Raw genomic sequence first — 144,179 nt, 5'->3', positions numbered from 1 at the left:
ATGGACAGCTTAGGTCAAAATATTGTAAAGTTAATGTTTATGTGTTTATTCTCTAATGTATTTTCCCCACTTTTTATTTTTGTTAAAATCTCAACTTGATTTCTATTCAGAAAAGGAAAATACCAGTCCATGGCTTTTGTTTTCAGCTGATGTTTTATTTTTGTTCATCTATATGATTCATCTCCAGAAGATTTTATCACAGTCTCCTGGAGATTTTAGCACAAGTTTTCAGTTCTGGATTTGTTTTGTTGTTTGAGTTGTTGTTTTGTTTTTTTTTTTTCTCCTAAGGTCCCAGTTCTTGGAGTCATGTGATTACACAAACATTCTCTACTTCCAGTGTTTTAAAAGTAAGTTTCTAGCCGGCATTGTTGCAGAGAAAAGACTGAAAACATAAACCCTCAAGGCTGAGAAAAAGAACACACAATTTACAATATTTTTTTAAACCTCATGATTTCCCAATCTTATGTTTTTTGAGGACAGCCTGATTAATAAGTTTAAAAGCCCAGGGTTGACAATATTAGAGCAGAACCAGGAGAAGACCATTGCTTAAGTTCATATGACATGACCTGATAGTCTTCCAGACTCTTAGGGGATGTTACAGTGCAGCTGAGAAGTACTTTTCATAAGTTGCTTATGGAAGTATAAGGACCGTCATAGTCCATTTAAAGTAATTTTGTTCTTTATGCATGCCAGCTTTGAGCACAGTTCCAAAGTCCACATTATTTATATGGCAAACTTCAACAGCTCAGAAAACATCATTGCAACCTACAGTGTAAATACCTGTTCTCATCCTTTATAGTCTCTAGTGTAAACATGGGTTTTGACATGAACGTTGAACACAGCAAGCCAAAATTCAAGATGTCACAGCTAATGCTCTCATCACATCTTTCAGCCTCTTTGAATCTGCTTTACAGGTAATTCCTAAGCTGCTCAGTTCCTCAGTTTTCAATTTCTAACCTGATTTCACAAAGGTATGGGCAGCAGGTTATACCTTGCAACATGCAGCACAGACATGGAAGGGTCCTTCATAATCTCATTATTTTTGACAGACTTTGGAAACGCTCTCATGTTCTGGAACTTTGAATTTTCTGAGAACTTGCTTTTTAACACATTTTATTCGGATGCCACTAACACAGATCAACTTAACCCACTCTGCTGGTGGCAGAAAAAATAATTCCGGTAGAAGCTGGGCACCTTGTTTGTGGCTTAAGGGAAGTTTGTGCCAGCCAGAGTCAGAGTGAACAGTGTACATTGTGGTGGGAGGACTTCCATTGCTAAAGAGAAATAGGGCCATTCCTGGAAATCCCAAGTGCTGCTGAAATCCAGGCCAGGGAGCAAGCGGTAACATCTCAGGGATTACATGCCTACCCTTTGAGGATTTCTCCTGTGTGGTACCTCCCAGAAACAGTTCCTCTCACCCTTGCAGAAGAGGGGAAAGCCTTGTCAGGTGCCACAGGACCTCCATGCTAAAACCAGCCAGCGAAGACTACTGTATGTTTGAAGAGAACTTGGCTATGTGCATAGGTGGGGAATTAACAAACAACATTTATTCACTGCTTAGACATGCAATCAAGCTAGTGCATCTCCACGAGCTATACTGTTCCAGCTGACTTCATGCACACATACACTGTGCAGCAAATGAGAGGCAAATCACATTTACTAAAACCTTTCATTAAGACCAAGTTCATTTGGTGGGGGTCTAAGACCATGCTCTGCTGACGTGCCATTCTCTGTCAAGTCATGATAACTTGTGAAGCCCAAGTCCTACGGAAAGTGAGCTGCAACAGACACATGGCTGACACTGTTTACAGGGCAGTATCATGTTTGGTGGGAATAGGATGAGTGTTGGTGGCAGGGGAATTGGTTAATACATATTTCTGGACACTTGAGAGACACCATGCAGAAGAAAGAATGACATTCCCCACCTGAATGCTATTTTAATAATTTTGAAACATCTTCCTTAGATGTCTCATTATTATTCCCATAGTTAGAAGCTGATTAATGGCATGCCCCTCAAACACATATCTGGGCACATGTACAAAGACTTTTTAATAGTCCCTAACAATGGCCAACAGCTGGCGACAAAACCAGATGATTCTCCACCCTCGTAAACCCATGCTCGCCAACAATAAAAAACCCTTCTGGCTACTAAAAGGCCTGATGTAACAGATGAATCTTGTTATGAACTGGATTTTATAAATAAAAATGAAAAAGAGGAAAACATTTTAGCTTGTGCTTTCATAGGCTGAAAGCAGACATAGGTTTCACATTCTGGAGTAGCCAACTGCAGAGGTCTAATTTTCGGAGCTAGACTTCATCTTCCAAAGACTTCTTTAAATACACTGGTGAGTTGGGTTGCTGGGGTTTTTTGTTGGTTTTTTTTTTCCCCCCTAATTTTGCTGCAGCCCCACTAAAGCACTTCTTCTGTCCTCTGAGGCAGGGTTGGTGTGTCTATGCCACTTACAGGCAGAAATTTCGGGAATTATCTGAAAGGCTTTGTTCCCCAGACCCTACCACAGCATCACAGGCAGGCAGCCTGGGCACATCAGCCCCATCATACATGATACACTGCCAAAGCATCATACATGATGCACACATGCCACAGAAGGCATGTGCTTACCACCATGAGTGCTCAGGTTTCTCCAAGCCCCTCAGGAGACAGCAAGGTGAGTTTGGAAAGCTGCCCAACCCAACAGCCAAGGCCTGAACCCTGCAAGGCAGAAGACAGAGGAGCCAGGCCAACCCTTTTCCCCCTGCATCTCATGATAAATCTTCAGTTGGATCTGTTAGCTTTGCATCCAGAGTGGCTACATGGTTTCTTGGTAGAACTGGCCACCCCAAGCTGGCACTGGGAGCCTGGCCACACACCTCGAGCCATCTACACAGACATTCCCTGGCAGCAGTGGCCCAGCTTCAGGCAGGAAGCTGCAGCTGTGCCAGCAACAAACACAAATCTCTACGGACAGCACCTTCTCTCCAGCACAGTCCTTCTGTCCTGCTTCCAAGAGATGGGGAGAGAGGCTTCCTTTCCCTTGTTTTTGTTTTTGTTTTTGTTTTTCTTTTTCTTTGATTTCTCCCCCTCCACCATCACTCATCCTTAGCCCTGGAGCTGGTGTGCAATCAGAAGAGTGCAGAGCCAGGGAGAGGAGCAGCAGCCAAGCCATTTGATGGTGAGCAGATTCACAAAAATAAAAAAAAAAAAAAATAAAAGAGAGAAATAAAGAAAAAAAAAACTCTAAAGAAGCTCTTTTTATTTGTTGTTAGCAACTCTTTAACGTCAGGGCTAATTCACAAGTTTAATAAAATCAGGCTTTGTTGAAGATTCAACACCTTCAATTATAGCATTAAGTGCTCACAATAATTACTCCTCAGACCTTCCAAAAATCCTTCAACAAAGTATGTGTGTGAGGAGGGGGAGGCCAGCATTCAGTCCCTAATGTCTTAACGATCTAAAAAAGAAATAAACAAAGCAAGCAGAAAAATCCTAATTCTCATAATGATAATGACTATGATGTCAGGCTCTTATTATACAACAAAAGCATCAAATGAAAGGGACAAGCCTATAATTCCTGGTCACCTTAAATATGACTCCTCTGTTAGTGGATTTCTGCAGGGATAAACACGAATTTTCACAGCCCAGGTATGCCCAAAACAAGATTTATAGAAGTGAAGAAGTGAGGAATATGACTGAAATCTTAGAACAAGCTTTATTTTACTGCCCTGAGCATGATTTGGAGAAACATCAGCCTCCGCTTCATCAGGTCCTGGCATGGCTGAGTGTGGCACCTCATCACATTGGAAGGAGCCTTACTGATATAGAAAATAGCTGATTATTTGCATTCGTGGTCACAGCATAAGAAGTGGCTGATAAGGTGAGGAGCAAAGGCTGGGGGAAAAGACTTTGTTCCTATGGAGAAGGCTTCCTCTTTAAGCAATAAAAATGGACAGGGAGCAGCTCAGCAGCATTAAGGCACGGGTAAGAGCCACATTCCTGTTTCTGATGAAAACAAGGGGAATCCTGTCCTTTGCAAACTGGAGAGACTAGGTTTGGGTTCCTGTTCCCAATGCTTGATCCAGCTCTTGTATTCCCTCGAAGGTATATCCAAAGCTCATTTAACAAGGGTTAAGTAAGGGCTTTCCCCAGTGCAGGAATGGGACTCCTTAGCAGTCTTTAAGGCGAGTAGCACACAATGCCATGGCTCATCTGAGCTGCACTGCATTTCAGAAAAGCGTGACATACATGTGAGCAGCCCTGAGATCACTCTGAATTACAGCAACATCTGCTAAATCTCATAGTCTCAACAGTACCAATAATTATATCAGATAACATTTGCTCTCTCCTGCAATAGATTGCCATTCCCAAAATTTCATTCGGTTTGTGAAAGATAGCTTAGAATGAGTTTTATATCATGCAATATTTTTTACATATTGAAACACAATTCCTCTTACATTGCAGAGATGGATAACCCAGGGTGTTTACAGTACCTCATGTGTACTTACAATTGCCAAGAAAGAGTTTTAAGTAAAACAGTTGGTTTTGGTTTTCTTTTTTCTTTTTTTTAATTTTTTTTTCCCCCAAGCAATACTATGCTGCTATGCTGGTAGGGTTTCGTCCAAAGGCACTAGCCTTTTTGTAAACTTGACTCCATGCACTGCCAAAGCACCTTTGCATGCAGAGAGAGTTGCCTGAAATAGGGATTTCCTCTAAAACACCCTGCAAGGGGTTTCTCACTTGCTTCTTTTAGGCAGTGGAGGTAAATGCAGGGTGAGCACTAAGCACCCTGTGCTCCTACCCCTTATGCACAGAATCACATTGTGCTGACAGTCCCATGGAATGCAGGGCAGTTATCACTGACTCTCTCTGAGGTAAATGAGGTGAGAACCAAACTTCCATGGAAGTGGCATATGCTGGAAGTGAAGTTGTCACAGGTTTTACCCACACCATTTAATCTGAGAGAAACCACGGTGAGAGAGAAGCTTGCAAGGAGTCTGGCAGTGAAGAGAAAGCCACCCTGCCAGATGCCCTCCAGAGAGCTCCTTTCCTGCCTGCAAAAGAGTCCACATGCCCTGGAAGAACGAAGCAGGCTTTGGGCTCAGGGGTGAGGATGGGCTGGGAGGAAGGCTTCTTTTGGAAAAGACTCATGGAAAGTAGCAGTTGGTCTCAGCAAAGCCAAGTTGCTGGCCTGGGCACGTGGCAGCCCTGGGCAGCAGTGCCATTTGGCCTCATGGAGCTGAAACGGCTGCGAGAACCCCAAGGAAAACTCCCTACTACAGCTGGCCCAAAATCCATAGCTTGGGGTTTCTGACCTTCTCAAACCTGTTTTTGACTCTGCTGTTTAGGTGGCCCTGCTGCTGCAGAGGTACTGCTCAGGGTGGTTTTCTTCTGCCAGTGTCAGCAGGCTTAAGGCTTTAAACCTTTCTAGCAGGCTTGGATGAGAGACTCAGGGATTGGCCAGATCAAGGGAGATCTTTTTCAGTTAAGCACTGAATGGTTCCTCAAAGGTTTTGGCTTTGTCAGCCAGTTCCAACACAGGCTTCACAGTGACCTTTAAAGTGTACCTCAGGGCAACACCCTCCTGAGTGCTCTGTTCCCTGTCTCCTGCGGAAATCTCTGCGAATTAGGCACCTCAGTGACATTTAGATGCCTTGCAAGCATGATTCTCACTGTCATGCAGTTTCAAACCTGCAAAATGGGGCAGGGGGCAGATGGTGGTGGTGGTACATGGTTTGACACTCTCATCCTACTCATGCTTTAGTCAGATTTTCTCTAGCTAGAGACTGGTACCAGTCTTAGGATATTTGGTCTGCTGCCAGGTTACTAAGAATGAGGTGAGCTTCTTCCATCTGCAACAGCTTTGCAGCATTGCAAGTTCAATGTTAAGGAAGCTACCTCTGATGTTCAAAAGAGAGGAGGGTGTGGCCAGTGTAATGGCTCTCTGATACAGCCTCGGATGGACTGTTTTACAGCCAAGCCATGAATACAAAATAGAGTCAGTTAGATGTACCTGCAGGTACCCTTCAAGTTCAGTCCATGCTCATTGGACCTTCAAATCATTCTAAATGATGTGCTGATATGTTTTATTTACACCGAATTTAACATAATGTGCTTGCTTGCTAACTTCCTGCTTATCTGGATACCACATAAGCATATGCCCAATCCAATTATGAAAAGAATGAGAAATACAGTGAATGATACACATTTTAGGTAAGCATAGTAAATTACCAGAATTGTGGTACATACCTGTGCATGTGAGGAAGAAAAAAAAAAGGCAAACAAAAAATACAGCTGACTTCCTCCAGACATTTTATTAGAAGTAACAGCATCTCACTTGCAAGACTCACACAGGGCTTCCAAGGTAAAGCTCATCCTTTAACAGCAGCTGGAAATTTCCTATCACATTAAATAAAGAAGACCTGTGGTACAGAGGAGTGGGAAGAAATATGCAAATATTAGCAATAAACAGGCTTCTGCAGACTGCCAGGTATTGACAAACAGCTTAGCTGAAAGGCAGGAAAGCTATAATGGGCAACTGCAACTTCCAGGTCTCTTGAAAGAAAAAATTCTAGTGGAGAGTTTCACAATTTTCCACCACGTGAGCGAACTATTTTGGATAGCAGTGAGGCAATACCTCTTGTATGAGATTGGGAGTGGCAGCTGTATGTGCCTCCAGTGAAAGGAAGAGGGTAACACTCAGAGGCTTAAGTGATATTATCACTAAATGAATCAGAATTTGAGGGAATAGAAAAGATAAGTGAAAAAGCATCAAAACAGGGCCAGAGTAGATGGAGTATGAATAAAACGGAAGAGGAGAACTTATGATTCAAGCTGTTACTTATGACACCTATTTTTAGACACCAGAAACAGTCACAAATGGAGATACATTTCTGATGCATGTATATGCATGTGTATATATATACAAAACATATATATATATGAAATATCTATGGGCAGAAACAGAACCTCTTGTTCCTGAGGGGTTTATCATATATGTCAATCCGTTTCACAGAGGCACTACTTTTAAGAGCCTTGCAGAGGAAGTTGCTCTGGCCAGGGTGTGGGGACAGGCTTTGTTGGCTGAATTCACAAGTGACAATGACCCCTGGAGAGGCTGAGCCCTGCCTTGGTGCATTTTGCAGCCAGACTTAGGGGCTGAAGACAGGCAACAAGGGATGTCCTGCAGCCGTGGTGCCTGACTCGCAGGGGCAGCAGCCTGGGGAAGCCTGGGCAGGTGGAGAAGCCGTGTTGTGACAGCCAGATCTGTTTGCAGAGAGGTTAATAAGACACTTGTAAGAGCTAGACACCCACTGCTCACAGCAATTTCACCTCCTCTTCCCCCTGTTCTCCGCCTCAAGATCAACACCAGCAGTGCAGTCAGCCTCTAATTACATATTTAAATCCTGTCAGGTCGTGAGGATGGGATGAGCTCTAATTGTGGAAGAGTGTTTAGGGAGACTTGTAATTACACAGTCATTAAGCCGGTTAAACACACCACGACCTCTATTGCAACGCTGTGTCAGTTGGCTCTCTCCCAGCAGGGACATAAACATGGGATTAAGCTGACAATTAGTAATCAGCAGGTACCAAACAATAACTCCCCACTCTGCTGAGGAACACGCTCCTCCTGGGCAGGGGCTAGCCTTGCAGCCTCTCATGCTGAGAGGTGCCCTGAGAGGGGATGTGTACTTGTGTTTCCCAGCCACAGCAGCTGCCCTTGTGTTTTACAGTCCTGCACGAAAAACTGCCAGTGCATGGATGCTACACTCCTATTTCAAAAGTTTGGGAAAGTTCTTGGCACCCTATGAAACCTAAAAAGCTTGCAAGAAGTAAAGCAGATGATGTGGGGTACAGGGAGGTGGGAAGCCCTTCTGACTCACTCTGTGAGTTACACCCAGGTGAGGGACCCAGAAGTGAGCCCCTGCTGCTCCTGATAGTGCCATTACCTGGGGTGCAAAATCCTGCATCAGGGCAAAGCAGGGACCTGCAGGTGGTTCTCATCCCATCCCTCCTATATGGCCTTCTGTCTCAATCCTCCTCCACCAAAGCATTCCTGGCAGACTTGGTTGAAAATTGCTTGTATCCTTAAAAACATTCTAGATTGACTAAAAATGTCTTGTTTTAATTCTTTTGGTTTCTACCAGGAAACACTCTGCAGCCATTTATTTAATCACCTCATTTACCAAACAAAATGACTCAAGAGAAAACAAACAAAACAAAACTTCTCCTGCCTGTGTGGGAGGAGTGGGGAAGAGAGGTCATTAGACCAAACTCACCTCCATCTACATCTCAGACCTTGTGACAAAACAAACCATAGCCCTTAGGTTTTGTTCAGCTCTCTCTCTTTGTTTGAAGTCTACTTTCATAACTGTTCACTTCATATAGGTCAGTTATACATCTATGAAATATTTTCCAGATTCAAGCTAGGATGGAGGAAGACCTGTTGTGATGCCAATCTCAAGGACAGTAAAAGCTGCATACAGAGAAGCTCCAGCAATGAGCATCTGAGGAGGCCTTTTCCTGAGAGAGACCTGGTCCCGAGACCAGATTATCTAAAACTGTCAAACAATAAAAATTGTGATACTTACATAAAGAGAAGAAGTGGAATAAGATCAGCTTGGATGCCTGAATTAGCCCCAAAGATTTGGTCCAAAGTCATTCCAACCAAAATGTTGACTTTCAGCTCCACATCCCAGAGGAAGGGAATGCCTTGGCAGCCACTGCATCCCAAGCACTCAGCTGATGAGAGTGACCTTAACTCTGAGCAATCTTTGTTTCTGCCTCCTGGCAAAATTAAAGGAAAAGGCTGCTGCGGCACAGTGGCCCCAGAGAGGCTTAACAGGTGGAGCGGGACATCCCCAGCTGTGTGAGCAGGGAGAACTTACCCAGCTACCTCCAAACAGACTATTATAGTGCCCTCCTATCTGCACTGCGGTGCAGATACTTAGGGGGAAAGGGACACACCCTGGGATGGGAATGGGTCCTGGAGATCCGCTGCTCCATTCTGCAGCTTGGCCACACAGCACTCCTCAGAGCCCTGCCTGGCTACACATCACAGTGCCTTCCCTGGGGAACGCGAGCTACAGGGCATGTGGAGAAGTAAGTAGCAGTGCCCTGTCAGAAAGGCACCATGCAAAAAAAATCCAGCCAGCCAGCCAGTCCTCAAGTAGACTGAAATTACCCTTTATTCTCCCTGTTATCCGAGGTGGGAGCCCTATGTAATGACTTCAGCAGCTCTGTAACAGTAATATTGTCACGTCATTTTATTTGTTTACTCTGTTATCACCAGAGCTGCCTCACTGAGTCATGCCAGGAGGAAAGTTCTCTTTTGATGTAAACCTGTTATGAACCAGAGTAGAAAGCTTGTAAAAAAATTACTGGTTCCAATCCAAACTCACAGAACAGATTAAAAAACAAAACAAACCACCACACAGGAGATGTGCTTTATTCCCACATGTGTAAGAGGGTACTAAATCGATTAGTGACAAACTTTAACCAGAACCACAGTATTACTCAGAGCAGCTTGCCCAAGCATGCAGAAATCATGGTCAGAGAGTCTCCCAACCAGTAGAGGTGGACGTGGATGCCAAGAAAGACAAGTCTTTGCTGGTCCTGTTTTATGTGGAGGATCCTCTTACGAATGGTTTTAATAAAGACTTAATTGATTGTTCTGGAGTCTATCAGGCTAATAAACATTTATGGTCCTGACTCAGTCACCTAGAACACATTCCACAAGGCACTTAGAGACAACCATACAAGACAGCCAGATGCATGTCTGTCATATGCTGATGACGTCCACTAATCATGCGCAAGCAAAATCTTAAGAGAAAGTGGGACCTCTCTCTTTTTAACCATGTGAAATAATCGTTCTGTCCTTGCAGTGCCAGAACAGCGTTTGGGAGATATCTATTCAAAACCTGGTTCCACGTGAGCCCTGGAGTAAATCACTTAAGGATGTCACCACAGTGCTGATTAGACTTTTCAGCTCTCCTGTTTCCTGGGCACAGACAGAAACAGAGGCAAATACAAGGAAGACATGACCATAAAAATACAAATTGAGATAAAGCCAGATTCCCCTGCTACTTATTCATGTAAACATACAAATATAGCTTGACGACAATGACTCAAAGGAAACAATGACCTTATCAGCACTCTTGGATAGACTTGAGACAGAAATGAAAATAAATCATCTACTAGCATTCCTTATCATCACCCTAGCATCTGTTGGATAAATTAATTTACCTCCATGTATCTATTTCCTCTAGCACACTCAGCATCAGGAGAATCTGTTGTCCCTCCATGGGCTCCCTTTGCTGTGCTGGCAGCACACTACAGGATTTCCGGTCATTGCACCGATCTTACCTTGGCTTTCATATGATGGCTCTAGTTCTGCACTACCTAGCACAGCATGGACAACATACAAAACAGTCTCTCTGCCTGTTCTTTGCCTCCTGAGCTGCACCCTCATCACCATTTTCAATCACTTTGACATTTGTTTGCTCTCCCAAGAAGCAGTCCTGGGAAGGGTTATCAGTCAGGTCCCCACATCTGCTGGGCACCATCGGGGAAAAGCCCCATCTCTTCTTAGGGCTTGGGAACTCAGAGGGGTACAAGGAGCCACCCAAAAATATCTTTACATACTCACATTGGCCCTGACTGTGCTGATCATGACACGAGCATGTACAGTTGTTCAGAGAACACTAATGCAGGGAGAAAACTCACTGCGAAAGGGAAACTGCTGGGATGGGATGAGGTTTAGACCTCTAGCTCCCACATGTTTGAAGTTTAGCCAGAGGACTTAAGGGGCCACTTTTCCTATCAAGATAGAGCAATTATTTCTGTTTTACAGACAGATAGTTGTTGAAACCAGTTCTTGCGGGAAAGAACAGCACTTGTAATTGCTTGGCAACTTGTACTAAATTAAATGTGGGCTTCCTAGTTCATTGAAAGTTTGAGTGTTTGATATTGGCCTTCATTTTCATTTGGAATTGAGGCAGACATATTTTTTAGTTTCCTGAGAAAGGCTAGGTCTAAAAATTACTATCAAAATACAGAAAATTTGTTTAAGAAAAACAATCATACCTCTAGAAATTTTCCAGAACCAAAACTTTTTTTTTTTTTTCTCTTTCCAGGGAAGATGTTCTTTAGAATCAAGGCATTTAAAAAACATCTTTATTTCAAGAGAAACAAAAATTGACCCAGCATTTCCTGCTACCCCTGTTAATAATCATAAATCTGAGACTAGGAAGACCTGAATGGGAATTTTAAACAGGAGGCATCAGGAAGACAGTTGCTTGCTTTATAAATTATAAACCAAGAAAAATTAAGCCAGAAAGGGAGAAAAGGAATTCTCTGAGACAAAGCAATAATAAAAACTCCCAGCTGACTGTATATTCAGTTGGACTTTGCCAGTTACAGCAGATGTGAGCTGGTGAGGCTGTAAGAGCTTTAACAAGGGCTGGCTGGCAAACCTGGCTTGGTTTTAAGGTGTCACATACTTCAGCTAACCACCCTCATCTCTCGGCTATGAGACATGGCTGAATGAAGCAGGCACCTTCTCCACAACTGTTCCCGTCCAAGCATTGCCCTAAGGGATGGGGTGTACCCTGCTACTGTCATGCAAATACATATCCATGTCTCCCTCCTCTGGCACAGCTCAGTAGCCTCCCATGAGCAGTGAAAACACTGGCTGTACCTTGAGCTGGCACAGCTACACTGAGCATAGGACAAGTTCAGTAACCTTCATAGCGGTTTAGCAACACTCAAGTCACAGTAGGCACAACTAGGATTTTTTTCAACCATGCCTACCTGCTGCATCCACAGTGTTGCTGGTACCCTGGAACATCTGCTTTACTTTGTTGGCACAGCTGTGTATCATGTATCTTATACTCATTCAGGCATTGCACAAACTTCTTGCAGGGTTGTTTATCTTCTGCAGGGATAACCACGACAAACAGAAATTCTAAGAACAGATTTCAGGTTTCTGCAGTAACTGCAGACAGCAGACTTACTCACAGAGGGCCTGAAGACCTTGCCATGCCGAAACACAGTGTACCCCAAGGGCTGCATAGATTTCAGCGGGGCTCTTCCCAGAATTGCACACTGAGTCAGTGCAGCATCTACCCCTTGCCCTCCACTGGTCCCTTGGGCCTCCTGGCTTTGCTCTTACGAGTAAGGTCTCCATCACCAAAAACAGCGTCAGAGCCAGGGAGCTGGTCTGGGTGTCCCTGACACATGTCAGTGCATCCCAGGAGCTTGGCAGCTAGCATCAGTAGAGCTAAACATCCCAGCACTAGATTTCCAGGGCAGGGGAGAGGGCTCCATTCATTGGGTTTGTCTCATGGCAAGACACCAACAGGGGATTTTAACCAGCAAACTGTAAGCCAAGCCCAGAGTGGCCAGAGGGGAGAGACCATCCCTCCAAAACTTGTTGTGATCTCGTGCACCTGCTCACCTTCTGCCTGGGAAGAGAAAGTGCTGAGGTTTATTTTCCCCACAAATTCCTTTTGTGTCCAGCAGTATGTGTTTGGGTTTGCGTATTTTCCCCATAAGCTACTGCTTGTAATGCACCTCTGCCATTTCTTCACCTATGTTTTAGTGGTACCTGCAGGATTTATTCCAGCTGTGTTTGGCACTGTGAGATGCACACAAGGACAGGACATGGTCAGAGAACAGACTGGAAATGAACTTGCTCTCTTCCTCCTGTGATTTTTTCCCCTCCCACCTCTTTTTTCTCATCTTCCACAGAGGAAAAAGTAACGGTTTGAAATAAGTTTGATCTGGGAGAGGGTCAGGGATTATTTTTTTTTTTTTTAAAGACAAAGTATTCCAAAAGAAATTCCAGTTACAGAAAAAAAATTGACTTTTTGTCAAAAAAGTGTTTTGGCCAGAAACAGTTTTCACCACTGTGACCCATGTTTATCTCCATATCTTCTTCCTCATCTCATGGTATTTTTAGCCATATTTGCCAGAGACATATTTCAGTAGCAGCTCTATCTGTTCCAGGATTAACTCCCCACAGCCTGCCCTCCTCCCTCCTTGCATTTGGCTTCATTGAACGTGATCCTAATTTGATTAGGGGCAGCTGTTTGTAAAGATAAGCCCAGAGGGACCCAGGGAGAATAAATGATGCCCAAACAGAGCCCTTGCAGGGGTGGAAGAGAGGGAGATGCCTCTTGGTGCAGAAGCAACCATGGCATTGCTGTGGGACACAGCCGTACCTGGAGCTGGCAGCCCAGCTCTGGGCAGCCACCTGTGCTGGGGACTGTTCAGAAGGTGAGGGAGAGTCTGTCACTCTACAGAGCACTGGCTGCACGTGGGGGCTGGCTCTGGTGTGCCCTGCTCACCCCCTGACCTGCAGCTGGGACCTCTGTGACTGGCATCAGGCACCAGCTGCCCCTGCCAACCTGGCTGGCATCTGTCCAGGACCCCACAAATGGTAAACAAAGAAGTGATTTTTAATACCACTGTTTGAGGCATGGGCTTAGAACTGTTGTTCATTTGGGTCTTTTGCAATATTTGAGGCACAGGTAAAGACTGGAGTGCTGCTTCTACACAAGCAGATGCTGTCAGATGAATCTGGTGTGCACTCTTTCCCTCTCAGTGCTGCCTTGTCCCTCCAGTCACTTGTGCGCAGTTGTAGATGTCAGAGGGAAAAAAAGCGGATGCATGCAAACAAAAGACACAGAGAGTCAAGAAGGGAAACACCCTGCAGACAGAAGTCTATGTGTCTGCTGCCAGTCATTATAAAAATAATGGCCATCAAGCACAGACGTGGATTACTCTGCTGTCTCCTGCCTGGCTGCCCATATAGTCAGGACTTTAGTCCAACACATCAGTTACTTAGAAAGTAAAAGACATTGAACTTGGGAACTCAGTTTCTCTGATAAGGAGAAAGTGCAACAGCCAGACTGAGTGCTGCGATCTAGCTACCTTTTATACACTGCAAGTAAGCCCAGCTTCGTGCTGATATTTTAAAGATCTTTGCCCTTTAGCTTGAACAGGAAATCTTAACATGGAAAATATGCAGCTTAAAGTTAGGGGTGAGGCTCACTTGAAACATAAAAATGTACATAAGGATAGGAAACAACAGGTTGTTAAGAAACTACAATTCAATTGTTTAAAAAAAAAAAAAAAAGGTGATAGTCAATATAGATTTTATTCCCCTCCTTAAGGATCAGCAAAAATTATTTTTTCTTTTTTTATTTTTTAAGGTTTTGCCATTAGCAGAGGAAATGCTTTCTCCCATAGAGCATCACCTAATTTTGCCAGCTAGAGCAGAGGGAGTGAAAAGCCCCTTTCCCGAGCACAGAGAAAGCAGCTGGAGGGCAGCGCTGACAGAAGGGAGGGGTGACCAGCTGCCACCAGAGGCATGGTGGAGACTGCTGCGCAGCACCTCATTTTTAGGTGATGTCTATGCTAGTAAGCTGAGCAACACTGAAACACAAGCTTGAGGGCCTGTTGCCTACAGCAAAAGAGTGCACATATGTCAGTCTGAGACCTCTTAAGGGATGAAGGTAGAGATTTTCAGATCCTCAAACACTTGCCAATTCAGATACACCTCAGCTAAGGTCAGGGTGCTTGTGTGTACAGCAGAAGTGAAACTTTTACCATGCATACACCTCTGAACTTTGTGGCCTTCAGTATTAGGTAGCAGCAGAGCAAGGTGATATTTTAGCAGCAAGTGCTGGACTTGAACTCCTCTTTTCCTCCCAAGTCTGGCCCTGGCATCTGAAGATTTTTTTATACAGTCAGAGCAACTGCTCTCCCACACACAGATTTCCTCTGATCACTGACTTCAGTGGAGTGCGATTGCAGCACAAGATGTATGCAGAGATCAGTCCTTTGGATCAACCTCCAGTCATGCAGTCACTTTATAACTTTAATGCCACCAATCCGCATGTCCCCCAAACAGCATCACTGATGTCAGGTTAAACTTACCCACCGCACTTCCTTTCTCAGTAAACATTTTGTCTCTTTAATATATCCCCAGTGCCAGATGACAAGAGGGGGAAAAAAGTATTATTAACAGTATTACAGCCTTACAGCCTTGCCCTTTATATCTAATTAGAGAGAGAGTTACTGCCAAGACATACAGTGTCCGACAGCCAGCTGGGTTCACCCCAACACATTGGCAGGACCAGACTGCTGGTGCAGTGGAAAGCCTCCTTCTTCAGTCTCCAGCAGCGACTCTGAACCTGCACACGACTGCTCTGAACTACCCACCCTCTCTCTTTGAAATACTGCTGATGCACAAATGCCAGTGTGCCAGTGGTGCTGCTGACCAGACCTTTCTTTCATTTACCCAGCTGCAGTCTGCAACAGGCTGGGACGATGATCATGCCCCTCTGCCTGGGGATTTGAGTGTTCCCCAAGTTTTGCTGGGTCCCTCAGAAAAATCACTGACTCCTCAGAAATTGGGTGGTTTCTATGCTTCCTTCCACCACAGCCCAAAGCCAGATTCCCACAAGGGGCAAAGCTAGAGGGGTCCCTGAAGGCACAGAGGAGTTAGGCTGAGTTACATCAATGTGGTGGCATGGCATCACTGTCAGGGAGGTAGAGGACCTTTCTGGCCTCCCAGGTACTGTCCCAGGCTTTCTCTGGGACACTGAATTTTCACAGCTTCACCTGTTCGCAGCAGGAGCCCCAGATTCAGAGTTTGCACTGCACAGGGGCAGGCATCTCTGATCTTTGATTCAGGGCACAGAACACAAAACAGGGGAGATGCCTTTTACTGTGCATCCCGTGTCTTATTATGTGACACTATTTCCAAGTGTCCGATCCTGACATGAGATCAGCTCTTCTTTTACCTACCCCTGATGGGCACCAGTATAATTCCAACAGTGTCCACGGAATGACTATTTTCTCACCACTGTTATGGCCATGAAAAACCCCAGCACTGGAAAGAGTTCTTGGAACTAGCTAAGGAGCTAAGCAGACAGCTGTGGGTCTCTCGGTAGTGTAAGCAAACTCAGACCTTAACGTTCAAGACTGATTTCAGTTGCTCCTGCTGCAAAATCAGAAAGGTGACAGCACATAGGAAGAAAAGACTGTTTAATGAAGGCCATCTCCACTCAGCTGCAATATTTTGCCCTCTCTCCACACCACATCCCTTAATTGCAGTCTCCATAAGCAGCCCAAAACAAGTGAAGGCAGCAGAAGGGTCATCCTTTGGCAGCACAAGAAACCCACAGCCCAGGCAACACTTAGTTTGCTCAGCTCTGAAGCTGAGGTCCTTCAGTCCTCCATTCCCACGCTGAGGGGCTACTAGCTGATTTTACCAGGAATTTTCTCCTGTCCCTCTGGCTTGGACTGTACTCTGGGCAACTGCTCAGTCTATTCACTGCCTCCGCTGTTAAAGCAGTGGTGGCTGGGGAGACAGCAAGGAAAGAGCAATGAACTGACATCAATGGGCTCTGGCATCTGACATTGCTGTAACAGCACTGTCAGTGACGCTATATCAAGAGTTCATTTGCATAGGTGTAAATTCCAAGATGCTCCTCAGAATCTCTCACCCAAGGGAGATGCAGGTAGGCAATTCCCTGTGTCAGGCAGGTACTCAGGCATGGACAGGAGGCAGGTGAATCATTCTGAGGAAATAACTGTGCAGAAACATCCAGGTGTTTACCAGCATTTTCTCTCTGTGTTTCTCTTCCATTCCCAGGAACAGATTCTCAACCAGGAGGGAGGAACTGTGGTGCCTGCACCCCAGTGCGCACCACTCAGACACAGGCAGAAAGGCGTCTCCACTCTGTGCTGTTGGGAGGCAAATCCTGCAGCAGGTTTACAATACTTGCTCAGTTTTACCAGAGAACATACATGGATCAGGATTCTAAAATTTCATTTGTCTTCCATAAGACTTTTTCCAGTCATTCATCATATGCAGGGTCTGCTGGTGCAAGCTGGCTGAGACACAAAGCGCACATCCTGAGGAGCATCCTACTGTGGGTGTAGTCCTGGCTGCAGAACTGGGACTGATTGCTCATCAGCCATGGCACCAGGTCCAAGGTTGTAGAGCGTGGTTTGTGGTTAATAGCTATTTATGGTAAAGTTTCCCCAACATTTGTAAAGCTGAGATGTGTTAGCACTGTTATCCCTTTGCCTGCTAGGTCCCAGATGGCATCTCACAGGGATATAAAATAAACAACTATGGCAGGAAAATGGGTGGGGTACTTGGTGCTGTTAATCTGTCTGGTGGGTCTCTCAGACTGGCACCTCGACTCTTAGAAGAAGCAGTCAAAAGCAGAGATGTCTAGAACAAGTTGTGTGTGGAGTAACTCAAAACCAGGTGTTTCTTTGCTGCAAGCACAGATGACTGCAAATATTCCAGCCACCTCACAGTAATATGTGCTCTGCTAGCTTGCACTAAGGCAAAATCTCAGCCTTTTGTCTGAAGACAATATTGTTTTTTTCCCTCCCAGGGAAGAAGTAACCCATCTCACAGCATCATTACCCTAGAGCCTCTAGCGTTCTGTTTCATATGATAGGCTGTACACAATAGTAGCACATTCTCACCCAGATTAATAGGGAACTTAGAGATGTTTGCTCAATGGGAGAAAAAAATCCCAAAATTCATAGTATGAACATAGACTGCCTTGAGCAAAGCTACTGCCAGACTGCTGGATGCCTCAGGTCAAGGTTAGGACCTTTCTTCTACCTACACACTAGATTATTTGCCCTCATCTTTTCAGCTTAGTTATCATCATCATCCCTGTGGCTGTGAATCTGTCAGCAGCCAGTCCTAGAATGAGATCTTGCCTTGAGCAGGTATTTTAAGCTCTTGTTGTTTGCACTAAGTGTTAGTGACATAATTCCAGAAGCTGTGGTTTGTACCAGCATATACAAGTCTTGTTCCTGTGCTTAACTCCACCAGTGCAAAGAAAATTGCTCCCTCTTGCCTGCAGGCATGCACTGAGGAGGACAGGTCAGGAGCTGATGAGCTGTGGGGAGCTATGGGACATGCACCCATCACAGGGCAGGCTTCTGCCAGCTGACCTGCTCTGCCTGTAGTGAGGCTCATTTTTACAGGCAACTGAAGGAGTAAAAATGCCTCCAGAGTTACCTGCGTGTGGCTGGATAATCACTATGGGGTACATTTCCAAGTGCTCATCCCCTCCAACAAATTTTATTAAAGGCCAGAAACTGTAGGCCATCTAGCCTCCCATGGGACATATGTGGCTGGATTTTCCAACATAACATCCTGTAAGTACCTAGCATGTCTTGAAAATCTGGTGAAGACCTGTTGCTGGCCTCAAATAAACTGTCCTACTTTGAAAATCTAGCTGGACAGGTTCTTAAGGGTGTCACAGAGTCTGAGAGGCTGTTGGAAGAGAGACATCACTACCACTGCACTACCAAAGAGCTGGAGGGCAGGCACCCCCAGGAATGAGAGATCTCCCTTGGGTTGGGTTGTGCCTTTTTAGACCTTTCAGTGTTGAGGGTCCTGTAACACACTGATGCCTCATCCCAAGAAAGGACTCTCAAGAGAGAAAAATAGACTTGGAGACACTGCCTGTTGGAGGGAGGAGGAAACATTCTTCATGCCCATTCTCATGGGGTGCTCACCTCACACCAGGCTGTGTGGTTGGCAACTCTCAGTACCCAAAAGCACATAAGGAAATCAATAGACCAGCCCAGAACAAGCCACCTTACCCACAGCTGAAGATTTAATGTGGTTCTTTTGCCCTCACAGCCATGAATGAGGATTTGCATCTTGAGCAACCATGATTTCTAATGGGGTGATAATTTGCAGAGGACCCATTACTAGATGAAGGGGTGGTCTAAAAGACAGTTTTACAGCATCTGCCATGGCCAGTTATTAACCCCACACTACATATCCTATGTTAGGCAGAACAGCCCTCTTCTTAAATGGAAAAAAAGAAAAAAAAATAGCATTGGCCATATAGCTTTCTGTAATGGTTGTTTTAGTTGCAGCTTGCTGTATGTTCAACATTTCCAAGGAATTAACTATCTTTACATTAGCCAGTCAGATTGTCTGCATCATTTCTCATAAACCAAACAAAGTGCTAAAATCTGTTGCTGCTCTTCAGTCAGATAAAGAAAAGCAAATAACTTTCCCCCCATAATTTAATGTAAACCTAACAAACTTTTAAAAGATGTTTTAAATACATTGTAAGCTGGGCTTGGTTTTAAGGGAGATACATTTTGGCAAGTCATCTTAAAACATAAATAAAAAGGAATATAAGACTCCCAAAATCTTTCTGATCAAAGATTTTAATGCAAGCTCTTACATTCTTTTGTTCTACCTGATATGATAATTATAAGCACTGTAAGCTACCTGATAGATCCAATAATGATAGTGATGATAGCTGTTAAAAATACAGTGCAAGCATTACACAAAAGGAAAACAAGCCTTTAATGAACTATAATAATCTGAGTGAAGTGTAAGAGACATTCTGAGTTACTGATTTTAAATCATTAAATTCATATCCAGCATCAAAGGAAAAAATACATATACATCTCTTTCCTTCAGTCATTCTATGTTAAAGCTCAAGTAATTCCACCTGGTAAAACTTACTTTCTCTGAAAGATAATCCTGCCTCTTCCTAGTGCATTTTGTATTTCAGTCCAAAATTGCCTATTGCCTCAAAACTACTCAAAATTCCACTATCAGCTGTTTGAATTAAACAATGCCTGAGCTGTTGACCTATCTTGTCTGCTGTCAGAATAAGAGTGCTGATTACAGTACAATAATAACTGGCTTAATTATCAACCAACTTTTACAAATGTAGCCCGTACACACAATTTGATGGGGTTTTACTGCATGAAAAATATGAAGGGTGCGGTTACTACCACAATTCTTCAGGACAAGGAAAGTTCCCCTTGCAGAATGCAAACTAGATCTAATTGCTGTGAGTATTGACTTAGGTGAATTATGAAAAACTTTATCTTCCAAAGTACTCTCAAATTTTGGGGCAAAATGAAATTAAAAAGAAATACGTTGCGTTTAACCCAAAATAAAATGACTCTGTCTTTTTACTTGGATGTTACTTCAAATAATTTTTTAAAAGTAAGAGTTTTACAACAAAGTTAATTCACCTAAATGCATCTGCTAATAACATAGTTTAACACAAAAAGTTCAATGAAAACACAACAAAGTCATAAAACAGATCAGTTTTGTAAAGTCTGGAGAAGAAACGTCCAGAAGCAGTTTCCTCAAAGAGCCCAACTTTAGGTTAACTTCAGCTCCCTGCTGGTGAAATGTATCTGTGAGGTACCCAGGAAGCCAGTCCATGATTCCACGGATCAGACTTGATTGTGCTTAATCACACCTCAATTTACATAGCAAATGTACTCAACAGAAAACTTAACACCAGCTTGAACTTTTTTGACAGTCCAATGTCCAGTGCAGTGTGAAAGACCATACCTTAAACTTTTGCCTAGAAAATTAATCCACCAACCTTTCTGAACAGCAGGGTATGTTTATGCTGGATCAACACACTGTATTATGCAGCCACAGCACTTCTGATCTGATACTAGGAAACAGAAGAAGCTGAATTTGCTGCATCAAAACACTGCCTTGGAGCTGATCTTATTAATTTGGCAGAGAGTGGATTCTTCATAATTACATTTCTCTGTCTTACAGGAGCTAAACACCTTATCATTTCTCCCCTTGCAGATATCCCCCTTTGCTTTACAGGCAGTATCTGACTCTTCCCTCTGCTTGTCTAACTAGTTAGCATAATTGAATCAAATCTAGAACAACTGTTATCAGCTCATACTTATTCTGAAGCCTGCTGCTTCAGGCCTGAAGAGTAGCTTGTGTGGCTGATTTTTTTTCTGGTTTTCCAGCTAATTTACTCTGATAAAACGGGTTATCTCTTACCACAAACCTTACCTCATTTACAGCCTTAGACCTGCACAGCTATAACCCAACAGTTCACTTCTTTTGAAATAACAATGCAACCAGACCTGTGCTTTTACTGCAGAGTTTCTTAATATAAAAGAAGCCTGGTGTGTTTTATTGCTGCTGGCCTTTGTGTTGTGCCCTTGAGCATGCAACAGTGCCTGTATGATGTCTGTGCTGCACAATACTACTTTGATGGGCTCTTCTCACTACTTCAGATGCTTTAAGCCAAGGGAACACTCACCAAATGATGACTGCCTCTCACGGGGTCCAGAGGAAAGTTGAGCACAAGCACTATGTAATGTGGAAATAAAAGCTAGGATTCGGTGGATGGTTTCTAGAGTTATTCTAGACTCTGGAGTCTAGATGCAGGCACAGAGGATGCAGGATGAAGGAGATCCAGCCCCTTCTGGAGAAACAGCTAGAAAGCAGGTGGGAGACTCTAAGGTATCTGAATGGTGCCAAACATCTCTTTTCAAACACCCAAATTCCACCTGTCCATCACCCATGCAGCCCTCAGCAGGTGAAAGCCTGTTGTGAACTGCTGGGCCTCAGTGCAGGAGAGCCCTGCCAGCCCTTTCTGTTGGGCAGGTGACACAGTTGCCCAGGGGTGACCAAGTTCATTTTTCATTCCTGGGCAGCTGCATGCTCATAGTTACAAAATTACTTGCAAGCAAGGAGTCTGCATGTGTTTTGTTTTGCCTTGTGACTTACACCAGTATGAAACAGGCAAAAAGTGTTCTCCAGTCACCCCTTTAAATTTTGCACCAGTTTACCCTAGCTGAAAGGTGGGGCAAAGCTGATCTTGCTTTCTTTAATTTTAGCTTCTTGTTAAGAGTTTTATTGCAACTGCAAGTGACAAAGTTTAACAGCTTCTCACAGGAGTCTTCTAACTACATCACTGAATGTTTCTGCTTACACATCCTCACTGTAATGGACCCTTGCACTTTCAGTGTGTGATATATGTTTACCAAAGGCCAGTGTACCTTCTTGCTTTCCAGATTGAAAATGCCAGGTCTGATTTTAATTTTTCCTCATGGACATTAATAAGGAGCTTCCACTTTTTGCAGGCAGATGTGGCACAACACAGGACCTTCCAGGATATGTGGCAGAGACCACACCAATGCACTAATACTCAAAAACACAGGATTAATTGCGACAAGGCATCTACACTTCTGAATGTGGCAATGCTACCTTCTCGGATGAGAAAGACCAGCTCAGCTTGTGCCGGAAGTGGGTAAGTCAGGTCATTCATGTTCACTCACACGCACCTCTAACAATGCTGGCAGGTGCTATGCCCCTAGCCATGCCTGGGCTCCTAGCCCTGATGTGGATAAGGAGTAATTTTAGCTCATCATCTTGATTGTCATCAGTCTTCTGAGGCCACACTACTGGCTATCAGCTTTGCAAATGGACATGCAGAGAAGCCGTAACAGAAGGGGCTTCTGGGGAGACTGCATTAAACTTGCCTGCTCCTGTTTCCTGGCCAGGACTCGCAGTGTTTAGAGCAGCTCTACTCTCTTGCAAATACCCTGTTTCCACAGGGGAGAGGGATGCACAGTTTCAGCAGCCTCTCCCTGCTTTTCTAGATGATCCTGAGAAGTCCTTCCCTTCAGATCAGGGAACAGGACTCTACAAACAGTAGCATTCCCAGCCAGCTGCAGCCCAACCTTGGTTTCTCAGGGGGTAGCATTGCCTGTTATTTATCCAAACATTTTGTTCCGAACTTTTATTGCTCTGTTTTATATGGTAGGTGAGGTCAGAGCCTTTGTAATATAGGAACAGTGTCACCAAGATCGCTCTCCAAAGAGCAAGCACTATGGTGCAGTTGACTCAAATGCACAGGGCAAGGAAAAAATGTTGTGTTTTTCGCTTGGCCTCGTATTTCAATTATGGAGAGACAAACAAAATCAGGGGTGGGTGGGAAAAAAGTTTTTACTTTCCGTCTTTTTCCTCATTTTTTAATTACACAAGAAGCAGCTTTAGTTTTGTCACAAACTACTGACCTCTAGGCTGCTAGGTCGGTTAGTACCAATCAGAGACTAAAAGCACACAGGACAAGCTGAACTGAAAGTCGTCAATGTGAATGATGATCTTTTTATTGTAAGAAGTTAGGCACTAGAAGGGCTGCTCAATTGTTACTCATTTAACCTGCTTCTACTCACAAAACTTCCCCCTGATAAGCACACTTAGATTTCTTTTATCTTCAAAGAAACTGATTTCACCTAAGGAAACAAATATATAGATTGAATCCAAGGGCTGAACCGGAAGAAGTACATGCTCGTGTGGGATTCACACCAGTATCCTTGACACAATGCTTTCAACTCACTCTCCTCACTTGAGTCCTGACAATAAGACCAAAAAAAAACCCCACCACCTTCTCATTTAGACAATATCTTTCCTTCTTGAAAACGCTACCCACAACCTTTAGCATGTTTGAAACTGGGATCTGACCCAGAAGGGTACAGTCCTGACATTTCATCCCATCCTGAGATGAAGCACATGACACCAAGAATCTTTTTTGACATTTCTGTTTCCTAATTTTCCTTTGGTATTAAGATAAAGTGGCACCAAACTGTGCCATGTTCTGTTTTATGGAGAGACAATAAATCACCAGTAAGTCTTTACTACAAGACTAATCAATCATTTTACATTGTTGCAGAGCTCCAGAGATTAATGTGTTAATTATTACCATGACTTAAAACTGTTTACATGACATTCTCTTGATAACATAACATGACTTAATTATACACTGTAACCTATATTCTTTTTATGGCATGAGTTGATCTGCTAATTTACAAACTATCTAAAATTCTGGGAATATGCAAGTTAAAGTCACAGGGACAAGACTTGAAATACAGTGTAGGTATATAAGGTGTCACAACATACTAGTTAATGAAATCCTTTTTATTTTTGAGAGGAGGGAAATTGCAGAAACAATAGTCCCTCTTGCCTCAAATACAAGCCATTCTCTATGAAACACTGTATCTGTGCTGTACTCAGGAACAGCCTTGCAGTAGCAAATGAGTTTATTCACAACAGAAAAACAAAACAGTTTTACAAAACATTTCACATCAGAATCTCTGGTTTAATTCATCTTCAAATAAAATTGACAGTGTTTCTAGCCTTTCAGTCCCATTTGCCAGGCTGTGAGTGACACCAAGCTCAGAGATGGAGGTTTTCACTGCTGTGAGACTTCCCAAGTTTTGTGTAAGAAAAAGCTGCAGGAACAGGCTTGCAATGTTGTTCTCCCATAATTTAATATATTAAAAATGACATGCTGTACTTGGCAACTGTTCAGCATTTGACTTCAGCTGTGAGCCTTCAGTAATAAACCAGCAGCAGTGAGGTGACTTAAGGACAGAGCAACTGCTTTTACTTTGACTCCAAGGTATGTTTCAAAGCCTAACTGCCCTCATCCTATTCATGGGGAGGGAATAGGGTTGAATTTCATACATATATGCCCCAGGCACAAGTAGAAAAAGAGCTTTTACCGCATCCCCGTGGGCCATACAAGTGATGTTGAATTAATCTGTCAGGATAACGTATGTTCAGATGGATTTTCAAGGATCTGACTCCAGCACTTAGGTGTTCAAAAAAAGTAAGTTGCCTCGCTTTGCACTAACATTACAGGGCACAGCAGCAGAGAAACAAGCTCTGTCTTGTAAGAGGTGTCATAACAGCATCTTCATATGCTTTTCCTCTTGAGGGTCAAAACTTCAGAGGTTAGAAATACATTACTCCATGGAAACAGAGCTGGCTTATACCAATAAGGAAGCTGCGATGCCCCATCTTCATGGTATCTCCCTGCGGTTGTACAGCTTGAAGGTGTGCAAGGAAAAATTGCTACTGCTGGTGTGCCTGTCTAACCACAGGGATGCTCTTAGTTCACTGATCACCATCATGTGCTAGATCTCAGTTGGAATTTTTTCTTTATAAGCCGTCATCTCCAACTGCTTTTTGTCATTGTGGCAGCATGAAGTTGACAGCTCAGCTGACCACAAGGGCAGGTTAATGCTGTTTCATAAAACAGCAGCACAGACACTCTTGGATTAGTGTAATCAAAGGTAATGTAGCACCAGAAGCAGAAAAAGACACTCACAGGGAATTTTCAGTATCTATCCTGCTCTGTGTAGGCTCTTTTGCTTCATCTAAAAAATAATCCTATTTCAAAAAAATACTTTTTAAATTGCTGGCAGTGATCAGCACATTAAAGACTCAAACAATGTGGAATTTCCCACAAAATCATTGCACTAGGAAAGCTCACATACCACAGAAGTGTGAGAGTGTATGAAGTTTTGCAGAAGAAAACATCTCTTGAAAAGGTGAACTAGGCTTTTTTATGGCACTTGGCAGGGAGCATTAAAGTCCAGCATTATCCTTTCCTTTCCAGCCACCAAAAATGAAAGGCTAAGTCATTCACATAGTGTAGGTGTCAGCAAGCCATTTAGCTAGAACAGGCCCAACCTAACCATAAGTATAAAGGGCACATCATGTTCAGCCCTGTTTCTGTTTAAACATTGTGTTGCAAACATGGAACCGCCAGTACTGCACAGCTCAGTTAATGAGATTCTGACTCCTCGGCCCATGAACCACTTCATTTTGTACGCTTAAGAATCCCTGGGCCAGCTCTTGTATTTTGGCATGATGCTCTGGTACTTAGTAGTCCTAATGGTTTTCCTCTGGCAAACAGTCAGCTAGCTGATCTAATGAGTATTTTTCAGTAAATACAAGAACAACTCTTTATTCAAAGACACTTTGGCTTCCCTCAAGTACTATGATCTTTCCATCTGCAACAGACAGAAAAGAATGGAAAACAAGAAGTGGGTCAGACCCAGGATCCACCTAGATCCATATCTCATTTCTGAGAATGGGCAGTATGCAACATCTGTGGAGAAAAATCAGCATGCAGACCCTTGAAATACCCTTCTTGTTAGCTTTGAAAAACTATACTTTCAAAGCATACTCTCAAGCTGCATCTTGGCAGGTGTAAATATCACTACACTAGGAAAATAACAAGTTTTTGATTTCTGAAAGAATTGAGACTAGACCAAGTAGAACATAAAGAGACTTTCTAAGATAAACAGTGGGGTGATGTACTAACCAAGACGGAAAACTGGTGCATTGGAAACATCATTCCCAAGGAAGAAGTCAGCAAACAAACCAGCAGCTAGTTAGAAAATTAATAGGAATTTGCTGGTGTTAACTAACTTGCACACGTTCATGCAGTGCGTATCATAGAGGTACTTTTGCATGTGTGAGAAAGCTTTGTGTGTGGTAAGTAATGAGCTGGTGCTGGTTTCTGTGTGGCAGGGAGTTTACCTCCAGGCCTTTGGTGAGCTAATGAAGGACTTCCCTTGCTGTCCGACTGCCAAGAAGAAACAAGAGAGCAGGAAGGCAGATACAAGGCGGGCAAGGAGAGGCCCAGCCTCTTCAGGAGTTCTGCGTGAAGAACATGCGTTACACAACCAGAGGAAACGCTTCACTTTTCCATGGCTGGAAAGCCCAGGGCCACCCTGTCCAGGGGAACATCCCTCAGCCCAGACCAGTCTGGGCTCTTTGCACACCCCTGCAGAAGATCACCCTCACAGGTCACCAGAGGACAGGGAGACACAGCACTTGTGAGTCAGCTGGTGCCATGCATGTTTTCTCTGGGACTCTTCCCTACAAAAGAAAAAGGACTTCTGAGCCCTTCCTCACTGTAAAGGCTCCCCAAAGAGAGTTCCCTGGACCTGCACCATTATCTCTGTTCCCTGAAATCCCTCCTTTTGTTTGAAAGCTCATATTTGGCTTGGCTCAAGCAAAGGTTCTGCATTTTATCTGAACAGTGCATTAAAATCTTCCTGGCAAATGCCAGGCATGCACTGAAGCAAAAGGAAACAAATGCTTGTTTGTTCTTCACATGGGGGTTGGGTTTTTACCATGGCTGGCAGGATGGAAACGTCATTGTGCGCAAGGCATCTACACAAGGGGCGGTCATGCTCCGGGAGCAGCACAAGTTTGTCTGTCCATGACACGTGTGCCACTGCAACTGCTGACAGTTATTCCTCTGACATCCCACGGTAGCGGAGCAGGGTTGTCAGTATCTTTCCTCTGGAGGTAGGAAACCAAGGCTCAGAGTAAGAGGAGCAGCATTTCTCCTTTTCTTGCCAGCTCAACCTGGACTCTGCGAGCCAGCTTGGGTCCACCTGCAGTGAATGAATAAAGTTTCTCAAAGAAGAAGCTCTAAAGCAAAGGCCTTCAAGCAGGTCCACGTGCAGATGAATCAGATTTTGTGAAACATGAAAGTCTGTCAGGGCTTTTCAAGGGATACACGAGAAAAAAACATGGATGAGCTGACCAGTTTCAAATGGACACAATAAATGCACAGAGGCTGCCACTGCTACAGAATCTCTGATCAAAGCAGAAGCAGAGAAAGGAAGAAAAGATGCTACATGTGAAGAAATTAGCTTCATTAATTTCCCACATCAAAAAAACACATCTATTAAAAGAAGTTCAGCCCTGTTATCATATTCAGCAGCAGCAACAAGCTTCTGACAGTTCATCTCCAGTGCTCTTCTGGCTGCTTCATATGAAGCCAGTCCTGAAATGCAGGTCCACATTGGGCACTGACATGGCTCTACAGGATTCAGAGGCCTCCAGACACTGTCCTGCAAAACAGAGTTTCAAAGTAGTCTTGTTGTGGGTTCCTCCTGAGGCATCTTAGGAAACTAACACCAAAAAGCTCCCTTGTTTTGTTGATTTGTTTATTTTTATTTTTCCAGAGGTTATCTGAAGTTATTGTTTTCTTTTTTTTTCCATGATGGATTAACTGGAGTACTGTAAGGATTTCTCCACAGGGTTAGAGCTAGATTCCAGAATACTATGCACCACAATGAGGATTATGACTCATAATGCAAATTTATGGTACTGTCCATCTCCAGCAACTCCAGAATGATAGCAGGGAGAAAGTACCTCAGCAAGGAAGATGCAGGATGCCTGAGAAGAAGACCACTGTTTCACACACAAATCCCACTTTAAATAAAAACAGGGTCCTGGACACAAAACCAGTATTTGCCTGTGCAGGCAAAGCTTCATTTACCAGGTTTCGACAGCCACCCAAACCTCCTAGCTTTCTCTCACAGCCTACACAAGCTCTCTCATGCAAGAGGAACATACTGCTGCTGGGGATGGAAGAAGAAAAAGCTGTCGGTGATTATAGGAGGCTCTGTAGTACCTACTCTGTTTCACTTATACAGCTCCTGTTGTGGTAGTGCCTGGGGGTCTTGACGAGACTGGTATTCCTCCGTTGTATCACATAAATATGTAAAAAGTTTTTGGTGTTAGGCAGCTTTAAGTCTCTACTAGTGATGGATAGGAGGGACAAGAGACACATGTGGAAGGAAAATGTGTTGCTATACGGCCAGTGGCAGGAGGACCTTCCCAGGGACTCCCAGGGCATGGTGAGGACTAGAGAACAGACCTATGTGTTGGCCCTTTTGACCAAAGGAAGTGAAAAAAGACATTTGCAGCCAGGAAAATGCCACTTCTTCTCTACAGCTGAAATATTTTGGAGCTATCAGCTTAGATTCACTGTCTGGTTCCACCTCAGACCCATCCAGGGGTCTTTTGCAGGCTGAGCACCCCACCAATCCCAGGCCAAATATGTCCTAGCATCACAGCTTTCTCACAGCAGAGGATCCCTTGTAAAATGACCAAGCCACCTGAAAATTCACTTTCACCCAGCAGCTTCTGCCAGACTTGAATGCAAGCTGAGGCTTGGAAAACATGGCTTTACTTGTTTTAATTAAAACCAATCCCTCCACCCAGACTTCCCTCTTCGTCACCCTTGCTCTCTCTCTTTCCCCAACCGTCTGACGCATTTTAGCAGACATGTCATCAGACTCCAGTTCAAGGGAGGGGAATGGCCATCTAATACAGAATCTTGCATCAGTATCCCACCCTTCTCTGGGGGAACTGAGATGATGGACTTGGCAAGCAGAAGAAGGACTGCCATGTAAGGGAAGGAATACACGTGTCGGCGCGTATGTGTTTCAGTGGGAAAAGAGAAGGTGCATAAACATAAAGCCCCAGCTTCATCTACTGTTCCTGGATTAGCCAACTGGTTCCCAGGCACCAACAGGTCCTGATCTAAAAGGCTTGTATGGGGATGAGATAACATACTCCTAACCAATAACATCACCAACAACAGCCAACTGTTTCAGTGAAAACTAACACATGAATCTCTAACAATGCCATAAATTGCACCGCTTATAGAATAAAACTAAATACATTAGGATTTAAAAATTAGGAGTGGAAACGTATATTTCCTAACCTAAATGCATACAGCTTCCAGTTGCTTGAGTCCCTGTGCCTCCTCTGACCACCAGGCTGGCTCTGCATTTTCAGGAGAGGCTCACCAGGACTCAGAGATCCAGGTGGTACCTGGCTGCATGAATTGTGGATGCTCAGGTCCAGACCCTTGGTTGGAAAGCAAAGGAATTTGGTACTGTCTTTCAATGATGACAGAAGTGTTGAAATCTTTAATTGGTGCTCTAGCCAGGCAGCTCATGTGTGTTCAGCATTTTAAAAAGCCCAGTTGTTTATTTAGCTTTCTAACTGTGGCTTTAGAATCTAATTTTAGACTCCTGCTTTTGAAAATGTATCTTGCCAACTTTAACACATGTAACTAAACATGTATTTTGCCATTTACCTCGTACTCAATAATTTTGTTTCAAAACATCACTGTTTTATTTTAAGACGTGGGAAATACCAATTTTTAGGCTACCCATTAATTATGAGAAAGTCATTAGTGAAGATTTAATCATTATAACAAATAATCCAAAGGGGTCTATGTGTAATTAAGCCTATGTGCCTAACAGTTTCCAGAGAATGACACATGCATCTGCCTTGCAATTCAAGTAGGGCCATGTACCTCACTGAAGCATGACCTGAGAGTTTAACTGGGGCCAAACTCATAGCAGGGCCAAACTGGCCCAAGACCAGAGACTTCAGTGGAACGGACCTCACCCTAGTTTCTTCCTCAGAAGAGTTCTGGGTTTACATTTTTACACGAACAAGGCACACAGATACTTACCATTGGTCAGACCTAATTCTATCCCATTAAAAAATATTTGCTGTAATTAATGCACTATGCCATCTTCTTAACTGAATTTGTTTTAAGCTGTTGATACACCTAAGCAAGTGAAACAATATACAGTTTGGACTTCTAACATATGTAAGCCCCAAACTCCATGCACCACAAGTATCCTGGCAATACCTTGCCTTTTTTGTCCAGATGGCAGGTATTTTGGGGCAGGAAAAATCCCTTCGTAAATGTCTGACCACCGCCTAATATTGCAGGACTCTCCATTCAGCAGAAACTTCGGAAAGGCACCTCTACACTCGTGGCATATTTTACATTTTGCCTTCTTTTCTCAAGAGAGGACCATTCAAGATTTTCATAAGAGCAGCTTAGAAAACTGTTCCTTGTCCAGCAATAACTTTGGATGAAAAGGGTCCAAGTGATTCACTGAACTGCCAAGCATTTTGAAGTGTACCCAACACTAAATGTAATAAACTATCGTAACACCACTTAGTAATTAATGAAGAGAAGACCATGTGTCACTGCGTTATGGACAGAGCACACAGCTTTCTTCCAAGCATACAAGGATAGTTGAATGTCTGTGAAAGCCAAGCAGATTAGCCAACCTTCTGCATTGGCATAAGGAGGATAAGTTCACACATCAGCAAGTTTATGCAGTTTGCTAACTAGCCCAGTCAAGGACTTTGCAAACCAAAACACCATGTACTGGCATCCTATCAAATGAAAAAATCTGATTGCCCGCTCACAGCTTCACCATGTCTATGCTTTTAGAGCTTGTAGAAAGCCACTTTCCCCTGCAGGACAGACCACCTCTCTGCCACGCTGTGGACAATTTCAGTGTAGATATATACAGTGAACCTGGTGTATTTCTGCTTGGATTTCAGGCCCCCTATCATCATTTCACCATCTGGCATGCACACAGTGCTGCCTGACCCACGTGCAGATGATGTGCACATTTTTTTCCTCACCATGACATGGAAATCCAGAAATTTAAGTCAAAGGTCAATTTTAAAAATACTTTCGTTCTGCTCCAGTAAAATTTGTAAACATAAATGTGGATAGTGTCCCAGGGAACTGAGGAGTAAAGTAGACTCAGTCTGCAGCAATACTGCCTGGTGCCCTGCAGTTCCAGTCGTGGATACAATTCAGTGCTAGAAGCTGGAGGGCTACCTCAGGGCAGCACCACACAAAAGGCTGAGAAACCCTGCCAATTCAAGAGGCAGGCAACCTACCATACAGCAAAGGAGAAGGTCCTCTGGCTTCTTTTCAGGTGGTCTGGAGACAAATGGGAAACAAACTCTCTTGTATTTTGGCAGGATGCCTGTAGTTCAGATTATGGTACAAAGATATTTGCACTTCTCTTCAGCCCCCAGCACCAAGGAAGAGCTAAGGGACTGGCCGTTTCTGGTATCAGAGGTCCTCAGCGGTGCTTGGAGGGCATCAGTAATATGAGGGTACGATGCTGGCGATGGGGATGAGCCTGGTGCTTGCAAGATGACTATCCCCTTGGCTTGATCAAAAGCTCACTGAAGGGCTTTCCATGAAGACTGCAGGTGATATTTTCATTTGCTTTAGCAGGAAAATTTAGAAGCAGCCCCAGACTGCATAAGGGTTTGCAGCACAGAAGGCTGATTATCTACTTTACTGGTGAAGATGAAGGTATAGCAAGCAAGACTTTGGATCTGAAATCTCACTTAGTAGAAAACCCACAGTATAAAGAATAAAGGACAATTTAGATAAAACACAACCAAAAGCAACAGGACACCAGGAAGTAGCATCTGTCACTTTGGAAACTCCTTTGAAAATCCCAGCTAACCTTTTATTTAGGATTAGAAATGCAGACTTCAACTAGCTATTGCTGGAACTAGGGTCAGGTCTTCAAACAGCTCTAGCAGCAACTCTAGTACTCTCCATCTAAGTATTATAGGATATACTAGATACAGCAGAGCAACACAGAAATTAAGCTTATGTAAGCCAGGGCAGAAGAATCCACTGAGCTTGCTCCAAGGGTGTAATAAAAACAAGCACACTGCCTCTGATGTTATAGCACTGTGAGCACAGTGCCTCTGCCCTTCCTTGATCCAGACACTTATTTCACTGCCCTGTGCCTCTGCTTCTCCTGTTGCAATAGGAAGATGATAGTATAGAGCAGAAGATTTGGTCATCTGTAGTCCTCTAATATCAGCAGATGCACAGTCCTGCAGTAAAGACAACAGCACAATTAATAACCGAAATGACGCCTGTAATCGAATACCGTGACGACAACAAGGATGCCATTGCGAAAATATTATTCATCTGCCAGGTAGATAATTACAGACATGCACTAGTCTGGGAGCATTTTATGTAGTAGTGATAAGATACTAGCAACAATAAAGTTAACTATGTCTCCACTAGCTGTTGAAAGGCTACTAAAGAAGAAATGGGGTTCTTTGACCTCTGGCATTCCAGATGTCTCTCAAGATTATCAGAACAGTCTCTTTGAGCCTTCAAAACTTTGCCTGACTCTACAAATCTGCCACGCATAGTAGTTGCAAGTGTAATGCTTAAGAATCCTTTTTCCTGTGTAAGAAAACCACCCTTCTCTACCAAAACACATAGACATATGATGCCAACATGATTTAAGCACATGCCTGACAGAAAGTATGTCCTTAAGGGCCCTTCTGAGAGAGTCCTAAGCCTTTACTTAAGTGACCTGTGTGTTGCTGACCACAGTTAACACACAAAGGTAACAGCATTGCCCTATGCACTGAAAGCTATTACAGCTGGATTTGAAAATCTTGTCTGTAAAAGACAAAGAGGCCCAGCAGTGACCTGTCAGTGCAACCACACTGCTTATTTCATGGCTTTGCCTTTGAAGATCAGATTGGCTGGACCAATATAAAAGTGGAGCAAAAAAAAAAGTAACAGGCAAAAGAGAAAATAGAAGGACAAAGTAAAACAAAACAAAAAAATAATAAGAGGTGAAAGAGAAAGAGAAACAATCAGGAAATACTCAGATGCAGCCAAAGAAGGGTGTTGGCTTCAGAAAAGAAAACAGCTGAGGGAAGCGTATATGGTGCTGTGTCAGGAAAAAAAAAAAATAGGCTGGTTCTTGTTTCAGGAAATTGAAAAAGATTGGGGAGATCTGAGTTCAGTTCCTGCTTCTTCCAGAAGCTGGACAAATTAATTGGCCATGGTTAATGAGCGACTCAGATGTCTCATTACCCCTAAAACAATTGTGACTTATATGCTTAAGTATCTGCAAGGATCTGTTCCCTCTCCCCCTCTCTCCTGTAAGGAACAGGCATGGAGGAAAGTGTTTTTTTCACTCCAGAGGGACTTCATGAAAACAACTGCCTTCCTGCCTGATGCACAGGCAGCTTGTATGTGTACTGAGTGTTGGAGGGGCAGGTGATGGGAACAAATTAGAAGGGGAAATCTGGTCACAAGCTAACATGACCTGGCACCTGTGATACTGACACAAGCACCACCACGCACACCACCATCAACAACTGGCTGTGCAAATGCAGACACAGAACAGGGTAGAGTAGCAGGGCATCTGAGCATCCTCAAATACAAACTGCTTAAATTTAAATCAGCAAATCGAAAAACGTTTGTAACCATTGAAATACGCAGGGGTGTCTTAGGTTTGCTAAAGGACTCCTGTTCTCTTGGAGACTATTTTCTTTCTCAGTTAATATCCAGCTGGAGACTTTCAGTTCTGATGTAATCAAAATATTCATGAAGTTTATCAAAGAACAGCTTCAGCCTCTATCCAAGACATTCTCAGAAACTAGCAAGAATTTGTAAAGAAATTATGGAGAAAAGATTAATACTCAAGAAGAACATGTTTATTTTTCTTCTCTTGTCATTTTCTAGGCAGTTTTTTCATTCAAAGCTGGTCTCTTTCTCATCATTTCTGGTCTTACAAGGACAGAGGACAATGGGACAGGAGATGGGCAGAGAAGACTGAAGGCCACACCATTAGGGGCAGGTACTGAGCACTTCACAGGACACCACTGCTGGGCTTCCAAGGAAGCCCAAGGATCACCAATAGCTGTAGTAGGTGAATAAGAGGCATTCCCAGATGTGCACTTTAAACCGCTGTCTGAAAGCATGATGTATCTCTCCTGTTGACTGCAGGCCCCCAAAATCTGCCTCACTCAGAGCAAGAAGGTACAAATCCCTGCCCCCTGAGTGTAGGCCAACTCGATTTTTTCCCCTCATCCAGATGCAGCACAGACATGGTTACATAGCCACAGGAACAAATGCTTGCACTGTAGCTTGAGAAGCAGGCTCAGAGCCTTTGCAGAGCTTCTAGGTAAAGATTTAGTGCAAGAAGCTTCTGAGCTCTATGCCAATTACATGCAAAAGACATTCCTAAATGAATCGTACATGAGCATTTGGTGACATCAGTAAAACTAGCATCAAGGTTTTTGCACCCATTGCTCTTGGAGGTAGATTTGCCATCAATACTCACTGCAAGGCCCAAGACAGCCTTACTGCAAACGTTAACTATGTTCCAAAACTTCACATCCTGGCACTGTAATTATGCTTGAAGATGTTACTTCCTTAAGTGCCTGTGCTCTGATGCAACACATGAAACAGCACAAAAATGCTATCCTCACCATGTTGTGATACAGTATCATTGTTCCAGCTATCCACAAATTTTGTGGATAAACTGACAAGCTTATGCTTAAAGTTTCTTGGAAGAAAAATTGCTCTCAAACTCCAGGCTTTAATAATGTACTCGTTAGACTTAGCATTGAGGGTGAGATTCAATTTAGAGATATGTGACTATCAGCAAGGAGCAAAAGAGTTTTCTCTGCTATGACCTGCAATACTGAATGCAAAGACCTTTAAAAGTAAGGGTATGATCTTCATTTCAGACTTCACTTACTGCAATAAACACATTAGCTTCTCTATAGCAAAGTTAGCTCCCAGCCTGTAATAATGAGAAAGAAACATGAACTACATAAAGTTTCTGTGGAAAGACACTGTGGAGCAAAGCTGCCTTAAAATTTGGAGTTGTTCAAAACAAGTGCTTAAAATGAATTGTTAAACATCAAAGCTCAAACATGAAGGTTGGGTCCAAATCCAAACACCCCTGAAGTCCTGCAACTTTTCAACACATGATGTGTTTGGGGGGTGATCATGTCTCGAAACACTGACAGTTTTTGAAAACAGGACCCAGGCATTTGTTCAGTCCTGCAGTTTAAAATATGGGTTGGCATTTATCCATAAAATGCAATGAAGCACGCTCACGCCCTAGCATGTCCTGAAGGGGCTTTTCTGAATCAGGACCAAGAAGCAACTTAGACCTCAGTCTGAATGAGACAGCTAATCTGTCTTGCAGATACTTTTTTTTTTCATTCCCTCTCGTCGTCCTGTGCGTTCCTAAAACTAACAGAAAAACAGTTGTGTGTGTATATAAGCAGCCTTGAATCAGTGCTGTTCTGCTGGGTTCTTATGTTACATTCTTTTGTGCTACATACAATTTCCACTAGGACATTTTGTCCCCCAGGCTTCATCAGCCAGTCTATTACATCCACCCCCCACACCCCCGCCTCCCGCTGGTTGCATAACTTTAGCCAGGATGTTAAATTAACTCTCTTCCAGATTAGTTTGACATAATCTTATTTACTTTTATAGCACATATGCCAGTATGCAAATACATTACTCAGCACTATCGACTCTGCACTTTCACCAAACTATTACTCTTTGTTTTTTTAATGATGTTCACTAGATACCAGACAGGAACATTGCTGTGCCAAACAGCAGAATACTCATGTCTAGCAGCAGAAATCTGGTGACACTAGAAAACTAGGTCTGGCTGGAATTCGTAGAGGTTTACAGCCAAGCAAGGAAAACAACTGGTTTCCTACCTCAGCATCTCACTCCTACTCCTTTAAAGACACTGGGTCAAGTTTTCATCTTCTGAGGGAAATATCACCCAGCTTCTCCAGATCTTCAGAACACAGGCAGCCACGTAAAGCTGTACAGATTGACTTTGCATCTAGCTGTGACACGATGCCTGTGTTTAAAGAGCTTCCCAGTTCCCAGGTGCAACCCAGGCTGCCTCCCGACTGTGTGGCAGGGCAAGACCAGGCTCACACTTCACTTGTGCTCATGTTTACCATAAGAATGAAAGCCAGCTGCAGGAGATGAAATAAGAGCTAGATAACTAGGAGCTACATGTCCCCAAGAAGGTCTGTCCTGGAGTCAAGGGACACACATCACTCCTTAGCAGCACTGCTGCCCACACACATGCAGCAATGCCAAACACAGATGTGCCCCAGGAGGCAAAACCAGTCCCAAGCATTTGTCTCGCCGCAGAGGTAACGTCTGGGTGAAACCTGGGTGGGCTGCACTGTCAAAACCATGGGCTCGTGACTGGTTCGTGTGCCCAGCTGAGGAGCTCAGGCTGATACAAACAGCCAGCCACAACGAAGCTAAGCACGAAGAATAAACAAACCCTCCCTGTAATGCAGGGTATAAGAATTTGTAGCCCACTGTGGAGTCCCATTTTATGTGAGGTAAACAAATCACAAAAAAAGCTCGAGCAACTGGGTCAAAGGAGATTTTCTAGAGTCTTCCTTTGTATCTGCTGTGGCCTACCATGGATTTTCAGGGTGCAAAACTACAGTTGGAGCTACGCTTTGTATTTGATCCCAGCACAGCTAAATGCACAAATAAGCACAAAAAGAATTGAAAACAGCATTTCCAGACTGGAAAACAAAGGCGCAGCAAGTAAACATGAGGAAGTGAGAAGTTCAGCTTAAATGCCAGAGAAGCATATTGTGTGAGTTGCCTTTCTTACAGCTGCGGTGGGTCTCTGGATGATCATGGTCCTGCCAGGATGCTGATCTTCTTGCAGAGGCTGATGTATGCTCATGGGTTGCTGTCTGCTAGAGGAATCCAAAGGCCAGGGAACAAACTGAGACACAAAGCAGAAGGCAGGTGTCCACAGGCTGCTTTCAGAGCTCCCCAGGCTCCAGGCAGCTCTCTGGCTATTGAATTAAAAAACAAAACAAAACAAACCCTCATGCTGCCCTTTTTTCTTTTGCTAACACCTCAACATGGGACCACCAACATGTGCAAACAGAGGAGAGGCTCTTTGACACAGTGAGAGATTTTACTAGGGCTCTAGCCTAACTTACCATATCCTACACCGGTCTATTTATGGCAGAGTTAAAAAATAACACAAGGACCTTTCACCTGGAAATAGCTTTTCTACTATTTCTAGTTGTTAACAAACTTGGAACTATCAAGTCTTTGATGCTGGAACTTGCAGTGTTGTTTCTTCAAGTGAGGGAAATCTATTTCTGCAGGCTCCTTTTTTTCTCTTTGTTTCATGTCTGATTACATTTAGCGTGGATGTTTCTGATACACTCGCATGCCAAGAAGAAGTATTGCTTTCTTTTATCCTTGAACAATCCAAACTCATATTTAACAACTGAAACTTGGCATGCTGATCAGTTTTCAATAAAGGCTATCTATGCTCTGCCAGAGAATTATATTTAACTAGGGCTGAATTTCTTGAAAAATTTATATATCAAGCTTGTGTGGTGTGTTCTTTTCATCAAGTAAAAGGCCTCCTTCTTGCAAACACCTATCCTATGAACAACTTGAGAAAGCCAATTTAGTGTAAAAAACACAAACAAACAGGTGTGGTCTAACTCTATGCCAGTTACCCCAAATTGTTAATCTGAGTTAAAATAATATCTTAGTGGGAAAGAAGTGAGAAACACTTCAGTGTCCCCAAGTACTGCAGCACATACAGATGCAGGCAAGGTGGTTGATCACTTTCTCTAAGACAGCAAAGATCCACGAAGAAGCTTTTGGGTGCCTTCAGTTAAAAGAACCAAGAAAAAAAAATCTAAAGCAGAAAGCTTGGGGAAGGAAAGCAGAGACCATCTGTTTGGCCAACTGCACTGTAATGGGCTAGAAATTTGAACTCAAGTATAGCAATTTCAGAAGGGCACTGCCAAGGCATTTAATTTAGCAGGATGCTTTATTTTCAAGGCTTATAATTAGATACAGTAGCAAACTAACAAAAAAGGGCATTGCTTAAAACGTGCTTTCACTTTGGGGAAATAGAAAGCCAAATTCCAGCTTTCAAAGCCAGTTTTCGAGGGAAGGGAATGGGAGGGGAGGGGGGAAAAGAGAAGGGAAGGCAAGGCAAGACAACCCCGGACTGACACATCCTGCAGCTTTTGATTCTGCTCAGAACTTGTAGCTCCAGCCTGTTTCCAGCCCAGAGCTGGCAGAAAGTGTTCTTCTGCTGGGGGTACACAACTGATAGCTGCAGACTGAATTGCTAAGCAACAGCCCATAGGGGAGCTGGGAGGCACCTGAGTACCAATATCCCCTTTTCAGAGGGAGGAATTGCTAGGCACAAGCACTTTGAGGAAGTCACTCTGTGAAGCACGGATGGAGCCCAGCACAGTCTTCTGTTCCTCCAGAACTCATCACCATTCAATTCAGTTCTGCACTTTTCTGTTGTCAAAAGGCTCAGCTATCAAGAAATTCAGGCACATGAACTCTAACACCACCTACAAGTCAAGATCTGGAAACTGTACTGTGGGGCCCACTCAGATTTCTTTGAAACCAACATTTACAGTGTCATTTGTTTTACATGGATCACACAGCCCCCAATAAACATTAAGAAATTATTGTAGGGGAGCATCCACCAAAGTAATGTTTTTGTTTCTGCATAGTACCATGTATATAACCACCTCACACTCACTCTTGCACTGGTTATCCCAGCTAAGATGTGGAAACAAAATGTTACAAGCTTCACTTTGGCATAAGTTTTCATACACTGCCAATTCACGGAGAGAGCAGGAAGGTCTGTCACTGAATTTGGATAAGGTTGGCAGAACCTGCAGGATTCCTGCAGGATGCAGGAGAGGAAGAACAACTTCTCATCTCCATTTTTTCGTGGCCCTGTTTGGGAAAAAAAAAAAAAAAGCACTACCATTTAAGTCAGTGTCAACCAGCCTGACCACCTTCTCTTACTAATCAGTACAGCTGCACCATTTTCAGATTATCTCAGCCAAAGATACACCAGGCAAAGCACCATCCTGTTCCTATCTCATGTCTTTTGCTTAATCCAGTTCCTGTGGATTCCATACATAGCTACAAAAAAAAAAAACAGAGAGTAAGGCTGTGAGATAGAACATTGATAAGACCTACCAAGACAGGATATGTGTAGGTGAAGAAAGAAGCTAGGCCTTCTTTACAGCCCATTTTTTAGCATTTTCCTGCCACTTTTGGAAGCTGACATCTGAGTAAGCTTGCTCCCCCCCCAAACAGCCTGGAGTGAAGTCATAGGTCTGTGTTTACTCCATCGTCTATTGACACGGAGATGACTGTGACTCACAGGTTCAACACTGTAACCTGACTGCTGTATGAGATGCTGGAAAGTTTTCCTTTTCTCCAGAATTTCAGTAAAAAGCACTTATTCACATCAATATTTTCTTCATTGTATATTTCACTCTTGTGTCTACTCACATTTAAAACTGCTCAAAACTGTGCCAGGCAATCACTTTCCTACAACAATAAAAGCTTGCTTCTTTTCTTAAAATACTACACTAGTACAACACCTCCTGGGACAATTAAGGTCTAGAAACAGGGTATAAAGTAACAGGCTCACTAGAGGTTGGTTAATGACAGCCTGTCTATCAAACCAAGGTAACATGCTGCATGTGGTCCTTAGCGTGGCTGAACCCTGAAAGGAAAAAAGAAAACACTCTCAGGCAGACTTAGTTCAAGACCAGGTCAGACTAATAATGCAGATGGTGATAGATAAGCTGACATTTTCTACCTCACAATAGCAGTAAATGCAGGTGGGAACTGGTCATCCCTGAGCAGCTGATGGAAAGGAACATGCAGAGCTGGAGAAACTGCACAGCTCTCTCATCTGCTGCTCTCTTTTGTGCACCAAAGGTCTGAGACAAAGGATTTGCTAATGAATAAACCCTCCAGCAGCATGGAGGCTGCTCCTAATGGCTAAATAAATGCTTTTTGTGCTAGCAAAGTTAACACAAGTTTGGCATAAGCTAACAAAATAAGCAAAATTAGTTGATCCAAGCCACATTTTAACCAATGTAGCAGCACTAAAATCATCCTCCATTCCCAAACAATATTACTAACCCAGCCCTTGTCCTAAATTAAATATGAATAGTTAACTATTTTATTCATAGTATTTACATTTTCTGTGTGACATGTTGAACTACTGAAACTGTCTGCTTCAAGTGCTTCCAATGCACGGGGGCCTTGACCACTTCTAAGTATCTGGCCAGAAAACTAAACGTTTGTCCTTTAAGGTCATGTTTTCAGCCACGTTTTCTGGCCAAAAATTAAATATTTGTCCCTCAGGATCACATTTTCAGTGTGTCTTCAGATGTTCCACTTAACACTGTAGGACATGAAAGTTAGACAAGTATCTTCCTTATTCACATGGATTGTGCAGAAGGGAGTCACAGATGACTAAAGAGAACTTCTGTGAAACACTAATCCTTACAAGAGAAATGAGTTAATGAGTTTGATAGCAGTCTGGTGTCCCACAACCCTGGAAGGGCTGTGTATCTATGTCCTGTTGACAGAAGCTGCATTGAAGGCTGCAGTGATGAGCACACACAGAGCAGATATTCTAACTAGCAGCAACAAACCTGCTGTGATAAACACCTGCAGCAGCCACAGTGCTGTGCATACCAAAACCGAAGGGTGGGCTGGAATGATGCAAGTGATATAACACAGCAACACCGGGAAACTGAGTCAAGAAAAGTTCAGAATGTCTGTCTGGAGACACCTCCTTGTCATGACATTTATTAGGCTAAAGGAAATTCTAGCAACCCACAGCTTTTGAGCCACTGTAAAGCAGACAGACCCAAGAACTGGGATGGGGAGGGAGCTCATGTGCGCTGATGCATCTTCTTTATTTTGCAATCTTTTTGCACATCACGCTGCCATCGTAACCAAGAAGACAGCTGACCATGTAACAGTGCTCCAGGCTGTTCTTTAAAAATGTCATGTGCAGCCTTCAAGATGCCTGAAACATACCAAGTCTGTCTTGGTAGTCATACTGTAAAATTTCTCCTGTCTTCCAAAAATTTGGGCACAGACACAGATCTTACTACTCATTTCCTCTGCATGGTAATCTGATTGCTCAGAGTCAAGCCAGTCTTTTCCAAAAGGAAGGAAATGTGAGTGAACTCAGTCAGCATTACTTGGCAGGGTTCTCATTAGGGTATCAGGGGTTCTTGTCCGACCCACGGCTTCACCGGGCAGTCAAGGAAGCTGCTCTCACCCAAAGTTTTGAGATACAGGAGAGAAAGCACTTTCTTCAAACAGATACATTTAGCTATCAAAAAAAGAGGAAACTGGAGAAAATTGGGAGGGGCGAAGGGGAGGGAGAAGCAAAGAAAATGTGAACCTGGGAAAAGCTGGGAGAGTGAAAACAATGTAAGTAACATCTGCAAAGGAGTGGCAGCGCATAGGAGGCTACAAGACACAAGGAAGTAGCCAGGAGGAAAAGCTCACAGAGAAACTGCAAATATTGCATGGAACAGATATTCAGTTATGAGGTTTCCACAATTTGGCAGGACAGAGGAAGGTCTCAAAGAAAGGGCTGTGGCATTAAGTGAATCTCTTCTCTCTCTGATACCAAATACACTGCATACACTAACTTCCAGGAGATCTCTACCTACCAGTACCTTGTGCCTGTTTAAATGTAGGCAGCAGGAACTGCAATCTTTCAAAACCTTTCAAAGGACCTCTACCAGGAGGTCTGACCTCCAGCCTCCAACAGGCCCAAAGCTGTGGTGCAAGCCTCCCACCCACCACTTCACATTTAGCCACATCATCACTGCCGAGGCTTACAGTGATGGAGAACTGCCTGGATGCCACAGCAGGTCCAACAGCTGATTATCCACCTTCCAAAATAGAAATCTGATTTGAATTCACAGAGCTCTCTCCTCCAGGTGCTGGGTATTGCTAGAACCTCACCAGGCAAATTAAGTCTTCATGATGTTAAGAGAAGTCTTCCTTTTATTTACAGTCCTCTCACCTTGTAATATTTCCTTTGTTCATGACCAAAGAAAAGTGGGAGTTTTAGGATCTCAATGCATTTCTGTGACAAAAATGCAAGCATTCAGAGAAGGAGCCACAGGACTTACATGAACATGCTTTGTGATGGCCATATTTACAACAAAATATGGAGCAGTAGCAGCCCCTTCTTAAATGATGGAACATGGAACCACAGCTACACACACACAGATTTGGTCATAGACAAAGTGTCACCATCTGTTTGAGAATCTTTCAGTCACAGTAAAATCTAGTTTACCTTTTAAAATTAATTCTGGCACTGAAGACCAGAGCTGCCAGTACTGTGGTACGTCTTGTGGCACAGTCAAGTCTTGAGGGAACAAGCATGCAAGCTCTTCTAGTCATCAGCCTTAGCCCATTTCACCTCCTTAAGCTCACCCTACCTATGGTCTCTGAATACAGGGAATGTAGTGCTTTAAATAGGTTTCTAAGCTCACTCTTTCTCCCTTCTTTCTCCTGGAGACAGATCTACACTTCTAATTCAGCTGGTAGGCTAGGTGTGCTCCACTGACTCATTACCACCTATTGTGTAAGACAATGGATTGTAAAGCAATGTAGATTTTATCAATAGAAACACTCTTTGGCAATCAGATTTCTCAGGGTAAAATCACAGGTTCAGCTGACAATGAGTGTCTTTGCTCATGGGATGCCAGAATCTAAAATTATTAACTGGTGTAAATACTATATCTGAACTACTTATGCATTTATTCATAGCCTTGGCTGCATTGGTTCTCCTAAGTACCATAACCACACTACAAAGAGTTTAGCTAACTTGCTCAAGAAAACTTTAAAGGAGTTCAGAAACTATTAGTTCTTTTTTAAGTTTAGCTGTATCATTTCTCCACAAATGGATGGTATTATGTCTCCCATTTAAAAAGAAAAAGAAAAAAAAAAGTGAAGACATTAATGTTGCAAAATCAGGCACACAACATTGTGTGTTAACAAACTGGATGTGCCAGAATTAAAGTTGCCCATGCCGCTGTCTTTTGGCCCCTTTCTTGCATTACAAGATCACAAGCCACTTTCCAGAGCAAATCTGCCTCACCAATTGCTCAAGGTAGATGTTGCTCAGTGGCAGACAGATTTAGCCCTAACCTAAATTCCACCTAGGTCTTCCTATTGGCTTGGCATCCCCGAAGGCCCAGAGCCTGCCAGTAGAAACATTTGGCACAAAGACTTAGGTGGAATTTAGACTGGCTGAATCTGGAGCCCGAGAAGCTATTCCTTATTTTGTTTCTTCCTCACTGTGTAGAGTGTGGCCCCAGGCCTCAATTATTGCACGCTATTCAATCCCAGCTCAGAATGCAACATTATTAATTTCCTCATGTTTCCTCATTACTGATTTCCTATGGCACTCCTCATCCCTGCATCTCAGTGCTCTGCAAACACAATGTGCATCATGGCAGCCTGTGAACAGTGGATCTCCCATTCAGCAATGACTGCAGCTAAACTGTTCTGCTGGTGTGGGGCATCCATGGTGAGGTGTTTCCCAGGGCAGTTAACATTTTGTGCCACCAGCCGTCCATGTGGTCCTTGCTGGGCAGTGTCCCGGCTGTGCTGCTCTCTGTGGCAAAGCTTCCCTGGAAGCAATGGAGCCACGAAAACTGGCCTTCAGCAATACCATTGGAGCGTCATTATGCAGCATCTATGTCGAAAATCTGAGAGTAGTGGCCATATTGCTCTCGTTAAGAGAGCAAGGGACTGTTATCATAGAGTAATGGGCTCCTGCTGGTCCATTAATAGCGAAGCAGAGCTGGAGGCATTTATGGAAACAATGTGGAAGCCTGGTATTTATTCTCAGAGCAGGCAGCATTGATCCTTTCTCTCAGTGTTCTCCTACAATGTCTTTATTCCTGTTCAAATGAGAGGAATATTTATCTAATCATTTCCTGTGCTGGATTCTCGTGCAGGGAAACAACAGATGTTCTTGACTTCGGCATGGCAAATAGTTTAGAAAGACATCTTGGGTGAATCAGCTATCCAGGTCAGCTTATCCACAACATTGTGTGGGAGGAACCATGGAAAAATGGCAGAGGTGTTGTTTACTGTTCTGTGATTACCTAGCTGATTAGCACAAATTTAATTTAAAATATTTCTGGTTAAACTCAGAAGCACTTCACTGCTAAGCTCTCACTCTCTCATGCAAATTCAAATGCATTACGCACTAGAAGCAGCTATCTCATATCTTCTAGTTTTCTTATATCTTGCACCTTAATGTATGTTTTGTTAGGAAGCACATTATCGATTCAGATTACATTCCTTAGAAGCACCATTTTACTCAAACAAAAGAAATTCAGAGCTTAACCTGGGAGAAAGTTCTTGAAAAATCCACTAGAAGTGAAAGACGACTTCTCCTTCGTGGGTGTTGAGACCTACTCACAAATTTCTGCAGTATTAGAGCCTCCTTGGGAGCAAAATATTACCAGTTCTTATAGGTGTAAAAGAAATACCAAAGATGCAAGTGTGTTATCTTCCTGAGTCTGCAGACAGGTCTGCCAAAGTCTCACTGCTGCCATCAGCTTCTGCAACCATAAGAAAACTGAAAGGAGCAAGGGTAGTTATTAACATCGCTCCATTTCAGAATTGTGTGGAGAGACAAACAAATGGATTTTATATTGACACTACTTGGGAAGATTTTGGGAAGCTAAATCTTTGGTAAAATGCTTCATTTTTATTAATAAAGATTATTAGGTAAAGCAGTGGCTGGACGGCCAGGCCCTAAGAGTTACAGTAAATGGTGTCAAATCCAGCTGGAGGCCAGTCATGAGTGGTGTTCCCCAGGGATACATACGTGGGCCAGTTCTGCTTAATCTATCTATCAGTGGTCTGGATGAGGGAATCTAGTGCACTTGACAACATCAAGTTGGGTGGAAGTGTTGATCTGCTGGAGGGTAGGAAGGCTCTACAGAGGGATCTGGACAGGCTGGATTGTTTGGCTGAGGCCAGTTGCATGAGGTTCAACAAGGCCAAGTGCCGGGTCCTGCACTTGGGTCACAACAACCCCAGGCAGCGCTACAGGCTCAGGAAAGAGTGGCTGCAAAGCTGCCTGGCAGAAAAGGACATGGTGGTCTTGGTTAACAGCCAGCTGAATATGAGCCAGCAGTGTGCCCAGGTGGCCAAAAAGGCCAACAGCATCCTGACTTGTACCAGGAATAGTGTGGCCAGCAGCACTAGAGAAGTGATTGTGCCACTGTACTCAGCACTGGTGAGGCCCCACCTTGAATCCTGTGTTCAGTTTTCGGCTGCTCATCAAAAGAAAGACATTGAGGTACTAGAGAGAGTGCAGAGGAGGACAACGAAGCTGATTAAGGGCCTGGAGCACAATTCTGATGAGGAGCAACTGAGGGAACTGAGGCTGTTTAGCATTGAGAAAAGGAGGCTGAGGGGAGACCTTATCACTGTCTACAGCTACCTGAAAGGGGATTGTTGGTCTCTTCTCTCAAGTAGCAAGTGATAGTATGAGAAGAAATGGCCTCAAGTTACACTGGAGGGGTTTAGATTGGATATTAGGAAACATTTCTTCACGGAAGGGTTATGAAGCAGTGGAACAGGCTGCCCAGGGAAGTGGTAGAGTCTCCATCCCTGAAGGTGTTTAAAAGATGTGTAGATTAGGTTCTTAGGGACACAGTTTAGTACTAGAGTCAGGTTATGGTTGGACTTGATCTTGAGGGTCTCTTGCAACCAAAATGATCCTATGATTAGTTAAAGACTACTAATTAAAAGGTGAGAAAGACTGAAAAAGAAGAGGGAGGAGGGGGGAGATCTTTTCCACAGTGATCAAAGGGGCTGGGAGATGGCCAGAGAGTAAAGCCCCTTCTTGCAGCAGAAAAGAGACTCTTTCAGGGAGATAGAGAAGTTAGAAGTATCTTTTCTGTTCCACAGGCTATTAGACAGCAGTGCCTTAAATATTTCACACATATAATAATGAGAGAATCTGATCCCTGTGGAGCTGCAGGAAGGTGAATTAATGGTAATGTCTGTACTTGGCTTCTTCTTCAGAGCCAGCTCCACATAGCAGCTCAGGTTTCTCATCTCCCTGCATCTTCAAGGATATACTCACCCATCTATATGAACCATCCCCTGGTTAGCTAATGGCTGGAAATTTTTTTCTTTATTTTTCTGGGACTCCTCCACTGGGTCTGGAAAAATACAATGAATCAGTTGCATCCACACAAAAAATCACAAACAAATAAACAAGAATTCATCCTCTTTGCTGTGTGCAAGTGTCCCCACATTACATGCAGGACTTTGAAATGGATGCTTATTGTGGAGTTCTTGTTTGCACCAGTACCACTGTGAGAGCCACTTATATAAGTCATTGTTAAAGTTAGGGGAACATCTGAATTCAAGATGGGGCAAACCCATTAAAACAATGATGGATGGGGCAAACCCGCTAAAGCAAGGATGCCTAAGTTTGACAAAAAAGTATAAAGCTCTTTCTTTTCCATTAAAAAATCAAGGTATTTTCACTGTCAGAGAAACACAACAACCCTTGGATTGCCTGAAAGTAGAAAAGCTGCTGCATGCAAGAGACCCTGGGTGGTGCAAAATTGTGTGACGGTGCTGGCTGCCTCTGCTAGGGGCAGGTGAGGCTGAATGAATGGTACTCAACAGGAGGATCAGCACCTCTGGAAACAGATGCCTCAGTGTCACAGGGAGTTATTCCCTGGAGAAAATTCAGTGGGAAACAAAAACCTGAACTCTGAGGTTAAGCCCTGCTTAGTTACAGGCTGTCAAGGAAGAAACACTGGGCTGATGTGCTGTAAGTACAGTTGAAGTCATCATCAGGGTTCTCCCCTGCACACAGACCCTTTTCCTCTGAGATGTGGAAGCATGCTGGCTGTCCAGCAGAAAAAACAGCTCATGGTCCAGAAACCTCCTGTAACCTCCTGTCGTCAGCACTAACAACAACCTCAGTAACAACTGCTTCTTACAAGGGACCAAAAGAACAACAGCAGGGACCTACAGCACCTTGCTACAGGGCATTTGACCTAAACCAGCACACAGCTCTCTGATGGTGACAATATGTACTGCTGGGTCTTCCTGACCTTGCTCAGGTAGGAAAGTAAAGTATCAACAGGAGAGGGTCAGGCTTTCAAAAAGCAGGTGAAAGGAGATTTGGCCACAGGCACTTCTGACATTCTCAGCATGAACACTTATGATCTTAAGTCTTCATGTACCATCTGTGTATGTATGCACTTGCTACTGCTTGAAGCCTGCCTGGAATTGCCTGCAATCTTCAGAAATGTGCCCTTTGCACTGCACTAATAATCCACAAATGTAACTGCCAACCGAGTGTGGTTTTATGTCTGTTTTTTAAAAAAAAAAAAAAAAAAAAAAAACTTCATGCAAGAAAAGGTAAATAAAACTTGAGCCCACTTGCATTTTATGAATAGTATATAATACATGACAGAAAACAGATCCCCAAAAGGCAGGCCTCTCTGGGCAGAGCCTAGGAAGGCAGTTTGGTGGCTGTGGCTCTGGACTGTCTCACCTTCCTTGGTCTGCAGAGATCCTGTGGGAAAAGGGTGAATCCTCAGCACTGCTTCTCTCCAGATTGCACCTTGCACAGTAGGCATTTGTGAGACTTCTCCCACTTTCTTCCCCTCTTGGCCACAGTACAGTTGAGGTCAGTTGATTTGGGTTGCATGGGATGTAAGAAACCCTTCAGATGCTAAGTCTCCTTTCATGAGCACACCCATCTCCACCTGCTCTCCGGCAACCTTTTTAGGGTAAAACCCAGAACAGCACCAAGGATTATGGAATCATTGCTTTTGATTTTAAGTAGCACAAGGATGCTATTAGATATAACTTAGCATCATGAGTTTCATCCTTCTGATATTTTGCGCCAGCAATGGAGCAAGAGGCCTGGCAGCTCCTGGCCCTGTAGGCTATCTGCTGCGGCATGCCGTGAAGATAACAAAGTGCAATCCCAAGATGCCAGGAAAACATCTTGTTGTCTGAAGCCAACGACACTGTGACACAATCTTCCCTAAAGTCTACAGTCCCTGATTCCATCAGCTGCTGTCACAGACAACCAAATCAAAGGGGATAAGTTGCACATTGTGGTTCCTGAGAGGCAGTTTGTTGAAAATGGAGTTCCAAACTTAGGCTTTAAAATAAACATACCAAGAGAAACAGGTTCATCTTTGTTTTGGGCACAATCAGCTCAACTTTTTTCTTCTTGTTGTTGACTTTCTTCATGTTTTTAATGTGGGATGCTGTTTCCTGACAACTGCTGCTGCCCCAAAAACTTGTGCTCTTTTGTGGCCTTGGCTTTTTTCTGTCTTTTGGGTTTTATGCTCCTGGTTGATCAGCTTAGCACTGGCTCAGACTAGCTACTAAAGCTTCACCATGATCAGCCCTGTTAAGCAGTCGTTTAAGCCCTGCACTTGCAGTGAATTACTGCTTGGACTGGCCATTGATATGAGTTGTCAACATTGAGTAATAATTCTGCTTTTACCAAAATGGGTGAACAGCACCCATGATAAGGCTAGGGCAACCCTGGTCTCACAACACGATGTGGTAGACGTAGAAGAAACCTCTTTCTTCTAGCCAGGGAGGGAGAGAAACACACAGAGGCCACAGCAGTCCGGCACAGTGAGTGCTGCAGCAGCCTTCTTTCTGTCCAAGCACAGCATAATCTGGAAAAATGTCATTGCACATCCCAAGGCAAGAGGGACACAAATTCTGTGCAATTTTCTATCTGAATTAAGCAATCCCTGAAGTCAGCTTTGAAGAGCACAGAGCCATGCTGTGTTCTGAGTTAGTGGAAGGAAAGTTTTAGAGAAAATTGGGAAATTTGGAGAAAGCTGAGACCTGGAGATGGCTGGTGGGAGAAGGCATATTAAAACAAAACTCTTAAGAAAACAACATTTAGGTTGTTACGTAGGCTGGGAAAGCATCAGTTTTGAGCAGTTGCAAATTTAATGCATTTAATTTCCAGACTCAGGACCATTAAATCACATTCCCTTTAATTTTAGGGAGGAAAAGAAAACGTTATGCCTTCTGCTTAATTAGTGAAAAAGAGTGCGCTGACCTTTAAGCAGAATAGTCAAAAGCAGGTGGCATTAAACTTACTGATGCCTGCAAACACACACTTTTTTAAGCACCCTGACAACATTTACACAATTCAAAAACAAGACTCAGATATAAGTGGGCCACATCTCTTTAACATCATCTTGACACATACCTTGCACTTGTCCATCTGAATTAGCCAGAAATATTGTGGCCAAGGCTATTTTAATTGAAGATTCTGAAAGCAACCTGTATTACCTCAGCCTGCATTATTCAAGACTTCTCTTCTGGAACCAGCAAAGTTCTGGTATTTATTTCAAAGAGATCAGATCACTTACGTGCTCTAGAAGCTTTCTTGTTCTACTATTTCTAATAAAGGATGCAATTTTAATTTTCATGTTGGCCTCGAGAGATTCTGAACTTGAAATTTGGACCTGGACAATACTGCATTGCTTAGGAGATCCACAAATTAACATTTACACGAACGGAAAACAAAAGAAAAATAACTAATGAGGAAAAACTGTCCAGAGACCTGCAAGTTTCCACATCAGGAGCTCTCCTGAGACTAAGCAAGAAGGGAGGTTTAGACCTAAAACCGCTGCTCTTGGTTTTGGATGCTAATTCCTGAAGTGGTTGTCAAAGACACTGAGAGCATAAGCCCTGAATAAAAGTCCTCGTTGGGAATTGGCAGCGATGTTATGAGAATGGCCTTCTGAGCAGGCTGTCCTGCAGCCAACCACCACCCCTGTACCTCTGAGTAGGGAAGGTGCCTCCTTTCCCTTTTCAAGAACGCTTTTGGGCATTTCACCAGCCTTCATCTCTCCACACTAATCCTTTTTCTACTGGTAGTTCCTGGCACATCTGCCAAGATGTGGCCTTTGTGCAGGAAAAAAAAAAAAATTCTAGCGCCAAAGTTCTTAATAATTAACATTTGTAACACAAAACTGGTAAAACCAGTTCTCTAAAATAAAGCCGGGCATTTTATTATTATTTTAGGGTTTAATTTAGTCATCATCAGTTACTCAGGCTCATGTTTGTAAATTACGCGGGCCAGGGACTTCAACCCTCCGGCCCGACCAGTTGGGGAGCGCGACCGCCAGCACCGGGGGCAGGGCGGCGGAGGGGCGGCCGCGGGGCAGGCGCTTCCTGCGGGGCGGCCCGGCCGGAGGACCCGCGCCGGGCAGGGCAGGAGGGGACCCGCGCTGGAGGGGGCGGCCGCGGGCCCGGGGGACAGCCCGCCGGGTGTCCCCGCAGCCCAGCGAGCGGCGCCGGCTCACCATTGCCCTCTGGAGGAGCCGGGCCGCCGCTCCCGCGCCCCCACTCGCTGCCGTCGGCGAACCCCGTCCTTTCTTTGAGGTTTCGGTGGGGTTTTGCTTTGTTTTGGGATTACCTTTTAATCTGATTTCGCTATTTTTTTCCAGAAGATTTCCAGCATCGCACCCGCAGTGCTGCATAACCCTCCCCCCGCCATCCTCTCAGTCCCGTGGAGGGTCCAGCCAGCACCCAGCGGCAGCCCAGGTCCCGCGTCCGTCCCCGCACCGCCGCCCGGCCCCGCCGCGGGGTGCATCGACGCCGCCCGTGTTGCCGGCGGGCGGCTGCCCGACTGCCCGCGGGGCGCGGGGCTGCGTGCGCCTCGCACTGCTCTGCCGCTGTCCGGCGGGCACGGCGCCGCGCGTCCCGCTCCGCGGATGGGTGGGCGCCCTATGACGAAGCGGCCCATTAGCCAAAATTAGTCCATTACCGGCACAAACCATGGCGCGTAAAAGCTCCCGTCACCGGAGTGCACATCAGAAAAAGAAAAAAAATTGAAAGAAAAAAAAATTATTAAAATGAAGAAACGAGAGGAAAGAGAAAATAAGAGACAAGAAAAGGCACAGCCGGGATTTCGGGCTATTCCCTTTATTTTCTGCTGGCGCTGTCGGGAGCGCCGTGGGGGCAGGGAGCACGGTCGGGGTCCAGCCCCACGGACGCTCCGGCTCCGCGGGACGCACGGGGCGGTGCCCGCTCCAGCGCCCTCCCCTCCCCCCACCGCCACCGCAGGTGAGCGCGAGCCCAAGCCGCGCGGGCATCCCCAACCTTTCCCCCGCCCCCCCCCCTCCCCCCCCCCGGCGTCAACACCCCGCCTGCGTCACGCGGTGCGCGCGCCAGAAAGAGCCGCGCGGGCGGGGCGCGGGGGCGGGGCGGGACACCCCTCTCTCTGCCCGCCCCCCCTCCACCCCCCTCCCCTCTCGTGCGGGCCCCGCCTCCTCTCCCCACGTGTCAGTTTGTTTTCCCCGTCGCCACGGCGACGGTAGGAGGGGCCGCCGCGAGGTGAGGTTATAAGAAGGGCGTCGGCGGCGGGCGCCGGGCAGTGCCGAGCGGGGCGCGGCAGCAGTGGCGGCAGCAGCAGCACGGCGCGGGCCGGCCCGGCCCCTCCCTACCCGCTGGCAGCACCGCGCCCCGGCCGTCCCGCCCGGCTCCCCCATGGCCGCGGCTCCCTGGGAAGCACCTCGCGCCGCCGCCCTCCCGGTGCCGGAGCCGCGTTGCCGGGCGGCGGCCGCCTCCCCGCGGCGCTGCTAGCGCCCCGCGTCCCGCTCACCTTCATCGCCGGTAAAGCACCGAGGAAAGGCGCTCCCGCGGCACCAACCCGGCGGCGCTGCGCCGGCTCTCCGCGACTGGACGGCGCGTCCGTGCCATCTCTCCTCTCTCTCCTCGGCGGCGCTCGGGACGACGGCGGCGGCCGCAGCTCGGCGTGACGCCCCGGCGCGGATGCGGTGGGTGCCGGGCGAGGCCCCCGGCCTGACCCTCCCTCTCTCCTGCCGCCGCTGCCTGACACCGCTGTGCTCTTCCCACCCGCAGGCAGCCCCCCGGCGAGTGCGAGATGGCGCTCAGCGGCACACTCCTCCCCTCCATCGCCACATTCGCGACGGGCGCCGCGGGTCGCGAGAAAGCGGCGCGGCCCGCGGGCCCCGGCAACGTGAGTATCGGCGTCGCGGCGGCACGGGCCGGCCGGGATGGGGCCAGGGCGAGGGCGGCGGGGGCCGGCCGGGGCGGGTGCGGTGCGGCGGCGGGCCGGGGGCTGAGCCGTACCCGTCTCCCTGCAGCGGTGGCGGGTGGAGCTGTCGCAGCTGAAGCGGACGCCGCCGGCGCTGGCGGCGCGACCCGTGGAGACTCCGCCGTCGGAACTGGAGGCCGCCGCCGCCCTGGGGTCCCGCCGCGACGCTGAGGAGTTCAACGAGCTGCTGGACTTCGATTTCATTCTCTCCAACTCCCTCATGCACCAGGAGCCCACCACCGCCGCCGTGGTGGTGACTCCCGCTGCCGCACCGGCCCCCACCGCCAGCCCCTGTCCCGCCGGGCCCTTCTCCTATCCGCTGCCCCGGCCCGAGCCCGCCGGTCTCCTCTACGGCGGCGGCGGCCGCGACGGGGCTCCTGCTGCCGGCCCGGCTGCCCCATTCAACCTGGCTGACATCACCGACGTGTCCCCCTCGGGAGGCTTCGTGGCTGAGCTCATGCGGCCCGACCTGGACCCGGTGTACCTTCCGGCGCCGGCTGCGCTGCCGCCCCTGGGCAGCCTGCAGGGAAAGTTCGTGGTGAAGGCCGTGGGTGAATACAGCCACCCGGGGCTCAGCCCCAAGAGCGGCCCCCCGGCTGCTGCGCCGCCGCCTGGCACTGAGGGTCCTGGGACCTCCTATAGCCCACTGCCACGGATGTGCCCCAAAATCAAGCAGGAGGCTGCCCCACCGTGCACCCTGGCCCCACCGCAGCCACCACCACCGCATGGGAGTGGCCCCCGAGGAGCACCCCAGCATGACTTCTCCCTGGGCCGCCCACTGCCTGCCCGGACTACACCTTCACTGGGGCCTGAGGAGATGCTGAGCGGCAGAGACTGTCTCCCCAATGCTTCAGGGCTGAGCCACCCACCACTGCCACTGCCCCCAGGTTACCCCCCGGCCCCCGGTTACCCCACCTTCCTGCCTGAGCAGCTGCCGCCTGGCACACTGCAGTACCAAGGTGAGTCCCCGTGCTTCCACAGTGGGCATGCCGGAGCACCTACTGTGCTGCTGGCCACAGCACTGCTCACTCTTCCCTGTCTACCTCTAGAGCTGATGCCACCTGGGGGCTGCCTGCCAGAGGAGACCAAGCCCAAGAGGGGACGCCGGTCATGGCCTAGGAAAAGGACGGCCACACACACCTGTGACTATGCGGGCTGTGGCAAAACCTACACCAAGAGTTCTCATCTCAAGGCGCACCTGAGAACCCACACAGGTTAGTCCCTGTGTGAGGTTAGTGGGATGTTGTGGCCTGAGGGGCATGGGGAGCCTTGTGGATGGGGAAGAGTGGGAAGTACAGGAGACAGGCTAAAAGAAGCAAGTTGTAACCCTGCTCTGCTGGGTTTCTGGGCTTTTTTCCTGCCCCCTTGGCTACATGAAGTCCTGTGCTGTCTTTGTTCAATGGTTCAGAATGATTCAGATGTGGGAGCAGGTGGGTTTCTTTCAAAGGCAAAATTTCTTGCTTCTCTGCTATGTAGAGGGCTAATTAGCAGGTAGTTGGAAGTCAGCTGGGATTTGTTGTTCTTGATGGTGTTGGCCCACTTATGAGAGGGGAGCAGACTTCTTTCTAAGATACTGCGTTATTTGCTTGTGGTTAAACACTTTGCACATGCACCCTCTTGTCGTGGCTTGCTCTAGTGCAAGAGATTGTGTACCTCTAAGCTGCTGTTCCCTTTCTGAGGAAACGGTGATGGGCCCTTCGAGAGTGAGGCTTTCAGCTGGGTCGGCAGCACTGGTGGTGCACCTTGCCTATGTGTGGGAGTACATCTTCTCCTGCGCTAGCACTGAAGAGGCAGAGTTTAATTGTTGATTGGCTACTGCTGGAATTCAAATAAAATCTGCCAAAAAGTGCGTCTGAGCCTGAGTTCAAACCTTAACCTTGCAGTTGAATGTGTTGTTGCAGTAACTAAGCTTGTGAAAATAGGTACATCGTGTGTGGTTTTACCAGGGCGGGCACCCTGTAACAGTGATTAAATAACCTGGGAATCTGCATAATTTAAATCCCTGGATTTTGAACTTGGATCAAAATTTTCTCCTGAAAAGGAGACAGGAAAGGGTGAAACTACTTACTGTCAGCGCAGTAGTTAGACTCCATCTTCAGCTAATGGCAGTGGGGGGAAAAAAATCAGTCAAGTGAACAGTACTTCCTGTCTGCCCCAAGCTGGTCAGTACTGTCTGTGGTATAGAGCTAGGAATTTGTAATTGTCAGGGAAAGTCATCTTGCCATCAACAGTGGTTTTGCTACAGTGAAGACGGTAAGATTGGGTTCTTAATCACGCTGAGCTAATGAAAACAGTTTCCAGCTGTTTTTTAATTCTTGAGACCTGCAATTATCTAAATACATTATGGCTGCTGAGCTATTTCTGGTTGCTATTTGATTGTATAACATTAGCCAGCAAAAATACTCTATTATTATCTGAACTTGTGTGTTCTGAAGCCTTGTGTGCAAAACAACTGGTGGAAATGAGCATTTTAGTGGAGATTTCAGTGATGCCAACATCTTGAAAAGAAGCTAGTCTTTGTAGTTTGCTTGCAACTGCTTCAAGAAGTCCAATGCATTTTCTTTGACATCACCCTTTTTCTTATCCAAAACAGTGTTTGTTAGTGCTTCTTGAAAGAATGGTGGTAGAAGTGGTAGCCATGGGAAAAAAACTAACTGGCGTGTTTTATTTTCTGTATTGGTAAAGGTGAGAAACCTTATCACTGTGATTGGGAAGGCTGCGGATGGAAGTTTGCTCGATCTGATGAACTTACTCGTCACTACAGAAAACACACAGGTCACCGCCCTTTCCAGTGCCAGCGGTGTGACAGAGCATTTTCCAGGTCGGACCACCTCGCCTTACACATGAAGAGACACTTTTAATTGGATGCAGTGGATCATTCCCGAACGGCCAGAGAGATTCAGTATTTACAGCACAAGGACTGTCTTCCACAACACAGGGAGAACACAGTTTAAGCACTACAGATAATCAAGGTGAAGTCTTCTAAAGAGTGGAAAAGAGGGATAATTGCATACAAACACCGCAACTGTTTTGTTTTTTTTTTTTAATATATATGCATTTAAAAGTAAAGAGAACCAAAAACATTGGGGTCAATGACTGGATCTTCTATCATTCCATTTGTAAATCCAACTTGAATTATTTCCGGACTACAAAATGCCAAGGAGTGACTGGACGTCATGGATATCAGGGTTAAACAGACTGTGTGTAGTTCGGATGGTGGGGATATTAAACAGGGAAATTACATTCCCTTAATTTTCTTTCAATGCAATATTAGATGTAAATGTCATCTTGTACTTTCCTTTTTTTTTCCTTCTAAAAGCCATTATGATGTTAAAAGAGGAGGAAAAATTCAGGTACAAATTATATTTTGAAAGCCTATTTCATGGTGCTTAGTGACTGTTGTTTCTAGAGGTACCAAAAACAGGAAGCCAAAGTTCTCAAACTGCTGCATATCTGACAAGGAAATATTTTTCTCTTCCGATCACAGATTGACCTAAATCAGGTAAATAAACCTGGTTTATCTTTTTTTTTTAAAGAAAATAAGTTTATGCAGACAGTCTGTAATGCACTGTGGTTTCGATGTGCAATAGTTTGTACAATGGTTTATTCCCAAATATGCCTTAAGCAGAACAAATGTTTTCTATATAGTTCTTTACATAATAAATATGTAATATAAATTTAAGCAAACTTCTATTTTGTATATTTGTAAACTACGAAGTAAAAAGGAACATTTTGTTGGAATTTGTATTTTGCATATTCAAGTGGGAAGTAAGTTTTAAATAAACCTATAATATTTTATCTGAATGGCTACTCTAATTTTCTTCTGTGCATGGGTAAGTCCAAAGAAAGCTTATTAAGTATTTGTTAGTGGTTGAGTTTCCCATGGCAAGAGAGTGTCGTGGCAGAAGCTTGCAGTATCAAGAGTCTTAAAAATAGGATTGTATCAGTGCAGTGCTGATGAAATGAGTCTTTTTAGAGAAAAAGGTGCACTGAAAATTTTTGCTCTGAATATCGAACTGCCACTTATTCCACCTGCATGATATGCAGCTGGTGATTTATCATTTTAAAGGTAACTCAGTTTGAATTACTTTTTAGAGGAAATACATCTGTTGGGGATATTAGACTCCATATTCAAAGAGAACAACTTTTTTTTTTTAGCGCTCTTTTCAGCAAGAAAAATTTCTAGCTTTGTTTTCTTGGCCTTCTCAGATAAGCTGGTACAACTTACCACTTTCATGTGAATGAAGGAAAATCAACTGAGTAAAACCACAGCTAATAAACTTGTTTCAGGGAATGAAGACTGTGTGCGAAACACCTTTTAGCAATGAACTACATGGAGTTTCTGTCGAAGCCTTCTCTGTCCTGGGAATTCAGTAAATGGGCAGTATCTGAAGAGTGAAAATTCCTGTAGGAATCCTGCTACACAAAAATAACTTAGGAAGGCTGACTATGCAGAGTCTACAAATGGTATAGCTGTGTGTTCAAGATATGTTGCTGTGAGGTCCCCAGCGTACCTTCAATTGCATTCCGCTGCAGTTAAATGCACTGAGCCTGCTGCATGCCTCAAGTTGTTACCATTTTTGTTGTAGTTGTCCTTAGGGACCATGTTGCTCTAGTTTCTTTACAAATGTGTACAAATAAGATGATTTCAACATGAATGCTCAATTAATAGAACCTGTTTTTCTCACTACTCTTTGTGAAGAGAAGAAATTATTCCTTTTAGACAGGTTTAAAATGTCAGCTAGGAATTTGAATATCTGCAATGTTAATAAAGCTAAGCATGAAAAACAAATTACAGGCAAGAGCCTATTTTTGCAGTAGTTAAAACAAGAGTGGCAATGTCAACTTTTTGTTCCCGAATGTGTTAGGAATGTCATTAAATTTCATATTTTCTGTTCTTTGTGTGGCAAGTGGTGCTGTTTCTTTCTAAATTCATTCAAGTAACATAATGATGCAGAAAATATTTCTCACTTCTTATCTCCTAGGTATGCTTTGTTCAACTGAAAGCTATCTTTGTTGGTTTGGTTTATAGGTAACACAGGGAGTAGGGAATGTCTTGTTTGGTTTGCAAACAGCAAGTATTTAAAGCTAAATTAAAGTTATGAGTCATCCTTTATCTGAAGGTTTTTTATGTGAAAACTTTTTACAATTAAGCCAGTCATTTTTACCTCCTCTGTTGCTCTGCCTGTGGATTCTGGATGAGAGATCCAAGGTCAGTGTTGCAACTGGCATGTATTAAGTGCCTCAAGTGTGTTGTTGCATCTTGATAATGCTGGAGCATGCTTGGGTAGCTGCAGGAACACTTCTGTATGGCTGCTATTAAGAACATTTGTGCAAGGTTTACAGCCTGACACATCTGTAAGTACTGAAATCTGAAGGTTTAATCTGAGAAACTTGTTTCTTCTGCAAGTGTTCCGTCATTATGTAGCCTTGAGAATTTTATAAGATGCTCTAGCATTTAGTAATACATTATCTGCTTCAGCCAACTTCAGTTTCTGTGTGATGGTTTTATAGATTGTAGGTTTTTATAGTTGCCCAAATGATGGCATTCTTGAAACAGGGCTTTGTTCTCTTATCCCTCTTGCTTTTCTTTTTCTTTCCTGATCCTGACCAAGCTGTCCTCACATATGGCTGTCTTTCCAGACATAAACGGGCATGGTTGTAACTTGGTATTTTAAAAGAAACACCGCTGCTCCTTTAACCATTTCCAAAACACTGCTTCTATACTTTTGGGACAGGATCCAACACTTTATTTTTGCTGCACAGCATGCAGCCCATGAGAGGCAGTCCTTGTTCTTAAGGAGGTCCCTGGGGGAAATACTGAAATGAGCAATTGCACCAGTTGTGCTCTGGTAAATTAGAGCTAGAAACAGCATGTTGTGTTCACCACCTGATTCATTGTGTCTAGCTTCCTGGAGTTGCACTTTGGTGCAAGATTGTACACAGATACAGTGGAACATCACATGCATCAAAAAGCACATCTCATAAAACACATGTAAAACACCAAGCAATTTTGTAAGGGTGTCTTGAAAAGATTTGTTTAGCATTACTAAAGCTGTATTCAGGTGCTGCTTTGCTCAGGCTGGAGCACCTAAAAACAAAGTTTGAGGTTATTAGAGGTTGCCCCTCTGACGTGTGGTGAGTGCCTTCAGAGCTGCCCCAGAACACTATTTAGCTACTGAAGGGAAAAGCTCTCATGACAGAAAATGATCTCTGCAGTCCGACTACAGCCCTCCTTAATCCTGCTCACCCCTAGCTCAAAACACTCTCGAGCACACTTAATGTGTGAAGATGGAGCTTTTTAAAACATGATGGCACACGTCTGCATACCAAGTGCCAAGTATTCAAAAGCAGCACTGGAATAAAAATCTTCTCAGAGCCACAGTGCTTCTGTGCACTTGTCTGCTGCACACCACAGGCTGGAAGCTTGCACACTTTAGACTCGGTCGTTAATTGTAACAACACTGTTTGTACAAATGCTTTCAGCTTTCTCCCGTCACACGGAGGTGTGCTTGCAGAAGAGTTGCTCTGCCCTGTGGAGGTTACCAGATCCTGCCACTACTGAAGTCAACTGCGAATCTCACAAGGTTTTATATTAAGCTGATATGAATCAGTGAATTTCATTCTCTTATTTAATAAGGGAAGATCAGAGAGTCCTGTGGTTTATCACCCCGAGTGCTAACGGTTCAACTGAATTAGTTTACACAGGTTTCCTGTGGGAGTGTGCTAGACGTTAGAGCTATCCTGCTTCCATTAAAGTCCCTGTTAAACACTTCAACAGCATTTGAGTGCAAGAATTTCCAAATTATCCCACTGTAAACTGTGTTCCTCCCTTGTCTTTCCTCCTTCCTGAGTGTGCTCTAAGGCAGCAGGAGAACAGGAACGGGTTGAAAACATGGACAGACAGACTAGCGGTTAACAGCATAGGGCTCTGGCAAGGGTCTGAATGTGATAGGAGTGCTGGCTGGAGGAAATAAACTGAAGGTGTGGTGAGCTACACTCAAGTGGAGAGGAACACCACTGCCACAACCACCACCACCACCACATGTTGACTTGTACGTGCCAGGAGAGCTCCCCAGAGTAAATAGCTGTGTGTAGGCTCAATCAGTATATCTTTGGAGACCAAGGAGATGAATATGTACATAAAAGAGGGGAAGGCCCATCATTTGCCAAAATTTAATTGAGGTCACATTGGCTTGGAGCCACAGGGTAACACACCCACATTCCCCTGTCTGCTGTACACCTGAATGACTCACATTTCACCTGCCCTTCACTCCCACTGTGACTAACTGTGGGACATTTTCATTACTGCTGAGGGCATTGCCACCAAGTGCAGAAGTTGTCAGTGGCATAGAAGTGGGTGGTGGCGGCGGTGGTGGTGGTGTTTCCACCGCCTTGTTCTCCACCCTGGCTGCAGATAGGTATCTGTTAATCTCCTTCTCACCTTTGGATGCTTACCTGTGAGCTCTCAAGGCTAGAACCTTAATGGTGTGAAAGACAGGAGGGGAAAAAGTGGCTTGTGCCTTATTAATGTTTATTCCATCTTCAGAGCATGTGTCCCAGGAGTTTTACAGAAGATGAGTGGCCTTAGTAGCCGCTCACAAGAGGTATCTGGCAGCTGGACCTTTTCGCTTTGATGATGCTTTCCGGCCTCTTGGAGCTGTGACTCCTTTTGCAACTGAGATGGTTATTTTGACATGGACCTGGCCAGCTTGAGGTCAGCCTTGTGACATGCTTGTTAACAATAAGGTTTAGGGAATACGCCAAGCTCCTTTCACTCTGAAGCTTGGGTGAGAAGAGGCATAATCATGTGCTGCTATCACCGCAGCCATCTTGCTGCAACTCTAAGAAGTTTTGCATGGTTTTGCTTTGGGTACAGCACACTTGTTTATCAAGCACAAGCTAAGGCTTGCTTAAATCTTGCTATTCAAGTTCTCCGCTGTTAAACTTCCAGGCTTTATCCAACAAAATGATACAGCTTCCCTGTATTGGTTGGCTGAAGACCCTTAATTTTAGAAACAGGTAACTTGCAGTTATTCAGAATTATTTTCCCCACTGGCACAGCAGTTAGAAAAGGTCTGACAGGCAATGTTGTGCTGCCAGCAGGCAGGCGTTCATTTACTGGTATTCAGCGTCTGTTTGTGCGTGTCCTACTGTTGGTGCCTTCATGGTTGGCAGGAGCAGAGTATCAGGTCTGCTTCTACCTCCCACACCTAGGAAGGCGTGGGAAAGCGATCCAATTTTGCTGGCCTGGGGAAAGCAGGATTGCAGTCACCATGTGGAAAAACTTGCCTCCCCAGGCTTTTGCCACTGGCCTCCCTGAGTCCACCATGTGCTTCCTGCCATGTAGAAATACTGCAGGGAGGGCTTTGCTCACACATAGGAAAAAATGTTTCTCAAGGTTCCTGTGTGAGTTTGATATGCACATTGGGCCTCTGGGAGGGTGCCACGGCATCAGTGCCACTTGGTGTCCAGATCTCAGCTGGAGTCTTCCAGCACGAGGGGTCTCCTGGGAGCTTAGCGTCCATCATAGTTATGTTCCTCTTTTCTGATAAAAATGAATGTTGGATGTTAACATGTTGATAAACTACCAGGGGCAACATTGACGGTGATTACTGAAGCATGTTGGAATTTACTTTCTAAGCTCTGGATGAGGTTTTATTCTGTGTTTAGGCTCCAAACATACTGAGTCAATAATGCTGTTGGCTACCCCAAAGGGATGCATTTGTCTCTGCACTGGGAGGTACTAGGTTTGGCTGTCCTTTCTCAGTTCCTTCATCACACTAGTTCTGCAACAGGCTCCTCTGTTCGACAATGGATGGCTGAATTTGTTGGCTGTGCAACAGATTATTATTTGTGTTTCAAATTATCAAAACACTTTCCAGTGGAAAAATAAATATTTCACTGCTTTCTGCCTTCCTGCTTCCCCAGTAACTGTTTGTGTTCTCTTCAGCCTTAAAGGATATTATAACGCTGCTGTCACCTGTATAAGATGTCTGACTACCTTCTGTAAACACTTTCTAACCAGCATTTGCTTTGACAAAATTCCCATGTTCAGAATGTACAACTAAGTGGCAAGTCTTCATATTTCAAAGAGACCAACTTGTTACAGGTGGGGTAATTGGGTTCCTTTAACTCTGCTGTGGAGGAGCAGAAGAGCACAGGGCAGAGCAGCAGCAAGTTTCGTCTGGCCACTGCTGTTCTGCCTCAGCCACTGGCCATAACTGTAAGACACAAGTAGCCCTGTCACAGGCATCTCAGGGGTGATCCCACCTTGCTCTTCCTGGAAAACTGCCTTCCGAGCCCTGATGATTACAGGCTTGTTCAAGCTCAGAAGCCTGAGGAACAGAGATGTCTTTCCAACCTGTGTTTATTTTGTGCTGTAACTCTACAGATGCCACTTAATAGATATTAGATAATCTTTGGTGCCTTCCTGAGCTGCTGGCTTCAGAGAGACTTTGTGGCAAGTAGTCCACAGTTAATTATGAACTCACCTAAAAATAGAGGTGGGGGGAGGGGAGAAGAAAGTATTTCCTTTCTGTAGTTTCCGAGGCTGCTGCCTTCCAGATTCCTGCCATTTCCTCTTTCCTACATACTGCAGAGAAGGGAAGGATCTAACCCGCTGCTCTAAATCAGCCTTGATTTTGTTGCTTACTACCAAAGTCTGAAAAGATTCAAGTTTGGTTGTATTTTTAATGAGTTTGGGAAGAGAAAGTAAATCTGAGCCTTTTAACTATGTGCATTTTTACATATGGATGAGTTCATCTCATCTACTGTATACTGGAAGAATGCCAGGGGAATTTAGGCATAATACAACATTTCAGTCAATATTTAAAAGATGTTTGAGCTTACTGGATATTTTAATCACTAGAACAGCCAAGAAGCCCTCACCCATCAATGTTGTTTGTTTAAGGATGGGTGTTTCTCCACATTTCACTCAACACAGAGCAAAACCCTACTTTTCAGAATTTTCTTTGGTTTCATGTATCTTAGCAAGATGTAACACTGTTGGTTAAAACATTTTCCACCTCATGTACCCAAACAGCTGCATGGATTGGAATTACTCATGATTTATTTGTCCACATCCATTACTAGGATATTGTTCATTTTTTGCATTTGTGTATTTGCTAGTCTTACGTTTATTGTTACATGGAAAGGGAAACTGACCACAGCAGTGTTTACTGGTCCTAATCTAACCTTTCCAAGATTAACTCCACCTTTTCTCTTTGATAACACTTTCAAAACCCTTTTTCTGTACCTCTTTCCCTATTGTTGTGTCCCAGGTTTTGAAGAGCAAGTGTAAAAGAAAAAGTGTCCCTTTGTACTGGGTACTGAAATTCATTCCAGGTGAGAGAATTCGCTTTCTAAGAAGTGATCAGGGTGTATCTTAGTTGTCTGGGAATCTGACTACTTCATTAGCAAACCAAATTTGGATGGTTACAGGTAAATCCCCTTGGTGAGATGAGGTTAGGGTTTATGCTGATTTGGGGCTACGCAAATGAACCGCATAGGCAAATCCAAAGCATTATAAAAATAGGTAGCACTTTGAAAAAGTTTAAGATCTGAATCTTCAGGGCCCAAAACTGGAAGCTGTGTGTGAACAAGGCAAAGGAGGGGAGGAGGAAGGCAGAGGAGAGGTATGGGAGAATACAGAGCAGAAGAATGATTTAAGTATTGCCCAAACCACTGAGTAATTTAGAGGTTTTCTCTGACTGGCTTCTCCCAGCATTATATTTTGTGCTAAACATAAGGTGCAAGAGTTTACATTTAATAACTCTGCCCAAGTTACTCGTTTAAATAAATATTGACTGTCCGTGAATGCATCCCAATAGGCAACACAGCAGCACAAGACAGAAATCTTTTCCTCAGCAAATGTACTTCATATAGAAAACTCAATATATTAATTTTCTCCAGCCCACAGAAGTCACTCTGTAGATTTTTTCATCCTTTCACTGCCTGCTGCTTTGCACTGGCTGGCTACTGGGAGTGAGGTGACAGCAGTAGGACAAACCTCCCAGCACGAATGTGCCCATGTTGGTGTCTCTCTTTTCCTAGGCAGAGCTAACAGTAGAGCACTCAGCAAGATGCTGTGGCTGGAGGCACACAGGGCTCTGGGTGCACTCCACTGCTGTTGGCACACATCCTGAGAGAGGGATGTGAAAACAGAAGAGAGGTTGGTAGGAGGAAAAATTGCGGAGAGCTGAAATGGCTCAGCAATGCTAGAGGGAATAATAGAGTGACAGCTGTTCTGATTTACTCCCCCTTAATATAAAAATGAATCAAAACCAGAGCTGTTTTTAGCTGGAGCAGATGATAATTCTTTGAAGTATGCTAGTTCTGCCATTGTTCCTTCCTTCCTTCCTTCCTTCCTCCCTTCCTTCCTTCCTTCCTTCCTTCCTTCCTTCCTTCCTTCCTTCCTTCCTTCCTTCCTTCCTTCCTTCCTTCCTTCCTTCCTTCCTTCCTTCCTTCCTTCCTTCCTTCCTTCCTTCCTTCCTTCTTTCCCTCCTTCTTTCCCTCCTTCTTTCCCTCCTTCCCTCCCTCCTTCCCTTCCTTCCTTCCTTCCTTCCCTCCTTCCCTCCCTCCTTCCCTCCTTCCTTCCTCCCTTCCTTCCTTCCTTCCTTTCTCCCTTCCTTCCTTCCTTCCCTCCTTCCCTCCCTCCTTCCTTCCTTCCTTCCTTTCTTCCCTCCCTCCCTCTTCTCTTCCACTCTTCACCTCTTCCTCCCTTCCTTCCCCACTTCCTCCCTTCCTCTCTCTTGCTAATAGCTTTCTTTGTGAGGTACAGCTCTCACTTTACAGCTGAGTGCTGTTCTTGAAGATTCAGGCCTTGGAGTCCTGTGGCTTAAGAGAAATGACAAAACCCATTGCTGAACAGAGGAATTGAGATTACAAGTTCAAAAACATGAAAAGAGAAGTTGGAAATCAAGGGGCAAGAGGGCCTCAGCAGCTTGGGAGGTGTTCTCCATGTCTATTGAATGCTAAGAAAAAGCAAGCCGCATACCACCATTCAAGCCCCTGTAGGGCTTCATCTTATTTCCTTTGTTGTAATGAAGAAAACTTATAACATGGACAGGATTTTCAACTTGGGGTGTGTGTGAAAGCTCATTTTTTTTCTTCAAATTTAAATGACATAGATATTCACGAGGTTTCCAACACTCCAGATTGTCTTTGTTTAGTATGCACAAACATGTTATCAGGTGATGAGGGTTCACAGCAGCAGCAGAAAGGAGAGACTGGAGAATGCAAATTTAGATCACAGAATCATAGAATCATTTTGGTTGGAAGAGACTATTAAGATCATTGAGTCCAAACATAACCTAACTCCAGCATTAAGCCATGTCCCTAAAAACCTCGTTTATGCACCTTTTAAGCCCCTCCACGGATGGTGACTCCACCACTTCCCTGGGCGGCCTGTTCCAGTGCTTCACAACCCTTCCCATGAAGAAATGTTTCCTAATATCCAGTCTGAACTTCCCCTGGCACAACTTGAGGCCATTTCCTCTCATCCTATCATTTGCTACTTGGGAGAAGAGACCAACACCCTCCATGCTACAACCTCCTTTCAGGTAGCTGTAGACAGTGATAAGGTCTCCCCTCAGCCTCCTTCTCTCCAGGCTAAACAGCCCCAGTTCTTTCAACTGCTCCTCATCAGACTTTGCTCCAGACCCCTCATCAGCCTTGTGTGATGTGCCTGCCTTTTGATTTTTGAGGGTGACAGAAGAAGTGAGTCCAAACGAGCATTGGGTCCTATGTCAGAAAGAAGTAGTGGTGAGTTTTTCTCTTTTTAAAATGAGGGACTGTGTAGAAAACTCCAGGCAGATTTTTTTTGTTGGTTGGGGTTTTTTTGTGTGTTGTTGTGCTTTTTTTGTTGTTGTTGTTTTGGTTTGGTTTAGTTTCATTTTTTGTTTGTTTTGTTTGTTTGGGTTTTGTTGGTTGGTTGGGTTTTTTCCCCTCATACTTTGTTGCAGATGTCTGGTTTTGCTCTGTGTTTTTATTTATTTATAGGCATTTCTATGGCACTCATCACCATAGTATCTGGGCAAACCTCCTTTCCTTTCTGTATCATGTAATTAAATCTATACAAAATACATATGTTCTTGGCAGAAGAAAAAAAAAAAAAAAAAGAAAAAAAAGTTAAGCTCTTCTTTTGGAAAGGATTTGTTCCCTGCAATTAAACACTGCTTTTGCAATGCTGTATCTTTCCATGTACACGTGAGCGGGGAAATACACAGTCTTGTTAAGGCTGTATGCTCACACACTCTCTACTTTGGTGTGTGGGGCCACAGCACCTGACTTGCAGGTCGGCGTGTGGGTGGCAAGGGGAGCAGCAGGGAAGCAGGCACTTTTGGGATTGTTGGATTTGACAACTAACTGGGGACCCTGAGGCATGCTTCTGCCTTCCTCACTCAACCAGGCACCACCTGCATAACTAGCAGTAGGCTCAAAGGGCACTAACACAAACACACTAACCTTAAATCGGGAAGAACCGGGTCCCCATGAGACTCTTCTTGAGAGGGTAGCTTGCTATTTTTATTATGTTTGCATGGCCAGGGCTTCTGGAAAGGCCAGCACATCCCTTCAGCCCAGAGTTTGCAGGATGAGAAGCAGCAAGTGCTGGGGAGAAGATGGAGCTTTCTGAAGGGCTAGCAACATGAGCTGGGACTGGTCACCACCCCTCCATGTGTGACTCATGTCTCATCCTCTAAAGGAAGATGAGTGTCTCCTTCTCCTCTAAGGCATATTTCATAGTGAAAAGTCCATCTGGTAACTGGTACAATGGTCCTGGTTGTTCTGCAGAACTGACCTGAAGGACTGTGAGGACAAGCTGCTGATGGGTCAAGCCCAGATTTGCACTGGAAGTTGGAGCAAAGGTTTGCCAGTCCCACCAGCTGGCTCTGTCCCAGTGGGAGCCTGAATTCAGCAGGGCTCAGACCAGCACAGATGCCTTCTGCATCACCAGGTTAGGGAAACTCAGCTTTCTTTTGTATAAATACACAAACAAATCAGAGCAGGCTGTGTGCCAGCTAAGGCAATGGTCCTGCATTCTCCCTGGGCCAGGTGGGCAACCAGCACAGTGGTGCCTGATATGGCAGTACTTGGGGGGCCATATTCATACTCAGATGAACAGAAGATGGTGTTTAGAAATATGAGCTGGCTCTTAGAGATTGCCTCCTTTCACCAGAGAAGTCACCTTCCTGTCCAGGGCTAACCAGCGACCAGCCACTGGTATTTCAATTAGGCAGGAGTTTAGAGGATGTGTGGTGTTTTGTGTCCCATGGCAGCACCAACATGAACGTGTCACACATTCCTGTTGGAGCAAATAAATCTGGCCCTTTCCTTTTTGAGAGTGGTTTGTTTCACCCATTTCAGAAAGAAATGATAGCTGCACTCCTTTGATGCTTGAAACTCATCTTGTAAACAGCCCTGGATCCTCAGAGGCAGAGGAATCAGCCACCCTCATAACTGCACATACTGCACATACCTCATAGTATCCTCAGACCTCAGGACACCCCACATCATTAGTCACTTCTGAAAACCTTTGATTATGTTTGTGTTCCTCCTCACATTCTGGTTTTGGCAGGCACATGTATAACCCAGGGCTTGTTCGTCACCCCTCAGGTACTGATCACATTTTATTACCTGGCTCAATCAGGCCCTACAGTGACACAGCTTTCCCTGGTTTCCAAAGGTCACATGAGCAGAATTTGGCTTGTCTGGAGCTCCAGCAACAAACAAGAAAGAATTACTGTCTTTCTCCTAGGTGAGAAAACCCATACGCTAATTTTCAGGAGTGAATAACCACAAAACCTATTGAATGCTGAGAATAATAACATTTCCAGATGTTTGAGTTACTGGTTTCTGTGCTGCTGGATTTTTATTACCTTTTCATGCTAGAGTTTTATTCTTTGGCTTACGGAAATCTAAAACTATAAATCGCTGTGCTCTTCACCAAAAGCCAGTATTAATACCTCTGTGTATCTTCACTTTTGTTCATCTTGTACCAAAATAACATTTCACATTTGGGGTCTGAAAGCTGAGGTCCACAGTGGAAGGAAAACACTCTTTATTTTTGTTCCTGACTTGAAATGTTTAATTGTTGTTTCAGTCAAAATAAAAGAACAGCACTATTTGGAAAAGGATGGGACCAGTCTCCTTCCTGCCCAATGATAGGATGAGGGGCAACAGGCACAGACTGAAGCAAAGGAGGTTCCATCAGAATATGAGGAGAAACTTCTTTACTTTGAGGGTGCCAGAGCACTGGAACAGGCTGCCCAGAGAGGTTGTGGAGTCTCCTCAGGAGACATTCAAAACTTGCCTGGACACATTCCTGTGTAATCTGCTCTGGGTAAACCTGCTTTAGCAGGTGGGTTGGACTAGATGATCTTCAAAGGTCCCTTCCAGCTACAACCATTCTGTGATGCTGTGAAACAAGATGAAGTATTGCTGGTGGAACATGACAGAAGGCATTACTGTGAGGTACCACTTTCTGATACTTGGGGGCTGGATGACAGCCTTTCAGCAAGCATTAACAGATGAGGTAGGATTCACACCAGTCTAGCTTAGAAACACTGGGATATTCGAGAAGCGTAAGTGGGTTTTAGTGTTGGTGCAGACTTCACCCTAAAAATCTCTTACTGCTGACAGAGGAAAGTGATACACCCGGAGTGCAGCGAGGGTCTGGCAGAGCAGGTACCAGCCAGCCTGCAGAGCCTGGGCAGCCCGGCAGCAGCGCAGCACACGGGCCCGCCGAGCCGTCATTCATTGTTTTCTAGTGCCACCCTGAGGGCGGTGGCGGCGCCGGGCCGGACGGCAGGCGGCAGCGGGCAGGAGCCTGGCGGCGGCGGCGGCGGCGGCGGCTCCGCGCTTTGTCGCGCCGAGATTAAAATAATTAAATAAAAATAATACATAAAATAAAATAAAATAAAATAAAACAAACCAAAATTTAAAAAAATTTTAAAAATAAGTAAAGGCAAGCCGGGAGGCGCCGGAGAATAACAAGACAGCAAGAGGCGGCACATCAAAGCCAGTGCTGTGGCTCAGGCTGGCCTGGGGGCGCTGTAAGCATTTGAGACCTTCTGAAGCGGACCGGCAGGGACAGACTGGGCAGGGTCTCACCTGCGGCTTCCCAATGATGGCAGCTGGACTGCGGATGAAGCCATCCAGCTCCGGGTACTGCTGTCCTGGTGCCCATGGGGACAGGCCTCGTGAAGGGGTGTACAGGGTGGGTTTTCTCGGTTCATGCAACCACAGATCCCGATGAGGTGACTGGCCTGGGTTTTCAGCTCTGAGCAGCACTCCCGTCCTGCCTGAACACCACCAGCAGCCCCATGGGCAGACATGAACATGAACTCCACCATCCATGCCAAAGCATCTTATCTTCATCTGTACCTTTACCTTTGACAAGGCAGGTGCACTCAGCCCCAGTTGACCACAGCATGTTTATTTGAGAGGGCAGAGATTTGTCAGGAGCTTAGGCTGGCAGCACGATTTTAGGTCAGAAACAATTGGAGTAAATAAATCGGTGCATGAAACTGGCAGTGTTGTGCCACTGATGCTGGAGGAAATCTCTGAGCAATCCCACTTCAGCCGTGCCTCTCAGTTTTAGAAACCTAGAAAAGATCAATACAGCAATAGGCTACCTACATAAGCCAATGCCATGCCATAGTCCTTGGCTTTTAGCTGTGCTCTTCACTGATACATAAAAACAGAGATTCAGCAATGATGTATATATCACATAACACAATCCTCCATGAGCATGCAGTCAAGTTTGTTTGTATCTTATTTAAATATCACTCAGAGGATAAAATCAAAGATGCATTTTCATCTTACCCTCCAAAGCTGTCCAAAACAAGTGATGGGCTTATAGTAATTCAGGGCTATCTGGTGTATCTAAGTATGTGCAATGATGTTTTTGGAGGAAGCATGCAGTAAGTTAAAAACAGGTTAAGGCACTAGTTTCGGACTTTGGACACCCAGTGTCAATTCTCAGCTCTGCCACAGACTCCCAGTGTGACCTGAGGCAAGCTGTTTCCCTCCCAAAACACTTTCATAGTCAGAGAAGGCAAAATCCTGCTTCATGTGAGTTTTGCCTTTGACTTCATGGAGCCAGCTCCCACCCACGCATTTCAGAGCTTAAAAATTAAATACAGGCTTAAGTACCTTGCTGAATTAGTGCCAGAACTTCCCTGTGTTTCAGTTGCCTATACCTAAAAGAGGAACGAAGATCACTTCCCTATTCCCAGTCACTTTGCATGCTTAGGCTGAAGTCTGTTTGGCGTAGGACTGAGTATAATGACTGCGACTGTGCTTATGACTGTTTGTCTGATAAACTGCAGATCAAGCGAGAACTAGACTTGTCAGAGGCCTCACGTTTGGCTGCCTTGATTTGCAGTTGGATGCTGTCATACCTTACCAGTCCCTTTGCACCGAGAGGGCTTTTTCTGTTGCCAGCAGATAACTGGGCGTTAATCAGAGAATCACAAGATCATAATAATGTTTTCTGTTGCAACAGACCTTTAAAGGTCATCTAGTCCAACCCTGCAACAAGCAGGGACATTTTCAACTAGATCCAGTTGCTCAGAGCCTCAGCCAGCCTGGCCTTGAATATTTCCAGGGATGGGGCTTTTGCCACCTTTCTGGGCAACCTGTTTTACCACCCTCATTGTAAATCATCCCATCCCACATTAAAGAAAAATCAGTGTCTCTGCCTAGACAAATGGCTATGTTTCTAGTAAGGGTCTCCCTTACCTGTAGCACCTGCTTATCTTTTCATGGAGTGGTGTGTTGTGACAGTATACAGCTAAGTTTATATAAATGGCACCTTAGAGCGCTCTACTAAACAGGATATTCCTGTTGGCAAAGGACTGCACATTTGCTTAAACCAACAGTTGTAAGTTGCAGCAGCCCTTGACAGGTACAAACAAGGAACCACACTGATAGCTGAGGGGAGGAGGGATTACTAAGCTTAACAAGAAAAAGACTTTGGCATTTACATGCATAGCATGGATAGACTCTACAAGGTAAACAAATATGGCATAAAAGCATATTTGGCTATTCAAATGACCTGATTGTTCCTATTACGATGATGTCTCTCGGCATGTATTTAGTAACACGCTAATTGACTTTGCATGAATCAGGAAGAAAACTTTTCACTATCTGTTTCAGGATGGTTTCTTTTGACATTTTCTTTCAAGTTTCGTTTATTTATTTATATCGGGGGCCTGTTTGAAATGAAAATAGATCTTGGCTCTTGCTGACATGCCAGGCTGCCTGTGCCAGAACTGATCTTTTCCAGGGCACAGGCAGTACAGCCAGGCCTGTGCAGGCTGCTGCAAGCAGCACTGGATCAAAGTTGGGCATTACTATGTCCCTTCTCCAGGTGCAAGTCCTCTTCTTGCCCAGATAGTTGATGCTCCAGTGACAGCTCAGCCCAGCAGTGAGTTCTGAGCTGCCTCTACTTACAACCTGAATATGCAAAGCACTAACCAAAGACAGCCTTGGTGAGACTCCAGTTATTTAAGCCTCAGGTACATATGCGTGGCTCCAACCTGACGGTTACAGCCAACATTAAGCTGACGAGCACAACCAAGGCCCTCCAGGACATTTAGAAAACTACTCACCCTCCACACAAAGTTTTTGATTTCAACATTAAATGCACTAATAAGTTTGTTTAGCTATTCTGAAGGGGAAGTTAAAAAGTCAACAGAGGAAGCAGAACACAAACAGGCCATTCAATTAATTAGCCCTCCACGCTGGAGACATGCATTAGAATGGCAAATGCGGTTTTTAGACATTCGACTGATAAAATGGCTATTAATGTTTCTCTTGTCATGAGAATAAATTTGTTCTGGTCATATGAGAACAGTTGGCAAGCTGAATCATGACCATCAAGATAAACACTTGTGGTAAATTAACCTTTGCCCTCACATTTGAGCCAAGCAGGTAAGATGAATTCAATCAGTCGATTTATTTTACCCTTACTGCACCTACAAAAATTCTGGGACCTTGCACAAAATTTCCCCATGTACTAGTTGTTTAATGTGGTTTGAGGGTTATCTTCACAGAGAAAGCCAGACAGGTAGACGATGTGCAAAAGTTTAAAAAGCAGAGTGTTTTCTGACTGTGGGGTAATAGAGACAACAGGGCCACTCTTTTGGTCCTGCATAGCTGCCATATCCAGCCAGCCGTGACAGGGACCACTGCAGAGTGCCATGCAAAGGAAGACAGCAAACAGCCTTCCCTCCCCTTGGCAATCACTTTGTAAACTACCTGGCAGAGGCGCACAGCTCTAAGTTTCATCAGCCGGTGCTCAGGCGTGCATGTAACTTCCTTCTCCACAGACAGCAACGTTTTATACGCAGAGATGCTAGCAAGGCCTGGGAGCATGGTAATTCACAGGCACCCCACAACAAATGGAACTGAAAACTGCCTTTCAGATAGTACTTGGGGAGGAGGTCAAACTCAGTTTCAGGCCCAGTGTACTCTGATGAGCATGCAAAAAATTCCACCCTGGTATATAGGACTTGGAGATATGGTGATAGATTGATTTTTAGAAAGAGATCAGAGGTCTTGCAGCCTCTGAAGGCATGACTGTCTCTATCTGTGCTTCTGTGGATGCTTCTTAGAAGCAGTACCTGCCAAAATGACCCCCTGTACCTGGGCTGGGCTGTGCTGTGGGCTGAAGCACTGCCAGAACCCAGCAGCACTGCCAGACCCAGCAGGGACAAGCGGAGACCTCACACTGCTGCCACCTTTCCTGCCGCCCTGCAGCAGGCCTGGAAGCTGCTTAACACAAGGGAAACTGCACTTAGAAAGAAAGCAAGGGGAAAAGATTGACACAGAGGGGGGGAAGGAATTAAAAGCCTGCTAGTGTCTAAGAATGGTCCTCTGAAGCCTTCTCAAGTCACTGCAGCCACCAGCCCAGTTTTAAAAGACGTTGTAAACTGTCATTTTTGGAAGCACAGTCCTGACCATTTAAGTGGCAAGAGCCGTGTGTGGTCAGTGGGGCCTTGATTTTTGTCTGGGCTTGAAGGCACTGCCATCATATAAATAATCACTAAACATTTCAAAGCCTTTGAAAACATTTTGTTTAATTTAACATTTTAATGCTAGGAATGGGCTAGAGTTTAGGTGTGGTGTTTTCACATATTTTTGGAACCTGTTTATCCATCTTTTATTAAGACTCTGAGAAGGCAACTCACAATACTTCAGTGACTCCAGTGATGCTGTAATTTCTGCTTCTTTGTTTTCTGAATATGATTAAGTTAAATTCCTGTCTCCATGCCAAGCTGCTTCCTGGAGAGACTCTTAGAGGTCAGCATCACAAGGCTTTGCTTGATTTGGTTTGATTTCAGATCAATGGCTGACCTGGTGATCAAAGACAGGAAAACCTGTTTTATATCTGGCATATCTTAGACTTACCCTAACAACCTGCCTCCCAGCTAAATTTCATGTTTTGTCTTATTTTATTTAAGATGAAAAGTGAACAATTGTTAATAAAGTATAACCTGTCCTCACAGATCTTGCTGTCCTTTCACAATCATACTTTAACGCTGGAAAATTTGCAGTGGAAACATCACTCCTACTGGCAAACTTTCAGCCCGTATCTCATCACAAGGACAGGGTTTCTTAAAATGTGTTTGGCCATGGTTGCCCCATCTGAAGCAGCTTGAAGGACTTTAGCATTAAGATACTTGTGTTTTTTTCATGCCTTGCTGCTTCTTACAAAACAAAACACAAGTGACAACAGCTCAGCTGTGGTATCTGTCTCAGTATCCACAGAACAACATGCTGTGGTTGAAGGGATGTTGGTGTCTCTGAAGAGATGTTGATAATGGACCAGTATACACAGTGGGAGTCTTGCTAGTAAAGCATAAGGATTAACTTCATGTGCTGTGTGCAACAAAAGGAAAGCTTAAGAAAAATTCTGTGCATATGAAGAAGCAGAATTTAGATCTGGAAAACTCTTCCTCTATTAAGTAATTTTTCTGCCAATATTAGCATAGAACATGAGTATCCAGGCGTTCATCAGCCATGGTGCCCACACTACTGCCCACATCACGGATCTGGCCCTGCTTGTGGCTTCATGACTAGCTGTGGACAGAAACCACCAAGCAAGTATTTAAGAGCTTTAACTTCTCCTGTGCCTTGTTATTTTTCAATAGGTTATCTCAGGTCACCTGCTGCATGGATACTGTCTCATGCTGTACATGTCACAAGCTTGTTTTCACAAAATGGCAAATGGCCATCAGTTGTCACTGTGGATGTTTTTCAACAAAATACTGTGCACAGGGTATTACCAACTCACAGAAACTTTTCCTCCTGGGACAGGTTGTGTACAAAACTGAGACTCTCAAAAGCTGAGTTTAAGTACTGCCATGCTATCGACTAGGACCTTTGGTTCCCCACCTACCTCCAGATTTGCCAGTTACGTGTTCATTTGGTTTGGTTTGGTTTGGTTCCCCCTGCCTAGATTGCATCTAATACACTAAAGGGACACAGCAGCGTACAAAACTCGTAACTGTGGGTTGCTGCCTCTCGGCTGGTGAGATGCAACTAGATCCAGCAGATCTGAACAAGACCTGAACAAGATCTGAACAAGATCTGAACAAGATCTGAACAAGATCTGAACAAGACCTGGCATTTGCCAATGCAGAATGAAGTGGAATGCATGCCTAATACCCTCAACAAAACACATTTCTGTCCCTACATGAGTCACCATAATGGGAATAGGTAGTACAAGTGGTCTAAATACCTTTGCACTGCATCTTTATTTCTCATTTTCCCCTCCCTGGGACATACGTAGGCTCAAGCAGAAGTATCTCCTTTTCTACACCACTCCTTGGAGCAATAAAATGAGGCAGTGACCACAGTGTCCTATGCATCTTTGCATTTCTCCCTCTCTTTGCTCCAAAAAGGGATAAACAAGTTAACACCATGGAAGAAGAAGCCCTCAGCACTGCACAGCAGAGATCCTTCTTCACTGGGATGCATAGGACAGTTTTCAGCTCACCAGGAAAGTGCAGATTGACTTCTGCAAGGGCTTCCTGCTGTTCAATTTCTTTCCTCCCACCTGCTTTGCTCTTCCTCATCTCTACAGCAGACAGTCATTTAACTTTTGCATTAGGTGTAGGAGTTGCAAGTTTGGAGAAGAGAACACTACCACCTTCAGAGAGTTGGTGGTAGAGCATCTGGAAATGCACATGAGCTGATTCAAAGCCTGAATGCAAGAGCTGAAATCGAAACACCTGAGTCTGCTGCAAATTCTTCTTCTGAGACAGAGTGTCTTTAGCTAGGCCCATGCAAACCATAGCAGATTTTTCCTGAGAATTCTGTCTTTGTGTTCAAATGCACTATCACATGTAATTTAGGGATTTTTTTTAATCTTTTTTTTTTTTTCTTCTTTAAAATGCATTAATTCAGCTTTCCATGGGATATTTAGAGCCAGTCATGAAAAAAGCCTAAGGTAAAATAGCCCAGCAGCAGTCTCACCTCAGGAAAATCAGATTCCTCTTTGCAGAACACAGTTTTCAATGTGATCTTTCATGTTCTGTCCAGCTATATGTTATTTGTTTACAGTGGCAAACTCTTGTCTTCATGGCAGTGTTTTTGCACCAGGAGGTGCTGGTCCATCATGGCTTCTTAAGAAAGGAACTCTGACTTTGTGCATGCTTTTTATTAGAGCTAATACTGTCAAGAAAGAGAGGGGACTGTAGGCAATGTAACATCCCTTCAGATGCTGGCAAGCCTGAGCTGTGCAGCATGGTGTGCAGATCCAGTCCACAGAAAGGTTATCCCATTTTGGTTATTTCAGACATATTATAGAATTTTCTTACAATACAACAATTCTGTTCATCATTCCCACTGTCAAATGAAGACAATGTTCAAATGAGAGCTTCTTGCTGCACTTTCAGATGAAGGCAAGGCCATGCAGGTGGTGTAATTGCTGGTACAAAGTGGGAGATCGCTGTAGGCTCTCCCATCAGGGCAGGCTGAGGGGCTGCCCCGTGGCTGAGGGGTACCTGCAGCACAAGAGACTGAAGTCTATGCTGGACCTGCAGCCCCATGCAGGCCTGTGCGCCTCCAGGTAACCTTTATGTGGATCAGTAATGCCTCAGTGTATGGTGGTCTCTTGGTCAGTGATACAGGAGATACCATTAACATCTCTTATTGCATTGAGGCTTCTGGGGTACCAACGGTGGAGAAGCCTCAGCCACTGTCTGTCATAATTACACAGATGGATTAGTGAGGAGGAAGCATCCAAATTTTGTATTCTCTTGCTGGCTTAGCTAAAACACAGCCTCAGTGCCTAGAGAGATGCTAAGCTGGCATGTCTGCTCTGGAGGCAATCAGTCACAGGTGGTTACCTCACCTCCTGCTTGGGGAATCTCCATGCAGTTTGAAGGCAAAATGCACGTTATCATGAGAGCGTGATAACGTGCTGATGGAGTACCAACACCTGAAGGAGGGCAGGAATGGCTCGGGCACCCTGTAGCTGGCCTTGAAGCAGCAGCCCAACTGGAAACATGGCTGACTGAGCATGCCTTGCTATTCCAGGAACATGGACCTGCCGGCCAAGAAAGAACGTACAGTAAGCATCATCCAATGATCCAGAAACATTTCTAGAAAAGAGCTGTTAGGCTAATGCATAATATTCCCTAAAGCAGAAGTCTTGAACCAAACAACTGCCTCATGCCTGCTGCTGCAGAGATTTCTGTCGGAAGACCACAGGAGGGCTGTCAATCAAAGTAAATGGTTGGCCACAGTGAAGCAGCTCCAGTGTGCTTTCCATGCTGCAGAGCTGCATGCCAGGAGGGGCAGCCTGTTTTGGATGCTGCTGTGTGTGCATAATTGGACACGTCTAATCTGGGTAGACTCGCCAGGACTGTGGTGAGGTTCACAAATGCATTTGGCAAAGAGCACGCCAGGAAGAGCTGCTGAGCCTAAATGTCCTGGAAGTGTAATCTCTTTCGGAAAATGGTTTTCTTGCCTGTGAAACAGCCACCCGGCCAGAATGTGGTGGGTGGCAAAGATCAGCAAATCTCACACTTGCTTCCTAATAGATGTTGCAAGAAGATCAAGCAAAGAAAATTCCCAAATCCCACACCATTTGAATGAACAGCTTTTATATTTTGGTGCAAGGAATAAATGCCCATCAACCTAGAGATAATTTTAGGTGCAGAAACATACCTCCAGTTTTTCAGGTCCTGGACAAGAGAGTCTGATACTTCTCATTACTGGCACAACTAGCTGAGATTTGAGCTAGCAATCTAGGAGAGAGATACCTAAATTCGGCATTGCCTTACAGCTTCCTACCACTGCTTGTTCTAGTAGGCAGAAACCAGCTGTGCAGCAGCAACTTATCCTGGTCATTTCCCTCTTACAGGTAAGCTGGTTGTTCTTATGGCTTTATTTTGAATGATGAAAAGAAGATGCACACCTTATAAGAGCGAAAAATGTGTTGAGGCTGCAGCACATGCTGCTGAAAGCAAGCAGACGTGTGCTTCATAAGGCATCTGGTGTAGCATAAGTCTGATGCAAAAAGCAAAACCTCACCAAACACCAAACGAACAGTCACCAGCTGTGAACCACCTGACCTGCAGCTGCATGTTGTGTCAGAAGCAGTGATGTGGCTCCAAGCCCCAGGGGAATGGCTTTGGCATGAGCCTGGCACACGCACTCACCTGCCCCTTCAGGAGCACAGGATGTGTGTGCACGCTTGCCATCTCCCATTTCAGCACAAGTTACAAACTGACTTTGCAGAGTCAAAGGGAAGCAGCTCTTCCATCTTTGAGCCAAGATCAAGAGTGCAAGCCCAGTCCACCAACTGATCTGCTCTGAGTTGTGTGCTGTCTGGGCAGCAGAGGTGCAGCAAGTGTGCACCCAAAGGGCATTTGTGGCATCGGGTGCATCCCCAAAAACAGGGAGCTGCAGGGCCAATTAGCTCTGGCCAGCCAGTGAGTGCTCAGCTGTGAGGAGTGGTACATCAAGAGAGGATGAAACCGTGTGAAACCTAAACACTGTGCTGTATTGTCAGACTAACTGATGTGTTGCCAAGTGGCCTTAGACGTAACTTTCTGCTGTGAATAGCACTGTGGGGAGACTTTGTCACTGACCTGAAGACCTTACAACACAGAGAAAAGACGATGGGTGGGACATGAAGCTGCTCATCCGGGATGCCTGCCAAATTCATGGTGGGGTTGGGGACAGATCCCAGCCCTGTTGCCAGTCTCTTTGCGAGGCTGAGTGCAGCATCACTACACCTCAGCTGCCAGTCCCCAAGCACTTCATTTAGCAGGATGCTCATGCTGCTGCCACAGCATTTTTTGTTCCAAGTGCAATATGATCATGAGTGACAAGGACAGAAAAGATGGGACCCACTGCTCTAAGTCAGGTTGACTTTTCTCTGCTCTACAAAAAAAGCTCAGGTTTTTTAAAAGATCACTCCTCAGTGACCACAGTGAATGGCTTCAGCTGTTTGTTTCCCAAGTACCTTACAAAAGTGTGGAATACGACTTTTGGATCTAGATTTGATCACAAATATCTGCATTCTGGAATTTGATTCAGCCAAGGTCCATATTTGGCTGTGAAACTAAATTCCTCCCAGATGGCTCCTTTTCAGTAGGGGTTTGAGCATGTTTCAGTGTGGTATTTAGCATATGGGAAAAGCACAACAAAACAAAAAAGACTCACTATTTCATCACACTTACCTGAAATTTGTATCTAGGATATATAAACAAAAAAAAACCAAGTGTTTCACAATAAAATACGGCATATGACGATGTGAATTTGGGCTGCTAGTGCTGCCCTCATGAAAGAGCATATGGGTGCTAAGCTGGCATGAGCAGCAAAGCTAATGTAGGCTGAGACTCGGCAGTACACAGTGCGTGGGTAACAGATAAACACAGGCAGATAACCACTAGGTGGTGAGCATAGAGTCCTGCTGACTTGCTGTTGTTGGTCTCTGTTCTGTTATTATTATTCATGCGCTGATTAAATACTCACACATATCAATCTCTGCTCAAGGAAGCCTATGTAGACACACTGAAATGACTTTCAGCGTGTTAAGTCTTCACAGTGATGGCACACCATACTTTGCTTCTGATCCATCTTACAAAAGGTGGGTGGAAGAGGAGAAGGACCTGTTTCTTATTTGCCTTTTAAAACAACCACTTCTATTTATACAAGATAAACAATTATTGAGGTTCCCAGGCTTGGATCACCTACTCCTCCATCTTACATGTGAAGGGAAATGTCTCTGTAGAGGGATCCTGGAGTAGGTGCTGCACCAGGCTTATCCCCTCCACCCTCCCTGCATGCCAAGCCCGTGGCCCCAAAAGTCCCAAAGAAGGTCGCTTGGGCAGCAAGACTCATAACACTTGCTCTTCCTCTTCTGGGTCAGCAGGAGTTCAGCATCAGACTAACATCTCGTTTACTTTCAAACCTGCCTCTCAGTGGATTTAGAGAGCTGTTGCAGCATAATGCAAAGCTACCGTAAAGCCATCAGCCCTTGCTGTAGCCACTGTTAACACAGAGGTGGTGCCTACATCCTCTCTGAGGCCAAGGTGCAGGGATCAGTTTGTTCATGACACTCCGCTATAGCAGAAGAAAACTGTCCAAGCTGATTTTTCCAAGTCTCAGCCCACTGGAAGAATCTCAAGTCTCTGTTTCTGTGTAGATCCCAGTTCATTGGAAAAAGCAACTTCACTCAGACTTGCATGAACTTCCTACAAATGCTGGACCCATCCAGTGCCTGGAAAGGGTGGGAAATCTTCAAGAGGACACAATCACCAAAACACTCAGTATGGATGAGACAGAAAGCTATCAAGTGCATGCAGAGCATGGACCAACACAAATGCAACAGCCAAATAAGCCTAAGTGTTCTCTTAAAGAAGTCCAGGCTCCTTTTTGCAGTTCAGGACAGAAAGCTGGCGAGACACTCTCACGAATAGCACTTGGGTAGTGGGCCAGACAGAAACCAAGCTCATTCTCCCAGTATATAACATCAGCTCCATGGTAGTGATGGAGTCACAGTGGAGTCCTAGCAGAATTGGCACAGGGTGTAGAAGCTGAGGCTGTGCAAATCTGAGGAAAGCCAAGCCATATATTTCACATTGCATAAAGATAATTTAAAGTAAAGGCAACAGAGCACTTCAAGGTTTTCACTGCTGTGATGGCAAGCTACAGCATTTTACGTTACATTTTTTGAAATACAGAGGAAAAGGGACTAAGAATGTCACTAAAATGTCCCAACACTCCAATATTGTGAAGCAAAATCACTGAAGCCAGTTCTACTAAGAGGACACCAAGGCAAAGAAAAGTACTAATTAATTGCACAGCAAGGCTGGAAAAAACTAAGCCAACACACAAGAATAAATGAGCCCAGAAGAGCATATAATTCCCCATGTGCTTTCTTCCACTCTGACCAATACCATCTGCTTAAAAAAAAAAAAGCCTATGTTGCTATATTGAGATTTTTCTGAAACCCAACTTTGCTCATTTAGAGTCTTTGGGTATCTCTGCACTACAACACAATGCAGAAATTATCCATTTTAAAGAGAAGGGCATGACACATCCTACAGTGTTTAACATCTAACAGAGAAAGTCTGAAGAGGAACTACAAGGGGCTGAAAGCTGGAAGTGGACACATTCAAGCTAGGAATGAGGGCCACCCTTTTAACAGGGAGCGTGGATAGCACTGTAACCAACAGCAGTGGGAAGCCACGGAGGCACTGCCCCTTGACACTGTCACATTATACCAGGCTAGGAAGATGTGTACAAGTTAAAACTAGTTACTGATCTCAACATATTGACAGCTGTATACTAGCTGAAGATCAGGGCCAGAACACCTGCTAGACCTCTGTTTCAAATTCAATGAAAAGGTTATCCGAATTCAAAGCACCTCCTCTCCTTACTACTTCTGTTTGCCTTCAGAGGATCGGGGAGTGGAGTGTGTCATGTACACCGGTTGGAGGTGTGCATGACCTTGCTCCCTCCAGGGAGGCTCAGGCTGAGCTCTGCCCTCAGGAATGCTGAGGTCCATTCACACCAGAACTGTATGATTCTCATTACAGGCTTATTGAATCTTGTTTCCCTCCTGGACTAAGCGTGAAGAGTGTGAAGTGCCAGCATGCCAGCGCACTTCAGGGCAGAAGGTACAGAAAGTCTCTACGGCAGCCCACCATGGGGATTCCCATGCCGGTCCCTGGAGCTGCAGAGATTGCATGTGGCAACTTGGGCTAGCACAGTAAGAGCCAGATAGCAGGAAGCCAGAAGGTCTCAGCCTCTTGGTTATCCTGTGATATCATTTGTAGACAGTTCTGCTTCATCACTGCTTTTAATGGCGTGGCTGAGGAAAGCAGATTCTTCTGAGATCTCCCCTAGCTCAGAGGTGTGGGCACTGTCACTGGATGGGACAAGCTCAGTGTTCTGGAAGAGGCAGGTGGGATTTCTGTGTCCAGGATATTTTAGATACCCCTGAAGCACTTGGATTATGTATGGCACAGGGAAAACTCACTGATGTGTGGTTCACTCCTAGCCCCAAGCACTATAAAATAAGACATGCCCCCAGCCATCAGCAGTTGGCAGTCTGAACTGATTAAAGTGGTCTTGGTATATGAAGCTTAACAGCAGTAGAATAGTCTACTGGCAGTGAAACAACAGAATTATTTCACCATTCTTTCTCAGGGGGGACATCCCTTTGTCTCTCAGACATTTATGAAGAAAATCAATCCAGATCCTTCATAGACATCAAAAATGGGACAGCTGCCACCAGCACCAAGGTCTTAGATCATGCTCCCTGCTGTTATGACCGTGCGAAGGCACAGCTGGCTGCTGTGGCATTTCATTTTTATTTATTTTTGCCCCCCCCATGGGGATTTAGTCCTTTGGCTTTGTTCTTTAGTGCTATTGACTCCTCAGTGTGAAAAACCCTTGTGAACCCATAAAAAAAGATATGTTTCCCAGTCAGGCATTGTCATGGGAGCTGCTTTTCTCCACAGCCTGAATAACCAGCAAACCAAACTGATATGCAAAAGCAAATCAGTACAAAAAAAGACGACATTTTTGCTACTGCAGACTTTTCCGTAAGATTTGGAAACAACTATTTGCTGGCATCTGCCTCAGATGACTGCTTAGGTAATGCGTGAGACCACAAACCCCACCTGACAAGACATCCACAGAAGAATCAATGAACCATGAGTGCAGACAGCAACCTGTTGTGTAGCTTTCAGATACAGCAGCTTTTCCTCCATGTTGCTTTTTTCAGAAAGGCACATGATGCAGTTGAATGCCATAGGCAATAATTTAATGAGATTATGTTCATCCCAGACATGTTGTTGATCAGCTGTGAGATGCACCACCACTGAGTGAGATGGCATAAACCATATGACCTTGTCTGAAATTGAGGCGAGCAATATTTCTGACTCACCTGGAGACCTGCTGGAGGCATCACAGGGGTGAGATAACAACTCTTGTACAGAAACTGCAATTAAGGATGTGACGTGACTTGTGCAAGTCACATCGTCCAGTTGCCCAGCACTGTAATTTTTGACTCACAGCTGTGCACTGTGTGGGCTGCCTTTTGCCACCAGTATGCACAGTTGCGAGTGTAAGGTGACCCAAGCTTGAAATACAACTTGCTCAGGCCAGTTGTTTGAGTGGGTGAACAACCCCGAGAGACATAACCTTTGTTGTCCCTCCCCCATAAGTTTCTTTCTCTATTTTTTTTTTTTTTTTTAATTTTCCTGTTCCATTGAAGCTTCAGCATGATTATAGGCTCCAAAAATCAACGGTTTTATTTCCTATTACCCCAGCAAATGCTATTAATGCAGTAACGCTGCTGGCTGCATCCTGGAAGGGCTTCTCCAGCAAAAATAGGAAGACAGATAAGTGTCTATTTTAACTAGTCATGCATATGGAGCCCAGTGTGGGAGGTCGGACTAGAAACCTCTGGAGGTCTCAACCCATTTGCAATGTTCTGGGATTTTGTCAGGGATGCCAAGTTATGTAACCTTCATATTACCATTGATCACACATGCCACAACTGCAATGGAAGTCAGTGACAGAGTACTCCAGCTGGTGTGGGGGCAAAGGGAGAGGACCTGTGATGGCATGTAAAAAGTTGCACTGGTTTGATGGAAGCAAGATAATTTTCTTCATGCAGTTAGAAACGTTTTCACAGCTAGCATGACTATTGTTTGGATTTAGCTTGAGAAAGATAAGATAGCACCCTGGGACAGAACTAATGTTTTTCTTCAAGTAACTTTCTAGTATCTTTGAGTTGGAACAAAGAGAATGTAAGAAATTACTGTTGTCCTAGTTGTGTCTGGGACCTAAGGTCTTTTCTGAGCTCTCTGCGTGCAGTGAGGAAGGGGGGCATGGATAGGCCAGGCTGATTTATGAAAATATTCCATGCCATTAGTGTCATGCTTCATACTTAGCAGGAGCTGGGTTTTCTGGCCAGTGTGACCTGTTACGATTCTTCTCTGTTTTGGTTGAGTAAGGTTCAGGAGCTCTTCTAGTTCAGCCTTTTGCCATCCGGCTGTTTTGCAGGGGCCTCTGGGCCTTTCTGCCTTTTCCCCCGGGATCGGCTTTGGGACCAGGTGCTCGGTACAGACGGAGTTCATGAGGAGTTGTATTGAGTATCCTGTATTGTATATTCTGTTTCCATTATATACATATATATTAGTAGTAGTGGTGGTATATTAGTATTATTTTGTTATTTTATTAAACTATGTTTATCTCAATCCAGCAGTTTCTCCCTTCCACTTGAATTCTCTTCTCTATTTTGCGTTGGGGTGGGAGGTAGTGAGTGAGTGGCTGTGATGGCTAGCTCAGGTTAAACTGTGACTTAAGTCAAGAAATGCTCTTTTATGGCAAAATAGGTAAAGCAATCCTATTTGTTCACCTGGAAGAGCAGACTACCTGCCCCTTGGTAACATTCCCAACCCCAATGCACAAGAAGCCTGCCTCTCAGGAAACATTAAAAATGCCCATGAGTTTACACAGAGGATGTGTGACCGCTTCAGACATGGCATTTAACGAGACTTATGCTGGCCTTTTCAATAGCCAGCATGTACAGACAGGGAGATCGAACTTAGCAATATGCAGATTGACAGTACACCATCAGTTTTGGATGAGCTCTGTCCCCACAGAGGCTGAAAAAGCTGCACCCCTGGGAGAGAGCTTGGCCTGCAGCTCACCGATGATCTCGCCAAACCCCAGAGGTACCTGGAAGCATCTGCCTGTGGGGCACACTGCTGCAGAGATGCAGACAGGGCTGTTGGGGAGGTGAGTTGGGTGCCCTGGCAGAGACTCAAGCAGAGACTGAACAGCTACCAAACATCACCTACTGTGATTCTCTTCAACCAACACATCCACCTACCTGGACAGCTTTCCTCCAACGCTCCCTTTGGCTCTGACATTAGATGGCTTTCCTTTGTGTGACCGTATTTGGTCTCATGCATGCTCCTGGGATCACATGGGGGCAGACAATTGAGAAACACGTAATGGTAGTGAGCAGAGTCTGAGATGGTAGACCTGCATAAGAGGACTGGAGTGAAGCCACCTCACTATGCTAAGCTTGGTAATACACTCCTTGGGGATTACCAGACATATTACCACTAAAGACATCAAACACTACACGAGCACCAGCTATGGTATCAGAAACTCAGATCTCCTTTTCCTCACTTTCATCTTTTGGATATTCAAAAAAAGGCTTCATTGTAGTTTTATAGCTCTGGTCAAATTCCTGCTTTCTGTATCAAAGATATGGATAAGATAAAGCTTATTCAACTTAAAATACATACTTTAACCACACACGTGCTCAGTGAAGCTTAAAGTTTTAGGATAGTAGTAATCTCACTTAAAGCAGCAGGACTTTGCAGCTGTTTTGACCTGTGCCGCACAGTTCCCTGATGTTCCTCCCAGTGTAGATCACGCTCCAGCACCATAGCACAAGCATCCACGTGCATTGTCACGTGGGAAGATATGAGGGCCCAAAAGACATCCCTTTACCCTTGTGTGCTACTGTCTCTAGGTTCTCCTCACTGCTGGGAGTGTTAAGGGTCCCTACCAGCAAGTTAGCCTTGGCCCAAAGATCAGGCTGTGAAGGCAGGCTGAACTGACATAAATGATTTCACGTTCCTAAACCACATCCTGGACAGAGCTCACTCCTGCCCTAGCTGGTGTACAAACAGGAGGAAGTCAGGGAGTAAGGACATCCTTCCCCAACCCAGCTTGTGCTAGGACAGCTGCCACCACTGTCCTTGCTGCACTGTCCCAGTGCCTTGTCACCTACTTGCTCCAGGCAAAAATGAGGATGGTAAAAACTCCTGAGCAACACAGGGATGCACCTGGCCATGCCAGGGCAGAGGGAGACACAACTTGTGTTTGTGGCAGGCTTCTGACCACGGTGACTTGCTCTGCTGCAAGATGCACCAGGGTGCCTGCTGAGAAAAAAATCCATACCTATTTTAGTCCATTTTCTTACAGCTTTCACTACCCAGACCCCATAGGAGTACAGGACATTACTGCAACATCCCTTTCAGCTCTGCTGTTTCTGAGGTTCCTGATAACTCAGGCCCACATTCCATGGAGCCATGCCAGGAGCAGACATCCAAGCAAAGATGCGACCATTGGAACACTCACACTGAAGCTGTTTCTTACAACTTGGCACTAAATAGTCTCATGGCCTTTTCTTGTTCTGAGACCCCCAAGCATCCCTGGATCTTTTCCCTATCTCCAGCTCCCTTTTGTGTTGAAAACACTCCCTTTTTTACATCCCTTTGCCCCTTGGGTTAAGCAAAAAGAAGCTCATTCACAACAGGTGTGTAGATTCATTCACCAGTGGGACAAGAGGCTGTTTCACTGGCCTCCCCACCTCTCTGTGAAAAATCGGTTATGATATGGAATTCACATGCTCTGAGGCTCTTTGCTGCTGGTCACCTGTGGTTAGCAAATGGATTCAGAAGCAATTCAGGGGTAAGGCTTGAGAGACAGAGATGGTCAGAGAGGGAGAGGCAGGGGGAATGCCTAATCCCTGATTTCATTAGGAAACCAGTTTAAAAATAACTTTGCACCTAAATAAGTAATTTGATTTTCCAAAGAGCTAAGCTCCTGGGAGAATTTGGCCCAAGGTGCTGCAAAATGATGATCTCTGCAATCAGACAGAAAGAAGATACTGGAAAGCTTGGGGTATCAACACCTAGCTTTGCCCTTAACTATGTATTTTACATCCCCTGTTCCTTGACACAGGGTCATTACGAGTAAAGGAAGTCTGCAGAAAGTGCTCATTTACATTATGCAGACTTTGCCCTCTGTAGTTTGCCTAATTGATGTGTTCCATGCTTAGATATCTCAACTCTAAAAGAGGTTCAGTAAGCATCAGCTCTGAATTGCATTTCAACTTTCTTTCCCCACAGTGGAACTGACAAGAGAAAATTACAGTTGGAGGAAACTGGAAAACAAAGCAGCACAAAAGCAGCCCAACACATGCAGCAGAGGAGCCTGAAGTCTATTTGCTTTGTGAATTTTAAATGTGGCAACACACAGCATTAAGTAGGGTTTAGCACCTCCTGTGACCTTGCACACACACACACACACATAAAGCCCAGCATGAAGGCCTCCAGGTATCCAGTCAGCTACTTCAGACATCCTTGTTTTGAGTACTTCACAACCACAGGGCTTTTTACAAGTAATCCTACACATTCCACACGTGCAACATGTACACACACACCAACTCTCGTCTCATATGGGGCTTGAGCTGCCAGAGCTCTGAGAGAGCCGATACAGCGCTGAGACGAGTGACCTCCAGCCAAACAGTCTGCTGGAGCTGGGAGGGGATCAATGAGATGCACTTCTCCCCCATCTAACTTCAGCAGACTCAAGGACATCTGCTGCAGAAAGGAGTGCTTGTTGCAGGAATGTTTGTGCTTGCAAGGAATTACAAACATTTTCTAATTCTGGAAGAATCTGCAAGCTGTTGACACACAAAATGCCACCTCCGTTCTGGCACATTAGCTTCGGACTACTGCATCCTTTACTAAGCAAAATGACAATTGCTTCTGGGATATACCGACAGAGTCTGACATAATTAATACCAGCCAGCATGCCTTATGGAATAAACATTTTATTCCAATGAGATTCCTGTATTGACTTGATACACTTGAATTTTCCAAGGTGTTTTACCTTGCAGTCTGTTGCACGATCTTGCACTATGGAAGTTTAAGAGGACAGACATGGCATGAATAAACACTCTCTCCAGTGAAAGGTCTTCCAGGTTCCGTGGTTGCTAATGAGATCATGAGAAATGTGTGGGTCTGTTTTACCAACACCCCCAGATGCAATGCTTGCTGCAATATTGTTTTGTTTGACTACCTGCTATCTAAGCAACAATTCTAAACCTTTGCAGGTAAACTCAGTGGATGACTCAGAGGCTATAGGATAGAAAAACTAAGGAGGATGGGTCATCCTTACAGAATGATCTGAAATTACTGGTTAATGGCCACAAGACAACAAAAATGTGTTTTTGTAGGCCTAAAAACTAGGTGCCATTTCTGGACAGAGAGCATAAGTCATACCAGAAGGGTGAGACGCTGTCCTGTGCCTCCTTATACCCTGTCCATGCCTGTCCCCACTCTAAGGAGCTCAAAATACAAACATAAGCAAAGAAGGCTCACAAATAACAGGAGAGCTACCAAAAAAAAGGTAGAGAGAGAACAGGAGGCACTGTGACTGAGGCACAGTTCAGCCTAGATGCTAGCAGATGGAAAAGGCATCAGCTGCTAGAGAACATCTCACACTTGCCAAGAAGGATAGCTGCTGAAGCGGCTAGCAGTTGACACTAGGAAATTCTTAAGATATTGCCTATAAGTCTGCATGTTGCCAGCTATCAATGCTGGCCTATTTTACCCTGGAATTCTGAAAAACACCATATTATTTTTTTCCCCATACATCTCCCAATTTTTTAACAGGTGTTTAGGGCTTGAGTTCAGGCAGGAGAAGCACAGAGAAGATTAACACCAGCCAGGACCTGGTGCTGAGAAGAAACATGCTCTCATTACACTTTAAAAAGTAAAAAAAAACCCAGACTGTTCATAGATGTGAAGAAGAAATTACTTCCCTACAGCATGTCAGCTTGGCATAGACCCAGCAAGCAGGCTGTTTGACCTCTCCAATAAATTACATGGATTGCCAGTAAGGATCATGTGGCTAAGGCTCTAGAAATAAAGTCCCTGGGACTTCATCTTCTGTGCTTGGCATAATTTAATCTCCTAAAAAAGGTAATACTTTTGTTCAGCCTAACACTCTCAGCAGGGAAGCAAAAGGTACTTTATTATAACGCTGATCAGTTTCCCTGGTTTCCCACTCTGAAAATCTTTCTGACAAAGCCTGAGTGACAAGACAGTTGAATGGAGCAGTGGATTCAGAACAGCTCAGAAGGCCCAAGGACTTATATTGTCAAAAGTAATACATGATTTCCAGGAAGTTAAATACACAAGGCCTCAGATTTTCCAGAAACATGCCTGGTACCTCCTGGTAAAGTCCATCCAAACCATTTTCTAAATGCACTGCTCCTTCCTGAAAATACTGCCCACTACGCACTTACAAACTTCTCTATGTCATGAAAAATGCTGGCCCCTTTCCCTTCATATGTTTTAAACTGTAATCCCCAACTACAGGTTGCAAACTAATTTATCTAGGATATTGCTTTCAGACCTTCATAGGAAGTGCAATCCTCCCAAAAATCTCTACACAGAAAGCAGGTCACAGATGCTTAGATTTTTGTGGTCAGAGTAATTAACTATGCCATTTATTCCTACGCGCTACATTGCACAGGCTATTGGAAAGAAATCTCTGGCTGCCTGGAAATGTTTCACTGCTTCAGCTCTAGAACCTAAACAACTGACTTACTTTTCTGTTCATCATTACATGGTCTTGTACTTATTTTGAGACTGTAATGGCCACTGGGCATAAGCAGAGGACTGTTCATTCTTTTGAGGATTATGCCTCACCCACACAACAAAATTAAAATAACATATATTTCCACTTAAAAAGCATTCACCCTAGGTTCAGAAACATGACATCAGTCTGCATGTTTAAAAGGTGAAGGACTTACCCCAAATGCACAGGAAATCAGTGGTGAAGATAAGCACTGATACTTCCCAAGCATCGACCCGGTAGCCTACCTTCTAAACCCAACAGCTCCCTGAATACTGTACCAGCACACTCAGATTAGGTTCAAACTCCAATGATGCTCTGCTCCTGCACTCACCACCTGAAGTATGTGTGGATCCTGCCCTCCTCTGTACACAAGCCACAGGAAGAATAATTAAGACTACGTTCACATGCATGCTTTGTTTCCTCAGTTTCTGAGCTCTTGGTGGGGGGATGGAAGCAGCTTTTTGGACCAAAACTGCTCAGAAAAAATATCAGTCCTTCTGTCTGTAATCCTAGAGACACAGTTATGCTATAAAGTGCCCTGAACATCTTCTGAGAAAAAAAACTGGTCAAAGGGACATACTTTTTATTAAAATAATGATGTTTATTATGAAGGTGTGCAGTCACTATCATTGAACTTTTGTTCTGCTGCTTCTTGCATTCTCGTCAACACGCTTTAGTCTGTCCTTTGTGTGGTTGTGACATACTTGGTAAGTGTTAATGTGTTTATATATAATCATCATTATTATTATTACTATTAGACTTTCAATGTTCAGAGACTTGAAAGATTCCAGGTGAATGCTAGGTCTTCACATCTTGGGCCAGGCTTTAATGAGGAACTCAATTTTTGGAGGTACAACTAATCGCTAGCATAACTAATTGCTATAGTGTGCATATCCAAGCAACTCAGAGCAGCCATAAACCAGGCGAAGTCTTCTAGATAAGCTAAGAGCTGGAGTGTTGAGCTGCCTTATGTCAACAGGTAGTAGGACACAGAATAAGTGTTTTGCAGATCTCTCATCTGTCACATCTTGGTGTCTCCTATATTATTCCTATATGAAAGGAACAAGTCACTAGGCTGCTCTTTACCTCTGAAAGCTTACTCATAGAACAGTCACTCTCTGGGGTCTAAGCCTTGCAATTATTAGTCTGTTTACACTTCTCTAAAATCACACAACCACCTCCCCAAAATGAAAACTGATAACTAAGGAAAGGGAGGAAAGCCCTCAAATGCTTGAATATGGTGGCCACAGCCACCACCACATACTCAGAAGAGTGGCTTTTCCATACAGGTTTCCTCCAAGGTATGTGGCGCTGACATTTTGCCTGTACAGCCAGTGTATGATGATGCCCAAGACCGAGATGTCTGGAATTCCGAAGAGCGAACATTCAGAAACAGATGTAGAGCTCATGCCTCTTCAGCTCCTCTGCAACAGACTTTGTCCATGACCTTAATTTATTAATTAATGCTAGGTCCTTTCAGGATAATTACAGGCTTAAAGAAACAGGAACAAAGTGGTAGTCTCTGAAGCTTCTAAATACCTTTGAAAATCATATGAAACTGTCACTTGCATCTTGAAAAATCTCGTCTTTTATCTTTGCCATTCATCCTTAGTTAGAGACATCCAGAATAATGGAGACACTATTATTCCCTAGCCTCATCAAACAACAGGAAAGAAGAGTACCAGAACAAGACAGAGTAATCTACTACTGACCCAAGTACTCAGACATGATGGGGACAAGGGCCAGGACAGGAAGAACAAAAAGGGACCCAGATCAACCAGCTTCTAGGAAGGAAAGATGAAAGACTCACTCCAACTACCACTGAAGTGAGTGGAAAAACTCTCATTGACTTCAATGGAAGTCAGATGAAAGACTTGTTTGTGTTTTCCTTTGTGAAGCAAGGGCATGGATGCAAACCTGCAGATAGGCCTGGGAAGCGTCCGAATCAGGCATAAAGAGGGGTTCACTGAAAATGGAGGAGCAAGAACAGGATTTCTCATCTGATTAAAATGCAAAACTCTGCACCCACAGCAGAGCATAAGAAGTTTAATACAAAACTTCATTTGGAAGTAATGGAAGCAACATCTATCTCTCAACTTTGGTGGAATCTAGTGCATTTGGAACTCAGCACTAACTAGGCTGAATTAGCCAAACTACAATGCCCCTTGGTTGGGTCACATGTACCTACTCTTGGAGCTCTATCTGTAAACCAAGTCACTTGCATTTTCTGAAAACAAAATGCACTAGTAAATAGGCTGTACAAACAACCTAGAGTGTTAAACAGGTTTGGCTAGCTGTCAACCCACAGGGCAAATTTTAATGACCTCTCCTCCTCCCACTCCCCTGCACCAGCCCCACGCAGCTGGACTGGAGTATCACTGCAAGAAAAACAGCAGAGGCAAAGAGGAGGCAGATCCCTATCAAATTCAGCCACAGTGAGATTCTGCCTCTTGCAAACTTGGCTGTGTTAGCCTGGCCTTCTTCAGACACCTGCCCGGGACTGGGAATGTTGCCTACACATATAGAAGCTATCCCAGAGTGAGACAAGTAATACATCTGTCGTGTATTACTGACCGGACTGCATGTTCTGGTAAGAATGTCACCAGCCACAAGCTAATTCCAGCCTTCCATGAACATGCAAGAAGCAAGGCGAAGCAAAGTAATCTATGCAGAAAGGAGAAATTAAAAAAAAAAAAAAAAAAAAAAAAAAAGAAAAAGAAAAAGAAAAGAAAAAAGCGTGGTTTATTAGCAGGTAATGAGATTACACTTGCAATCTCCAGAGGAACTGGGTCTGGTTTTCAGAACGAACCCCCAGAAATTATAGGAGACACCAACCTAGAAGAAAGTGAATGAAAAAACAACAGTTCTGCATTTAATTTTGCTCATGTGAGTAACCCCTTTGAAGTTCAAGGACCTACTTATATCAATACTTCAGCATATGCAAGAGCAGGCTGCTAATTTGCACTTTCTTAACTACATTTCATCTGTAAAGCCAGTAATTACAAACAAAAAGCCTCATTTAACAAGACCACCTACAAAGTGTAGGCTCCTTCTCTTTTGTTTTAAAGTAGGTCTTTAATGCCCTGTATATCGACCTAGGCAGGTTTTTTGTTGTTGCTGTTGTTTTTGTTGTTTAATGTTGCTTTTTTGTCTCCCTTGATGCTGATGGTGCAAAATTATCTCTCAGTGACACATTCCCAGCTGGAATGAAGATATTTGAATCCCGTGATGAGTAAAACTACAATAATTTACATCAGCAGATGCTCTGGCCCTTGCAATATCGTTCACTGATCTATTGAAAAAGGAGAATTAATGGCTTTGTCAGCCCTCTGCACTTGAAAGTCTCTGATTCTTGTTTACACTTAACCTTCCTTACAGCGCTCTGGCTTCGAAAAGAAGCCTCCAAGAGCAGTAGAATTTCCAGGACGGAACCTCACGATCTTTAGTTTCAGTTCCCCCTGTTCTGCAAAGGGTCTGGAAAAAAACCAAAAAAATCGGCATAATCTGAAAAATACGCAGCAGCCAGCCTGCTGTTGTGAAGAACACTGGAACATGTGTAACATACAGGTTTTATGGGGTGCTGACGAAACCTGCAGAAGGATTAATGGGAGACAGGGAAAAGTTAAAAATCTGAAATGTCATTATGCAACACAGATCATTCTCATGCTTTAGCCTCTATCAGACACCTTAAAACAATAATGGCCTCTTAAAAAGCCCCTATGTGGAAGGGCAGTTGGGAAACTGGAGTAGCTAGCTGAGATATCCTTCAGCAAATAGCAGAACAGCTACAAAAATATAAAATAAAATAAAAATAAAAGAATGGCTTCTTATCCAAAACTTTTGGATGAGCTGAGGCCTTCAATGTGGAAGAAAGAGTCCAAAAGGGCACGCAGGGTGTGACAAGTTCATATGCCACTGAGGATTTAGGGTTTAGTTCTGGAGTTTGGGGTTTTTGCAAAGTTTCTGAAGAGAACCTTGTTTCCTAAGAAGTTGTACCAATGAGATAGATATATCTAAGTATGTTGTGGTCTTATTTATCCATCTTGAATCCTCCTCTAAAACCTATTCAACAAATGTGACTGGGACAGAGGTTTGCCCCCCTAGGAGGTTAAGCAGCCAAAGAAAAATTCATTATGCTACAGAAAAGCAGACGGTCATGCAAACAGTTCCATATACAGTTAGAAACCCTCAAATCCACAGGAAAAAAAAACAAAAAAACAAACAAAAAACCCACATCTCAACATATTGTAAAGTTCTATGACAGCAAAATATATATGAAGAGCCACAAACCCAAATGTAACCAGGCTTTATCATTTCTGGCACTCAAAGGACTGTTTGGTGGGTTGTTTTTTTTTCTCCTCCCCCTTTGTTATTGTTGTTGGTGGTTGGTTATTTGGACAAGTAAAAGCTACTTCCCCAGTCCACCATTTTACTGCAGTATGTGCACTCAACTTACCAGATCACCAAAGACAGCTCAACTTTTTGCAGTAAGACACATTCACGTTCACATGATAAGCAGAGTCTCAAAACAGGCTGCAGTGTGTCCTGCAAAGGGTAATTATTAACCTACATCACACCTAAAGCAGCCTAGTACTTGACTTCAGCACTGCCACCTGCTTCAGACAAGAGCAGAGATGACACAGACTAAGCTAGTTACAGGGGTACAGATTGGGCTATATGTCAGTTAACCTGTTCTTTACAAGTGATCTTGTCCTTCACTCTTGTTACTAAAAACTCCTGTAAGGCTCATTTCTAACTACACTTTTTCTGAATTTTTTTCTTGCCATGAATGATGAAAGTCACCAGCACTGAGGTAATGACAAATGACCCAGCTGCCAAATATCTCGCATGAGGGGTGTGCTTTCAAAAAAGTTTTCCAGAGAACTGAAGTCTTTCTGAAGAAAACAAACTTTCATCAAAACCCCCACCAACGCTGAGCTGTCATTTGGGCAGTGAAAGCCTTTCACTTCATACAAACCATAAAACTCAAACTTAGATTCAAGCTGAGGTGTAATTCAAGTGCCTCATACGGAGCCACACCTGGTGTGGTATTGCACAGGCAACGCCCTCCCAGGCTGACAACTGCCATTGGCAAGAACACCTGCACATCAGCTTGCTCCTCATGTGAGCAACATTTCCAGAACAACTATGAGACACCTGCAGGGACAAGAACAGATGTAACGTAACAGGGTCCTTTGTTATATACTGTAGTGCAACATCATTTTGGGCCAACTGATGTAAATCACTTCTGTTTTTATTTACGCACCACCCACCACCATCTTTTTCATGAGGCAAGACCAAATTGTAACAGAGACGTGATTTGAGGAGCACCATGGTTATTCTGGACAGCACGCTTAAGAAAGATTTCCTTCTTCCCTCATTACATCGGTTACACCTTCAAGTCACGATGGAGTCTCCATTTATTCACAGGGTAATTGCTTCAAAGGCAATCTCCAACACTGGGCCCAGAAAGGCTGGAAAAAGGGAAAGCAGTTAAAGTTTTTAATTTGCTCATACAATCAAAGAGAGGTACAGAAAACAGGCACCATGCAAACAAGACATTGCTTTGTAGTGTACAGAACTCCAAAAAGCAGACTATTTTCAGGCTCTCAGATTGCCATCAAGGAGCAACCTCATGGTGTGAAAGACTTACTCCAGTACTGTCATAGTGTATCTGGAGTTCTTCACTGCACCAAGCACATTGTTCCACATAAAAAACAGCAGTATCGCTACTTGTTTTCTCTGTCAGAAAACCCTGTACAACGTGATACTGTCTGGTTAGCAGATGGATGTTTTAGTTTGCACTAAGTACCCTTCCAGTGCATGGCTTGTTTTTTTCAGTTACTGCCTCCTTCTCTGTCTCTGAGCTCAGGTTGCAGTTCGCAGAAGCTAGGCAGGCACTTGAAATGCAGACCATCATTCAGGAATACAGCAGAGTACTCTGTTAGCCTGAATATTTCTTCTGCACATCCACTGTGGAAAGTCCTGTTCATTTGTTTGTCAAGACACTTTTGGCACTCAGGACGCAGCTCAAGAATTTACAGGTTTGAGATTGCTTGGGCTGTGTGCACCAGCAAGAGAGACAGACTTGAGAATCAAATGCTTTCTTCTATCTCTCAATTTTCTCACAGCTAGAAAGGTGCACAGTAACTGATAGAAAGGGTCCTTTGAAGTTAAATACTAGACAGTTACAGCAATTAATTTGGTGCTGTCTCCTGCCCTGTCATTCCCGAACAGGAATTGCTGCTCCCACTCCCAATCTGGTCTTAATTGTTCTGAGATTATCAGGTAACAAATCCTCTCAGAAGCTTCCAGATGGACATTCCTTTTCATATTGTCATTTTTCACTGAACAAAGTGCTTTAGTGGCATGGAGACCAAAGCAGTTCAACCTTAGAGGATCGGGAGACATTTTAGCAAGCATCCCCCAAGAAGCAAATCCATTACTTTCATGGATGAAAGGCTTTAACCTTCTGGCTCCTAAAAGTCTGGATAAACACACTGTTCTACACTTTGTGGATTTATAGGCTGATTCAGGATTAGGAGAGCCCAATTTTTCATTGTAGAAAGCTTCAATGTGCAAGTTCCAAAGTATAAAAACTTGACATGACAGAAGTAGTCACTGCACAATGGTAAGTGGTGAAAGACTGGTTTTGCTTCTTAATTTTCAGTACCATCTGTTAGAAGTAGGACAGATTCCCACTTCTTCCCAACTTCTACCCAAAGAAAAACTTGTTGACTAAGAAAATCAATTCTGTTTAGAAATGACACTGTGCTACTTCCCCCTTAATCATCAGCATTACTGGATGAACTTCAAGATATCCCAAGAAGGTAAATGAGCCCATCAGAGACTCCACTACGCAACTTCTTCCACCTTCTGACAACTCACTCATTGGACTCATCCGGTTTTCATCTTGAGACAAGCCTGGGAGTCCATGTCACTGAAATCTGTATGAATATTAAGTATTTATCCTACTCAATAATTCCCAACCTAGAGAGAGAAAGCATGATCATTGAGCTCTATGGCTGATGTGAAAATAGTGAGTGCTTTCTAGTAACATTTTCTAAAATTATTTGTCTATACTTTAGAAAATTTATGTTCTTATTCATCTGCATGATATGTTTAAAAAAGAACAACTCACAGGTCTATTCTCTCAGACAAACTCAAATGACTGTTTCCCACCCCTACACTCAAGTTCTCCAAAGTTTTATTTGTTCTCAGATTTACCTATTCAGATTTGGGATAACAGACTCCATTAAGAAGCAGCACACATTCTGACATTTTGATGTTACACTTAGTCTGCATGACAAATGTGATGCAGTTTTGAGTAGAAATAACAATTTAAGTCCAACCCGCATACTGCAAGCTGCATATATTTTCCTATGTCTGTAAAAACCCTCACACAAACAGAAGAGAGGTTTCTTCAGGTACTTACCCTCTCTAGACACCTCGTTTGCATGTTGTTAGACTCTCTAACCTACAAATTCAAGACTGTCCCAGCAGAGCTTCACAGACTCCTATAGTAGCCTGGCAAACATTTCACCACTTCTTGCCCCAAATGTAAAATCACTTTGTCCCTTTTTCTCCTCTTCTCACAGTTGCCCTGTAAGCCAGACATGCTAGAAGCCTGATCAGCTTTGTGTGACCTCTATCTCTACTTCTGTAGTTGTTAATTTAATTTGACAGATGAACTGGTAATTCATTTTCATCTCCCAAGTGTAGTTCAATCCGCAATTACAAATCTGAGTATTAATGTGAAGACAAGCAACACTGTGGCTGGGGGTCACAGGTGAAGGGAGAGCACGATGAAAACTAAACCACCTAGACCTCCATCTGATTAAGGCCACTACATAATGATGACTCTGCTACTGTTTCCACTAAAGAAAAAAAATTACAACCTTTTTCAGGGCACTGGCATGTCTACAAACACACAAAACGGGAGATTAGCAGAATCTAGTAAAAGATAAATTATAGAAAATGTCACTTCATTTGTCTCAGCATTCCTAATTTCTTGTTTTCTTCTCACCATAAAGCAAACTCCCAAGGAGAAGCTACATAAGAAGAGGGACAATCTTCCAGACACATGTAAAATACACTAATTGTTCCATGAAGGCCATGAAGATGATGTGACAGCCAAGGAGAGATAATTTTTTCAGTTGGAATGAGTAATATGGCAACAAGCTTGCAGTTTCTCCATCACAATCACACAAATAAAATCTTACCAAACTAAGATACCCATTTATGTAAGCACAGCCTTAACCACTTAGATACTAGCATAGATACTAACCACTCGATACTAGCATCCAGTCATCTGATCGGAGCCAGCCCAGCTAGAGCCGGAGCCGGCGGGGTTCAGCCGGCCACGAGGTTCAGCAGAGATTAGGAAGCTCAGAGGCAAACGCACAGGGACAGCGTGATTCCCGGTGTGTCCCAATCCCCGCAGCCCCGGCAGCCATTGCGAGACAGCGGCTGACGTGGCGGGGGGCGTTCCCACGGTGTCGGTGACCCCTCCCCTTGCCTTGAAAAATCCTTTGGGAGGGCAGACACTAGTCGCTGCCCACCAGGTTTAGGGAGGAGCAACCAGCTTGTGTAGCGGGTGAGTCCCACCCGCACTGTGCTGCAGCAGCGGGGGTGGTAGCTTGTGCAGCAGGGTGCAGAGAGCACTTGTCGCTTGTCAGCCCCTCTAACTTATTGCCAGCATCCCAGACTGCTGACGACCATGGTCGCCTCCAGGAGGAGAGCTTGTCTCAAACAGGCTGTGGCTACGCGGACTGAGGAGGTTCTGTCCCGAGCGGTGGCTGTTCAGGTCTCCGGCTGCAGGGAGTGCCAGAGCCTGCTGCTGCCGGGGGAGGGAGGCCAGCACTCCACCTGTGTGAGGTGTGAGCAGGTCCAAGATCTGCTCGACACGGTTGTGAAACTTAAGGAGGAGGTTGAGACGCTGAGGACCATCAGGGAGTGTGAAAGGGAGATCGACTGGTGGAGTAACACCCTGACGTGCCAGTCAGAAAGGTCCCAGGGAGGTACCCCCCAAAAGGAGATGGACCTCCTGCCCTCTCGGACAGAGGCGGAAGTCCTGAGACGGCCCCACCCTTGTTGCTGTCGGGCAGAGGTAGGGGACCTAAAAGGTGACGAGGGTCGGAAGTGTATTCCGGTTCGGCGTCACGGGCAGCCCCCCTCCCTGCCTGCTTTGCCTCCCCAGGTGCCCCTCCGTAATAGATTTGAGGCCCTGGATCTTGAAGAAGAGGTAGGTGAGGAGGTGGTGCCAAGCCTGCCTACAAGATCACATAGGAAGACGCGGTTGACTTCACAACTTAAGACTGCCTCTGATAAGAAAGAAAGAAGGGTGATTGTAATAGGAAATTCCCTTCTGAAAGGAACAGAGGGCCCAATATGCAGAGTTGACCCTCACCTTAGGGAAGTTTGTAGTCTATCTGGAGCCTGGATCAAGGATATCGCTAGAGAGCTCCCCAAACTGGTGCACCCGACGGACTACTACCCGCTGCTGGCCTTCCAGACAGATGGGGGGGAAGCTGCTTCCCGTAGTCTGAGGGGAATGAAGAATGATTTCAAGGTCTTGGGAAGGATGGCAAAAGACTCAGGGGCTCAAGTGATCTTCTCTTCACTCCTTCCATCTTCAAGTGACGATGTGGGATGGAATAGGAAAATTCAGTCTCTAAATGGTTGGCTCCAAGACTGGTGCTACAGGCAGGGCTTTGGATTTTTTGATAATGGTTGGTTTTATAAGACACCAGTCCGGACAGTGTCACGCGGGAAAGGTTTATCTCGCAGGGGCAAAAGGATGCTGGGGCAGGAATTAGCTGGGCTCATTTGGAGAGCTTTAAACTAGGCTCGAAGGGGGATGGGGTTGTAGCTGGGCTTGTCCCAGTGGGGCAGCATTCTAAAACTGATGAGGACCGGGTGGCCTCCTATGCCCCTAGGGAGAAATTGGTGTGCTCCGCTCGCTCCCTGAAATGCCTGTACACTAATGCGCGCAGCATGGGGAATAAGCAGGAGGAGTTAGAATCCTATGTTCGGTCGGGAGATTATGATCTGGTGGCAATTACGGAAACATGGTGGGACAGTTCACATGACTGGAACGTGGTCATGGATGGCTATGCCCTTTTCAGGAAAGACAGGGCAGCCAGGCGTGGTGGTGGAGTTGCTCTCTATGTGAGAGAGCAACTACAATGTACTAAATTCTGCCCAGGAGTGGATGATGAGCGAGTTGAGAGTGTATGGGTCAGGATCAAGGGGCAGGCTGGCAGGGGTGACAAGTGTTGTGGGCGTCTGTTACAGGCCACCAGATCAGGCTGAGGAAGTTGATGAGGCAGCTGAGAGTGGCCTCACAGTCACAGGCCCTGGTTGTTGTGGGTGATTTTAACTTCCCTGATGTTTGCTGGAAGGACCATTCAGCCAGCCAGCCACAGTCCAGGAGGTTCCTCCAGTGCATTGATGATAACTTCCTCATGCAGATGGTGGAGGAGCCGACTAGGAGAGGTGCACTGCTGGATCTCATCCTCACTAACAAGGAGGGTCTGGTCGAAGCAGTAAAGGCTGAGGGCTGCCTGGGTTGCAGTGACCACGAGATGGTGGAGTTCAGCATCTTGGGTGGCAGGAACAGAATAGCAAGTAGAACTGCAACCCTGGACTTTACCAGGGCTAACTTTGGCCTTTTCAAGCAATTGCTGGGGGAAATCCCATGGGCAAGACTGCTTGAAGGAAAAGAGGCCCAAGATAGCTGGATTGCATTCAGAGATTGCTTCTTCCACGCTCAGGATCAGAGCATCCCCACATGAAGGAAGTCAAGGAAGGGAGCCAGGAGGCCTGCGTGGTTGAATAGGGATCTGTTGGGTATGCTCAAGCAGAAGAGGAGAGTTTACAGGTCATGGAAGCAGGGGCTGGCCACTTGGGAAGAATATAAGGCTGCTGTTAGAGGATGTAGGAAGGCAGCTAGGATAGCCAAGGCCTCCTTAGAATTACAGCTGGCGAGAGGGGTCAAGGACAGCAAAAAGAACTTTTTCAAATACATAGCAGATAAAACTAATACCAGAGGCAATGTAGGCCCACTGATGAACAGGGTGGGTGCCCTGGTGGCAGAAGATACAGAGAAGGCAGAATTACTGAATGCCTTCTTTGTCTCTGTCTACTCTGCTGGAGGCTGTCCTGGGGAGCCCTGTACCCCTGAGACCCCGGATGAAGCCAGGTCAATGGAGGAGTTTGCTTTAGTTGATGAGGACTGGGTTAGGGAGCAATTAAATAGTCTGGACATCCATAAATCCATGGGTCCAGATGGGATGCATCCACAGGTGCTGAGGGAGCTGGCTGAAGTCAGTGCTAGACCGCTCTCCATCATCTTTGCCAAGTCTTGGGAAACGGGAGAGGTGCCCGAGGATTGGAGGAAAGCAAATGTCACTCCAGTCTTCAAAAAGGGCAAGAAGGAGGACCCGAGTAATTATAGACCGGTCAGCCTCACCTCTGTCCCTGGGAAAGTAATGGAACAGCTTATCCTTGGTGCCATCTCAAGGCATATCAAGGATAAGAGGGTTATTAGGGGCAGTCAGCATGGCTTTACCAAGGGTAAGTCATGCTTGACCAACCTCGTAGCCTTTTATGAGAATGTAACAAGGTGGATGGATGATGGCAGAGCGGTGGATGCGGTCTACCTTGACTTCAGTAAAGCCTTTGACACAGTCTCCCACAGCATCTTCACAGCTAAGTTGAGGAGGTGTGGTCTAGACAACAGAGTAGTGAGGTGGGTTGCAAACTGGCTTAAGGAGAGAAGCCAGAGAGTGGTGGTCAATGGTGTGGAGTCTAGTTGGAGGCCAGTAGCTAGTGGAGTGCCTCAGGGGTCAGTACTGGGGCCAATATTATTCAATATATTCATTAACGATTTAGATGAGGGAATAGAGTGTACTATCAGCAAGTTTGCTGATGACACTAAGCTGGGAGGGGTGGCTGACACGCCAGAAGGCTGTGCTGCCATCCAGTGAGACCTGGACAGGCTGGAGAGTTGGGCGGGGAATAACCTGATGAAATTTAACAAGGGAAAGTGTAGAGTCCTGCATCTGGGCAGGAACAACCCCAGGTTCCAGTCTAGGTTGGGAAATTACATATTAGAGAGCAGTGTAGGGGAAAGGGACCTGGGGGTCCTGGTGGACAACAGGATGACCATGAGCCAGCACTGTGCCCTTGTGGCCAGGAAGGCCAATGGCATCCTGGGGTGTATTACAAGGGGGGTGGTTAGTAGATCGAGAGAGGTCCTCCTTCCCCTTTGCTCCGCCCTGGTGAGACCACATCTGGAATATTGTGTCCAGTTCTGGACCCCTCAGTTCCAGAAAGACAGGGAAGTGCTGGAGAGGGTCCAGCGTAGGGCAACGAAGATGATTAAGGGAGTGGAGCATCTCCCTTATGAAGAAAGGCTGAGGGAGCTGGGTCTCTTTAGTTTGGAGAAGAGGAGACTGAGGGGTGACCTTATTAATGTTTATAAATATATAAAGGGTGAGTGCCATGAGGATGGAGCCAGGCTCTTCTTGGTGGCAAACAATGATAGGACAAGGTGTAATGGGATCAAGCTGCAACACAAGAGGTTCCACTTAAATTTGAGAAAAAACTTCTTCTCAGTGAGGGTGACAGAGCACTGGAACAGGCTGCCCAGGGAGGTTGTGGAGTCTCCTTCTCTGGAGACATTCAAAACCCTCCTGGACATGTTCCTGTGCAACCTCACCTAGGTGTTCCTGCTCCAACAGGGGGATTGGACTAGATAATCTTTTGAGGTCCCTTCCATACTGTGATAAGGCATTCCAGAGGTATTATTAGGGCATGTTAAGGCTTATTAAGGCATAATACAGTTCTAAAGACACTACAAATTCCAGCAGTACAGCAATATAGAGTAACTGCAGCAACAGTGTCTCCAATTCAAAAATCTAAATACACAGAAGATGGCAGAACACTGCCTATGCACTAGAAGAAGCCCCATTAGTCAAGTCTATTACTACTTGCTTCCAACGAGGTACTTTTCTCTCATTAAAAACACCACTTTATCTCTGCCACCTGATGGCATGAACACCAGACAGAGCACATCAAATGCATAACTTCAACCTGAGCCTCACTTCGCATCAGTATGTTTAAGTAATATGACTCCCCAAAGGGCTGAGCTCTTATAATTCCACAAGCGACCTTCTCAGTTCTCCTCACTTGCATTCTTAGCTTTCAATTAACTTCCCTTTTAAGCAGTGTAGTGTATACAATTCATAAGCAACTAAATTGACTCTTTAATAGGCTTGCAAAGCAATAGATTCTAAGAACGCTGAAGCAAAGCAAATTATGAACTGAATTCAGAACGCGAGGCTACCCTCATTGCTAGCAGCAGCTGACAAAGCCACCGTTAAATGCTGTTTACATACCCCTACCACAGTCGGCCATGCCAAACCGCTGTATTCAGCAATAACAGCTCTCTATTCTGCTATCGTGCACATGAGCAAAATCACCACTCCCATTCATGGCAAACTGAGGTCTAGTATTTTAGCAATGGCAAATTGCCACAGATTTTCAACAGTGACCTAGGCACTGCATGCACACTTTAACCAGGTATAGAAAATGGTCTTTGCGGTATTTTATCTTAATATTTGTGTACCAATAAGACATCTACTTCAAATTTATTTGCATGTTGTTAGACTCTCTAACCTACAAATTCAAGACTGTCCCAGCAGAGCTTCACAGACTCCTACAGTAGCCTGGCAAACATTTCACCACTTCCTGCCCCAAATGTAAAATCACTTTGTCCCTTTTTCTCCTCTTCTCACAGTTGCCCTGTAAGCCAGACATGCTAGAAGCCTGGTCAGACAATATAGTTATGTACTCATTTAGCAACAATTTCCTACAGCAACTGAAAAAAAAATATTACAGCTGTGTTGATTTTTAGCCCTATTTCATATATTCTGAAGGAATTCTGCTCTTCTGAGACTGAGTATTCCCAGTTTTTGTGGCAACTTCTCACAGGTCACAGTTTACAATTTAAGACACGTACTCATGAATCACAAATTACATTAATACTCAAGAGGTATATAGTACTTTCAAGTGCAGAAACTCTAGGTTAGTTCGTGTGCAGATAGAACTTGCCTGGAAATAAATCAGCAAAAGAATTTAAACATTAACATGTCTGTCTCCAAATCTCTGTAAAACCACCTGAAATATTCAATGAAACCACAGGTGACAGATCTTTTCCTACATTATTTGAGGACTTGCTTTTGGTCTCCAAGTTTCATTCATTCACGTGTATTCTTGAAGTAAAGCTCAACCCAGCACTTCAAAATCAGAAACACAGTTTGACTTTATGAGTGATTATTCTCACACTTCTAAGAAGTTTTTTTGTGTGGTAAGAATAAAGCACATCATCAATCCAATCTCTTGGGTTTAACTAGATTCATAAGAGGATTCTGGACAATGTTAATGAACCATAGAATTAAAATGCAGCTACATAGAGGACATAAGATTAGACAACTATAGGACGGAGAGGACTTCAGAGTAATTTCTTTAATCCAAATTAAAAGTGCATTATGAGTAGCTTGTCACTAAGCAGATACTTTTAAGTTTTACAACACAGGTAAGGACTCCAGTACCAAAACTTAAGAAGAAATACTTGATTTTCTCAGCTACTGTTGACAAAGCCCTGAGGAGAATGCTCACCAAATCCCTATGAGACCTGCAGCAAAAGAGCTGGAAAGCACGCTCTGCAGACAATGCCTGGTAGCACTTGGCAGAAAATGAGGCACAGCGTACCTAGACAACTTTAATTACTCACTGAGGTCACACTTAACTTTTCAAGACCATATGAGTTCAATGTATTATTTCATTTTGGCAGCAACTACAAAGAGAAACGTGATTCTCCACGGCAAGCATCCCACTATGGAAAAGATAACAGTTTTTGCTAGGATGTAACGTCAGACACCTGTTGTTCATCAGAAGTCACATAAACACTATTTCACTGTTGAAAACTGGGAACAGAAAATTACTAGTAAGGCCTCAACCACACAGTGCTAAACCCTCAGTCTCTCAGCATACAAAGTTACAAATGACCAAAGCTACTAGCTTTTTTACAAAGACCAAGCTCAACAGTCTTTAATTGAAATACATTTATAATAAGTAAACATTTCAGAATCAAAATTGGAGGCAGTTGACTGAAAACACGCGCAGATGTTCTTGCATTACTCTCCATCCTCCTAGAGAAAAAATGGTTATTTCTGAGAGCAGTTTGATCAGAAGACTCCCACAAACTAAAACATGTTGTCTCAGTTAGATATTAGCTATGTAGTAGAGTACATTCGAGAAGTCTTTATACCAGTTTGGCATTTTTCAAGTACTTGGCAGCTGGTCCTTTTACAGGTAACAAATATCCCCTTTTTGTCTGAAGAGTGTTAAATCAAAATCCATCTCTTCCAGTACATAAATATACTAAGAATTCTATTTAGCTGAAGTCTACTGGCTGACTTGCATATTAACATTTCACTAAAATGAAAGCATTATGAAAGACTTATTTTCTATTTAGCAATATCACAACTACTGATAGATCTGGTTTGTGCTACTGATCACTTAAGACATACACCTATGAAATTTTAAGAGAAAAAAATGTGAATAATTAAGATACACACTATCTGGAAAAACATCACATGTACCTAAGGATAGAAAGAAAAAGGTTTTAATACATTTAATTATTTTGTGTGGATAATCATTTAACAGACGATGGCCAACCAATGAAGAAACAAAATACAATACAAATGTTTCAGTCTTTTTCACTCTCTTTTCTCAATACACTTGACTTGTACTTTAAGCTTAAGTATTAGTTAAGTAGTTAATCCAGTGATATACAAGCTAAGCAGAAAAATAATTTCTTAAATGTAATGTACCACTAAATTGTTAATATCATTAGTGGTACGACAGCTCAGTACTATACCACTAATAATATTTTCTTGGTTACTGTAGAGATAAATTTGTAATCTAGATAATTGGAGTACAACTCTAAACATCCCCATGATAGCTTTAGGTTAAATTAGAATTTGTTTTCACTGCTAACACTGCAATTATGGGCAAAAGTGTCTCTACAAGTCAACATATATTAAAAGGAAGATTGTTACATTTTATGATAATTAAACAAAATAAATGACAAGTAGGTACCAAAAAGTAAGATTCAAAACTCTATAACCAAAGCTTTTTTGCAATATCAGAGATATGAGTGAAGGTTCTTCTGGGCTGGAATAACTCCATTGTTTTGTGGATATCCCAAGTTATGAACTTCTCTTTCTCATAAAATGAGGAAGTCCAAGAAAAGTCCCTACTGAACAGAAATAGCTTGATAATTACAATCTACTCAAAAGCAACAGAATGTCAATATATTCAGATGCTTAGAGCTGTGTTGTAAAAGCTAGTTCAAAAGTAGGAAGGTGAAATTTGATTTGATAAAGTTTCATTGCAGTGGACAAAAATGAAACTTGCATTTTGTTTGCTGGCAGAAAGAGAATCTTCAACTCACAAGAGCGCATATAACAAAACCAAACATGCGATCTATTGATTTTAAAACTTTTACTGCAATGTGACATTTAATTGAACAGTAATTAGGTACCTATCATTTCTCTCAAAAAGAAAATATGTAAACAGGATAATGATTTTACCTGTACGTATATAGCCTCTCGGATCATTTGAAGTGGGCAAAGGAGAGGGTAGTGTTTTGCAATGATCGAGACAGTTTTAAGTGAAATGGATTTTCAATTAAAAAAAAAAGTGCCAACATTTTTTAACCCAACTTTAAACAAAATACTGTGCTTCTTGCCCTATTTTAACACATTTGAAAAAGCAAAATAGTTACCCATAATTTGGCATTCATGTTTGCATTTGCTCTGATCTTTTAGATTTCACAAGGCTGCTATCCAGTGTTGCCATGAAATAGTGACTGTAGAATCTAGGTGGCACAGGCTACTTTCAATACCAAGTAGAAAGGAACGTGAAGCATTACACTACATTTCTGCAACTAGTACAGTAAGAGTGAAAACTAGAAAAAGTTAACCTACAGTGTATAGAAGAAACTAATTATCTGCAAAAGCTGATTTTTGGTTGCATATTATTTTACACTATAATTTTCTGCATCTGCTAAATTAAAGTAGACATACTTGCTGCTTTCTTTGCTTTGTTTCCCATATTCTCTTCTCCCCTGCTCCCCATATATCATACACCAAGCATTATGAATATAAGCCCAAATATCCCCGACAATCCAGTGAACAAAGTTAGTTTAATGCACTGGTGTGAGGTGTGAAACCAAAAAAGGTCTCTCAATCTTCATCAAAGTTCTGTTGCAGAAGAAAGTTGGCAGCCAAGTTTTCATTCTTCTCACAAGCAAAATACGCCTGTATCACCAGTCCTTCAGGAAATCCCAGTGCCTTTAACTGAAGAAAATAAACAGATTTAGAAAGTACATTTTATTATATATTAACCTTCTTTGTACACCTAGTAATTTAAGGTGCCACTTAAGCATCTTAAGATACCACTTAGTGCACAAAGGTGTTGCCTCTGTCTTCAGAAAACAGAATTCTTACTTGAAAAAGTGATCTGAGTCTAACAAACTACCATAAAACATGTCACTTTTCTTTCACTGCAACAGTAACACACTAAAACAGACTCTGATCACAGTAATGTCAGGAAGTAACAGCAGATTGCACCGCTACACAAAAACAAACAAACAACGCCCATTTGAAGTTACTAATTATACAAAGCTCAGGATTGTTAACAAAAGTTGCCTGGAACAAAAGTTCCCAGCTTGTGATTACTAGTAGGTGGCCCAACACATCACATTAAGCCACACTTTCCATTGTTCCAACTGGCCTTTCTCTTTAAAAAAAAAAAAAAAATAAATAATTGATTACACATTGCAGCCATAAGAACTAAGTTGAGAGCAATAAGTTTTTCAGAAGTCAAGGAACCAATTAATGTCTAGGGCACAATGACAACAGTGGATGAGAACACTAGCGAAGAGCTTATTACTGTGCCAAAGAACGGGTTTAGCCTGCCCTTAAAGACATGCAGCAAACCAATCTTTGTTTTAGCCAAACCACGTACAACCACTTGGAGATTCTCTTAAACTCCTCACAGCACCCACAAGGCATTTTACATATAGGGCACATCAAATATCTTTGAAAAACTATGTCCTATTATCCTTTACTAACCATTCCTAAATTTAATTTCATGCTTACAAACAGCATGAATGTGTCAGCTGTAACACTTAAACAGCCCAACTTTGGGAAAGGGGAAAGCATGGAAAGGGGAAGCAGCACGCAGGTCTCTGTTGGGTTTTTGAACAGGTTGTAGAGGTAATAATGCTCTACTGCATAAAGTGATTTTAAAAAGAAATGCAGCAGACTAGAGAGGATGACCTGTGAATATGTGCACGTACAAAGACTTTTATTAGACTAATTTTTTGTCAATTTCCTTAAGATCTAGGAAATTGACACCTCTACTAAAGTTGTTTGTTTTTTTTTTTTTTTTCTGATGATCCTTACATAACCTTTTGCTTTGCCAGTTGAAAAACAGTCTTTGATATACAAAACCACTACCACAGTGTGACACAAGTCTTTGCAATCTGTTCTAAGAAAACTTTCAGGTATTGCTGTCTATGCAAATCCGTATTCATTCGGTGTTACACAGGGTATTCATGAACGAAATATATCGTCCAAGTATATTTTTACAGACATATTTACCTTTATTTTTACAAAGCTATAATTAACTAATTCTCATGGATAGACAAATAACTGGGTTAAGTGGTGACTTCAACTAATCTACTTAACTATGAGAGGTCTTACTATCCACGTACTTTGCAAACAGTGCTCATGCAGACACACCTTTGTACCTGGAAGCCTATCACAGCACCATCTAAAAAAGTACCCTCTGACACTTCTGCAAGAGGAACTACTGCCTGAGTTCCCTCATGTTCCAGAGGGAAACACATTCAATCATCAATTACTACAGATGGCCTCTGATCACTTAAAAGGCTCTGCATCTTCTCAGTAAGACAGATTCAAAAGATTTTGGACTCAATTAATAAAGCAAGAGATGTAATTTGAAACAAGACTATAACAGCTATGACATGTCAAATATAAAATAAAAAAAATGAGGCAGAACTACTGAGCATAAACAAAGTTTAAGGCATGTCTTATGCATGTACCAGAGTCAAAACACTAGAGCAACAGCCAAGCAACATTTCAAAGAGGAAAGCCTCACCCTTTCTATAGCTTCTTTTTCCTGAGGTGTTACTTGAATGTAGTTCATATGCCCATTTCCAGCTTCTGCTACTCCTCCAATGCTGGCACCATCATCACTGCCACTTAAACCTTGGCGGGACTCTACAGCTGGCTCGTTCAACATATGGATAAAATGTTCCTGATGTTGGCTTATTTGCTATGATACACAAGAGAATAATTGATATTTTGAAATAAAGCATGTTTAAGTCTGACAACAGGCAAGTAAGAGTATTTATTTTCAGTAAATTAAGGAGTTAAAAAAATGTGTCAAAAGTGCATAGTGAAAAATGATTACATCTAACCATAAGAAATGCAATTTAAGGTTTCCATTCATTGCAAAGACCCCTCCCTTTGTCTGATGCCCTTTGCACCTCTTGTGAAAAGACTCAGACTCATTTCTAATGTCACAGAAAATATGTTCTGTAGAAGCAATAACTGCTGAAAAGCCAACAAAGAATGTTTTAACAGCTATGAACACACTACCCCAGTTAACATCAACATATCCCTTTCTTTCTTGTAAAGCTAAATCAAAATCAGTAGCATTATTTTATAATTTTAAGATTCACCTGCAGTAGCTGAGGGTTTTCCCGTCCAATCTGCTGTAGCAGTGCTGGTAACAGAGAAGGATTCTGCTGAATAATTTGTCTCATCTGCTGGAACTGAGGCTGATTTCGTAAAAACTCAAGTGGATGTCCTGAAAAATCAAGGAGGTAACACATTTTTTAAAAAGTTACAAAGATTCTTAATAAAATATATATCTATGCTATCTATCTATGTACATAGAAATGGAACATAAAAGTGGACAATACACCCCTCACTGAAGAAGAGCTTGCTTCCCCACACTATATTATTCTAGTTTTAAGCAAGAACTTTTTATTCTGAGGTTAAACAATACATTTTCTTTTCACACAGCCTTCTCTTAATATCCAAGAGCCTTCTGTCCTTGATCTCCAGCACTTTTCATGTCTCATTTCTGAGTAACCTCAGAGACAACTACCCAGCCTACTATTGTGTCTCTATGCCTACAACAGAGTATTCTACCTCCTGGAACAGGTCAGTTCTGTCCTCAAGTCAGTCTTGCCTTCACATATATTCTATACTGTTAGGTATTGCCCTGTATCCAACAGTGTCTAAAGTGCTCTGAAGTATCCCATTCCCCTCATTCTCTCTTTACGGAGAATATCGTGTGTGCCTGTCACTTCTACCGCTATGGTACACTCTGGCCCCTATCAAGGCTTACATCTTGAACACCATCTCTGCCACAGCCCACCCCTTGATTATGCTCCTTTCATGTATTTCTTTCCCTTTAACACAGAGTTCTCAGCAGGGACCAACCAGTTTGTTTGTGTGCTGCACTGCTGAGTGAGAAGTCCTAGGTCACAGATAGGTCTCTCATGTGTTACACACCTCAGAGCATCACTGCAGGTTGCTCCCTTGATATTCCAACTTCCAAGCAGTAAATGCATTTAGTATAGTCACAGCTGACAGCACACAGTTAGGGCACAACGGAAAACAGAGTTTAAAAGAAAACACAATCCCCTCCACATTCGTATCCGGAACACTGAATCAAAGGAATTGTGCAAGTTCACAGCATTTTGAGAAACTTCATGCTCTGTTCCAGATATATCCACATACAACGAGCCATTTGTTCTAAGCGAGTACCACACTTGAAATTTCCATGCTGCAGCTGTTATCCAGTTCACTTTGACAAGTTCACAAGCACCACGAACTTAAAATTCACTGAAGCATAGAATACTTGAATGCCTGTGTTTATCACATCCACTCATACATATTTTTTCTTACCTCCTAATGAACTAGTAGTCATAGGTATAGTTGCTACTGATGTTGCCACTGTTGAAGACTGAGAGGCACCAGTGCTTGCTGCTTGAGATGGCTCAGCCACAGCCTGATTATCTCCAGGTATACCCTAAAGCCACAGTTCACATAATTACCTACAGAATGCTAAAAGATATTTGTTTTACTACACATATTATGTAGTTTTCAGAATGAAGAAAAAACATTAACGCTTTCACTGCAAATGCAAAGCAGGATGTTGTGATATGTGTACATTTACAACTGGAAGAGAATACTGTGAAAGAGTAGTTTATTTTTTGAGAAGAAAAATACGCAGCTTGTATAGGGAGGTAGTAAAGCATGCACTGCACCAGTTTAAAATACATTTTACTCCATCAACAATTACTTGCTTTGAATCCTGTTCTAAGATATCTGACAGGAGTGAAAAAGTTAAACTAAATATAGTGTTACAATATGTTACAGTGTTAAGCAAATAAAGTTACATTACAGCAACAGAATTGTGGTACACAATGCTAACAGTGAGATTATAGATGCCATACAATCTGGCAAGAAATTGAGATATAAGAACAAGGCTCTTTGGACCTCTTTCCTCAATGTAACATGACAGCAACTGTTGTTTACTCTATCTTGAGTGTGAAAAGGCTTGTATGTTATCAAATTTTAGCAGGTTAAAAACCAGTTAAGTTGCATTTTGTTTATTTTCCATGTGTAAACAACTTTAAATAGGAACTAATTGCTTAGGAGGACACATCTAAAAAAGAACAATTATAATAAATTAGAATGTGGATTGTACCTACGAGACCTTACTTAGTCTACTACTTCTCTCCTGTATGGAAATCCTTCAAACTTCCCACACAGACCATGTTTTCCTTACTGTCACTGAGCTTCTGCACCAAGTTCATCCTTTCCACCATCCTCCCTGAAGCCTAGAAGCTTAGACAGCTTGGCCTGGGCACCCTTCAGTTTGTAAACCACAAAATTTAAGGAATGGGATAGGTGGAAATGATCACAGAATTTCAGTGTAACCAGACAATGAAGAGGTTTGCAAACCTACCACAGAAATCACTAGTAGGTAACACAGATTAAAAATCCTACTCCTACTTGTTCTTCACATGAGATGTTCATCACTATAGCTGAACAAAAAGGATGAATACACAGCTAATATAAAAGGCCTCTTCCAAAAAAGGAGAACTGGACAGTGCTTCAGGCAAAACTTTGCCCTACCGTGAGGTAAGATGTATGTCAGATTATAAATCACCTAATAACCAAGTCCACTTTCAAGCCACTGACAGGAATAAATGCAATTTTTCCCTGTCGCATACTTCATTACCATTACATGGCTTGGTCAGCTTGCTACACATCCCTCCCTCCAGAGAGGGGGAAGAAAACTTCACTCACTACCTAATTGCAAGGTAACTCTCTTATCAGTGCATTGCTTAAATACCTTTTCCCATTAAATCACTCATTTCTGGGAATTTAAGTATAATATAGGAACTTGGGTTAGTCTTATGAAATTACTTGTTGATTTTGTCTGTTCACAGGCAGGTGTTGTCACTGCAATCTGTGCCCAGATCAAACAGCATATGCTTTTTAAACCTTAAGTTTGCTCTTGGATGGAAACACTAGTTAATGAAATTTACTTAGAGACAAACTGTCATCTTGAACATCATCTTAAGTCTTAAACATAACCCTGAAGTATCACTCTCCAATTAACCTAGACTGTGTACAACTATAATCAGATGAGACTAGTGAGGTGTACACACCCTGTCCATAGAACTATCCAACAGAATAAAGCATGATATATCAATTCACGTAAAATTAATTTTGAATGTAAACATTCCTTGGACAGCAAAAAGGCCGTTTTTTTCCTTAACACAGTATCACAGTATGTTTGGGATTGGAAGGGACCTCAAAAGATCATCTAGTCCAATCCCCCTGCTGGAGCAGGAACGCCTAGGTGAGGTCGCACAGGAACATGTCCAGGCGGGTTTTGAATGTCTCCAGAGAAGGAGACTCCACAACCCCCCTGGGCAGCCTGTTCCAGGCTCTGTCACCCTCACTGAGAAGAAGTTTTTTCTCAAATTTAAGTGGAACCTCTTGTGTTCCAGTTTGATCCCATTACCCCTTGTCCTATCATTGTTTGCCACCAAGAAGAGCCTGGCTCCATCCTCATGGCACTCACCCTTTATGTATTTATAAACATTAATAAAGTCACCCCTCAGTCTCCTCCAAACTAAAGAGACCCAGCTCCCTCAGCCTTTCTTCATAAGGGAGGTGTTCTACTCCCTTAATCATCTTCGTTGCCCTACGCTGGACCCTCTCCAGCACTTCCCTGTCCTTCTTGAACTGAGGGGCCCAGAACTGGACACAATAGTCCAGATATGGTCTCACCAGGGCAGAGTAGAGGGGAAGGGGGACCTCTCTCGACCTACTAACCACCCCCCTTCTAATACACCCCAGGATGCCATTGGCCTTCCTGGCCACAAGGGCACAGTGCTGGCTCATGGTCATCCTGTTGTCCACCAGGACCCCCAGGTCCCTTTCCCCTACACTGCTCTCTAATATGTAATTTCCCAACCTAGACTGGAACCTGGGGTTGTTCCTGCCCAGATGCAGGACTCTACACTTTCCCTTGTTAAATTTCATCAGGTTATTCCCTGCCCAAGTCTCCAGCCTGTCCAGGTCCCTCCCGCTGGATGGCAGCACAGCCTTCTGGCGTGTCAGCCACTCCTCCCAGCTTAGTGTCATCAGCAAACTTGCTGATAGTACAGTCTATTCCCTCGTCTAAATCGTTAATGAATATATTGAATAATATTGGCCCCAATACTGACCCCTGAGGCACTCCACTAGATACTGGCCTCCAACTAGACTCCGCACCATTGACTACCACTCTTTGGCTTCTCTCCTTAAGCCAGTTTGCAACCCACCTCACTACTCTATTGTCTAGACCACACCTCCTCAACTTAGCTGCGAGGATGCTGTGGGAGACTGTGTCAAAGGCTTTACTGAAGTCAAGGTAGACCACATCCACCGCTCTGCCATCATCCATCCACCTTGCTACATTCTCATAAAAGGCTATGAGGTTGGTCAAGCACGACTTACCCTTGGTAAAGCCATGCTGACTGCCCCTAATAACCCTCTTATCCTTGATATGCCTTGAGATGGCACCAAGGACAAGCTGTTCCATTACTTTCCCAGGGACAGAGGTGAGGCTGACCGGTCTATAATTACCCGGGTCCTCCTTCTTGCCCTTTTTGAAGACTGGAGTGACATTTGCTTTCCTCCAATCCTCGGGCACCTCCCCCGTTTCCCAAGACTTGGCAAAGATGATGGAGAGCGGTCCAGCAATGACTTCAGCCAGCTCCCTCAGCACCCACGGATGCATCCCATCTGGATTATGGTGGATTAAACAACTCTTCACAGTTTAAGTAAGCTCCAGAGCAGTTTTTAGCTGACATTGTTCTCCATAGGGTAATATTCACATGAAGCCCAGCACAAGGAATGTACACGTTTACAACAGAATAGTTTCAGTTGGAAAGGACGTACAATAATCATCTAGTCCAACTCCCTGACCACTCCAGGGCTGACCAATAGTTACAGCTTGTCATTAAGGGCATTGTCCAAATGCCTCTGAAACACTGACAGGCTTGGGGCATCGACCACCTCTCTAGGAAGCCTGTTCAGTGTTTGACTATCTTCAGGGTAAAGAGGTATTTCCTAAAAAGTTTCTAACTAAGAGGGTGCAATGAATCGTGTGGTTGTTGAAGGAAAGGCAGGAGTCCTTCCTAATGAAGGGCTAGAAAACCTTGGGTCAAAGCGAGATCTGAATTTAAATGCCCCAAAGTCGAGTATGGGGTGAAGAAAAAGAAACAGTGCCTTCTAGAATCAAGACCTCCTTCTACGACCACAGCTCAAATACACAGGATTACGTCTAGATCCTCAGCCATGAATACTGAACAGCTTGTCATCTGAACCATGGACAAGTGGAAATTTCAGGGCTCAATGAAGACACAGTTACACTTCAAGCGTACTCTCTTGATATTTTCTTTCCAACACTTCACAGGTGCCCTTGGTGTACTCATCCTTTAAACCAGGACAGTGGTATAGACTTACAGCTCTCAACATCCTAATCCTACACTGCAGATTACATAAAAGATAACATCAATTATGGTTTGGAGGCACACAGAGGGTCAAAGAACAGTGTTGTCAATGGACCACTATTAACTAAAGATAAGTTTTTTTAATGCAGCAGGATAGTAAGAAATATGTTCAGATCACAGCAGATCAAGAACAATTAAAAAGACCATTTTCAGCAACAGGATTCTTCTGAAAGGACAAGAGAAGTCTGCCAGCTACTACAGAATTATAGAATGTCCTGAGTTGGAAGGGACCCACAAGGATCATCGAGTCCAACTCCTGTCCCTGCACAGGACAACCTCACAGTTCACACCATGTGTCTGAAGGCATTGTCCAGTCTCTTCCTGGACACTGTCAGGCCTGAGGCTGTGACACCTCCCTGGGAGCCTGTTCCAGTGCTCCACCACCCTCTGGGTGAAGAACCTTTTCCTAATGTCCAACCTAAACCTCCCCTGGCACATCTTCCTGACATTCCCTTGGATACTGTCATTGGTCACCAAAGAGAACAGATCAGCATCTGCTCCTCCTCCTCTCCTTGTGAGGAAGCTGCAGCCACCATGAGGTCTCCCATTAATCTCCTCCAGGATGAACAAACCCAGTGACTTTAGCCACTCCTCACACAGCCTCCTCTCTAAACCTTTCACCAACTTTGTAGCCCTCCTCTGGACACTCTGCAGTAGCTTTATATACTTTTTATCCTGTGTTGCCCAGAACTGCACACAGTGCTCCAGGTGAGGCCGCACCAGTGCGGAGCAGAGAGGGACAATCACCTCCCTCGCCCGGCTGGCAATGCACAGTCTGAGGAATCTCACTTTCATGCATCTTCTCAAGCTTTGGTGTGCCAACCCACTGCTCATTACTGACCTGCCTGCTACTGCCCCCTTTCCCCTTTCAATCTCATTTAAAGAAAGAAAATATATTCTCAGTAAAGGATAAAACATATTCTCAGTAAAGGATAACACAACACAGACAGGGACCAGCCTCTAAAACAGAAGGATCCATATTAAACACAGGACCTACTGAAAGAGTAGAAAGGAACTGCTGAGACCAGTCAGACTTAATCTATTTGGCAAGTGCCACATGTTGAACTTCATCATAGGGATTCTCTATTTCTATTCAAGACTTCCTGAACAGAAATAAGCTATAGCAGGGAAATATCAGAGTGTACAAGCACTGCACACAGTATATGATTGGCACACATTAAGCAAGCCCAAAACTTACAGGATGCACTGGATTTATGGTCTATGTACAGACTAAATGAATAGTAAAATCAATGTTTTTAAGGCATGAAAAACAAAAGTTTGGGATTCCAGATGTTTGAGGTTCCACACTTAAGGCCGACAAACTGGAACTACTGCATTCAGCCTAAGGGCAAGACAATACTTATCACCTTTCAGTGGTCCAAAAAAGAATCATTTTGGCTGAAAGAAACCCTCAAGGTCTTACTGTTAACACTGGCACTAAACCATGTCCTAAGAACCTCCCCTATGCATCTTTTAAACATCTCCAGGGATGCTGACTCAACCACTTCTCTCAGCAGCCTGTTCCACGGCCTGACAACTCTTTGTGTGAATAAATGTTTCCTAATCTCCAATCTCAGCCTCCTCTGGAGCAACTTGAGGCCATTTCTTCTTGTCCTATGACTTGCTTCTTGAGAGAAGAGACCAACACCCTCCATGCTACAACCTCCTTTCAGGTAGTCGTTCTCATCTAATGCTAGATGAGAACTGAACTTTCTACATTTATGTATTCAAAACATTTGTTGCCTGTTTAGAAACTGCAGGTTACAAAGTCTTGGGATCACTACTGTAAGTAGCAAGCACACCAGTGACTTACAGTTTTAACTACTGAAGAAAAACTTCATTAACAAGAAATGTTTCATGACTAGAAGTAAAAATGCTGTTTTCTTATGAGTCTATCAGAAATTCATTCTATATATATTTTGTTTCAAGATACCTGACTCCACGATTTTAATGAAATTAATAAAGTTCAGATTTGGAACAAGCAAAAGCTGCATCGGGGGAAAAAAATGGTATTCTAGAGTGAAAAATGCACCTGAAATACTGATGAAGCAACGAGCTTCTAGACAGATTCTCTGGTGTTTACAATTCACCTATTAGATGGAGGTATACAATAAGAAGTAATCAAAAAAGCCCCTAAAACAATTCACAAGATTTCCATTCAAGTGAAGCTACTCTTCTTTTTCCTCTTACACCAATGATGTTCATTTCCCCCTTCAAACTGTATCTGTCAAATAAGAAACTGTTTCTTCTCCAAAACACCAGTTAAACTAAGCACACTTCAAAAAATTTTTAAATCTGTCTGTCTGGAAAGTATATTATTAAGAACACTGTGCATTATTAGTAAAAACAATGAAGTGAAACTTAAAATAGCCTTTGTGATGTTACAGATACTAGTAAAAAAATACAGCTAATGCTGTCACTAACATGTGACTCAAATTCATTCCTTGAGCCAGCTACTGGCAGTTAAAACTCTCACTGTAACTCGACATACTTTACATACATATCCATATAAATCAACAAAGTGACAGAAGTAGTTAGGGATGACTTCAGTATTTCCTGGAACATATTATGACCCTCCAAATCCAAATCTCAGCCTTCCAGATGCTCTGCTTAGAGATGGTTTTCCTCTATGAACACGTGTTACTTTCACCAATTGGATAATATTAAAAATAACAAGTAAATCACAGTTATAACTATTCTTTAGCGAGGACAAAACAGGAAGTGAGAAAACAAGGTGTCAGTAAAATAAACTGCTCACCATTAAAAGGTATTCCACCGCTCTGTCAGGATTGTTGAAGCTGGCTCTCAGCGCCGCAATTACTTGCTCGCGTTCATAGCCCATTGATATGATCTCAGTCACCATATTCTCATAGGATTGACCTGTCACTAGAAGTAACATGACCACCATTTTAAGCGAATAAGCCAAAAAAAGCACCAAAAAAGTTGCATTGGATAAATTTCACTTCTACCCAAATCTGAGTCATTCACTGAAGAATTAAGAATAGCTCATATTAAACTTGCCATGATTCTGTTGCTTTAATTCCAAATATACTCTGGTGGTTTCATTATGCACTTGATTGGAACAGCAGACAGTAATGAACACAACGAAAAAGGCAGCACTTGTGACACCTCTGTACTCATAATAGAAATAATATTCCCTCTCTACATTTTCGCCCAAGGTGAAGAGTATCCTCACAGGTAATATTCAATTCCTGATGTAATCAAGAAAAGTGTCCTGCAGTGTAAGTTTGGAAATTAAGCTTTCCAGGCAAAAATCTGCCTGTGAAACTGTTGGCCATTGAGGTTTTCCTTAAGAAACTTTACACTATGTTATGGTTAGACAGATGACAAATAATGATGACCAAGTTACAACTGTATATTGCTACGTGCTGGTGACGATGATCTAAGTCACTTAAGCAACTTAACGTGGACCAGTTCAAGTCAGGCAGAAGACCTAATGTTACATCTAGAGAAGTCATCTAGACCTCCATGGGGGCTTGGGAGAACAAGTAAGCTCATTTAATTCATGTAAAGTTGACTAGACATCTATCACATAAAATCTCCCACCTCTCACAGCATAAAAGAACAGGCCCACACCTGCAGTCACCAAAAGGGTAAACACACTATATATGAAGCAATTTAAGGACAACTGATCCCTATACTAATTGTATTGTAGGGAAAATTACTATCTCTTCACAATCCATTTTATTTCCCTTCCTCAAAAGTAGACAGCAGGTTTAATAATAATTAAAAAAAACCAAACTATTCTATCACAAATCGTATCTGAGCAACACCTTAAAGGTTACCTTGCTGTGCAAAAACAGGGGAAAAAACCCCACAGGCATTAAAATACCTTCTCCTTCCTTGGATAAAAATACCTTCTCAATACCTTCTCCTTCCTTGGATAAAGGAAGGAGATCTCAGTGGAACTCCTGATCTCAGTAGAACACTGATACTGACTCTCTAACACTAGCAAGTTAGTGGCAGAAGAGTTAAATAATTAAGTCACCATAAAAACTAACAGATTAAAAGAAGTAGAGGGAAAAAATACCTAACAGAGTAACTTTAGCAGTAAGTCACAATTAAAAGTACTAAAGAAAAGACTGATTTTTATTTGTTTAGAAAGGTGTTTAACTCAAGCCAAAATTAACAAAACCACATTGCTTGTTTTTTAAAGAATGCTTCTAAACAATCAGTGGATGTATGACTGAGGGCAATATCCTCAAGAACAAATAATAAAACAGCCCAAGCCCAAGGATCCTTGTGCATTATCCTTAATGATAAATAATGGATTTACAACCCTTGACTAACTTGAGTATTTATTGTTCAGATTTCAAAATAATAGTGCCAATCTGAATTTTAGGACTGGTAAGTTTATGTCTTCATATACAAGATCAATCATTTTACATCTACTTTAATTTTTCAGAGGACATAAAAAAACCTCACCTGGCTCTAAAGACAGGTATTTCTGCACATGTCTTCAGAGAAGCAAGAAAGTCAAGCCAACAATTGTTCCAACATAGTGATTTTGTTAAAACTTACTGCTCATGTTCTTTCTTACATCGCACTAGTTTATCCCTACTACTGGTAACAAACTAATAAACAGCAGACACAACATATTTTGATCTAAATAGTTAGAAAAACATTTCTGCAGTGCTCTAATAAGCTAGGTTATAAGCTAGAAGAGTATGACATTTGTTACAGAAAAAAAAAAAAAAAAAATGCAATTAGGTTGACTTGCTCTGGACAGACTGCTATAAAAGCCATAATTAAATGACAAAGAAGGAAACAGAATTACTGGGAATTTAGGCACATGTACTCCAAATACGGTCTACTTACACAAATCATGCAAAAGCAAGACCAAGAACAGTAATTCAGGAATTGCACACCTGCCATGTCATAATATAGTCAGGCCTATGTCTGCATAGTGCTACTGGAAACGTCTGCGAGGTCAAAGTTCATCTGCTCTGCTCTTTCCTTTCATCTTCAGATAACATTTTAAAGCTGGATTAACTTTCAAAGTCAGCTCATTGCACTCCCCACAATAATTCTCATCCCCCACTCTGAAGAAAGCTTAGGATGCTCCAGTGAAAGATACTGTTGCACAGGAATAGCAAGATGTGCAGATCTTCACGTACCACACAAAACCTCATTGGCTTTCAGTCAGTGTATCTAACTGAAAACAAAAGCAATTTAGTAGAAATCAATCCCCATTTTTAAAGTGAAGCCAATTATCTTCAGGCAATGTAACTGAGAAGCCACAGTAAGAACATGCCTGGGACCCTACTTAGGATGTAAAAACATACTACATGAATTTGTGCAAGCAAATTCCTTTTAAGACAGTTTCTGAAGAAAAAGAACCATAGAGTTCATGCCTATTGCCTTTAAAAAATTTTGGCATATAACCCTTGCACTATGCTCACCCAGGACACGACATTCAATACGTATAATTTCCAAACTGTTAGGGACACATGGGTTTACTCTATCAGATACCAAAGAATTTTCATATAAGATGATAGTGAGGTGATGCTACATTGAAAGGAGATATATGTTTTTGTTTTCAATTCAAAAGATACATGAATCAAGACTACTAGCTTAACTCAAACTGTTGCTCGTTACTGTGTTAATACAGGGGTGTTCAACTCATTTTCACGGGGGGCCACATCAGCCTCACGGTTGCCTTCAAAGGGCAGAATATTATTTTAGGACAGCATAAATGTAACTACTCCTATAAATGTAACTACACCCCTGGTGTAATATAAGTATTTGTGATGACTACGTCTGTCGTAAAACCTGAGCTGCAGTTAAGCCAGATTAAACCTGGTTGCTACCACCAATACATGTAAAATATTACTACTGCTCCTAAATCACCTTGGGTTGCTTAATCACAACACCTGCCTCCAATATCAACACACCCCTACACAAAAAATTAAGTGAAGCTCTTTAACTACACTAACTTTTTGTACCAAGTTGCAGCTTAATGTTACAGAGATAACACAAATAAAAACCCCACCTCTCCGTTATAGTTTAAGTAAGAGTAAGGAGCTGTGGGTTTGCCTAGTAATTTCATAGCTACCAGAATCAGCATAAACAAGGGGCAGAACTTCCTATTGTTCTTACTCTGTTTACTCCACTATGAAACAAAGACATTTAAACTGTCAAAAGAAAAGTGAATTAAGTATATGGAGACATTCATTCCTCAACCCAGACAGCAGCAGATTAGGTGAATTTATCTAATCTGAATGTGTCAAAAGACAGTACTGTCAAAGCTGGAATGAGCGCATTAGAAAGGCAGCCATTTATCAGACCTGCACACTGGGAAGCAAATGTGAAAAGTATATACATAATTAGGTCCAGTCTTCTATTCAAGACACTTCAAATTGTATAGTTAGAAGAGAAATTAGGGCAAAAGGGAAAAAAAACTAGGAATGACAACAATCTTCCTTTCACACAATAAAAATACATGAACTGAAATATTCTTCAGTAAAGAAGTTCTCAATGCTTGTTCTAAGATAGCAACTTCAGGTCTTAGAGTACTTCAATTATAACTGTAACAATGACAGATACAGAAGAGAATGTCAACATCTGATAATCCGCCACTTGTTTCTGCTGCACCAAAATAATGTCTACATTAAAAAAACACTCCACTTACCAAGTGCACTTATAGCATCCTCAAAAAGATTTGATCGAGATGTATCACCTGTTGTACTGTAAGATGAAGACAAGTGCAATGGTAATTACAAAACTTTGGAAAACTTCCTGTTTTTTTCAAAAAAAGCAGCAGCAGCTGTAACTCTAATAGCCCTTTTTATTTCTAAAAAACCAACAAAGCTTTCCAAAGAGATCTCTTTGGTCTAATAGTGAGACCAGATTTTACAAACTTACAATGCTACCATTTTTAACACAAGGCAAACCTTCCCCCCTTGCCCCCCAACAGTTTGGCTCTTGCCCATCTGCTCACGGATTAGACATCTGCTTGCTTGAATGCTTTAAAAGGTGGAAGCATAAGGTGGATTTTCGAAAGCACACAGCAGTCTCACTAACTGCTTCCCCATAGTCACCAGTTTGACCTCAATGAGGACTCAAGGATTCATTAAAATCTCAGTATCCTGCTTTCCCAGGAATATAAACCGCTAACATTTGCACTTACTCCATCTCAAGTTATCAAAGTGTTAAATTACAGAATTAAAGGCTCACCTCCATGAACACCAAGGAACACAGAGACACAACTCCAGGCAGAAGAACCCCAGTTAACTCAGTCAGAGCCAAGGGTGCCCCTTTCCTGTCTCGTCCCAGGGCTGCAGCTTAAGGTGTATCAGCCCCTAGGTCTCAGGGTGACACCCTGATGGGTCAACAGGAGAGGGTCTCCATGTCACCTTACAAGATCAAGGGTATTACTGCCTACAGAGTGGTGCAACTCACCACGGGGTGCCAGGAAAAAATGTCTGGAGATCGTGCAAGACTTATCATGGGATATCTACGGGAAGAATCAAAAGCAGGGAAAAGGAAGCATCAAGGCACCCTGTAGATGAAAGGCATGGGTAAGGAGAGTGAAAAGAGAAGAAAAAAGGCCAGCCACATGTAAACAACACTTGCCTGACCATGACATGCACCTGAGCACAAATGCATCCTGACTTTAACTAAATTCCGTTTCTAACTATTTTTCATGGTGGAGAATCTCTCTGTTCTACATGCACATGTGTGTATGGAAGTTTAAGTGCCCACAACTGGACAGAGAATCATGTGAGTCACAGGGATTCACGTGTCTGTGGAGCCAGCAACTGCAGAGACCAGATGCTGTGGAAGTCCCAGTGCCAGCAACTGGAGAAGGGGCCACAGGAGTCCACATGCCTGGGGTTTTGGCAATTGAAGAGACTTGAGTGTGGACATATTGTGTGTGGATGAATACACTGGCCTACATGTAATCACCAGCAAGCAGGGTAAGACTCTTGAGAGCCAGTTATTGAATTGTAAATCAGAGTCTTCTGCTGAAGAGAATGAGGATCTGGGGGTCAGCTACTGGTAAGGTCATGGGCCTCAACCAGCTGGTGTAGAAACCTGTCCATGTGTCCGTGAATGAAGCAAGTGAGAGACTGGGGAATTTACAAACTAGGTACCTGGTTTAGTGCATGTTTACAGCCAGTTCCTGGATGGATCCTGTGTGTGTGTGCATGTGTATATGCGTGCAAAGGGAATCTGAGTTATCAGCAAATGGACAAGGGGGGCAGGACTCAAGCAGTCACATGCCCGGGTACCAAAAACCTGGGAGACCTGAGATCTGGGAGCCAGTTTATCTGAATAGACTGTCTAAGGCTAGCTGCTGGAGAAACTAATATTGTTCATTTGCATGTTCGTACACAGGCATTTTGCACTAGTGGGCTCTGCCTTGAGCAGCCTGAGGTGAACAGGATGTGCGTGTTGGTGCTGTATGGTTGCTCGAGTGCAGTTTTCTTCCTGCCTCTGTTGACCCATGCAGCTGATCATCAACAGGTATACGCATATTGCGTGTATGTACTGGGAATACATGCTCAATCTTAATACTTGATAGACCTGGGGACTTGGAGCTGCAGCAGGCTTGCATCTATCAGGCTGCCAGAGTTGGCAGCTCCTATCAGTAAATGAAAGATCATCAGCTTAATCTGAATCAGTTTTCAGAAGATGTCACTAGGAAAAAAAAAAAAATCTAACAAGGCATTTACAAAGATGTATCTTTTTATGAAAGAAAAAATTTGTTCCAACAAGAATGCTTCACTAGTATCTATCACTATTAAAAGTTACAACTAAAAAAAGATCAAAGGCAAAATGGGACACCAGATTGTCTGGTCAACCCTCAATAAATCTTCACCAGCCTTGGTAATTTAACTTCAAAAGCAAATCAGAAACAAGCACTACTCACTGAAATCAAGGCAGGTGGAAACAACAATGTATTTGTTAAATAGTTCTCTTGGTTTATTTTCTGTACACTGAGGTTCCCTTACTGCAGCTTTATAACACTGCAATCTGTACATGGCAAACCTGGAAAGCACTGTTTCAGTATCAAAGATTTAATCTAATATTTGAACCTACTGGACAAAGTGGGCAGCAAAAAAAAAAACCCATGAATATAAAAAAAATATCTAAGTTATTTGACTGATAAATGAAGCTTTATTTGTATTCCACTTTAAAAATATGTCAATTTCTGAGAACTGCAAAATTAAATCAATTAGGGTACTTAGTGCAAGAGATTTGTGATGACATCTTGAAGATATTAGACAACTGGAAGTTAAGTTTATAACCAAATCAATATTTGATGGTGTTTAAATACAACCACCTCAAAAATCAATGTCTTGTGCACCAGTATTCATATAAATAACACACAAATAACTGAAAACTAGTGTATGAAAAATGAAGATTTGATGCTTTGCAGCACTTCAAGGGCCATTAAATTACAGTTAGCCTTTTTATCCCATGAGCAATTTAAAATGAGCAAAAAAGGCCACAGTATACAACACAGTTGAAATCTATAGCTTCCATTTTATTTTCTTAAATGTAGAGAACTGAGGTTAAAAGACATTCCAATTCCTACAACTATCTGCAGATGGGCCAAGGAGCATTCAGAAAAAATAAGCTTGTTGCTTTAAGACATTACATGGTTAAGAGCAATGCTATATCCTACATTTTGGAAGAAAAATCTCTTTCCAGAAATTTAGAGACTCTTACAGCAATAAAAAACTTATGGTTCCAATCTAACCAATATGAATCAAAACATAATCAGAGGTCTATGAACAGGACAGGACACATCCCTCTGAAGTCTTAAAGAGCTCTGGGAACAGTAGGTCCCCACAGAGGTGAATATCCTCAGTCTGAAAAGACAACTTGTAGCACAGGGATTCTGAAATGCTTAATGGGAGTACAAGTCCTGTGTCATTTAAATTTCCACTCCACAGGTTTAGTTCCAAGACCACACTTCCCACAGGAGAAAGTGTAAGTGAGGAGGGGCACTTCTTACCATCAGTAATGTTATACTTGAGCCAGAGACTGCAGTTACAGTTAAGAATGAAGAAAAATTATGTAGAATTGAGACAATGATTGGACTAACACTGTAATGGAAAATTCAAATCAAAACCAGAAGCAACAGAAATGGACAGGGAAGTAATTTTTGGAGGCTCATTCATACCTCTCAGTTGAAGATGGGCTGATAGCAGCTGGTGGCTCAGGTGTTTTTTCTGCTGGCTTCTCTTCTTCAGGAGCAGTCACAGGTGCAGATTCACAAGCAACTTCATCTGGTGCTGGTGGTGGAGGAACAGGATCTGGCACAGGAGCAGCAGTAGGGACTGGTGCAGTGACTGTCACAGCAGCTGCAGTTGTCGAGCTAACAGCACTAGTAGCATCTGACTGCTGAGTCGCTCCAGCTGCTGCTTTGGGCTATAGGAGGACAACAGAATTCACACACAGCACAAAACTCCTAAACCCATGATTTCTATGGTCAACACATTGATTTATGTCCTGTCAAGACAATTTGTGTTTGACATCGCCCCTTCAACATCAAGCACAATACCAAAACATTGCAAGATATTAAATCTAAAATGCCTTGTATTGTGTTTAAACAGGCAACTGATAATGTCACTGAAGTACTTACTTAGACACCTAAGTAGTCACACTATTTGAACATGAAGTCAAATGCAAAGTTAAGATCTAAATATTTATAGACTGCAGTACTCTAAACATGAAAACAATAATGTGTTTTACAAAAGTGAAATTTTCAGAAGAAATTAAAACAGTTTTCAAAAGACATCTGACAGGCATAACAAGCATAAGGTTTTCTCACCACTTGAATTTGGAAAAAAGTGATAAAGACAGACACCACATTTCATTATGAATGCTATTTGCTGGAAAATGAGACGCTAAAAAATTTAAACTTAACCTGCATCAAGTTTTACTTACTTACTCTTTACATTAAAAGCACTACATAAATAGCATTCACAGACTTTGAGTTCTGTAGTGAGCACCAAAAATCCAGCAGAATCAAGGACTACCAAATCTACAGCAGCAGATTTAGAGTGGGTAATACTTCCATATAATTGTCATTTAATCTTCACATCTCTACTGGAAACATGAATTTTGCTTGGATTAAGTATTAATCCAATTGTATGTGCTTACATGACAAGGCATGTCTTATCCACAAAAGAGTCAAGGAAAAGGAAACTGAGCTCAAAGACTTTATCAAAGAGACCATAACACTGCAGAGATACCCAAATGCAAGACACAGGTCCTTTAATCTAAGAAGGCAGTGCATTTAGCAGTTCTTAATGGAGGTCTGCATTTCTTCTGCTACAAACAAAATGAAAGCTATACTCTGAAATCCCAACTGCACTTGTTTTCTTGTACTGATAAATGCCTTTTCTCCATGTGAACCACAGACTCGAACGCTGTTTGTGCAGGATGAGAGCAGGAACAGTTATGTCCAAACAGAGAATCTAAGAAGCCAATAGCAGAAAGAAGCGAAGGGCAACTGAACACAGCATTTTTTTTGTCAGAAGGAGGACCTGTAACTCCAAAATTTACTTCATATCTCAAGACAGATGAAAAGCCAGTTTATTCATAACCCAAGGGTCTGGAATGACTAGAAAAATCAGTGGCTTGATCCCCAGAAGCAATCTGGTGACCAGTTAAGAGGAAATATACTTCAAATACATGTCACAGTCATTCTCTTTAATTTGACATTACAGCCATTCAAAACTCACAAGTTTGTTGGCTGGCATTATGTATCCCCTCTCTACTGGTTTAAGCTGTTGAGCTTGACAAAAGAAACAGCCATGAGTTTTGAAAAGCAACCTGGAAAAACTGGAAGAGTTCCACACAGGGGGTTCAGTGACAAACTATCTAGGTTCCCTTCTTCCTTTTAATCGTATCACTGGGAAAAATAATGCAGAAAAACAAGAAAGAAGAAACTGTAAAATCAGCCATTGCAAATTCTTTTCTTTGTCGTAAACACCACAGAACAGCAACCAGCATAAGCAAACCAGGACTGTGAAGCAGTATCTCATTATCTCAAGCATTTTTATCACTGACCCAAACCTTCACATGATTAAACTCCACTGGTTTTAAGAATAAGCATATACAATCATTCATCATAATGAAAAAAAAGACTGAAATCAGTGCAATTTCCTTTTCAAAAATAAGGACTACTCACTTTTGTCACCATAACCACCACAAAGTTCTTTTCATCTATTTTGTATTCTTTCAGAGCAGTATCATCATTAAGGATTTTACCTGGCAAATTGAACAGATACAAAATTATAAGTTGTTATTTACCAGATCATTAGATGGTCTTAGAACTCCCTCACATAAACACAGTTAGAAAAATTACATAAAAACACATTTTATACAGATTTATAAACATTAATAATCCTACAAAAAGTGTTTTGGCTATTAAGTGTTGGCAGTAGAGCTACAAGTCATTTTCTTCCTATGATGTCCACAGTACCAGTTAGCTTGAACGCTGTTGCCTTAAGTGTTGAGACGCTTCAAAACATTTAAAACAGAAGCATTAAATCTAGAGAAATATTTATTGGACCTCTAACACAGATACAAGTAATTTAGAGGAAAGGCGTTAACATACAATAACCTTAACTGAAAAAATTATGCCTGCCTCTAGACACAGTAAGAAAATTCCTTCCCACTGATCTTCTGTTTGCCTTTCATATGTAGTAAACTATCTACAGCTCCCTGCCACAAACTAAGTTTATCTGCATTATATAAGTTTGTGACTTTGCAACTGTAATCTGTTCTTAAAATAAGAGTAAAGCATTAGAAAAAGCTAGATTCATTATATATCCTTCTACCTTGACATACAGATTAAACACAAAAAATAAAAAAAAAGAGAGAGAGAAAACCAGAAACGTTTATCATACTTTCACTTCTTATGTTTCATAACCAGTGATGGTACTGTGGCAAGGTAGATTTGCCTCATAAGAACTCAGGAACACATTAAGCCACATAGACTTCTGTTTCTTTTAGGATAAGCTGACTTAGACGCAGTACCACAAATCAGAAGTTTTATAGCACCCACCTCTATTACAGAATTTTGAGGATGATTTTATGATTTTAATTGATTTGTTTTCAGAAGACCTGCCACGAACTGCTCCCCTATTTCAAAAGGAAGTTACACATTTTCACAACCATTCTCAGTGCTAGTGGAATACAGCACTGAACTGTAACTAGCAGGACACATCCTTATCCTGATGATTGCAAGGAAATCAAGCAATGCATTTACCTTATGGCACGTGGAACACAAATGAGGTGGCACTGTCCTACTCTACACTGATTCCACCAGTCTTGCAGGTCAAATACTCAGATACTTATTATATGTACTGTAGTAGCAATACCTGTAGCAGATGGTGCAGCATCTGACTCAGAACCTACACAGGTTTACTTACAGTTTTCTGATTTATAGGCATTTTGGGGAAGAAGCTTGCAAATCCTGTCTTCTCAGGAAACACCACTCAGGGTTGCTAGACTTTACCCTACTACAGATGACAACACAACAGATATACCTCACTGATGATTAGCATAACCTTTAAAAAAAAAGTATTTTTGATAACAAATTATGTACTTTTATCAGGCTCAGTTGTGATATCACTCTGCTTTACCAGATTATGAAAATTCTAAAGCCCATTTTAATCAAAGTAAAAATTTCATCAATATACTCTTGTTATATCTCTTGTCCAAGAAAAAATACAACCAATGTTTGGATGTTCTTCTATTCTAAATCTTACCTTACAAAGCTGCAGATAAATTCTGGCTTCTGAAAATACTCAAGTAACATCATATGATCTTACACAACTCTTGGTTTTTTTTAATCACAGAAACATAGTATTAAGAGGGCTATGCAATTACACATATTGCACAAGGCCTTCTGCCTTATTAATTGTTTCTTTATTATACATGCAACTTATACCTTCATGTTCTTGATGTGCATTGAATCCACTAGAAGGACAAGGGCCATAAAAGTTGCTACGAAACATGGTCCCAAGGAGTCTGTACAAACATGGAACTGACTCCGCACTTCTCTTCCATTAGTATCTTTCTACTGTGATCAGTGGCTTTAGCTTATTATAAGTGGAAAATCAATACTGTTTACAAAGCAGAATACTGAAGAAGTACAAAGACCATCTAAGTTTCCTCCAAGCGCTGTTTGGGAGAAGAAAAGCACTACAGGGGGTATTGGAATAGAATGTTTTAAGTTCTGACATGACATGAGAACAAAAAACTGAATCTGTGCACTACTGCCAGAATGGATCAGCCAGGAAGATAACAATAGAAAAACACTGTACCCCCCCCCCAAATATATATATATATATATACATATACATATATATATATATATCTATAAAATAAATAAATAAATAAATAATAAAACATTAGCTCAATTAAAATAACTTAATGTCTTGATCTGACATTGATCTGCTTTTTGCTAGTACATAAGACATGTTTCTGATGACAGAGCTTATGGAAGTATCGAAAGCACCTTTGTTTAGCAAGGATTTGGTGGTGGGTTTCTTTGTCAATACAAAAGAAAAAATCTGATTTTTTAATTCTCTGAGGTACACACAGGAATGCTTCAGCTATACACAGCATAAACTGAACAAAAGACAAAAGTTAATCCAGAACAAGATATATAAGCTACATAAATTTTGATTTCTTGTAACAAAAACTCTTTCTACGTTCCACCCGGGACTAAAGCTGACAGCATATTGTGCTATAAAAGCAGAGATAACAACAGAGACATGTATTAAAACCTGAAAAATTCTGATTCAAAATTAAGAGTTCCCTTTGACAACAAGGTTTGTTGTTTATTTGGTTTTGTGTTTGTTGTTTTGTTGTTGTTATTTTTTGTTTGGTTGGGTTTAGGTTGGTTTGGGTTGGTTGGTTTGTTTGCTTTTTAAACCCATTTGTGTTTCTATACTTAAAATCTTTAGAAGACATTCACGTCAAAGAACATAAAAAATAAGGTAGATTCAGACACAGTATCTTCTGAATATCCATTACCTGCATAAATTAGTTTTTGGCCAGCTACTGGAAAAGCATCTTTCCCCCTTTCTGATTCAATCTTCTCCTTCAGTGCCTTCACCTAAAGCACAGAAACAGTCTTATGAAAAAGCTGAACAATACAAACTTAATTAAGTACACTTAATTCTAAGTTTTAATACTAAAAATTAGTCTTCAGCCATATCTTGTGTCAAGTACATCAGTCTTCCAATGACTTCATTGTAAGTGCTTACAGAGGAACACATTCCTGTCCCAAATATTCTCTCAAAAAATCAAATTTCCCCATGAGGAGTGTCTGAGTTTACAACACAGTGAAAAAATTAGAAATTTGGGCAAAAAAATGCTGTTACCTACTGACACATTTCCCCTCCCTATTCCTTCTCTGAATGCAGGGGGTACATGTGCTATACACAGCTGACAGCTTTTTTCAGAAAGGAATGCCTGTTTTTTTGGTAAGGTCACCATGACATTCAATTTAACTCACTTGTATGATATGAAGCCTTAATATACAGAAACTTGTGCAAACTGTCCAATTGTTCATTCTACAGGAGTAGTTTTAAACTCTTCCCTCCCCCATACTTTTTGGAGCTTTGCATAGCAACTTCAAGCCTACACATGAAAGCGTTTCACCTTTTTTACTGGCTTACGCAGACCACGCTTTCAGAGCACCAGATACAATAGATCAAATGACACTATGTTAGTCGTCATATATCAGAATGCCCATATTCTTCAGAAAGACTGCATAACACTAAGCTGAGGAGATAAAAGATGTTCCTGTAGAAGCATTTCTGCACTGATCCATTTGAAACCATGATTTAAGACTGACTCCATCTTTTTACAGTTTTTGTTCCTAATATTCATAAATATTTTTCATGAAATGCTGCAATTGAGATGCGTATATCTAGCTATTTAACCAGCTAAGCATGTAAAAATGTGTTTATCTTGACAGCTTACATCAGGCCAGCAACTACATGTGCCACAAGTAGCTTTAGTATTACCATTTTCTGTTAATTTTTAAAGCTGTAGCTCACTGTTAAGGTCGCTTTAGTAGTAAATACACTGAAACAGTATTTTTAGGTGCCAAATATTTACTGAGAAGTTGAGCTTTGTGATTCTCAGGATAATTGAAATGTCTGCCACTTCACATTCTGGTCATACTTCCTGGATTCACTTCATTCTTCTGTTAATTATGTCTTAGACCTTTTTGTTACCCTTTTCCTTCATTGGTCCCCTCGCTTTTTCTTGCTCTTCCCCTCACATGTTATTTCTGTGTTTCTTTATTTATCTCTTTACCAGGCTAATCCTCTCAGTTTGGTCCAAAAGGAACAAACTAAACTTTACACTCACAATGAAGCTGCATCTTTTCAGCCAGATACATGAAAAAGAGTGTTTGTTTTACCAGGCTTCATGACCCAGCAGAGAAGGTCTGCAGAATTAAACCTCATTTTAGAGGCAGGCGATTAAATCACTAGGCACAGAAGGAAACAGAACACAAGATATGACTTCACTCTATGGGACTACACCAAAATAGGATGCTAAATCTTTTTAAACTCTGCAGATAAAGGAAATATGGTCTTGGTATTCTTATTATGTGTGGCACCCCAGCACCTGCCAAAAGCTTCAGAATCAGTCTCTATACAGCCAGTTGCTATTCTACAGCAAAACTAACAGCAGCTCACTGCCATCCACAAGCCTTCAGACAGAGCTAAACTTTTACTTATTTTAATAATAATTTGCTGATAGTATCATCATTATCATGCACACTGTTCTATCCCTGGATTTACATTTATTTTTAAGGAGTATGTCCTTGAAATCTAAAACTCTGATGTGGCCCCCCGTGAAAATGAGTTTGACACCCCTGCACTACAGCTTTCTGAATACCTGTGAAACCCTTATCTCTGAGAAGTACACTCAGCAAATCAACGAGATGCACCAAAAACACCTGCAACCGGCATTGGTCAGCAGAAAGGGCACAATTCTTCTCCACGACAATGCCCAACCACATGTTGCACAACCAACACCTCAAAAGTTGAACAAACTGGGCTACAAAGCTTTGCCTCATCTGCCATATTCACCTGACTTCTCACCAACTGACTACCAATTTTTCAAGCACCTTGAAAACTTTTTGCAGGAAAAATGCTTCCACGACCAGCAGGATGCAGAAAATGCTTTCCAAGGCTTTCTCAAATCCCAAAGCATGCATTTTTACACTACAGGAATAAACAAACTTAATTCTCATTATAAAAAATGTGTTGACTATAATAGCTCCTATTTTGTTTAATAAAGATGTGCTTGAGCCTAGTTAGAAAGATTTAAAATTCACAGTCCGAACCTGCAATTACTTTTGCCCCAACCTAATAGTTTTAAGCTCTGTCAATGAGTCCAGTAGCTCGTAAGCAAACACTAATCCCATCTGATGCCAGCAGGTCTTGTGCTGTGCAGACCATCCCATTATCAGAAAACCCCAAACTGTGACAGCAACACCAGCCATGGAGCCATGTGTTAACAGAATGAACGGGTCCACCTGTTTTTTCCAATGTCATTTCCCACAACTGGAAGGAGAGAGGAAAAAAATTACCAGTGCTCCATATTCCTTTACCAACCAGCCCAAGGCCCTGAAGTCTCTCTTGATTGCCTTTGGATTATGTGTTGCTGCTTCACTGCCACCCCCACAGGGAAGAGCAACAATGTGCAATAGTCTGAAGGCTGTACCAGTCTAGGAAGTCTCCTAGTGATGTCCTCAACCCAGGCCCCAGAGAGGCGGCAGACTTCCCTAAGTGGAGAGTCTGTTTGGCACATCGGACTCCCTGTTCCACTCAGAAAGGAGTTACCTCCAACTATAACCTGTCTTCCTTGTGGAGGTGGTTGTGATACAGGTGGTAGGCCTTTCTGACCATGGCAACACATCTGGTGTACATGGACCATCATCCGTATCATCCATTGACCGACCTTCCACATGCAGAGCCTCACACAGTTGTACAGACGCATCTGGGAAGGTAAGGTGAGCAAGGAGTGTGTTTGTCTGCCGCTTGAAGTGTGGACTTGTCTCGAAGCACTCTTTCCTTTAAGGTATTGCCTTCTGCCTGGTGCAGGGAGGATACCAGGACCCCTTGAATTTTTTTATTTTTTTTTTTTCTGTTGGCTGTTCCTGTTTGTGTCTCAGGGAGGGCAGAGCATAGTTCTACTACTCTATCTCTTCCTCAGAGATGCTCCCTTAACCTTTCTACTTCCTCTTGTGGCCCTGCCACCAGGCTGAGCAGAGCATCTACCTGGTCACATCTCACAGCTGTTTTCACTACTGCCATTCATCACCTGTGAAATTCTATGATTCTATGAAATGCTCTGGCACCCCCTGCAGTCTGAGATCTGGATGGCTGCAGATTTTCATGGGAGCTGTCTGGGTTGCCACATCCATTCTAGGCAGTGCAGAGGACACAGCTTTCTGCCAAGTGGATACCATAGCCAAGCTCTTTCTGAGAGTATGATGACCATCAACTGAACACACACCTTGAGCTGGTAGGGTGATGATGCCCTTCCTGCATACACTTCCATGGGAACTGCTGTGCCCTGTTCTGTTTGCCTGTCCTGCTGGCAGCACTGCCAGTCACTAGCGCTTCCAGGGCTGCTTTTACACGTGTTGGGGAGTGATCACCATGGCTCTGGCAATGTTCAAGTCTCATCAACATCTCCTATGAAAGCTGCCAGCTCCTGGCAGGTCTCTCCACTGCCCCAGTGTTTCCCGGCCTCAGAAAATCCCCCTGCGCACCAAGACCTGCCACTCCGCTGTGGATCAGGCCAGCTCCAGAGCAGCTTTATTCAGTTTATATCATAGCTGTAGCAGAGCAGCTACTGTAGCACTGCAGAGTGGTGTTACTTCATATTCAAACCTCAACAGCATACAGTTAATCTTCAATCCCTATTGTGTTTTCACATTAGTTAGACACAGTTGTTGAAGGATAAAGGAACGAATGCAACCGCTCCTTGACCTTCCTGTTCTTTGATATGACCATGTATGGGACAAAACAAATCTCTGTTGGTCTAGTACTGTAATCAGTGCTCCGTCTGAGTTGCAGCCAGCACTAATCAAAGTGATACCTGTAGTCTGACTACTAACACTGCTTCTAAGAGGAGTTGAGGTATCAAAAGGGTATCATTACTCATTTCCACAACAGCAATGCTAAATACTCATTGTCCCTGTTGATTCTTAAAATATGTGTTCTTCCAAAAAGTCAGTGTTCAAGATGCAAAGGTAAGTCACATTACAACATCATCCAATTTGCAGCTTCCATTAGTGAGACTGGATTCAGTTTCTACCACATGCAGCTTCTGCCAGCCTATACAGAGTAGGAGTTCATGTTAACTTACCTGTGACTTACTGTTATCCTATATTCACTACTAATACACGATCTCCAGCAGGAGTACTGCATGCGGTGCCTGCTAGACTCCTACACGGTGCATTAACACTCAGGTTCCACAAGATTATACCCAGGAACACTAACTCCACAGCCACAGGCAGTTGCAGCCTCACAGACATTCAGGGGACGTTGCTTCAGCTGTAGAATCCCCTTTCATAGTCCAAAAACTGCCTTTGGACCCCACTCCTGACATAATTTTTATAAATGTTGTGGCTTAGGTCAGGACAGACTAAACACATAACTGGATACATGTGAAGGAGTGTGGTATTTATTGCCTTGGTGAAGCAGTTCTTAATAATGCAAATAACAGAAGTTATGTGAAAGCAGTAATCTCTGCTTTCCCTTTGCTTTCTGACAGAAGCAGGGCTGTGAGCAGCATGGCTGAGTTGGTGGTGCCAGCTGCCTTTTCTTGGGAGCATGGTGACTCCAGATGTGCAAGCTTGGTCCCAAGCATCCCTAGAGGTCCTCCACAGCCAGGTGTCACAGCCACATTGGTACTGAACATAGGAAAAAACTACGCATTTGCTCCTCAAAGAATGGACGCAAACCTTTGGCTAAAGGCTGCCAATACAATGGCCCTGAGTAGCTTCTTAAAGGAATCTGAAAAGGAAATGCTGAGGAGAGGAGGACATCACAGTTTTCAGTACTGGTCTTTATTCTCTGTTCTCGCCATATATGTGAGCCAGTTTAAGAACAGATCATATTCAAAAACAAGTTACTTTCGTTCTCAGACACATTTCTCCAGCTGACTTTACAAAACTATAAAACAAATTTAAGCCTAGCATAGCTGAGCTAATTTACAGTATTTTGCTAACTATATCCACAGACACACTGCCATTTGCAAAGCCAAAGACCATTAACACAGGCCTCTCGTTTAAATGGACAATCACTCTGTAAACTTTTGCCATTCAAAGATATTTAACAAGTTATTGTGATTGACAGTAACATATCATGAGCTCCAAATTATTAATTAAAAATTCTGCCATGCAGTTCAAATTGTTCCTGTAACACTGAAAATACATAAAACAGTCATGCAACTTCCAGAAAATACAGATCAGCATATTGTTTAACTGTTTTATACAGAATAATCATTTACATAAGGGAAGCTGCCATATCTCAAATGAACTCAAGTGATCACAGGTATTCAAAGGAGCAAATTAAGGCTTCTACTTAATACAGTTCTAAACTACTATAGCTTGAACCTGCAGTCAGCTACAGATGTCAGCATTCTCCTGGTAGAGGAAAAAGTTCAAGAGTACACTCAGAGTAAAGTAAGTTTTTTTTATACAGTGCCTGCCTGTTCTTTTAGCTTTCATCACTGCCTAGCCTAAGAGGCTAGAAACACTTCATTTGCAGAGGATAGAATACTAGTTCTCAGAATAAAAAACGAATAGATAACATCAGATGCATTGAATTGAACAGCAACACGCTAGTGGCATAAAAGTTACTCTAACAGTCCCAGCTGGAGTGACTGAAGACTGAGCACCCACTAACAAGGAAATACCTGTATCTTTAATTCTTCCAGCAGAAGAGAATACATAAGAGCTCTCCCTAAATAACCTGTGCATTAGACGCAGCAGTCTTAAGCACCTTTATTCTTTCATTTAGATTTAAACCATTAATTCTCCTTTTTGAAGGAACAAAGAGGCCCTCTGATTGCTCCTGATAAAGGCAGCTGCATCACCCAGTGAGTGGTACAGTGAGCTGCCGAAAAGAGCAATATCCTAAACTTTACCTCTAGAAAATTAGGTAGCTGAGAGTTCAAGGTTTTAAAGTAAAAATTAATTTTGGGAAAGCACACCCATCACATTGATCTGTCAAACTTATAAAGAAGGTTTAAGATACACAGTCAGCCTCTGCATCCATAACATGACGTATTTTTCTCAAAAACACTGATCCATAAATCAAACATCCAAGATAGCCAGTTTTATTCCACCTGATCAGAGTTCAAAATAGACTTCAGTACCCAGAGAATCCCATTTTCCTTATACCCTAATGAATTTCACATCAGAATAAAGGGAACCCATACCTTATGACAACATCTTTAAAAACGAACACTAATTCACCTGCAAACACCCTAGAGATTCAGAAACAGCTTAATTTAAGAGTTTAATTAAAACATACCATAAAGACATACCAGTCCCTAACGGCATCCCAGCCACGCATCATAAAAGTGAATTACATGAAACTGATAGTGCTAAGATGCCCATTTGCTCTCTGCAGTTGTTTTAGCCAGCTAAGCAGGCAGGGCACACTGGGTTGCATCTAGGCAAGCAGTTCCCATGGCTCAGTACACCAAGCAAACTCTCTCCCTTCCCTCACACACACCAGTTTCCATTTATTCTATCTTATACACTCTGCTGAAACAGAAGAGGAGAAAAAAAACACTTGCTATGAAGACACATTTCATAATTCCTAATAAAAAAGCAAACAGTATACTTCCATGAATTTTAATTTAAAATTACTTGTGTAGTGCAACACAGGCAATATAGATTTCCGAATTTATTGAGGTCTAAAGAGAAACTGAATATAAAACTGAAAAGGACCCCTTCTGACATCAACCACATACCCACTTTCCACACCACTATCTTTATCTGGTCCTCCTTCACCTAATGACAAGTAAGGTCTTCTACAAGACTGGTACAAATTTTATTCTGATGTTGGAAGCCTTTTCCTAATTTCCAGTCCAAATTAATCCATAAACTATTAATACTCTTTTGTTCTTATGTTGCTGATAAAACAGAAGCATGAACATCCTTCCTACCTCCCACAGGGTATAGTATCACCACATTTTTCTCCCAGCTTGTGAGCTAAGCTAGCCAGGGCCCTTTAGCTTCCTTTCACATGGAGTCTCAGCCTTCCATAACTTCCCAGCACTTCTTTCCTCCACCTGCTTAGGTGGAATTTCATTCCCCTTGGGAAGAGGTGGCCAGCACATGCATACTAGTATGGTATCACTACTCCCAACTACCCTTAATCAAACTCCATGATCAGCATCAGATTCAAGGCATATATCGTATGTACTATTGAAATGTCCAGGCGATAAGAAGCTACCTAGCTCGTAAGTAAATGCTTTATAGCTTTACTGTTAAGAACACATTTCTAACTACTTCATTCTACAAATAAGAAAAGCAAATAACAAATAACAGATTTTGCTGGCAGAAACCTATATTTGCAGTAATCTCATACACTGTCTTACTAAACAGGACACACATATGCAGTCAGGAGACCACCTCTACGGTAGTACGTACAGACGACTGCCCTAGTTCAGATCCCAAAGGTGTAACAGACACAGTAACTGAGAAGAACCACAGGAGAGTAAGAATTGTGAATCCAGTCAGGTTTACAAAGTTAGTGAGTGACTGGAAAATACATTTGTAATCAACTAAACAAGGCATTTAAAATTATACCAATATTAAAAAACAGCCTCACAGACAGTATAAAGCATTCATAAACTTCTTTATTTACTATTAGCATTTATTGTGCTTAAGTTTGTGTACAAAGACTGAACCAGCATGGTCTGGAAGATAAATAGTCTGGAATTGGGAAGATACAAATCCAAATTCAACATTTACTTCCTGAGCCTTTCCTCTGCCTTTCTAATTTCCCCTCAAAAACTGAGCTTGTCTACACCTAAATTAAGTTTCAGTCTACTAGATGCTGTTATACATTGCTCAGAGATCAACAAAATAAACTCATGATATCAAAAGTTGGCCTCTACACACTTCTACCATGCATTTCAAAATTGGTTTATGCCCTATTTAAAAGAGAAGACACTAAGGCCAGTTTTCAGATGCTAAATAGTGACTAAAAGAGCTGCACACATGCAGTTTTGTATTAACACGTGAACAGATACATTTCAACATAAAGCAGAGCTTTAAGCAACAGAAAAAAAAGAAAGCTCAGCTTGTGGGAACAGCAGTTCCAGCTAAAGGGCCTTGGACAGATTACACAGAAGTATGGTTTTCACGAGTGTAAGAACTGATAGCCCAGGTTCAGTGAGAATGATATCTCTGGTCAGAAAACCACCCCCATATGTATGATGTGTGAATGTCCTTGGGCCTGGTCTGTGAATGAGTGAGAACGTAACTGAAACAAAGATAACATCAGTGTGACGTGTTTTTAACAACAATTACTGAAAAAAATATCTTCTGTAATGTCTTAGTCCAGGCCCATATCTGTAAACCCTACAAATTGTCAATGGCTAATAAAGGCCTAGCCTAGCTTAGCTCTCTGCTCTGCTTGGCTCGGCACTCCTTCCTGAACAAGATCTCTGTCTGTCTGTGCATCTTTGCCTGCGTACCAGTGCGTGTTGTTTCTAATCGCCGCACAGCTATCTGCAGCTTTCAAAAAAAGCAGAAAAGATGTGGCTACTGACAGTTCTGAGTGCTCCTTATGAATCCACATGTGCTTGTTTTAAGGAGAAACAGATTCTCTGAGTGCTGCCTCTTGCATGGTCATGTTGATTAGCATAAACAACCTTTAAGAAGACATTAGCATAAATTACCTTTAAGTAGACAATTTTTACAACAAATAATATTCTCCACAAACTGATTTACAACCAGTGTAACAGTAATGCAGTAGTTTGAGCAGAAACAAAATGGAAAAGACATTTTAAGTAATTATAAAAATACACTTGAAAAATAAAAACAACTTTCCCAATACTTCATACCGGCAAACCAGTTGGAGGGGTAAAACAAGTTTCGTTTAGATACACATTAAAGGTCTTAATTTAGATAACCAAATAAAAAAACAAGTTAGAAATATAATGTGTGAAGCTCAGACACACAGGCTGGGAGGACGGAGACAGGGATTACAGCTCCAGTTCTGTTCCTTGCCCTAAGCTTAACACTCTTCTGATACAAAAACACAGTCAATGACAGGGAGAACTAGAGTCAGGTAGTCCCTAGACCACACTCTGACTTGGTGTTCTTATAGCAACTGCAAGCCTTTTCCTCTTCCTTTCACATTAAATTAATGCTCCCTGCAGGGCAGCATGCAGAGGAAAGCCACTGAGGCCTCCTGTCCAGTCCTTACAGGGCCTGGGTAAGCCATGGGGGCACTTCATACACTGTAAAAAACTACTGTTTCAGTAAGTCCACTCCATCCAAGTGTCCTGTCTGAACAGTGAGCAAAGATACAAACCTTGGAGGGAGAAAACACTGGCAGCCTTCAGTCCAGTAAGTTTACATAGTTTTATAAATTTCCATTCAGGAAAGTATTTTCCTACGTTTCAGAAATACAACAAAAATACTTTCAAAAGGTTTACCAGTAAAACGTGCCCTTTTAAGCACAAGGGGAGCAATGAGACTGTAGAAAGCAGCAAAGTCAGCTGCTCATAAAGTTATTTAATTAACATGTACTCTCCACTGCCTCTAAGCTCCAAAGGGAACACCTTTCAGCCTCTTGTTATACATACCAAGGACAGATACCTTTGCTTACCAACAACAGCTGCCAAATAGGGTTTAAATATAAGACACAATTACGTACAGAGCCGTCTGTGTGTACAACCTGTATATTTAACTTCTCAGTTTACTGGCCACCTTGGGAACGGTGGTCCAATAAATTTTGGATGGTTGAGAAATACCGCACATAGTATTGGCAAATTATTAAAAGCACAAAGGTAACTTTTTCTTGCTGACAGCTGAACTAGATAAAAACATTCCAATAAAACAGCTGTAAAATTATGGTTATAGAGGAAACATATTTGAAAAATGGCTAACATGTAAAAACATATTCCAGTATTAATAAAATTAGTTGTATTCATAGTTCATGCTATCTCACCATTTCCATTATTAAATTTTAAAGATGTGTCATCATCTCTAAAGTTCTCTGGAAATTATATTAGAACACTCATCAGAATTTAAGGAAAATATTCCTGAACATGTAAAAGCTTAGCTTTTTTCAGCCAAGAATTAGAACAACTTCCCTTGCCTGAAAATTTCAACTCTAACCAGGAAGCAGGGAAGAAGACTAGCCACTGAAAAAAAGCACTAGCAAAAAAAAAGTAAAAAAACCCAAGGAATCATCAGCACACAACTTGATAATGCTACATTCTGCAAAGAAAGTATAAAAATAATGAAAAAGCTGCAAATGTTCCCTGGCAAACTTATTCGGTTACCCTCCAAAGCTACCATATTTGCAGACTTATCTATCAAAACTCAAGCACCAAGTACAAGGTCTTCAAATTTACACCTGTACGGGAATATAGCAGAAGATTTGGTGAGGAGATGAGTTAAATACACTCAAGTGACTTGCAGCTGTCTGTAGAAAAAGCACATATTTCACACTAACTGTTTTACTGACCACGTGTACTTGATGAGTAGAACCTCTGTGTTAGATAACGTAGGCCTGTGAGAAACTCTAGGCACCTTATCACTGTCTGAGATTCCTGCTTTGTTGTGAGAAAGAGCGGGAGGCTGCACCTGCCTGAAGCCTTGAAAAACAGGCGAGCTCACCAAGACCATATATAAACTCTCAGGGAAATATGAAAACAATCTTCTTGTCAGCAACTGCTGCAGGATTAACCTACACTGAAACACATGTAGGAAGGAGGTCGAAGTAAGTTCGTACTTCCCCATAGATTATAAGCCTCAAAGTGAGATTCCACCATTTCACCCAGCAATATTCTATGGCAATATTCTGTTTCTGAAGTTAATTCTTCTGACAAATATAATAAATTACGAATTCAGCAAAACTAAAATGACTAACACTAAATATATTACTTTTTTATATTGTCATTTTATCATAGACACCCCTCAAGTACATATTAAAAAGTACCTCCCTTATGTACCACCTCTTTGTTATAAAGCGAAAGTGTTTTTTATACCCCATACAAATCAGAAAATAAATTCTTTGCTATGTCATTGTCTTTTGATAAACAGGAGTAGTATCTATTTTTCCCTGCAGTATACCTGTTTTATCTGGAAAAATTAAATGTATGCCAAAACTCACTTTTCCCTTGGATCCTGCTTCATTTTCACTAGAGTATACTCTCCACACATTTAATTTGGCTTCCGTAGTATCTAGCCTAAACGCCTAAACTTAGAAACCAGGAGCTTCCAGCACCAAAGGGGTGTAATGTTAGCATACAAGAATGCATACACACACGTTTAACAATAAAGCATAAATGTACTAAGGATGGACCAGAATGCACAGAAGTTCAAATTTCCACAACAAAGTGTCCTGTTGACACAGTGTTAAACAAGTAGGCCTGGTGTTTTCAAATATTGTGGTGGAACAGCAACATGTGAAAGCTCATAATATGTGACAACAGAAACCGCAGCCAAAAAGCTACTGACATCCTGAACGTTCCTTGCACTTCCCTGCATTTTGACAACTGGGTTTCTAGGTTAACAGCACAGGGAAGCTGAAAAAGAAACAGGACAGCCTTTCAACTGGTATTTCACTTTCAAACAAAGTTAAGAATGTTTGAGACTTTTTAAAAGTCTATTTACTGTATAAATTTAGAAGCCTACAATGTGATCACTGTCACCTCAGACAAGAGATTTGCCTACACAGGTCTACACGAGCTTCAGACAGGGCCTATTATTTGCTCCTAACACAATGCTTAATGCATATATTCTCCCACAGTCAACAAGCAAAAGCAGCTTGTGCAGGTAAATGTATGTTTTTATTTATCCTGGTTAAATCTGAATGCTCATGTGTTGAATGGCCTCACTCATAACACTAAAATGATCACAACAGGTAAATCCACTCCTCTACAGAGAATGAGTACAACATCGATTCCCATTAACTCAAGGTTTTTCCCAAAAAAACCCAAGAATACGCCATGCTTCTACTCCAATTTTTATTCAGTCAATATACTCAGTGGGGCAACACTTTAAAACACAACTAAATCAAAACTAAAGGCACATTATTAAAAGCATGTTTTGAACTTTAAAATTCAAGTGTCTGATTAAGCAGGAAAAAAGTATAATCGGTTGCTTATGTATAAGCTATAACAAGTCCAATGAGGTATTATGAAGTGTGTTGTTTCAAAATTTCACCAGTTTGTTTAAATATTCCTTACCAATTACACCTTTCAGCTACAAGCATAAACTCTTGTTAGAGTACTAGCACGTGTAACGTCAAGTCTCTTCAGATTAATTTTGTATTAAGAATAAGGGCAGAAATTGCTAGAACCAGAAACCAATTTTAGAGAATGAGAATCCAATTTCAGAGCAACAAGTCTCCTGGGCCTATCACAACGAGATGATTTTTGGCCTTGTCACACTGTAGGGCACAGATCCAAGTAAACAAGCCTACCTCTAGCAGAGAAACACACACATATAGTTCAAAGACTAAAAGTAATGTTTCCTGCAAAACAAACACCTTTGCTTCAAGTTGTTAGAAAATTAAGCTAAGATACCAATGGACATAGCTAAAATTACTATTTCTCAAAATCAGACTGAGAACTTTCAAACATATACTTGTGAAACATTTGCTTAACAGACTACATTTTGAAGCATTTTCCAATTTTAACAGATTTGGTTTCTAACCAAAGGCTCAAAAGTGTTCTTTTCTTATTAAGTTCTACAATTTGCAACATTTTCAACAGGAATTTCTTTGTAATTTTCAAAAAAGCAGACCAAGGGAATCTAATACTTTTTTCACCTAATAATAACATTGAGGCTTCACCCTGCTCACTTTAAAACAAAGTTCTCTTCAAATCCTACCTACATTTTCTCTATCTTACCACCCATTCCTACCCAAAAACTCAAGTATTATGCTCGTGAGAAGTATTCTTGCTTCTGTTACTGAGCTACTGCAGCAATTCCATTTATGAAACACGGAGTGCAGTCTAATTTCCCATAATCCAACCTCTTGCTAATGCATTTTGCTGTCTCATAAACTGGTAAGGGTTTTGACTGGCGACATTCCTTTAGTCCTCTCCCCAATTTTATTTCCCAGGACCCTACTGAACAACAGAGAAAAAGAGGAAACATTAACAGAGCTTTTCTCCATAACAAGACTGATGTTTCAAATCTTTGAAGGTTTTTAAGACATGCATCAGCTAGGCATTTGCCATCTCCCTCTGCCACACTTCTCAACCACATCAACTCTCAATCCAACTTTAACCATTGTTCTTTATTTTTCTTAAGACTGAAGTGAAAGAGAGTAAACCAACACACTTGATAAAAGCAGATGTAATGTCCCACAGTTTCCAGAGTTTCACTGCCCAGATATCATGCGAAAGGCTACTACAGACACACCTTCAGATGCTAAACTCTCCAAATCTTTCAAAAGAAGGCCACAAGGATGTCTGGACTTGGCTATCAGAGGCAACCATCCCTGCTCAGACAAGTGACTAGGCAACTTCCAACCCTGCAAACTCACTTAAGGCCCTTTCTTTCATCTCAGAACAGTGTATTTCCCTGAGGATCTTCCAGCAGAATGCCACGTGCCAATAAAAAACATTCACCTACAACCAAAACACATCCTCTCCCCACTTTAATCTTAGAAGTACACAGTCACTGCAGCCTGCCAATAAGATAGGCTAACACTTCTTATAAACCTCACCACAAACCCAAATGCCTGTTTTGCAGAAGACAGCAACATTCACCCTACAGCTGTTAGCAGAATCTCACATGTGCTCCCTCACCTCATAAGCAGAGATTAATCATGCTGTAGGAAAACAGCAAAGCCTCCCTGTAACCACCTACCTTCAAACACAGTATACACTTGCCTAAGCGTATAGGGATGCATCTGAGGGCAAACCCTCACGATCTCCTCTGCAGTACGCACTACCGCAGAGAGGAGCCCTACAACTCTCCCGACATTTCCTTTCCAGGCAGGAATCTGTAGAGAGCGAACACCACACTTTCCTTCAGCCTCCCCACTCCCCCAAGTGGTCATCAAACACTCCCAGTGTTGCCCCATCACCTTTAATCCACGGGTGCGAGCACGTATACTCCTGAAAGAAAAAACTAGCTTCCTACTGCCCTCTTGCTCCTTTTCTCCAGCGTACAGGGTGAGACATTCTTCCTTCCACGTTTTGGCCATTCCTTTTCGAAACGAGGAAAGCCTCCTCGCTGAGGGACTGGTCACAACGGCCCCTCGTTTCCCCAGCTATGAAAAGTCACTCTCATCCAGCAGGAGGCCTCTCTGCGCCCCGAGAAAAAGGGGTCACCCCATGACCGCCCGCGCTCCCCGGAAAAAGGCCCGCATCCCCCCGCGATGAAGCTCTCAAACCCCACTCTCCCGGCCGGACCCCGCACCCCCAAACTCCTGCCAGGTCGTCCCATCACACTCACACAACCCAGGCCCTCAACAGAGGCTCCGGCAACCCGTCCCCCGCACACGCTGCCCGCCCACCCCCCCCCAACAGAGAGGTCCGTCCTGCCCCTTTCCCCATCTCGCCCCCCGCCCCGGGGACAGGGGAAAGGCCGCCCCAGCTCTGCCCTAAGCCGCTGCCCGGGCCGCGCTCTCTCCTCCGGGAAGGGAGAGCGAGGCCTGAGCCCTGGAGGGGACGGAGCGCGGCCTCCCCACCGCATCTCGTCCCCGCGCGGGCCCCCACCGTCTCCTCGGGGTCGATGTCGATCCGGAAGGTCTGCTGCTGCAGCGTTTTCAGAGTGATCTGCATGGCGGCGGCTGTAGCCGGCCCGTCGCGGTCACGCTCCTACCCCCGAGTCCCCCACAGCGCAGCGGGACGGGCGGAGAAGACGGAGAAGGAAGGGGAGGAGCAGCACCGGTTCGCCCTATGGCGCGCGGCCCCCGGGCGCCAGTCACACTCACCGCGCGGGGGCGGGCGGTGGCGCTCAGGTCCCCGGCCCCGGCGGCGGGGGGGGAAGGAGAGAGAGGGGGGGAAGGAGGGAGAGGACGGGGAAGCACCACCCGACGGCGGGCGCACGCAGGCGCTCGGCGGAAAGGGGTGGGGCGGGCGACGTGCGCCTGCGCAGGCTGCGCGCCACTCTCGTCCGCGGAGAGCCGGGCCGGAGGTGCGGGCGCGCATGTGCGGCCGCCCCGCCTGGGTGGTGCCCACTGGTCTGCCGGCCGCCGCCGGAGCCCCGCCGAGGAGCGCCTCGCGCCAGCCGCGCCACCTGAGGCGCCCGTGATGCGCAGGCGCGGGCAGCCGGCAGCGGCTTCAGTGCGCTGGCGCGAGGCGCGGAGCCTGGCGGGTCTGGGGGTGGCGATGGCGATGGGGGAGTGCGGCTGCGCGCCCCTAAGTTATGTTTGCGAGTGTGTTGCCACATACCTACGTGTTCGCAGGGGACAGGGAGAACTGGGGGCAGGGTGGCTGTTGACGGTGCCACATCATTGAGACCACGTGTCTGTCTGTCCGTCTAGCGTGTCCGCAGCAGCTGGGAGCTGGAGTTGTGCCGTGTCTCCTGGCTGGCACAGCTGCTGCGGTGAGGTGGCCATGCCGGTGAGCGAGCCAGCTCAGTGACACCGCTCCTCGTCTCAGTGCACCGGGGAGCACGTGTCGCTTGAGCAGCCTGCGTGTGCGTAG

General features: G+C 43.4%; 2 protein-coding genes and 2 long non-coding RNA genes across 6 annotated transcripts; 2 read left to right on the top strand and 2 right to left on the bottom strand.

The window, feature by feature from the left end:
* Nucleotides 1–51,393: 51,393 nt before the first annotated feature.
* KLF4 (KLF transcription factor 4) lies at nucleotides 51,394–55,891 on the top strand. Its single transcript, XM_065045691.1, has 5 exons — nucleotides 51,394–51,806; nucleotides 51,892–52,009; nucleotides 52,137–53,046; nucleotides 53,137–53,301; nucleotides 54,773–55,891. Exons 1-5 carry the CDS (start codon nucleotides 51,802–51,804, stop codon nucleotides 54,946–54,948), a joined length of 1,374 nt encoding a protein of 457 aa, XP_064901763.1. The 5' UTR covers nucleotides 51,394–51,801; the 3' UTR covers nucleotides 54,949–55,891.
* Nucleotides 55,892–64,533: 8,642 nt separating this feature from the next.
* On the top strand, nucleotides 64,534–96,257 carry LOC135577269 (uncharacterized). Its single transcript, XR_010468899.1, has 2 exons — nucleotides 64,534–64,852; nucleotides 96,061–96,257. It is a non-coding gene; the product is annotated as an uncharacterized LOC135577269 (long non-coding RNA).
* Nucleotides 66,908–99,632, bottom strand: LOC110359060 (uncharacterized). Of its 2 annotated transcripts, XR_010468898.1 has the most exons (3): nucleotides 96,315–97,123; nucleotides 88,203–93,501; nucleotides 66,908–75,650 (listed from the first exon to the last, which is right to left on the bottom strand). It is a non-coding gene; the product is annotated as an uncharacterized LOC110359060 (long non-coding RNA). The 2 variants fall into 2 exon arrangements; XR_002413961.2 differs by lacking the exon at nucleotides 66,908–75,650 and having other exon boundaries at nucleotides 93,261–93,501; nucleotides 96,315–99,632.
* Nucleotides 99,633–103,115: 3,483 nt separating this feature from the next.
* RAD23B (RAD23 homolog B, nucleotide excision repair protein) lies at nucleotides 103,116–143,600 on the bottom strand. 2 transcript variants are annotated; one of them, XM_065045688.1, is made up of 10 exons: nucleotides 143,247–143,600; nucleotides 128,313–128,394; nucleotides 125,455–125,534; nucleotides 123,439–123,686; nucleotides 119,935–119,990; nucleotides 116,041–116,168; nucleotides 109,111–109,234; nucleotides 107,874–108,001; nucleotides 107,288–107,464; nucleotides 103,116–105,459 (listed from the first exon to the last, which is right to left on the bottom strand). In XM_065045688.1, the coding sequence occupies exons 1-10, from the start codon at nucleotides 143,310–143,312 to the stop codon at nucleotides 105,346–105,348; spliced, it is 1,203 nt and encodes a 400-aa protein (XP_064901760.1). In that variant the 5' UTR covers nucleotides 143,313–143,600; the 3' UTR covers nucleotides 103,116–105,345. The 2 variants fall into 2 exon arrangements, with proteins under 2 accessions (XP_064901760.1, XP_064901761.1); XM_065045689.1 differs by lacking the exon at nucleotides 128,313–128,394 and having other exon boundaries at nucleotides 143,247–143,465.
* Between the last annotated feature and the right edge of the window lie 579 nt (nucleotides 143,601–144,179).

Source organism: Columba livia, chromosome Z, assembly GCF_036013475.1.
Source record: "Columba livia isolate bColLiv1 breed racing homer chromosome Z, bColLiv1.pat.W.v2, whole genome shotgun sequence".
Lineage (NCBI taxonomy): Eukaryota > Metazoa > Chordata > Aves > Columbiformes > Columbidae > Columba > Columba livia.
The sequence above is the reverse complement of the archived record's forward strand: the minus strand, read 5'-3'. Positions and strand labels throughout refer to the sequence as shown.

Coding starts and splice junctions, on each gene's coding strand:
- KLF4 (XM_065045691.1), top strand. Junction 52,010..52,136: donor GGCCCGCGGGCCCCGGCAAC/GTGAGTATCGGC, acceptor GTCTCCCTGCAG/CGGTGGCGGGTGGAGCTGTC. Junction 53,047..53,136: donor TGGCACACTGCAGTACCAAG/GTGAGTCCCCGT, acceptor GTCTACCTCTAG/AGCTGATGCCACCTGGGGGC.
- RAD23B (XM_065045688.1), bottom strand. CDS start 143,312: ATGCAGATCACTCTGAAAACGCTGCAGCAGCAGACCTTCCGGATCGAC. Junction 119,991..123,438: donor AGCCCATCTTCAACTGAGAG/GTATGAATGAGC, acceptor TTCATCTTACAG/TACAACAGGTGATACATCTC. Junction 109,235..116,040: donor CGGTGGAATACCTTTTAATG/GTGAGCAGTTTA, acceptor CTGTGGCTTTAG/GGTATACCTGGAGATAATCA.